This window comes from Canis lupus, chromosome 8, assembly GCF_003254725.2.
Source record: "Canis lupus dingo isolate Sandy chromosome 8, ASM325472v2, whole genome shotgun sequence".
Classification (NCBI taxonomy): Eukaryota; Metazoa; Chordata; class Mammalia; order Carnivora; family Canidae; genus Canis; species Canis lupus.
Window position 1 is genome coordinate 250,280 of NC_064250.1, and position 144,179 is coordinate 394,458.

Below are 144,179 nucleotides of genomic sequence, written 5' to 3' on the forward strand. Positions count from 1 at the left end.
AGTAACTCTGAACGTGAACGGGCTTGATGACCCCATCAAAAGGCACAGGGTTTCAGACTGGATAAAAAAGCAGGACCCATCTATTTGCTGTCTACAAGAGACTCATTTTAGACAGAAGGACACCTACAGCCTGAAAATAAAACGTTGGAGAACCATTTACCATTTGAATGGTCCTCAAAAGAAAGCAGGGGTAGCCATCCTTATATCAGATAAACTAAAATTTACCCCGAACTTTGTAGTGAGAGATGAAGAGGGACACTATATCATACTTAAAGGATCTATCCAACAAGAGGACTTAACAATCCTCAATATATATGCCCCGAATGTGGGAGCTGCCAAATATATAAATCAATTATTAACCAAAGTGAAGAAATACTTAGATAATAATACACTTATACTTGGTGACTTCAATCTAGCTCTTTCTATACTTGTTAGGTCTTCTAAGCACAACATCTCCAAAGAAACAAGAGCTTTAAATGATACACTGGACCAGATGGATTTCACAGATATCTACAGAACTTTACATCCAAAGTCATCTGAATACACATTCTTCTCAAGTGCACATGGAACGTTCTCCAGAATAGACCACATACTGGGTCACAAATCGGGTCTGAACCGATACCAAAAGATTGGGATAGTCCCCTGCATATTCTCAGACCATAATGCCTTGAAATTAGTACTAAATCACAACAAGAAGTTTGGAAGGACCTCAAACACGTGGAGGTTAAGGACCATCCTACTAAAAGATGAAAGGGTCAACCAGGAAATTAAGGAAGAATTAAAAGGATTCATGGAAACTAATGAGAATGAAGATACAACCGTTCAAAATCTTTGGGATGCAGCAAAAGCAGTCCTAAGGGGGAAATACATCGCAATACAAGCATCCATTCAAAAACCGGAAAGAACTCAAATACAAAAGCTAACCTTACACCTAAAGGAGCTAGAGAAAAAACAGCAAATAGATCCTACACCCAGGAGAAGAAGAGAGTTAATAAATATTCGAGCAGAACTCAACGAAACCGAGACCAGAACTGTGGAACAGATCAACAGAACCAGGAGTTGGTTCTTTGAAAGAATTAATAAGATAGATAAACCATTAACCAGCCTTATTTTTTTTTTTTAGCCAGCCTTATTAAAAAGAAGAGAGAGAAGACTCAAATTAATAAAATCATGAATGAGAAAGGAGAGATCACTACCAACACCAAGGAAATACAAACGATTTTAAAAACATATTATGAACAGCTATACGCCAATAAATTAGGCAGTCTAGAAGAAATGGACGCATTCCTGGAAAGCCACAAACTACCAAAACTGGAACAGGAAGAAATAGAAAACCTGAACAGGCCAATAACCAGGGAGGAAATTGAAGCAGTCATCAAAAACCTCCCAAGACACAAGAGTCCAGGGCCAGATGGCTTCCCTGGGGAATTCTATCAAACGTTTAAAGAAGAAACCATACCTATTCTCCTAAAGCTGTTTGGAAAGATAGAAAGAGATGGAGTACTTCCAAATTCCTTCTATGAGGCCAGCATCACCCTAATTCCAAAACCAGACAAAGACCTCACCAAAAAGGAGAATTATAGACCAATATCCCTGATGAACATGGATGCAAAAATTCTCAACAAGATACTGGCCAATAGGATCCAACAGTACATTAAGAAAATTATTCACCATGACCAAGTAGGATTTATCCCCGGGACACAAGGCTGGTTCAACACCCGTAAAGCAATCAATGTGATTCATCATATCAGCCAGAGAAAAACCAAGAACCATATGATCCTCTCATTAGATGCAGAGAAAGCATTTGACAAAATACAGCATCCATTTCTGATCAAAACTCTTCAGAGTGTAGGGATAGAGGGAACATTCCTCAGCATCTTAAAAGCCATCTACGAAAAGCCCACAGCAAATATCATTCTCAATGGGGAAGCACTGGGAGCCTTTCCCCTAAGATCAGGAACAAGACAGGGATGTCCACTCTCACCACTGCTATTCAACATAGTACTGGAAGTCCTAGCCTCAGCAATCAGACAACAAAAAGACATTAAAGGCATTCAAATTGGCAAAGAAGAAGTCAAAGTCTCCCTCTTCACCGATGACATGATACTCTACATAGAAAACCCAAAAGTCTCCACCCCAAGATTGCTAGAAGTCATACAGCAATTTGGTAGCGTGGCAGGATACAAAATCAATGCCCAGAAATCAGTGGCATTTCTATACACTAACAATGAGACTGAAGAAAGAGAAATTAAGGAGTCAATCCCATTTATAATTGCACCCAAAAGCATAAGATACCTAGGAATAAACCTAACCAAAGATGTAAAGGATCTATACCTTAAAAACTATAGGAAACTTCTGAAAGAAATTGAAGAAGACGCAAAGAGATGGAAAAATATTCCATGCTCATGGATTGGCAGAATTAATATTGTGAAAATGTCAATGTTACCCAGAGCAATATACACGTTTAATGCAATCCCTATCAAAATAGCATGGACTTTCTTCAGAGAGTTAGAACAAATTATTTTAAGATTTGTGTGGAATCAGAAAAGACCCCGGATAGCCAGGGGAATTTTAAAAAAGTAAACCGTATCTGGGGGCATCACAATGCCAGATTTCAGGTTGTACTACAAAGCTGTGGACATCAAGACAGTGTGGTCCTGGCACAAAAACAGACACATAGATCAATGGAACAGAATAGAGAACCCAGAAGTGGACCCTGAACTTTATAATCAACTAATATTCGATAAAGGAGGAAAGACTATCCATTGGAAGAAAGACAGTCTCTTCAATAAATGGTGCTGGGAAAATTGGACATCCACATGCAGAAGAATGGAACTAGACCACTCTCTTTCACCATACACAAAGAGAAACTCAAAATGGATGAAAGATCTAAGTGTGAGACAAGATTCCGTCAAAATCCTAGAGAAGAACACAGGCAACACCCTTTTTTGAACTCAGCCACAGTAACTTCTTGCAAGATACATCCACGACGGCAAAAGAAACAAAAGCAAAAATGAACTATTGGGACTTCATCAAGATAAGAAGCTTTTGCACAGCAAAGGATACAGTCAACAAAACTCAAAGACAACCTACAGAATGGGAGAAGATATTTGCAAATGACGTATCAGATAAAGGGCTAGTTTCCAAGATCTATAAAGAACTTATTAAACTCAACACCAAGGAAACAAATAATCCAATCATGAAATGGGCAAAAGACATGAAGAGAAATCTCACAGAGGAAGACATAGACATGGCCAACATGCACATGAGAAAATGTTCTGCATCACTTGCCATCAGGGAAATACAAATCAAAACCACAATGAGATACCACCTCACACCAGTGAGAATGGGGCAGATTAACAAGGTAGGAAACAACAAATGGTGGAGAGGATGCGGAGAAAGGGGAACCCTCTTACACTGTTGGTGGGAATGTGAACTGGTGCAGCCACTCTGGAAAACTGTGTGGAGGTTCCTCAAAGAGTTAAAAATAGACCTGCCCTATGACCCAGCAATTGCACTGCTGGGGATTTACCCCAAAGATACAGATGCAATGAAACGCCGGGACACCTGCACCCCGATGTTTCTAGCAGCAATGTCCACAATAGCCAAACTGTGGAAGGAGCCTCGGTGTCCATCAAAAGATGAATGGATAAAGATGTGGTCTATGTATACAATGGAATATTCCTCAGCCATTGAAATGACAAATACCCACCATTTGCTTCAACGTGGATGGAACTGGAGGGTATTATGCTGAGTGAAGTAAGTCAGTCGGAGAAGGACAAACATTATATGTTCTCATTCATTTGGGGAATATAAATAATAGTGAAAGGGAATATAAGGGAAGGGAGAAGAAATATCTGGGAAATATCAGAAAGGGAGACAGAACGTAAAGACTGCTAACTCTCGGAAACGAACTAGGGGTTGTAGAAGGGGAGGAGGGCGGGGGGTGGGAGTGAATGGGTGACGGGCACTGGGGGTTATTCTGTATGTTGGTAAATTGAACACCAATAAAAAAAAATAAAAAAAAAGAAGAGATCTGTACTCTGAAAACTATGAAACACTTTTGAAAGGAATTGAAGATGAAACAAAGGAATGGAAAAACATTCCATGCTCATGGATTGGAAGAATCAATATTGTGAAAATGTCTGTGCTTCCCGGGCAAAATACACGTTCAATGCAATCTCTATCAAATTATCACCATTTTTTCAGAGCTAGAACAAACAATCCTAAAATTTGTATGGAGCCAGAAAATACCCCAAATAACAAAGCAATCTTGAGAAAGAAAAGCAAATATGGTGGCATCACAATGCCTGATTTCAAGCTGTATTACAAGGCTGTGATCATGCAGACAGTATGGTCCTGGCAAAAACAGACACCTAGATCGCGGGAACAGAATAGAGAACCCAGAAATGGGCCATCAACTCTATGGTCAACTCATCTTCGACAAAGAAGGAAAGAATATTCAGTGGAATGAAGACTCTTCAATAAATGTTGCTGGGAAAATTGGACAGACACGTGCAGAAGAATGAGAATGGACCATTCTCTTACACCATACACAAAGATTAAACTCAAAATGGATGAAAGACCTAAATGTGAGACAGGACTCTATGACAATCCTAGAGGAGAACACAGGGAGAAACTTCTTATAAGACATGTCTACAAAGACAAGGGAGGCACAAGCAAAAATGAATTACTGGGACTTCATCAAGGATAAAAAGCTTTTGCACAGTAAACAGTCAACAAAACTAAAAAACAAGCTACAGATAGAAGATATTTGCAAATTACATATCAGATAAAGGGCTAGTATTCAAGATCTATAAAGAACTTATCAAAGTCAACACTCAAAAAGCAAATAATCCAGTTAAAGCATGGGGAAAAATCATGAATAGACACTACTCCAAAAAAGACAACCAGATGGCCAACAGGCAAATGAAAAGATGCTCAGCATCACTCAGCATGAGGGAAATACAAATCACAATCACAATGAGATACCGCCTCATACTTATCAGAATGGCTAAAATTAACAAGGTGATACAGCCACTCTGGAGAACAGCGTGGAGTTTCCTCAAAAATTAAAAGTAGGGATCCCTGGGTGGTGCAGCGGTTTGGCGCCTGCCTTTGGCCCAGGGTGCCATCCTGGAGATCCAGGATCGAATCCCACGTCGGGCTCCCGGTGCATGGAGCCTGCTTCTCCCTCTGCCTATGTGTCTCTCTCTCTCTCTCTTTCTCTCTCTCTCTCTCTCTGTGACTATCATAAATAAATAAAAATTTTAAAAACAGTTAAAAGTAGAGCTATCCTATGATTCAACAATTGCGCTACTGGGTATTTATCTAAAAAATACAAATTCAGAGATCCAAAGAGACACCTGCACCCCAGTGTTTATAGCAGCAATGTCCACAATAGCCAAACTGTGGGAGGAGCCTCTATATCCTTCAGCAGATGAATGGATAAAGAAGATGTCTATATACACAATGGGATATTGCTCAGTAATCAGACAGGATGAAATCTTGCCAATTACAGTAATATGGATGGAGCTGGAGTGTATTATGCTAAGTGAAGAAGTCAATCAGAGAAAGAGAAACACCAAATGATTTCACTCATATGTGGAATTTAAGAAACAAAACAAACATGGAAAATTAAAAAAAAAAATAAGAGGGAGGGAAAGAAAACAAGAAACAGACTCTTAACTCTAGAGAAGAAATTGAACATTACCAGAGGGAAGGTGAGTGGGGCGATGGGTGAACTAGTTGTGTACCTGTTGTGATGAACACTCAGTAATTGTTGAATGACTGCATTGTACCTGAAGCTAGTATCTCACTATATGTTAACTAACTGGAATTTACATAAAAGCTTAAAAAAATCCTTAGAAAAGTGGGGGGAAAATAAATTAGAATTTCATTAGACACACGTGGTAGTGGCTTCTGGAGGGATCGTGGAAGGCTGACAGATGCCAAGTGGCAGGCATCCCTGCAGACTAAGAATCTCTCTTCCAGGAAAGCAATGTGGCTTCTCACTGCCGGGGGTGGGATGGGGTGGGGAGGAGTAGCGAAACTGCTACCCAGAGGTGATGATTAATGCATCATGTTGTGCCCTGCGGGTAGAAGGAGGCGGGAGCTGGGTGAGGACTTGGAGGTATACACGCCCCGGGCGGAGCAGGATTTGGGGTATCCTGCTTTGTCGTTACTGCTTGGCTTGGGTTTTCCAGTATAATCTGACTTTCATTGTTTGGGTCTTTGTCCTCATGTCTGGTGTCTGGATTTTTGGGTCAGAAAAATCCATGTGGCATTTCCTGGCTCTGCTCCCACCTGCAGAACCAGGGCTTGCCCTCCTCGCACAGCAGCAGTTTGGGAGCACGGCTGTCTGCTCTGGCCTTCTGTGTTTCCCTGTCGCCTTCGGCCGGCTGTGGTCCCTGTAGCTTCCATCAGTCATTGGAGTCCCAGACTGGGTTTACTTTGGTTCTGTTTTGGTTTCCTGTAGTTTGTTCAACGAGAAGGAATTTGTGACAACTTTGGGTTTGCCTTCTGGCGTGAGCTTTGAGTGTTTAGTGGGCTTTTCTTTGGTGCACAGCGTAAAACCGTGGTTCTCCATGCTGCTTTTGGATGAAGCTTGAACTCAAAGGAAGAAGACATCGTAAGGTTTTACTCCTGAGACCATCCTTGCTTATTATTTTTGTCGACTCTCATATTCCCACACCGGAAAGAGAACTTGTGTCAGGACTCAGGAGAACATGCAAAGCATCATGATTGTGTTCTTGTCTAGTTTTCACGTGTGATTAGAGTATCTTTCCAAAGTTCTGGACTGAACTTTGAACAGTGTGTCTTGCATTCCATCGGGTAGCCCACAGCCGGGAGCACAAGCAGCTGACGGCAAGGAGGAAACAGGTGTAGATGCCCTGAAGGCTGGAAATCACCTGCTCCTCTCCAGTATCCCAAGGATTAATGTCTCTAAGTCATTGCATCTAGTTCAACTTCATGGATTTTCAAATTATTTCCTTAATTTCCCTAAAAACCAGTTACAGCAGCTTAACACGTCCAGCACCGATTCTCCCAAGTGGCAGGAAGGAGGCAAAGGGCCTGGAGCCGTCACGTGCAGCTGCTGGCAGGACCGGTTGGGAAGACAGTGTGGTGGTAGTTTCTCCTGACACAGCCCAGCCACTCCGTGCCTAGGTATTTTCTCCCAGGAGACGGAAGCCTGCATAAGAAGCTGATGTGAGTGTTTACCATGGCTTTGTTAACAGTTGCCAGAACCTGGACACAACCCACGCATGGTTAGTGTGGGAAACGGACAAAGTCACCATGCTCTGTGCACAGTGGCCAGTACATCCCTGCGGGGAGGGGTGGAGATGCTGCAGTGAGGCTCCAGCAGGTGGGAGTGCCTGACAAGCCTGCTGCCTGAGAATACTGTTTCTGTGACACTCTGGAGAAGCACAGCTTTAGCTGCAGAAACCAGGTCGGTGGGTGCCCAGGTCGGTGGGTGCCCAGGTTGGTGGGGCCCAGTCTGGTGGGTGAGGACACAGCATGGCTACCAAGAGGGACAAGAAGTCGGGGGTATTGGAAGTGCCTTGAATGTCAGAGGTCCAGGTGGTTAGATGCCCTAGGTCCTGCTGAGAAGTCCTCCGTCTATACAGGAAGAGGGCAGGAAGTTATCCTGTGTAGAAATTCAGCTGATCCACTCACTAAATTTACACAAAGAAAAACAAGGAAAAAATACTCAGCTAATAGATTTGAAGGATAGACTTAAAAAAACAACACATTTTATTTATTTATTCATGGAGACACAGGTTGAGGCAGAGACACAGGCGAAGGGAGAAGCAGGGTCCCTGCAGGGAACCGGATGCGGGGCTGGATCCTGGGATCACACCCTGGGCTGAAGGCAGATGATCAACCACTGAGTCCCCCAGGTGGCCTGTTTAATTTGTTTCTAACTCATATGAGTAATACATATTTATTGCAACAAAATAAAATTCAAATACCCCAGAAAGATTTAAATAAAAAGAGGAAATGCACTGTCATCCTTAAGAGAAAAGTTAAAGTCCCTGGCTGCTGGTGCACTGTTTCCTTCTGGGCGTGACTGGTGTTTGTGTGTGTGGCAGGGCCCTGAGGGCCCTGAGACTCCAGGGCACTCACATATGCTGTCCTGCCCTGGATGCGGCTGCAGGAGGTACCTCTATCCCTTCCATCAGGGCCTCTGCACACCGTCCAGTAACAGTGCAGGTGTCGGGATCTAACCACTGACACCAGCGTCTCTGACTCAGGTCCCGGCCATCAGTTCATTTGTTCAGTCCTTGCAAGAACCTTCTGCAATGGATGCTATCTGCACAGAGAAACGGACCCGCTTCCAGTGCTGCCCCCTGGTCGTGGACTCTCATCCCTCCTGCTCTAGGCCCCATGCTGGCCCGAAGAGCTGACCTCCTCTCCCTCACCACGCTTGCTCTATGTACACGGGCCATCATCACACTGTGGTCCTGCAGCCGCCACACGTGCCTGGAAACACGGTCCGGGTGCTGCTTGGTCCTCTGGCTCCTCTGGGGCAAAGCAAGGCATCCCTCCAGGCTGGCATTCTTGCCTGGCACCCACTGGGCGCTCCGTAAGTGCTCACAGACTAAGTGAGTCCATGAGTCTAGGAGCAGGGTTTGTGTCTGCCCCAAGGAATTGAACTTAGGATCTCGGAGAGATGTCCACACTCCCATGTCCGCTGTGGTATTATTCAAAAAGGTCAGATACGGAGACAAGCTAAGTGTCCACAAGTGGAAGAAAGGGTGAAGACGGTAGGTACACATGTCTACACCACATGCCATGGGGATTATTCGGCCACGGGGAAAAAGGACATGCTGCCATTTGCAACAACGTGGGTGGAGCTGGAGGACGTGAAGTGTGTAATATCACTGTACGTAGACTCCAAGTTCGTCGGAGTCACAGAGACAGAGAGTGCAGGGTCAGGGGCCCGGGGCTGGGAGGGGGCAGTGGGAGGTATCGGTTGGGGGCACGCAGGCTGTGACGCCAGAGGACTAAGTCCTGGAGATGGGCATATGGCGCTGTGCCCACAGCTGGTCATTCTCTGCTGTGCTTGGAATACTTGCCAAAGGGCAGGTCTTGTATTAAGGGTTCTCACCATACACACAGAACAGCATTAAAACAGCAACAATAATAAAGGGGCGGGAGGAGACTTTGGGAGGTGATGAGCATGGCCTCGGCAGAGGTGAGGTTCTCACAGGCGTATCCTCAATTCAGAAAAGCAGTTGAGGACATTGACAGGTGGTGCACAGAGCCTTTGCCGGCCAGCAGACTGTGCCTGATGGCTGGAGGGCCAGGCATGCTCCTGATGCTCTACTTGCCAGGCCCGGGGGGTCCCCTGCCCCACTGTGCTCACTACCTTCACAGCCCTCTCATGGCCGCTGGGACGCCCACGGGGACACCCCGCCTCAGGGGCCCCCGAGAGCACGGCAGACGTCTCTGGCTATGGCCGAGATAAGCACGCTGCTCACTGGTGTGGAAAATCCACAATATGAGTAACTGTTAGTCTCCAACCTGGTGATGCAAGCTTGTTCACTCCATGCTGAGGCCACATCCTTCCTGCCCTGCTGGGCTGTGACCACTATAAATTCATCAAGTTTCCTCTTGGGCTGTTTCTGAGGCTGGTGTCCGGGTGAGTCCAACTCTGTGGAGCTGCATGGCTGCAAGAGTGTGGGGAGAATGAGGAGGGGCCATGGAGAGCCGGGGGTGTCCTGTTTAGCACACTAGGGATTCTCCGGCCAGCTTCCAAGCCTGCCCTTCCACAATTCTGGAAAACCCTTTTTTGTTTTTCATTACTGGGTCCTAGGCTTGTGTGCAAGTGTGTGCGTAGGGACTGGGGAGTGGGGGGGGGGGCAGGTAGGGACAGCCACCACAGCTCACACCCACCCTTGGGGCGGATTTGCCCAGCATCCCCCCAGGGAGTGGATGGAGGGGATGTGGTGGGGATGTGGACGTCCTAGACACCGCAGGACACAGAAGGCAAAGGTCAGGGTAGAACGCATGGGGCTTAGAGGCTGGGGGGCACAGAGGAGCCGTAGAGTCCTGATGTGGATGGCAAGGCCGACCGGGGTCCTGGGATGGTCCACAAAACAGGTGGGTCTACCTGGACATGCCCAGCCCACCGCCAAACGCATGAGGAACGGATTTGGTGGGTGCGTGGAGCCAGGAGTGCAGGGCAAGATGAAGGCACAGGGGAGGCAAGCATGCTTCAGGCATTGTGCACACACACTCTCTCCTGCAGTCCCACCCTTCCTCTCCCTCCTGTTAGCGACCCTCATTCATGGCCTTGGGTTGATGTTGTGCTTTCCCAAACTCAGTCATGTGGCGGGATGGATCCCAAACAAAGCCAACATGCTTATCAGCCCAAATCTTGGAGACGCAGAAGAGCAAGGACACAGCAGCTGAACTTTGCTCTATGTGGAACTCTGCATCCCTGTAGAAAAGCTGAGACCCTGAGCTCTAAAAAATGGTGGGCTGTGCGTGGAAAATGCTGGGAAAGTGGTTTGTTTTTGTTTTTTGCCTTTTAACCACCTATTTTATTGTCTTTGTTCTTTTCTATGTTTTTCTGAGATACCTCGTTAAGTGATGGAAGAAAGAATCACATGCTTTTTCTTGCTATGAAAATTAGTATTTAGGGACATGAACTCAGAAATCAGTGCCCCTGACCTAAATCCTGGCTTTGAACCCTTTTTTTTTTCTGCGAAACCCTGGGCAAGTCACTTAGTTTCTGCTAAGATTCAGTTCCTCTTCTGTAAAATGGGCCTAAGCATATGTGCACCTCCTAGGGCTTCGGGAGAGTTAGATGCACAGCACATGAGTGCGGCACCTAGGCTGCGAGAGGCTCTCAGTCCCCGTGGGCTCTAATGATGATCACAATTGTGAATGTTGAAGGACACCTCAGGGAGATGTATGTGGTCATCACCTCCCCCTACGCACCTCGAGCGTCACCCACTCATCGCTATCGATCAATAGATGGATGGATGTGCAATTGGAGACCTCCCCTGTCCAGGCGCGTCTGTCTTCTTCCTCCGTCCAGCCATGTGCTGCTCTGTTACTACCGTACTTACTCATTTCCGGGGTCAAAACAGAAATAGGGAACCAGAGCCTTTCCAATGGAAGGAACTTAAAAGCCATATTTTCCATTCTGTCATTTTATAGATGAAGAAACAGAAGCTGAGGAAGACTTTGCCCCAGGCCATTCCTCAGTAACTAGTGAGAACAAAGTTCTCCCTGTGGTGCACTGTGGTGGCTTAAGGCTGCAGGTTGGGCTCACAGTATTATCGACATGGTTCCCTGTGCGGGTTTAACCTCTGTTTCTCTCCAGAGGGACACTGTTCTTCCATGGCTCAGGACAGACTCCTGAGTTGAGCCAACAGGAAAACGTTCTGGTGAGTATTTGGGTCATTTTTCAAAACCTCATTATGGTTCAATTCTCTATTTTTTCTCCTTATGTTCTGGGTTTTTCGTGGGTTCATTCTCTTTCAAGAGGGCAGACTTTTAGGAAGATTCTGCTTACCCATGTGCTGTTTTCATCATCCAGCTTCCTGGAGTGGACCTATGCCCAAGGGCCCTGAGCCAAGCTGCAGAGGAGCATGGCAAGCGTCCGCTGCAAGCTGGCTCGTTACCTGGAGGACCTGGAAGATGCAGACTTTAAGAAATTCAAGATGCACTTACAAGACTACCCTTCTCAGAAAGGGTTCAGCCCTCTCCCTCGGAGTCAGACAGAGAAAGCTGACCACATGGATCTGGCTACTCTGATGATCGACTTCAATGGTGAGGAGAAGGCATGGGCCATGGCAGTGTGGATTTTTGCTGCAATCAACAGAAGAGACCTTTATGAGAAAGCTAAGAGGGATGAGCTGGAGTGGGGTGAGTGGAAGATAGACAGCATTTTAAAAAATCGTGATAAGATACACGTGACATACAATTACCGTCTTAGCCATTTCAAAGCTATGGTTCAGCAGCATTAAACACATTCACATTGCGCAATCAATCTCCACAACTTTTCTTTGTCTTGCAAAACTCTGTACCCATTAGACAACAATTCCTGTCCCCCTCCCCTAAGCACCTGGAACTACCACCTTCTATCCTTAAGAATTTGGCTACTCTTAGTACGGCTTATGAACAGCTTCATAAAGTATTTGTCTGTTTGTGGCTAGCTTACTTTATGAAGCATAATGTCCTCAAGCCTCATCCATGTGGTCACATACAACATTATTTCATTCTTTTTCAAGGTGGGATAATATTCCAGGGTATGTGTATGCCAAATTTTGTTCATCTATTCACCCATTAGTGGACATTTGGATTGCTGTTAGCTTTTGATTATTTTGAACAATGCTGCTAAGAACACGAGGGTACAAACCTCTTTGAGACCCTGCTTTCAATTCTTTGCGGGATGTGTTCAGAAGTGGAATTATTGTATTATATGATGACTCTAGGTTTCATTCTTTGAGGAGCCACCATGATGTTTTCCATACTGGCTGCCTCATTTTGCACTCCCATCAACAGTACGAGGGTTCCTTTTTTTTTTTTTTAAGATTTTATTTATTTATTCATGGCAGACACACACCGAGAGAGAGAGAGAGAGAGAGAGAGAGAGAGAGAGAGAGAGAGAGGCAGAGACAGGCAGAGGGAGAAGCAGGCTCCATGCAGGGAGCCTGATGTGGGACTCGATCCCGGGTCTCCAGGATCATACCCCGGGCTGCAGGTGACAATAAACTGCTAGGCCACAGGGGCTGCCCGTGTACAAGGGTTCTAATTTTTCCTCATCCCCATCAATGCATATTTTATTTTATTTTGTTTGATAGTAGTTACTCTGATGGGTGTGAGGGGATATCTTAGTGTGGTTTTGATTTGCATTTCCCTATCGACTGGTGATATTGAATGACATTTCATGTGCTTTTTCACCATTTGTCTATCTTTGGAGAAATGTCCACTCAACTTTTTTCCATATTTCAGTTGGGTTATTTGTTTGTTTGTTTTTGTTGTTGTTGTTGACTTATAAGGGTTCTTTATATGTCTTGGATACTAACACTTTATCAGATATATGATTTGCAAATATTCCTCCCATTCCATGGTATTCTTTGATGCAATGAAGTTAGTATTTTGTTTTTTAAAATAATTCCTTTTATCATCTTGGCTTTATTCTGCCTTCCTCTCGTAAGAGGGCCATGAGAAGTTGGAGGAAAGCAGTTAGCTTTTTTTTTTAACCTCCTTTAAAAATGGAATTTAGGGCTCATTTACCCCTAGGACCTGTGGACATGTTGGGGGTGAAGTTTTTTGCTTTCTGGCTTGGTGTTCTGATCAACGGAAGAGCGCAAGCAAGGGCTCAGAGGAATCTAGAAAATAACAGGATGATGCTGTTGAGCTAGTGGGAAAGGGGAATAAAAATGAATCAGCAGATCAGGAGAAGCACAGCGAGTGGGGCAGCAATAAGGGCACAATGAGGGAGAGAAAATGATATGCCGGCATGAGGCAGGGGTGCATAGCAGCAGGTTGTTATAAACAAATTGCATATAATAACAGAATTGTAATTATGTCAGTAATTATATACTCACTAACCCAATTAATGTATAATGATCACAGCTACACAAGTCATTCATTAGGTAGTTTTTATGGATTTTGGTCATTCCTCATAAAAACTCTATGAGACTGGCTTTTTTTTTTTTTTTTGTAGGCTCTACACCTCAACAGAGGGCTTGAACTCACAACCCCTAGATCAAGAGTTGTATACTTTATCAACTGCATCAGCCACACACCTTGAGGCTGACACTTTCGAAAGAACTTTCAGTTTCATTACTCAATGAAATACTTTAGTCACAAAAAGACAAATGCCGTAAGACATCATTTGTAAGAGGTACTAGAGCAGATACAGATAAATTTGTAAAGACAGGAAGTGGTAGCCAGGAGCTGTAGGCAGTGGGGATTGGGGAGTTGTTTAATGGATGTTGAGTTTTAGTTTTACAAATAAGAGATAATTCTGGAGATTGACCAACAAAGCGAAGTGAGCCTGAAAGAGGTTCTGGTTGCCCAAGGCTCTGTTTCAGTCAGAGCCAAGGCATGAATTCAACGCTGGATGTGTCTTTGGCTAGAACCTGGCTCTTCATCTCTATGTGCTACCTTGGCTTCTTGGGCTGTGAGATAGAAGAATGGTATCTGGGGTTAGAAGCTTTTTTTTTTTTTTTTCTAAGGAGGACCAGGTTGTAGGGTTAGGCTTCAGATATGAATTAAGTCATGGTTTTGGTTTGAGTTACTGTTCAGATTTTGTTTTGTGATCAAGTTGCCAATAGCATTTGCATTCAGAATAAGTAGACACCTGCCAGGAATCTTTTATTTTGCTCTTGGGATCATGCTCATCTAAAGTTATCTCCCAAATATTTCCCCTGGTGCTTAGCACTTGTTCTGCTGTGCCTGTATTTCTCCAATGAAGTGCCTCTTTGGGATGTGTAATTTAGTGACTGTTTAGGTCTATGAATGTCAAATGTAGATGTATGTTGGAGCTTTCAAAATATAATGGTGCTGGTCCCTACCTCAGATAGAATGTAAAATAATCACTGGGAGTGGATTTTTTTTTTTAAAGCTTCCTAGGTGAATCTCAAGTCAGGGATTCACTTTTAGACAAACCAGCTTGATAATTCTCAGTCTTGAAGACCCAGAATGTGGGTACGATTAATTTCAGGCATTTGGGGGCAAGGGAGGACAATCCTGTTGTCTCATAGCCTCCTTGGGGGTATTTAGACATTTAGTGTGGGAGTGGCCTCAAAACAAGGACACCAGGGAAGTTTGCCAAAGACAAACAAGGGTAAGAGAAATGTTGCCTGTCTCATGTGTTTGCTGATTGATTTCTTGGCCTCGGAGAGATCCTGAGACTGGATAGAGTGGGGGCACAATGCTAGGTGGGTGAGTGACACCCATTGCTTTGAAAGCAGGAGTGCATGAGTGCCATGAACTGGATGTTCAACTGTACACCTCTCATCTGCAACCCTGAGCTATGTTTTTGTTTGGGAGATGTCTGAGATAGGTGACTGCACTGTGCCATGTGCTGAGTACTGAGTTTCAGTTACATCACCTTAGTCAGGAGTCCTGGTTTTTAACTTTGTATTTCTCCCTCCTCCCTGCCTTTTTTTTTTCCCAGATAATTCACATCTGGAATGCCGAGAAGAAAGCCTTGAAGAGGAGTGGATGGGTTTATTGGGGTACCTATCCAGAATCTCTATTTGTAAAAAAAAGAAAGGTAAACAGTGGGGTTAGTGCTTCCTATCGGGTTTGGAAATCCAGTTTTAAAGCTTGGTCATTCTATATGTTCCTGCTCCTTGGGGAGCAAAGGCCCATTTCAGGAAATCCACTTTAGCTGAAGAAACAAATCAGTGTTCACATGGCTTCTTGCAGTCCCAGAACCAAGGGGAGGTGATTGAGTGTCTCAGGTTCTAAAAGGTATGGGCTGCAGACTACCTAGAGGAATAAGACTGAATAAAAAGGATTTTCTGGCAGGTAACAGGGCCTCTGGTACTTTGCTGTTCTTCTGCTCAACTGTGTATTTTGTTGAAGATTTTGACGGCCTAGATTTTCTGGGACCGTCCATACCCACATAGTGAAGAGAGTCTGCACCTCCTTTTTCTTAACTCTGGTCATCATTCCCTGTGGACCACAGACCATTGTCAATAGCTCATATGTACTTGGAGTTCTCCCAAAGTTTATCTTTCTGTCTTTGCCCCAGATTACTGCAAGAAGTACAAAAAACACGTGAGGAGCAGATTCCAGTGTATTAAAGACAGGAATGCCCGTTTGGGTGAGACTGTGAACCTCAACAAACGCTACACTAGGCTGCGTCTTGTCAAGGAACACCAGAGCCAGCAGGAGAGGGAGCATGAGCTCCTGGCCATTGGCAGGACTTCAGCCAAGACGCTGGATAGCCCCATGAGTTCCGTGAATGTGGAATTGCTGTTTGAGCCTGATGACCAACACTTGGAGCCCGTTCACACAGTGGTATTCCAGGGATCGGCAGGCATTGGGAAAACTATACTGGCCAGGAAGATCATGTTGGACTGGGCATCAGACAAAATTTACCAAGACAGGTTTGACTACTTGTTTTATATCCACTGTCGGGAGGTAAGCCTCGGGACACGGAGGAGCCTGGGGGACCTGATTGTCAGCTGCTGCCCTGACCCAAACCCACCCATATGTAAGATTGTGAGCAAGCCTTCCAGGATTCTCTTCCTTATGGATGGCTTCGATGAGCTGCAGGGTGCCTTTGATGAGCATACAGAGGCTCTCTGCACAAACTGGCAGAAGGTGGAGCGGGGAGACATTCTCCTGAGCAGCCTCATCAGGAAGAGGCTGCTTCCTGAGGCCTCTTTACTCATCACCACAAGACCTGTGGCTCTGGAGAAACTGCAGCATTTGCTGGACCGTCCCCGTCATGTGGAGATCCTGGGTTTCTCAGAGGCCAAAAGAAAGGAATATTTCTTCAAGTATTTCTCAGATGAGCAGCAAGCCACAGAAGCTTTCAGGCTGATTCAGGAGAATGAGATCCTCTTTACCATGTGCTTTATCCCCTTGGTCTGCTGGATTGTGTGCACTGGGTTGAAGCAGCAAATGAACAGTGGCAAGAATCTTGCCCAGACATCCAAGACTACCACTTCAGTGTATATCTTCTTCCTCTCCAGTTTGTTGCAATCTCACAGAGAGACCCAGAAGCACCAAGTCTCTGCCAGCCTCCGGGGTCTCTGCTCGTTGGCAGCAGATGGAATCTGGAACCAGAAAATCCTGTTTGATGAGTGTGACCTTAGGAATCACGGCCTTCAGAAGGCAGATGTGTCTGCTTTCTTGAGAATGAACCTATTCCAAAAGGAAGTGGACTGTGAGAAATTCTACAGCTTCATCCACATGACTTTCCAGGAGTTCTTTGCTGCCATGTACTACCTTCTGGAAGAGGAGGAACAGGGAAGGATGAGGAACCTGCCATGGAGTAGTTCCAAGCTTCCCAACCGAGATGTGAAGGTTCTTCTTGAAAACTATGGCAAATTTGAAAAGGGATATCTGATTTTTGTTGTCCGTTTCCTCTTTGGCCTTGTAAATCAGGAGAGAACCTCCTACTTGGAGAAAAAATTGAGTTGCAAGATCTCTCAACAAATCAGACTGGAGCTGCTCAAATGGATTGAAGAGAAAGCCAAGGGCAAGAATCTGCAGATCCAGCCCAGCCAGCTGGAGTTGTTCTATTGTTTGTATGAGATGCAAGAGGAGGATTTTGTGCGAAAGGCCATGGGCCATTTTCCCAAAATTGAGATCAGTCTTTCCACCAGAATGGACCATGTGGTTTCTTCCTTTTGTATTGAGAACTGTTGCAGGGTGGAATCACTTTCCCTGAGGCTGCTTCATAACTCCCCAAAGGAGGAAGAGGAGGAGGAGGAAGAGGAGAATGAGAAGGAAATGCAACACTATGATGTGGATCACTGTGTCCTCCTAGATCCTCATACCACCTATGCTTATCGGTAAGGAGATTTGGCTTCCGGCAGGTGTAGAATAGTAGTGCTGGTCTCCATTTTCTAGCCACCTTTCTCTGGGCACTTGCTGTCTCTCCCTGCTTCTCAACTGTCTTTAAAATGTGGCTGCCACAGCTACATAATAATGCCACCACCACTCATTTCTACCAGACACCTTCAATGACAGAGGTTGACTAGTAGGGGATAGGAAAGTGGACAAATGGGTGAGGAAAAAGGCAATGAAGAAAATAAGCAAATGATTGGTGGATGCCAACTCAGTGCAAGGTATTCTGTGGGGTAGAGAGTTGAATAAAAATGTTGTAAACTCAAATTGCTTGTAATCTACTTGGGGCTCTAGTGCTTAGTATTCAGTTAATACCCAAGGAGCAAAACAACCCCAGTGACTGTCTCACGAGCACAGAAGACAGAAGGCCTTTAGTACTGGGTGCTGAAGGGAGGCTTCTCAGAGGAGTGAGGTTTGAGACTGCCTTGAAGGTTTGGTAGGATATGGGTGAGTGCAGGAGAAGGTAAGGGGATTTTGGCAGTGGGGTCTGGTGTCTGAGGAACAGATTATGCAGGACACTATGGGGAGGGACATGGTTTCATTGGAAGTTATAATGAGGGAAAATTGAGGGTAATAGAGCTGGGAAGGAGAGGGTGATTTTAAGTCCCACATTATGTTTATAACCAGGAAGTCACCAACAGCACCCTCTTCAGGGTCTGTTCATCAATATTGTAGGAGATCAGAAGCTAGTCGCTGTGTCTGAACAGCAAAACAGTTCAGTTGCCTGACCTCTGAAGTCCATGCTTGGGAACTGCCACAGCTATGGTGGGAAGGTGGATGCTCTGTGAATGCTTGGGTTTAACCTGCCTAGAAAACACTTGACATGGGACAAAATTAAGGAGAAAGGGGACTGGTCCTTCCACCAGGGATCATGACTTTTCAACTCCCTCTCTCATGCTTGGCACTGCTACTAGGACAACCTTTTTATTTATCACTCAGTCATCAAGGACCACCTGCTAGGGCTTCAGCATTAGCTAAGACCTGTCCCTGCTCACAGCAACTTAAGGTTCAGTTGTGGAGACAGTTGGAAAACAATGATGGACAGTAGAGAGAGATGGACTATGGCAAGAACATCTATAGGATGTACCAGAAACACATGGTGGGAAGCCCTTGACCAGCTGGCCTCTGAGAGACGGAGCATGAGAAACCCAAGTGTGGGCAAAGGGTGGCTTGAACAGAGGGAATAGTGGGTTCAGAGGGCAGAGGTAGTGAAGCAGGGTGTGTCCCTATAATGGCAAATAGTTTAGGGTAGCTGTAGAGGGTGAGAAAGAGAAAGTGAGGGAAGGAAGCATATCTGCTCTATAGGGCCCCAAAAACTATGCTGAGGAGAAACCTGACCAAGATCACACAGAGCTGTGAAGAAGGCTTACAGAGACTCAGACTAAAACTCCTGATGAAAAGCCTGACACTCATCTCATTAGATGATAGTTACCTTCCTCTGAGGGCAAGAGCTTGCTTTGTGTGTTCCAGAACCTTCTAAAGACCAGCAGCATTGGGCATCCATCCCATGCTTGTTAGAAGTGCAAAGCTGCATGTCTAATTCTAGACACACAAAGTCAGAATCTGCATTTTAACAAGAGCTGCACATTGGAACCACTGCAAGTCTTAAGAATATTGATGTATGTGGTCCCATCTCAGAGATTCTGATATTAGTCTCATGGTGTCACCTGGCCTAGGGATTTTTGGCAGCATTGCTGATGCTATTATGCAGCCCATGTGAGAAGTGGTCTCTGGGTCACTTAGCAGAGTGACCAAGGCCGTGGGCAGGATGGCTGACTGATGAGAGAGGGAAGAGAAAGACACCTGGGGGAGGCTCCGGAGGGTGTGCAAAGGCAGCAAGTCACAGACTCATGCTATTTCCATAATAGAGTGTGCAGGATAGTCTTACCAGGCTGCCCCCTCCCCTCCCGTCCCTGGCTTTGTTATTCCTCAGTAGGCCATTTGTGGTTCTGTGAGTCAGCTCTTAATCCTCAGGAGGTCTTTGTCTGAACTGATTTTTCTTTTCTTTCTTTCTTGTTTACAATTTCTAGGTTGGTGAATTGCCAGGTCACTGTCAGCCTTTGGCAGGGTCTCTTCTCAGTCCTGAGCAGAAACTCACTGAGTCTCACTGAACTGAATCTCAGTGACAATGCTCTGGGGGACCAAGGGGTAAATGTGTTATGTGAAATGCTCCAGCATCCTGGCTGTAATATTCGGAAATTGTGGTAAGAACCTGTGTGTGTGTGTGTGTGTGTGTGTGCGCGCGCGTGCGCTCACCTGTTGCATGTATTTATGAGTGAGACAGAGAGAGGAAGACCCCAGATCAGTGGTTTATTAGTTTTCTAGGGCTGCTATATAACAAAGTAACACAAACCAAGAGGCTCAAACAATAGAAATTCATTATTTCATAGTCCTGGTGGCTGGATGTTCAAGATGAAGGTGTCAGCAGGGCTGGTTTCTCCTGAGGCCTTTCTTACTGACTTGTAGATGATGGTCTTCTTCCTGTGTCTTCACATGGTCTCTGTGTTCATGTTGGCTCTCCTCAAGCATACCAGTTGTGTTGAATTGGGGCCTGTCCTGATGACCTCATTTAAAGCCTGAGTTCCAAATAAAGTCACAATTCTGAAATCCTAGGGATTAAGACTTCAACATATGGTTTTTTTGGAGAGGTGGACACAGTTCAGTCCATAACAAGTGAGAAGGAAGAATGGATCAGAGGCCAGTTGTTTGGGAAGTTTCAAATGGGGAAGAAGGTAGGGGAAGTGAAAGGCCTGTGTTGGTGATGCAACGAAAAGCGCATGACCTTCATGATCTTCCATTTCCTCACTGGCCATCCTCATAGATGAGAATTGGAGAGTTTTGTCATATACAATGGCTACTTGGGCTGGACCTCATGAAAATATTTTGTATAAGGGCACTTGGATGGCTCAGTGGTTGAGCATCTGCCTTTGGCTGAGGTCGTGATCCTGGGGTCCCAAGATCAAGTCCCGCATTGGGCTCTCTGTAGGGAGCCTGCTTCTTTCTCTGCCTGTGACTCTGACTCTCCCTCCGTGTCTTATTTAAGCATCTAATCACACTAGGGCACCCACCAGGGCATTTAGGTAAGGGAATGGTATAATGCAGGATAAATTACAAATTCTTTTCTTACCTTCAAGGCTCTGGCTGGTTTTGGCTCTTTACCTGCCTCTCTATCTCCATCCCACACCAGTCTCCTCAACTGCCCTGGTGGGTGCCCCTGTGTAATTCCAGAGAGGGAGACACAATGAGGGAAACATGGGTGATTCTGAGATATTTTGGAGGTAAACAGGGGTTTAGTTACACATTTATTTCTGGTTGGTGTGAAGATAGTAGCAGAAAGGAAGATTGTTATTTATTTATTTATTTATTTATTTATGTTTTTATGTTTTTATTTATTTGACAGAGAGAGAGAGAGATCACAAGCAGGGGGAGGGGCAGAGGGAGAGGGAAAAGCAGGTTCCCCACTGAGCAGGGAGCCCAACATGGGCTCCATTCCAGGATCCTGGGATAGTGACCCAGCTTCACTGATGGAGCCACCCAGGTACCCCTGGAAGATTGTTTAACAGGCTCTAGGATGATGAATTATTCACCTAGAAAGGAGAATGTTGTTCTTGCTCCTCTGACAGGGACACAAAGTGTTGTTATTGGTGGTGATGGTGATAATGGTGTGTGTGTGTGTGTCTGTGTGTGTGTGTGTGTCGTTGTAAAACAAGTCAAGAACTAGAGATTCCTGCTGTTTCAGTGTAGGTGGGGGGCTGGTAATTGATCTTTAAACAGAACAATGGGAACAGGATTGACAAAGAGAAGTAGATGGGTAAAACTCTAGAGAGACCACCTGAGGGATTTTCACAGTGAGGAATGTGTGATGACGAGGTGGAACACACAGGTTCACCACCTTTTCCATTTATAAGACAGGGACATGCCATGTACACATTGGAGAGCTGACCATTATTTACATAGAGAGTTCACTGAGCCCGGGAGCCAAAGTCACACTAAAACTCAGGCTGCATACAGGCGTTCTGATAAGATCACACTTTCATGTAACTTTCATTAAAATTTTCCTTTTGTAATGTGAGAATGCAAATGCCCCTGTTTGGTGCTGAAAACAAGCACAGACCAGAAGGCAGTGACAGAGAAACAGCCTGTGTTCTGATGCTTCTGCTTCTGTGCTTGGAATGAAGGTTGGGGCAGTGCTGCCTTTCCTATCGGTGCTGCTTCAACATCTCCTCGGTCCTGAGCAACAACCAGAAGCTGGAGGAATTGGATCTCAGCCACAACGCCCTGGGAGACTTTGGAATTAGACTTCTTTGTGTGGGGCTGAAGCATCTGTTCTGCAATCTGAACAAGCTTTGGTGAGTCTGAATTATTTTCCTTCACAAAGCGTGAGCTGTGGCTTCGATGATTCATGATGGGCTACAGTTTTCGCATGAGAATGGCCATCACTGTTCAGAAGATTTCCAGATGTTGATCAATAATTCAGTCAGTTATGTTTATTGTGGGAAGAGCCACATACTAAGCCTTAGGGAAGGAGCTTAAAGAATCAAATCATGCTCACTTTTAAGGTATTTACAGTCTAGCTAAGAAAGTAAAACCAGTGTAATGCATTGCTCCGGAAGAATTTTGGGAGTTGATGACAAGTTCTTGGTCTCCATGCTAAGCAAGAAGAGAGGTGCTAACACAATACAGACACCTGGTATTTTACGCAGCCTTTCATTTACTGCTTCTGGGAGACTTGAATTTTGAAGAAGAGAAAACACTTGAAAATGGTAGTGACGATTCACACCCATTAGGAGGACTGTTATAAAACCAAACCAAACCACAAGGGTAGATGAGCATGTGGAGAAATTGGAACTATAACGCATTGCTGATGAGAATGTAAAGGGTATGGCCAGTGTGGGATATAGAATGTCAGTTCCTCAGAAACATGACCCAGCAATTTTACTTCTGGGTACATACAAAGAGAGTGAAATCAGGCACCCAAATGTGTATTTGCACATCTGTGTCAACAGCAGCATTATTTACAATAGCCAGAAAGTGGAAATACCTCAAATATCCATTGATGAATAAATGTGGGTGGGATTGCAGTTGGGAGTCAGGGAATGTGGTACAGACATGCATCTATCCTTAACAGGAATTTGGACACATCCTGCAATGTGGATGAACCTGAAAGACATTAAACTAATTAAAATAAGCCATACATAGAGGGGAGATATGTACAATTTCACTCACAGGAAGCACCTAAAATAGTCAAATTCACAGAGACAAGAAGTAGAAGAGTGGGTCCCAGGGGCTGGGGGAGGGAGGTATGGGGAGTTAGTGTTTAGTGGACACTGATTTCCAGTTTGGGAAAGATGAAAAACTTCTGGAGATGGATGGGGGTCACAGTTACACAGAGAAGACACTTAAATGCTCGTGAACTGTACACTTAAATTGGGTTGCAATGGTGAATGTTATGCCATGTATATTTTACACTATATGGATTAGTGCAGGGACCCGAAGAGATGTAGATTGGGCATGGGCTGGAAGGTGTTTCCTTGGTATTATGCCAAAGGAAAGGAAATAGAAAGTTTGAGTAGTTTGGATGTGCTTCCCATGTGCGGACTGGACTAGAGGCAGCATCAGAGCCAGCGCTTCCGTGATTCACAGCGTGAGATGAGAGAAGTGAATGACACTCTGCCATCTCTGTGGAAGGTTGGTCAGTTGCTGTCTCACACCAGCATGTTGTGAGGACCTTGCATCCGTGCTGAGCACCAACCAGTCCCTGACCAGACTCTACCTGGGGGAAAATTCCCTGGAAGATGCAGGAGTTGGAGTTCTATGTGAAAAAGCAAAGCACCCACAATGTAAACTTCAGAGACTGGGGTAAGTCATTGTGGGTGTCTCAGTGGAGAAGCAAACACCCCCTCCTTAGGGATGTAATGGGAAACACGATGGGGTTTGCTCTGTGAAAGTTGGTCAGATGGAATGGAGGGTAGAGAACGGAGGAGCCAGTATGTGAGGTGGTTGCAGGTGCTAGATACTACTTTCTACTGTAAGGTATTTATGACCCCGAACTGGAGATTCTTAGAGTTGAAGGAAACTGTAGGGGCTGTTGAGCCGAGGCCCCCCACCTGCTCCTCAGACACTCACACGGATAGTTACTGGCTTCACGTGTGAACACTTCGAAGCACACCATCATTGCTGCCCAGTGAAGCCACAGCAGGAGGACAGAGTTGTGTCTATGCAGCACCTTCTTTGGTTTCTGGGGTTGGTCCTTGTTTCACCCCCCAGGGCTCTGCTGAGAGATGTTGATCTCAATTCCCCAGAGACCACACTCGAACTCTAGGCTTCTCCTCTCTTGCCTGGACGTCTCTGAATTCTCAAGAAGGATGCGGCTTCCCACCTTCGCCTATGTAGTCATGCTGTCCCAGGAAGGGCTTCTCTGTTCATGTCCCTCTGAGAAGTATACTGCCAAGACCTGAGCCTAATACTCCTAAAGATATGTGGTGGTTTTTTCACCCCCTGTGGCAGGGCACTGTGTTGTCACAGGGGGCCCTATGGTTTCCTTGTGCTTCTGGCAGGCACATTGCATCACAACTTCATATTGGAATTCTGTAGTAAATAATAATGTGAAATTCTGGCGTGTTTCCTTCCTTCCTTCCTTCCTTCCTTCCTTCCTTCCTTCCTTCCTTCCTTCCTTCCTTCCTTTCATTATTTTTAAAATATTTATCTATTTATTTGAGAGAGACAGAGAGAGCGAGCATGACCAAGGTGCCAGCCATGGGGCTCCATCCCAGAACCCTGGGATCATGACCTAAGCCAAAGGCAGATGCTTCACTGACTGAGCACCCCAGCACCCCTCTGGCATGTTTTCTAACACTAACAACCAAATCTCTACAGAACCCAACTGCGTGTCTCACATGTCAGTTCAGATCTGACACTATATACTCAGAGTTGGCGCAGACCCCACAGGTCAAGAGCCTAGTCCTGTATGCTCCCCATGCTGGCAATGTCAGATACCAATGCAGGTAGTGGGCACAGTTCACTTGCACATCTCTTTGACTCAGCTATGAACTGGGGACTTCCACAATCCCCTCTCAGGTTTGAAAATTTGCTAGAACAGCTCACAGAAATCAGAGAAACACAACTTACATTTATTATAAAATATATTATAAAGAATGTAAATAAACAGCTAGATGAAGAGTCATATAGGCTGAGATCTGGAGCACAGGGACTCTGTCCCCATGTAGTTGTGGTTGGCCACACTCCCAGCACACAGATGCTTTCTTCAACCTAGAAGGTCTCTGAATCTCATTATTCAGAGAGTTTACAGAGTTTAATCTCTGGCCTTCCTCCTTTCTCCTTCCTTGAGTTTGGTGGGTGGGGCTGAAGGTTCCAATTCGCTAATCACTTGGTCATTCTGGTGACCAGCCCCATCCTAAGGGCATCTATGGGTCTCACCTTCAGCCACCCCATTAGTATAAACTCAGGTGTGCTCAGAGGGGGCTCCTTTGAGTTGCAAAAGAGACTGCTCCACTTTGGACATTCCAAAGGTGTTAGAAGCCCTGTGCCAGAAACTGCATATATACATATTTCTGCAAACTAAACTGCAAACTATACATATTTCTCATTACGACACAAAAATAACAACTGATAATCATGTACCTAAACATGATCAGTGTCTCCAACTTCAATAGGAAAAAATGAGGCTAAGAGAGCATAAGACATTTGCCCAAGGACACCCAGATCGAAGGCAGTGGAGCATGTGCAAACAGCCCAGTGCAGTGCACTGCCTCATGATGTCGTGTCTGTCTAGGGGGCTTCCACATCCTGCTTCATCAACCTGCATGGGCCTCACCTTCAGCTCTGCTAGGTGTCCTCTTACCTTTCTTTTGATGAATTGTTTAGGCATTTTTGAATTGTGGTTCTGTCAATGTTATCTATCTACAACAAGCAAACCGTAAATGTCTTTGTTCCCATTACTGATATGAATAGGAATCCACGTCAGCACCAAGACATAATAGAGCAGGGAGGGTCTTCACTGAGAAATAATCCCTTAATTCATCCTTACGAGCCACATGTGGTTACACCACTGTGTTATCCTTCCACCTGTCCCATCAACCCACCCGCACATGTCACAGTGCCTCTGTCCTCAAAGAACACTGTATCCAACACCTCCACATCCTCTCAGCATGACTCAACCTCAGCAATTTGGCCTCTGCAACTCTTGGTTTGTTCAAAGGCGTCCTTGGGCCTCTTTACTTGTGAGCACTCTGGGGGTTTGCCTGTAGGTGCCGACAGTAGCAGTGAGTGAGGCAGACCAAGAGTCACTGCTTACAGGGGGCAGTGTACCTCAGACAGCAGGCAAACAATGTGTAATACATCTATGGGGTATCATAAAACCTGGAGTTGATGGTGAGGGCTGCTTTCTTGGCCAGGTGGGCAGCAAATGTCTCCCGAGTGGCCTAGGATCAGGTACTAACTGCAGGGGAATTGTGAGCTCTGAAGGAGCCAGGGGAAAAGGAATACTCCAGGGAAAAAAGAGAAGTGGAGAGACCCAGAGCACAGACTCTCAGAGGGCCCTCAGTGGTTCCAGTTCTGACTTGAACAGCCTCCCCAGTCTCTACTTAACATCTGTTGCTTTTCATTTACTTATCACCTTCCTCTTGTTTTTGGAGAATTACTCAGTCTTTCCTGCTATTTCTACAGCTTCTGTTTCTCTGGGTCCTGCACTGACTTCTCTTCCTGTGGTATGGGGATTTCACCACTGGTTTTCTTTTCTTACTGATGTTTGTACCCTCTCTGGGACCACTCCTGTGCCCCTTAGCTTCAAAAACAATGTGGAGAGAGATAGCTCTGAAAACAAGTCTTAAACCCACATATGATTCATTAGCTTTTCTTTTCTTTCTTTCTTCTTCTTTTTTTAAAAATAGATTTAGATGTCTTGGAGCAGTTTTAGATTCACAGCAGGATGGGGAGGAAAGTATGGGAATTTCTACATACTCTTTCCCCACTCATGCATAGATTCCCCTGTCATCAACATCACTGAACAGGGTGATACATTCGTTATAATTGAGGAGTTGATGACACATCATAATCACACAAAGTGCACAGTTTACATTGGAATTCACTCTTGCTTATGCACATTGTGTGAGTTTGGATCAGTGTATGACCGCATGTATCTACTACTGTAGTAATACAGAAAGTAGTTTCCCTGCCCCTTTTCTTTTTCCTTACCACTTTGGATTCCTTTTTTTTTCTTTTTTGTCTGATTGCTACAACTAGGATTTCCAGAACTATGTTGAATAAAAGTTGTGAGAGTGGACATTCTTGTCTTGTTCCTGACCTTAGAATAAAAATTTTTAGCTTTTCACCATTGAATATGATGTTATCTGTGGGTTTTTCACATAAGGCTTTTATTATGTTGAGGTATGTTCCCTACAAACCCATATTGTTGGGAGTTTTTATCATGAATGGATGTTGTATTTTGTTAAGTGATTTTTCTGCATGTATTGAGATGATCCTATGGTTTTTGTCCTTTCTCTTAGTAATGTGATGTATCACTTTGATGGGTTTGCAAACATTGAAGTACTCTTGCACCTCTGAATAAATACTACTTGACCATGATGAATGATGTTTTAATGTATTGTTGAATATTTTGTTGAGAATTTTTTCATCTATGTTCATCAGTGATATTGGCCTAGGCTTCTCTCTTTCTCTCTCTCTCTCTCTCTTTTTTTTTTTTTTTGGTAGTGTATTTTTCTGGTTTTGGTATCAGGGTAATGAATGAATCTGGAAGTTTTGTAATAGTTTGAGAAGAATAGGTATTAATGTTTCTTTAAATGTTTGGTAGAATTCACCTGTGTCTGGACCTGGGCTTTGTTTGTTGGTAATTTTTTGATTACTGACAAAATTTCATTAATTGATCTTTTCATATTTTCTATTTCTTCCTGATTCAATTTTGGAGAAGTATGTTTCTAAGAATTTATCCATTTCTTATAGGTTGTCCAACTTGTTGGCATATACATTTTCATAAAATTCTCTTATCTTTATTTGTGCTTCTGTGAAGTTAATTGTTATTTCTTCTCCTTCATATCTGATTTTATTTATCTGACTCCTCTTTATTTCTTGGTAAGTCTGGCTAAGGGTTTATCAATTTTCTTTACAGTTTCAAAGAACCTGCTCCTGATTTCAATGATCCTTTCCATTGTTTCCTTAGTTTCTATTTAATTTACTCATGTGCTGATCTTTATTATTTCCTTATTTCTACTAGTTTTGGTTTTGTTAGTTCATCTTTTTTTGCTCTTTCAGGTGTTAGGTTAGGCAGTTTATTTGAGATTTTTCTTGTTTCTTGAGGTAAGTGTGTATTGGCAGTAAGCTTTCTCTTGGAACAGCTTTTACTGCATACCAAAGATTTTGGGTTGTTGTATTTCCATCTGCATTTGTCTCCATGTTTTTAAAAATTTCCTCTTTGATTTTATGGATGACCCATTAGTTGTTTAGGAGAATGTTGTTTAACCCCCATGTATTGATGTTCTTCCCAGATTTTTTCTTGTAATTCATTTCTAGTTTCATACTGTTGTGGTCAGAACAGATGCTTGATCTAACTTCAAACTTCCTGAATTTATTGAAACCTGTCTTGTAAAGAATGTTTTCTATGTATTTGAAAGAATGTATATTCTGCTGTTTCTGGATAGAATGTTCTGTATATATCCATTAGGTCTGCCTGGTCCAATGTATTGTTAAAAGTCACTGTTTTCTCATTGATTTCTGTGTGGATGATCCATCCATTAATGTAATTGGGGTGTTAAAATCCCCTATTATTATTGTATCACTGTCATTTTCTCCCTCTATGTCTGTTAATGATGGCATTGCATTTTCAGTATTCCTATGTTGGGCGCATAGATATTGACAATAATTGTATCCTATAATTAGATTACTCCCTTTATAATTATATAGTACCTTTCTTTGTCTGTTGTTATAACTTCACTTTAAAGTTTATTTTGCCAGATATAAGTATTCCTTCCCTGGCTTTTTTTCTTTCTTTTTCTATTTCCATGGTATATGTTTTTCCATCCTTTCACTTTTTGTCTGTAGATATCTTTAGGTCTGAAGTGATTCCCTTGCAGGCAGCATATTAGATGGGTCTATTTCGTTTTATTCATTCAGTCAACCTATGTCTTTTGATTGGAGTGTAGTCCTTTTACATTTAAAGTAGTTATTGGTGGGACGCTGGGTGCCTCAGTGGTAGAGCGTCTGCCTTTGGCCCAGAGTGTGATCCTGGAGTCCTAGGATCTAGTCCCACATCGGGCTCCCTCAAGGAGCCTGCTTCTCCCTCTGTCTATACTTCTGCCTCTCTCTCTGTGTGCCTCTCATGAATAAATAAATAAAATCTTAAAAAAAGAAAGTAGTTATTGGTTAGCATGTATTTACTTCCATTTTGTTAATCTGGTTAACAACATTTTGTTTTCTGGTTGTTTTTGTAGTTCCTTTCTTGTCCTCTTGCTCTCTTCCCTTGTGGTTTGATGGCATTCTTTAGTGTTATGCTTGAATTAATTTCTCTTTATTTCTTGTGTATTTATTATAGGTTTTTTATTTGTGGTTATCATGTGGTTCATTCATATATAGCATTTTATGTATATAGCAGTTTATATTAAATTTTTGGTTGCTTGAATTTGAACACATTCTAAAAGCACTATATTTTTACTCTGCTTGCATGTGATATGTATAGGATGTCATATTTTATCTCTATTCTTTCTTGTGTATCTCTTCACTGGTGTTTGTAGATGTAATTGATTTTACTGCTTTGGATTTTAACCTCCATACTGTCTTTATAAGTGATTAATCTACTTCCTTTACTGAATGTTTGTTTTTATCTGTGACTATTTCCCTTTTATAATTTTCTTACTTCTAGTTATGGGTTTTTCTTTCCACTGAAAGCATCCTCTTTAACATTTCTCGTAAGCTTGGTGTAATGGTGATGGACACCTTTAACTTTTATTCATATGGGAAATACTGTATCTGTCCTATTCTGAATGATAATCTTGCCAAGTAGACTGTTACTGGTTACAGAGTTTTCCCTTCCAGCATTTTAGATGTATCATGCCACTATCTTCTGGTCTGCAATGCTTTTGCTAAAAAATGTAAAATTCTCTTGATCATACTTAAAAAATATTTTTAGTTTAAATTCAATTTGACATCATATACTATTACACCCAGTACTTATCTTATCTTAATGCTTGTCACCCATTACCACACTACCCCATCAACATCCCTCCAAAACTCTCAGGTCCTTTCCTAGAGTTCAGAGACTCTCATAGTTTGTCTACCTCTGTAATTTTTTGCCACTCAGTTTCCCTCCTTTCCCTTATAGTCCCTCTCACTATTTATTATTTCCCTGCTATGAGTGAAACCATATGATGATTGTCCTTCTCCGATTGACTTACTTCATTCGGGATCATACCCTCCAGTTCCATCCACATCAAAGCAAATGGTGGGTATTCATCCTTTCTTTTTTTTTTTATAATAAATTTATTTTTTATTGGTGTTCAATTTGCCAACATACAGAATAACACCCAGTGCTCATCCCATCAAGTGCTCCACTCAGTGCCCATCACCCATTCACTCCCACCCCCCGCCCTCCTCCCCCTCCACCACCCCCAATTCGTTTCCCAGAGTTAGGAGTCTTTATGTTCTGTCTCCCTTTCTGATATTTCCCACACATTTCTTCTCCCTTCCCTTCTATTCCCTTTCACTATTATTTATATTCCCCAAATGAATGAGAACATATAATGTTTGTCCTTCTCCAATTGACTTACTTCACTCAGCATAATACCCTCCAGGTCTATCCACGCTGAAGCAAATGGTGAGTATTTGTCATTTCTAATGGCTGAGTAATATTCCATTGTATACACAGACCACATCTTCTTTTTCCATTCATCTTTCCATGGACACCGAGGGTCCTTCCACAGAATGGCTATTGTGGACATTGCTGCTAGAAACATCGGGGTGCAGGTGTCCCGGCGTTTCATTGCATCTGAATCTTTGGGGTAAATCCCCAACAGTGCAATTGCTGGGTCGTAGGGCAGGTCTATTTTTAACTGTTTGAGGAACCTCCACACAGTTTTCCAGAGTGGCTGCACCATTTCATATTCCCACCAACAGTGTAAGAGGGTTCCCTTTTCTCGCATCTTCTCCAACATTTCTGGTTTCCTGCCTTATTAATTTTCCCCATTCTCCCTGGTGTGAGGTGGTATCTCATTGTGGTTTTGATTTGTATTTCCCTGATGGCAAGTGATGCAGAGCATTTTCTCATATGCGTGTTGGCCATGTCTATGTCTTCCTCTGTGAGATTTCTGTTCATGTCTTTTTCCCATTTCATGATTGGATTGTTTGTTTCTTTGGTGTTGAGTTTAATAAGTTCTTTATAGATTTTGGAAACTAGCCCTTAATCTGATACGTCATTTGCAAATATCTTCTCCCATTCTGTAGGTTGTCTTTTAGTTTTGTTGACTGTATCCTTTGCTGTGCAAAAGCTTCTTATCATGATGAAGTCCCAATAGTTCGTTCGTTCTTTTGTTTCTTTTGCCTTCGTGGATGTATCTTGCAAGAAGTTACTGTGGCCAAGTTCAAAAAGGGTGTTGCCTGTGTTCTCCTCTAGGATTTTGATGGACGCTTGTCCCACATTTAGATCTTTCATCCATTTTGAGTTTCTCTTTGTGTATGGTGAAAGAGAGTGGTGTAGCTTCACTCTTCTGCATGTGGATGTCCAATTTTCCCAGCACCATTTATTGAAGAGACTGTCTTTCTTCCAATGGATAGTCTTTACTCCTTTATTGAATATTAGTTGACCATAAAGTTCAGGGTTCACTCCTGGATTCTCTATTCTGTTCCATTGATCTATGTGTCTGTTTTTGTGCCAGGACCACACTGTCTTGATGTCCACAGCTTTGTAGTACAACCTGAAATTTGTCATTGTGGTGCCCCCAGCTATGGTTTTCTTTTTTTAAAATTCCCCTGGCTATTCGGGGTTTTTTCTGATTCCACACAAATCTTAAAATTGTTTGTTTTAACTCTCTGAAGAAAGTCCATGGTATTTTGATAGGGTTTGGATTAAACGTATAAGTTGTCCTGGGTAACATTGACATTTTCACAATATTAATTCTGTCAACCAATGAGCATGTAATATTTTTCCATCTCTTTGTGTCTTCCTCAATTTCTTTCAGAAGTGTTCTATCGTTTTTAGGGTATAGATCCTTTAACCTCTTTGGTTAGGTTTATTCCTAGGTATCTTATGCTTTTGGGTGCAGTTGTAAATGGGATTGACTCCTTAATTTCTCTTTCTTCAGTCTCATTGTTAGTGTATAGAAATGCCACTGACTTTTGGGCATTGATTTTGTATCCAGCCACATTGCCGAATTGCTGTATGAGTTGTAGCAATCTTGGGGTGGAGTCTTTTGGGTTTTCTATATTCAGTATCATGTCATCTGTGAAGAGGGAGTTTGACTTCTTCTTTGCCTTTTATTTCTCTTTGTTGTCTGATTGCTGAGGCTAGGACTTCCAGTATTATGTTGAATAGCAGTGGTGAGAGTGGACATCCCTGTCTTGTTCCTGATCTTAGGGGAAAGGCTCTCAGGTTTTCCCCCGTTGAGAATGATTTTTGCTGTGGGCTTTTCCTGGATGGCTTTTAAGATGCTGAGGAATGTTCCCTCTATTCCTACACTCGGAAGAGTTTTGATCAGGAATGGTTTTGATCAGGATGCTGTATTTTGTGAAATGCTTTCTCTGCATCTCTTGAGAGGATCATATGGTTCTTGTCGTTTCTTTTTTTGGTGTGATTTATCACACTGATTGTTTTATCAATGTAGAACCAGCCTGGCATCCCAGGGATAAATCCTCCTTGCTCATGATGTTTAATCTTCTTAATGTACTGTTGGATCCTATTGGCTAGTATCTTGCTGAGAACTTTTGCATCCATGTTCATCAGGGATATTGGTCTGTAATTCACCTTTTTGTCTGGTTTTGGGATCAGGGTAATGCTGGTCACATAGAAAGAGTTTGGAAGTTTTTCTTCCATTTCCATCCTTTGAAACACTTTAGTAGAATAGGTATTATTTCTTCTTTAAATGTTTAATAGAATTCCCCTGGGAAGCCATCTCTCTCTGGACTAGTTTCTTGGGAGATTTCTCATTGCTGCTTCCATTTCCTTGATGGTTGTTCATCTGCTCAGATTTCTATTACTTCCTGTTTCAGTTTTGGTAATTTGTAGGTTTCCAGTAACACAACCATTTCTTCCAGATTGCCTAATTTGTTGGCATATAGTTGCTCATAATGCGTTTTAAAAATCATTTTTATTTATTTGGGATTGTTTATGATCTCTCCTCTTTCATTCATGATATTATTAATTTGTGTGTTTTCTCTTTTCTTTTAAATAAATCGGGCCAGGGGTTTCTCTATCTTATTAATTATTTCAAGGAACCAGCTCATGATTTTGTTGATCTGTTCTACAGTTCTTCTGGTCTCTATTTCATTGAGTTCTGCTCTAATCTTTATTATTTCTCTTCTTCTGCTTGGTTTAGTCTATACTTGCTTTTCTTTCTCCAGCTCCTTTACGTGCAAGGTTAGCTTGTGTATTTGAGATCCCCCCGCCCCCGTTTTTTGAGGGAGGCTTGTATTGCAATGTATTTCCCTCTTCAGACCACTTTTGCTGTATCCCAGAGATTTTTATCAGTTGTGCCTTCATTTTCTTAGTTTGAATGAATCTTAATTCTTCTCTAATTTTATATTTGACCCATTCATCCTTATCAGGATGCTCTTTACCTCTATGTGTTTGAGTTTCTTCCAAATTTCTTCTTGTGACTGAGTTCTAGTTTCAAAGCATTGTAGTCTGAAAATATGCAGGGGACAACCCCAGTCTTTTGGTACTGGTCGAGACTTGATTTATGACCCAGCATGTGGTCTATTCTGGAGATGGTTCCATAGGCACTTGAGATGAATGTGCATTCACTTGTGCTTGGATGGAAAGTTCTGTATATATCTGTTAAATACATCTGGTCCAGTATATCATTTAAGGCCTTTGTTTCTTCTGTGATGTTCTGCTTAGAGGATCTGTCTTTTGCTGCAAATGCCGTGTTGATGTCTCTTACTATCGATGTATTACTATGTAAAAATCTCTTTATGTTGGTTATTAATTGATTGATATACATGGTAGCTCCCACATTAGGGGCATCATATTCATGATTGTTATGTCATCTTGTCACATATACCCTTTAAGTATGATATAGTGTCACTCGCCATCCCTTATTAGAAAATGTAATGTATCTGATATGAGGATTTCTACCCATGCTTTCTTTTTTTTATATAAATTTATTTTTTATTGGTGTTCAATTTGCCGACATATAGAATAAGACCAAGTGCTTATCCCATCAAGTGCCCTCCTCAGTGCCCCTCACCCAGTACCCTGCCCCGCCCACCTCCCGTTCCACACCCTTAGTTCCTTTCCCAGACATAGGAGTTTCCCATGTTCTGTCTCCTTTCTGATATTTCCCACTCATTTTTCTCCTTTCCCCTTTATTCCCTTTCACTATTTTTTATATTCCCCAAATGAATTAGAACATATAATGTTTGTTCTTCTCTGATTGACTTATTTCACTCAGCGTAATAACCTCCGGCTCCATCCACGTCGAAGCAAATGGTGGGTATTTGTCGTTTCTAATGGCTGAGTAATATTCCATAGTATACATAAACCACATCTTCATTATCCATTCATCTTTCCTTTTTTTTGAAATGCTTGAAAATTATTTTATTTTTATTTTATTTTTTAAATAATAAATTTATTTATTATTGGTGTTCAATTTGCCAACATACAGAATAACACCCAGTGCTCATCCTGTCAAGTGCCCTCCTCAGTGCCTGTCACCTAGTACCCCCCACCCCCCCACCCACCTCCCCTTCCACCACCCCTTGTTCGTTTCCCAGAGTTAGGAGTCTTTATGTTCTGTCTCCCTTTCTGATATTTCCCACACATTTCTTCTCCCTTCCCTTCTATTCCCTTTCACTATTATTTATATTCCCCAAATGAATGAGAACATATAATGTTTGTCCTTCTCCGATTGACTCATTTCACTCAGCATAATACCCTCCAGTTCCATCCACGCTGAAGCAAATGGTGGGTATTTGTCATTTCTAATGGCTGAGTAATATTCCATTGTATACATAAACCTCATCTTCTTTATCTGTTCATCTTTCAATGGACCCCGAGACTCCTTCCACAGTTTGGCTATTGTAGACAGTGCTGCTATAAACATTGGGGTGTAGGTGTCCCGGCATTTCATTCATCTGAATTTTTGGGGTAAATCCCCAATAGTGCAATTGCTGGGTCATAGGGCAGATCTATTCTTAACTCTTTGAGGAACCTCCACACAGTTTTCCAGGGTAGCTGCACCAGTTCATATTCCCACCTACAGCGCAGGAGGGTTGCCCTTTCTCCACATCATCTCCAACATTTGTTGTTTCCTGTCTTGCTAATTTTCCCCATTCTCCCTGGTGTGAGGTGGTATCTCATTGTGGTTTTGATGTGTATTTCCCTGATGGCAAGTGATGCGGACCATTTTCTCATGTGCTTGTTGACCATATCTATGTCTTCCTCTGTGAGATTTCTGTTCATGTCCTTTTCCCATTTCATGATTGGATTGTTTGTTTCATGGCTGTTGAGTTTAATAAGTTCTTTATAGATCTTGGAAACTAGCCCTTTATCTGATACATCATTTGCAAATATCTTCTCCCATTCTGTAGGTTGTCTTTGAGTTTTGTTGCCTGTGTCTTTTACTGTGCAAGAGCTTCTTATCTTGATGAAATCCCAATAGTTCATTTTTGCTTTTGTTTCTTTTGCCTTCATGGATGTATCTTGCAAGAAGTTACTGTGGCCAAGTTCAAAAAGGGTGTTGCCTGTGTTCTCTCCTAGGATTTTGATGGAATCTTGTCTCACTTAGATCTTTCATCCATTTTGAGTTTATCTTTGTGTACGGTGCAAGAGAGTGGTCTAGCTTCATTCTTCTGCATGTGGATGTCCAATTTTCCCAGCACCATCTATTGAAGAGACTGTCTTTCTTCCAATGGATAGTCTTTCCTCCTTTATTGAATATTAGTTGACCATAAAGTTCAGGGTCCACTTCTGGGTTCTCTATTCTGTTCCATTGATCTATGTGTCTGGTTTTGTGCCAGTACCACACTGTCTTGATGTCCACAGCTTTGTAGTACAACCTGAAATTTGTCATTGTGGTGCCCCCAGCTATGGTTTTCTTTTTTAAAATTCCCCTGGCTATTCGGGGTCTTTTCTGATTCCACACAAATCTGAAAATAATTTGTTCTAACTCTCTGAAGAAAGTCCATGGTATTTTGATAGGGATTGCATTAAATGTGTAAATTGTCCTGGGTAACATTGACATTTTCACAATATTAATTCTGTCAACCAATGAGCATGTAATATTTTTCCATGTCTTTGTGTCTTCCTCAATTTCTTTCAGAAGTTTTCTGTAGTTTTTAGGGTATAGATCCTTTACCTCTTTGGTTAGGTTTACTCCTAGGTATCTTATGCTTTTGGGTGCAGTTGTAAATGGGATTGACTCCTTAATTTCTCTTTCTTCAGTCTCATTGTGAGTGCATAGAAATGCCACTGACTTCTGGGCATTTATTTTGTATCCTGCCACACTGTCAAATTACTGTATGAGTTGTAGCAATTTTGGGGTGGAGTCTTTTGGGTTTTCTAGGTAGAGTATCATGTCATCTGCGAAGAGGGAGAGTTTGACTTCTTCTTTGCCAATTTGTCATTCATGATTTTATTAATTTGAGTCTTTTCTCTCTTCTTTTTAGTAAGGCTCGCTAATGATTTATCTGTCTTATTAATTCAAAGAACTTTCAAAGAACTAACTCCTGGTTTTGTTGATCTGTTCCACAGTTCTTCTGGTTTCTATTCCATTGAGTTCTGCTCAAATCTTTATTAACTCTCTTCTTATGCTGGGTGTAGGAATCTATTTGCTGTTTTTTCTCCAGCTCCTTTAGATCCAACATTCACTTTTGTATTTGAGTTCTTTCCAGTTTTTGGATGGATGCTTGTATTGCGATGTATTTCCCCCTCAGGACTGCTTTTGCTGTATCCCATAGATTTTGAACGATTGTATCTTTATTCTCTTTAGTTTCCAAGAATCTTTTTAATTCTTCTCTGATTTCCTTGTTGACCTTTTCATCTTTTAGCAGGATGGTCCTTAACCTACCCTTCTTTGAAATCCTTCCAACTTCTTGTGATTTAGTTATAATTTCAAAGCATTATGGTTGAATATATGCATGGGCCAATCACAATCTCTTGGTATTGGTTAAGACCTGATTTGTGACCCAGCATGTGGTCTATTCTGGAGAAAGTTCTATGTGCACTGGATAAGAATACGTATTCAATTGCGTTTGGATGTAAAGTTCTGTAAATATCTGTGAAATCCATCTGGTCCAGTGTATCATGTAAAGCTCTTGTTTCTTTTGAGATATTGTGCTTAAAAGATCTGTCGATTATAGAAAGCGTGTGTTCAAGTCATCAAGTATAAGTTTATTATTATCGAAGTATGTCTTAACTTTGGTTATTAATTGATATGCTTGCAGCTCCCACATTCAGGGCATAAATAATCATGATTATTAAGTCCTCTTGTTGGATAGATCCTTTAAGTATGACATAGTATCCCTCTTCATCTCTTATTACAGTCTTTGGGAGAAAATTTAATTTATCTGATATAAGGATGGCTACCCCTGCTTTCTTTTGAGGACCATGTGAATGGTAAATGGTTCTCCAACCTTTTATTTTCAGGCTGGAGGTGTCCTTAAGTCTAAAATGAGTCTCCTGTAGACTGCGAATAGATGGGTCTTGCACTTTTATCCAGTCTGAATCCCTGCGCCTTTGATGGGCTCATTAAACCCATTACATTCAGAGTTACTATTGAAAGATATGAATTTAGTGTCATCATGATACCTATTCAGTTCCTGTTTCTGTAGATTGTTTCCTTTGACTTCCTTTTTCTTTTAAAGAGTCCCCCTTAATATTTCTTGCAGAGGTGTTTTGGTGGTCACATATTCTTTTACTTCCTGCCTATCTTGGAAGCTCTTTATCACTCTTTCTATTCTGAATGAGCGTCTTGATGGATACAGTATTTTTGGCTGCTTGTTCTTCTCATTTAGGACCCTGAATATATCTTGCCAGCACTTTCTGCCTGCCATGTCTCTGTAGAGAGGTCTGCAGTTATCCTAATACTTCTCCCCATAAAGGTTAGGGATTTCTTGTCTCTTGCTGCTTTAAGGATCATCTCTTTTTCTTTGGAATTTGCAAGTTTCCTTATTAAATGTCGAGGTGTTGAGTGGTTTTTATGATTTTAGGGGGATCTCTCTATCATCTGGATCTGAGTGCCTGTTTCCCTTCCCACGTTAGGGAAGTTCTCAGCTCTGATTTGTTCAAATACACTTTCTGGACCTCTGTTCCTTTTGGCGCCCCTGGGAACCCAAATTAAACGTAGATTTTTCCTTCTGAGACTGTTATTTATTTCCCTTAACTTATCTTTATGATCTTTTAGTCGTTTTTCTCTTTTCTCCTCAGTTTCCTTGTTTCCATCAACCTGGCTTCTATGTCACTCACTTCTTCTTCTACCTCGTTAACCCTCGTTGTTAGGACCTCCAGTCTGAATTGCATCTCATTTAATTGATTTTTAATTTCTGCCTGATTAGATCTAAATTCTGCATTCATGAAGTCTCTTGAATCCTTTATGCTTTTTTTCTCCATCCCCCAGTAGCTTTATAATTGTGCTTCTGAATTGGCTTTCTGACATTTGAATTTTAATCCAAATATTGTAACTGTGTGGGAGAGAGGACTGTTTCTGATTCCTTCTTTGTTGTGAGTTTTCCTTTTAGTCATTTTGCTCAGTGCAGAGAGGCCAAAAACTAGTTGTACTTGAAAAGAGAGAAAAAGAGAGAAAAAAAGAAAAAAAAAAAAGGTTGGTGGGGGGGAAACAGAAAACAAAAAACAATGGGGAGTACCCTCTGATTTTATATACTGTAAATCCCTCTATTTCCCCTGGAACTTTCTGGTGCTGTTTGTTCAATAACTTGCTTTTCCACTGTCCTTCTAGCTGGTCTTCTAGGAGAGAGGCCTGCCGTGCTGATTCTCAAGTTTGTGCCTCTGGGGGAGCTGCACGGCCCCTTGCCAGATGCAGGGCTCAGTGTTAGCTGTTTATCCTGTGACTCCCCTGCTTAGTCCCAGGTACAAGGCAACAGTAGGAGGAGGAAAAACAATAGTGGTGGCGGCCAGCTCTCCAGCCCTAGAGTCAGCTCCTGCAGTAACTACTGCAGCTCCTAGTAGGCAGGGTCCTGGATGTTCTGGGGTGGGGAGCGCCAATCTGCACAGCTTGGGGCCTCCCAGTGGCAGGAGCGTCCTTGCTGTCCTTTGTCCTCCTGGCCTCTGCCTGTCCTGGGGGAGTGGCAGATCTTGTGCTGTGTCTCCCAGCACCCTGGGCTCCCAGGCCTCCTCGGCTGGAATCGCTCCCTCCCTCCTGGGCTGTACAGCCCCCTCCGCGCAGAGCTCCCACCTGAACCACCACCTGAGCTGCTCCCAGGCCAGGCAGCCCCATCTGAGTGGAGCTTCCGTGTTGAGCCGCTGCTTGGGGCTGTTGCCTGAGCTGGTCCCGGGGGCCTGCAGGGCATGTGCTGCAGCACTTTAGGGAGCTTGGCCGGCAGTGTGTGGAGCGCTCTCTCCTGGGGCGCAATTCCTCTGTTAGTGCACCTGGGATCCTGAGGGCATCCCTGCCCCTCCTGGGATCCTGCCTGAGCTCCCTGTGAGCACCTTTCCATCTGGGATGATTGGTAAAGCTCCTGCTTCTCTGGGGCTGGGGTCTCCTGTCCTGGCGGCACTCCCCCCCCCCCCCCCCCCCCCCGCCCCCGTGGCCTTAGCCTGGTTCCTCCCGGGTGCCCCTTCCCCTTGGATGCTTTTTTATTTATTTTTTCCCCATCTTCCTACCTTGTTAGAAGCGCAAACTCTTCTCACTGTAGCGTTCCAGCTGTTGTCTCTTTAAATTTCAGGCCGAATTTGTAGGTTTTCAGGATGATTTGAAAGTTACCTAGGTAATTTGTTGGGTACAGGTAACTTAGGGACCCTACTCTTCTGCCCTCTTGCCCTGTCCCCCCAGTCACATATTCTTTCAGTTTCTGTCTGTCCTGGAATCTTTATCTATCCTTCTATTCTGTTAGTCTGGCTGGAAAAAGTATTCTTGGCTTCACGTTTTTCTTGTTTAGTACCTGAAAAGATTATGCCAACTTCTGGCCTGCCAGGTCTCTGTTCCAAGGTCTGCTATTGATCTAATATTTCTCTCCGTATAATTCAGGAATCTCTTGTCTTTTTTTTAAATTTTTATTTATTTATTTATGAGAGAGAGAGAGAGAGAGAGAGAGGCAGAGACACAGGCAGAGGGAGAAGCAGGCTCCATGCACCGGGAGCCTGACGTGGGATTCGATCCTGGGTCTCCAGGATCGTGCCCTGGGCCAAAGGCAGGCGCTAAACTGCTGCGCCACCCAGGGATCCCAGGAATCTCTTGTCTTGAGCTACTTTCACGATTTTCTCTTTATCTCTGAAATTTGCAAGTTTCACTCTTATATACCGGGTGTTGATCAATTTTTGTTGGTTTGGTGTGTGCCGAGTCCTTTATACATCTTGGATATGAATGTCTGATTCCTTCCCTAGATTAGGTAAATTCTCAGCCATATATATATATCTCCAAACATACTTTCTCTTCCTCTCCCTCCACTCCTTCTGGAATCCCCTAAGATGATATTATTCTTTCTCAAACTATGACATATTTCCTGGAGCCTCTCTTCATGGGCTCTTAATTTGTTTTCTGTGTTTTCCTTATCTTCCTTCCTTTTCATCAACTTGTCTTCTATGTCACTCAGTCTCCCTTCTGCCTCATTAACCCTAGCTGTTAGAGCATCCAGTTTAGACTGCATCTCAGTTAAAGTATTTTTTATTATGGCATGGTTAGACCTCATTTCTGCAGTAAGAGAATCTCTAGTCTTTTATACTTTTTTCAAAAGCCACCAGTAATTTTATATTTATAACCCTAAATTGTATCTCTGCCATCTTCCTTAAATCAATATCCATTAAGTCTGTGGCAGAGAATTACTTCCAGTTCTGTTGTGATGAATTCTTTCTTCTAGTCATTTTGTCTAGTGCAAAGTGGATGTCTGAGTAAGCAGAGTCAAAAATATCGACCATGACCTATGTAAAATACAACGTAGACAAATCTGAAGAGGTAAGGGACCAGAGAATAAAAGAAAAAGAGAAAGACAGTGAAAGTGAAAAACTAATAAAAAATAGTAAAAATTTAAAAAGATGAGGAAGGAAGTGGTGAGGGAGAGAGAATATAAGCTCACAGAGTGGACTATCATGGTGATCTTCCTGGTTCTGAGTGTATTTTGGTCTGTATGTTAGAAGGTATTAAATTCTTTCCTATAAAAATTCCTCCTATGAAAAGCAAAACTTATATAGAGAAATAACAGGAGCAGCAGCAACAACAAAAACGTGAAGAAAAAAGAGGGGAGCAGAATGGAAAGAGGATAAAATCTCACAGAATTGACCAACACAGTGCTCCACTGACTGAGTGTATTTTTGTCTGTATGTTAGGAGGTACTAAATTCCAGATTTATAAAACACAACACAACAAAACAAAACAAAAAAAACCCTCACCCACCCCAAACTTAAATATCTATAAAAAATTAAATTGAATATGTTGAAAGAAAGCAACAAATGAAGAATATATCTATGACATATAATTGTAAGAATATGAAAGTCAAAAAGGAAAAAAATTAAAAACAGTTGATAAAATATTGTAGTTAAGACAGGAAAAAAGAAAGAATGTTGAAAATTTTTAATTCGAAAGATAAAGAAATCTTAAAAAAAAAAAAACAAAAACAAACCCTAGTTCTATATACTATTTTCCCTCAGTCCTGGAGCTTTCCAGCATGGCCTGGTCAGTAAATTTGCTCTTCCCTTGTTCTTTCAGCTGGTCTTCTGGGAGGGGTCTGCTGTGCTGATTGCTGATTCTCAGGTGTCTGAACCTGGGCAGAGATGCCACATTCCCTGTCAGGTTTCTGGGTTCCATATCAGCTGATATGTTTTTCCTCTGAAGTCTTTGTTCCCTGGAGGCCTCACCTCTCCAGGGTTAGAGGAGAAAAAAAAATGCCAGCAGCCAGACCTCCAGTCCCAGAGCCAAGAACTCCCTGCATGTGCAGAACTGCAGTCTCTCAGTGCACACTGGCTCAGATCTTCCTGGGGGAGGGCCTGGTAGTACTGCTTCCCACAATTTGAAGGTGCTGGGTGGTGGGAGAGCTTTCATGTCTTGTGCTCTCACCAGCTCCTCCTCTCCTGGAGGAAGTGGAGGATAGCCTGCTTCTCTCCACTCTTGGGCCCTGGGGCAGAGAACATTCACCTGCTAGAGTGTGCACCCTCTCCACCTCTCCCAGATGCAATCAGAGGGTTGATGCATTCTAGTCCTTCACCAGGACCTTGACAGCCATCCCCCGATCTGACCATGGTTTGTGGTTTATGGTGAAAGCTGTGTTCTCTCCCAGCCTCATTGACCCAAATCTGTTTCCCACTGAAATGTTCAGGAATTTTGCAGCTTAAGAAAAGCTGTGAACTTTCTGTGCCTCTGGGAATATTGAGACCTCACTGCCCCTCCTATGATTCTGCCCTATTTCACACCTGAGCACTTTTCAGGCCTGGAAGCCTCTCTCAGGAGCAGATTTCTAAGAGTTCTGATTGTACGCCCTAGGGCTGTATCACTTTCTGCAGTGGCTTACAAAAGCCCCCTCCCCCCCAATTTATTTTCTGATATATCCCCTCCTTTCTTTTCTTCGCACTCCTACCTTCCAGAAGCGATCACTTTTCTCTCTGTAGTGTTCCAGCTGCTCTTTCTTTACATTTCAGGTTGAATTCATAGGTGTTCAAGATGGTTTGAAAGTTATCCAGCTAAATATGGGGCACTAGATGAAACAAGGACTCTTACCTTTCCTTCATCTTGCCTACTCCTCTTCTCATTACTTTTTTTTTATCATTTAAATTATTGTATATCCTTGTATGAACCTCTTTAGCTTCATCTTTTCTTAATTTGTGTATCTTCGTGACCATTACTTTGAATATTTATCAGATATATTGCTCATCAATGTTTTATTTAGCCCTTTTCCTGTAAAGGCTAAAAGGGCCTTTTCTTGTTCTTTCATGTAGGACCTATTCCTCTATCTCTTCATTTTGTCAGACTCTCTGTTTGTTTCCAAGTATTAAAGAGATTGGCTACATTTCCTGGTCATAAAAATAGTGCCTTTGTACAGAAAAGATTTCGGTTATCCCTGATGCAATGCTCTTGGTCAACAAAATCAGACAGTCCTGGGGTATTGTCCTATGTGGGCTGCATGCACTTTTTTTTTGTGGCTGCTATGGGCAGGGGGTGGAGTTTAGTTCCTGCTCTTTAAAGGGGCTTTTGAGGCTGCTGCAGGCTCATAGGTAGGTGGGGGCCACAACCAGGCTAGTTGTCTGGATGTAGCCTCTCTGCCACAGATGTTGCTGCATGGAATGGTAAGGCATTCTTCATGTGTATGCAACTAAAAGGCTAAGCTGCCAAAAATGTGGGCACACTGGTGTGTGGGGTTACCTCCCTATCTTCCTGGGGCAGGAGTCCCCCTGGAGTAGTGCAGGTCCCTACTGGGGCTGCTTGCTGGTTGTGCTGGGGTGGGAGTCACATTGGATGGTCACTTGCTGAGATGGAAGATTTAGCTGTGGTGGTTCTGCAGGGGAACAGAGAGCAGGACATGGAGCATTGGCAAGAGAGGTGGGGGATGTTAATGCTGGCTCCAGCAAACTTCCAGCTATGTAGGCTCAGGGAGGAAAAGAGAAATGATTCCCACTAACACTTTGATTCTCAGAGACATCTTCTAAAGACCACCACTTTTCCAGCATGTGATCTGAGATTAGGAAACAAATCTCTTGCACATACCCCCCAGGCATGTTCTTTTCTATTTTTAGGGATATTTAATTAATTAATTTATGTTAAAAAGAGGTGAGGGACAGGAGAGGTAGAGACTCCCCACTGAGTGTGGAGCCTGACATGGGGCTTAGCCTCACAACCGTGAGACCAAGACCTGAGCTGAAACCAAGAGCTTGATGCTTAACCTACTGAGCCATCCAGGCCCCTCCCCTTCAGTCACTTTTCAGTGGTTGCTTTTGTGCTGTTTCTTGGGCTAAATTATTTATTATACTGGCTATTTCTAAAAATATTTTTTAGTTGGGGCACCTGGGTTGCCCAGTCGGATAAGTGTCTGACTCTTGATTTCTTTCTTTTTTTAAAGATTTTATTTATTTATTCATGAGAGACACACAGAGAGAGAGGCAGAGACACAGGCAGAGGGAAAAGCAGGCCCCATGCAGGGAGCGAGACATGCGACTCGATCTTGGGTCTCCAGGATCAGGCCCTGGGCTGAAGGTAGCGCTAAACCGCTGAACCCCTGGGCTGCTCTGACTCTTGATTTCTGCTCAGATTATGATCTTATTAGTTGTGGGATTGAACCCTGCATTGGGCTTTCCACTTAGTGGGTCGTCCACTTGGGGTTTTCTCTCCATCCTCCTCTGCCCCTTCTCCCACTTGCGCTCCTTCCCTTTCTCTCAAATAAATAAATACATAAAATCTTTAAAAAATATATTTTTAAGTTTTTTTTTAAGTAATCTGTACACCCAACACAAGGCTCAAACTCATGAACCTGAGATCAAGAATCACACACTCTTCTGATTGAGCCAGCCAGGTGCCTCTGTTATGCTGGCTATTTTAGGGCAAGGATTAAATTTTTTATTACCCCGATCTCCTAAAGTTGAGTCTGCTGGGGCACCTGGGTAGCTCAGTGGTTGATATTCTTCAGCTCAAGTCATCATCCCAGGTTCCTGGGATCGAGTCCCACATCGGGCTACCTGCATGGAGCCTGTTCCTCTCTCTGCCTCTCTTTCTGTGTCTCTCAAGAATAAATATATAAAATCTTTAAAAAGGTGGAATCTGCTAATTTTTAAAGTGCCCAGAGCTAAGTTCCACTGTCTTTCAAGTCAGATGTTATGGGGGCTTTTCTTCCCAGTTTGGGTTTCCATGCTTGTGGTATGCCTCTCACATGGGGTAGGACTTGCCAGGCATGTAGTTCTTCATTGTGCCCCCACACCTGCTATCTAATTCATGTGGCCTTCTCCCTATGGATTGTCTTTCCTGTGTTTCCCAGTTGTTTTCAGAGCTTCAATTGCATAGATGTAGCTATTGCTGTGCTGCAAGACAAGATGAACTCAGGATCCTCCTACACCATGATCTTTTAAAAAAGTTTTTATTTCAATTCCAGTTAGTTAACATACAGTATAATATTAGTTTTAAGTGTGCAGTAATAGTGATTCACCACTTCCATACAGCAGTCAGTGCTCCACATAACAATTGCTCATTCCCATCACCTATTTCACTCATCGCTTCACCCACCTCCCCTCTTGTGACCATCAGTGTGTTATCTATAGTTAAGAGTCTGTTTCTTGGTTTCTCTTTGTCTCTCTTTTATACCTTTGCTCATTTATTTTGTTTCTTAAATTCCACACATGAGTAAAATCACATGGTATTTGTCCTTCTCTGACTGACTTATTTTGCTTAATATGATATGCTCTAGGTCCATCCACATTGTTGCAAATGGCAAGATTTTTTCTTTTTGATGGCTGAATGTATATACACACACACACACACACACATATTGTTGCAAATGGCAAGATTTTTTTCTTTTTGATGGCTGAATGTATACATATATATATATGTATATATGTACACATTCTTGTGTATCCATACATCAGTTTATCCACATCTTGTTTATCCATACATCAGTTAATGGACATTTGGACTGTTTCCATTATTTGGCTATTGTAGATAATGCTGCTATAAACATTGGGGTGCATGTGTCCCTTTGAATTAGTTTTTTTTTTTTTTTGTATCCTTTAGGTAAATACCTAATAGTGAAATTGCTAGGTCATAGGGTAGCTTTATTTTTAACTTTTTGGGGGAACCTCCACACTGTTTTCCACAGTGGGTGCACCAGTTTGCATTCCCACCAACAGTATAATCCTCCACATCTTCAACAACTTTTTTTCTTTTGTTCATTTGAGCCATTCTGACAGGTGCGAGGTGATATCTCATTTTGATTTGTTTTTCCCTAATGCCAAGTCTGTTAGCCATCTGTATGTCTTTTTAGGAAAAAATGTTGATTCACATCTTCTGCCCATTTTTAAAAAGATTTTATTTTATTTTATTTATTCATGAGAGGCACACAGAGAGAGAGAGAGAGAGAGAGAGAGAGACAGAGGCAGAGGGAGAAGCAGGCTCCATGCAGGGAACTCGACGTGGGACTCGATCCCGGGACTCCAGGATCACGCCCTGGGCTGAAGGTGGCACTAAACTGCTGGGCCGTCAGGGCTGCCCTTCTGCCCATTTTTAACTGGATTATTTGTTTTATGGGTGTTAAGTTTGATAAATTATTTATAGATTTTGGATACTAACCCTGTATCTGATATGTCATTTGGAAACAACTTCTCCCATTCTGTAGGTTGCTTTTTAGTTTTGTTGATTATTTCTTTTGCTATGTAGAAACTTTTTATTTTGATGAAGTCCCAATAATTCATTTTTGCTTTTATTTCCTTTGGCTCAGGAGACATATCTAGAATGAATTTGCTGTGGCTGATGTCAAAGAAGTTACTGCCTGTGTTCTCTAGGATCTGGATAGTTTCAAATCTCACATTTAGGTCTTTTACCCATTGTGAATTTATTTTTGTGTATGGTGTAAGAAAGTGGTCCAGTTTCATTCTTTTGCATGATGTTGTCCAGTTTTCCCAATGTTTTTCCCCAGTGGTTATTCTTTCCTGCTTTGTTGAAGATTAGTTGACCATAGAGTTGTCTCTGGGGTTTCTAGTCTATTCCATTGATCTATGTGTCATTTTTTTTGGTGCCAGTACCACATTGTCTTGATGATTACAGGTTTGTAATACAGCTTGAAGCCCAGAATTGTGATGTCTCCAGCTTTGCTTTTCTTTTTCAAGGATGCTTTGGTTATTCAGGATCTTTTGTTTGTTGTTCTTTTGATTGTTTGTTCTATCTCTGTAAAAAAAAAAAAAAGCTGGTGGTATTTTGTTAGGGATTGCATTAAATGTGTGCACTCCTTTGGGTAGTATAGACATTTTCACAATATCTACTCTTCCAATCTATGAGCATGGACTATCTTTCCATTTCTTTGTGTCGTCCTCAATTTCTTTTGTAAGTTTTTTTTTTATAGTTTTCAGAGTACAGAACTTTTACCTTTTTTATGCAATTATAAGTGTATTGATTCCTTAATTTGTCTTTCTAATGATTCATTATTGATATATAGAAATTAAACAGATTTCTGTACATTGATTTTGTATTATGCAACTTTACTGAATTCATGTATCAATTCTAGCAATATTTTGGTGTAGTCTTTTGGGTTTTCTTAATAGAGTGTAATGTCACCTGCTTTTAGGGAAGATTTTGCTATCTCCTTGACAATTTGGAAACTTCGTTCCTTCGTTCCTTCCTTCCTTCCTTCCTTCCTTCCTTCCTTCCTTCCTTCTTTCCTTCCTTCCTTCCTTCCTTCCTTCTTTCCTTCCTTTCTTTCTTTCTCTTTCTTTCTTTCTTTCTTTCTTTCTTTCTTTCTTTCTTTCTTTCTTTCTTTCTTTCTTTCTTATCTCTCCTTCCTCCTCCTTCCTCCTTCTTCTTTCTTTCTTTTTTCTTTCTTTCTTCTTTCTTTCTTTCTTTCTTTCTTTCTTTCTTTTCTTTCTTTCTTTCTTTCTTTCTTCTTTCTTTTTCTTTCTTTTTCTTCTTTCCTTGATTGCTGCGGCTGACTTCCAGTACTACATTAAGTAACAGTGGTGAAATTGGAAAGACCTGTCCTATCCTGACTGTGGAGGAAAAGCTCTCAATGTTTCCCCATCGATGATGATATTATCTGTAGGTTTTTCATATATGACCTTTAATATGTTGAGGTATGTTTCCTCTAAATCCATTTTGTTAAGTGATTTTATCATGAATGGATGTTGTATGTTGTCAAATGCTTTTTCAGCATCCATTGAAAGGATCATGTTTTTTATTCTTTCTTTTATCAATGTGATGTATCACATTGGTTAATTTGCAAATATTGAGGCACTCTTGCAACCCAGAATCAAATCCTACTTGATAATGCTGAGATTGATATTTTAAAATGTGCTGTTGGATTTGGTTTGCTAGCATTTTATTGAGAATTTTTACATCCATGCTCATCAGGGATATTGGCTTATAGTTCTCTTTTCTAGTGGAATATTTATCTGATTTGGTATCAGGGTAATGCTGGCCTCATAAAATGAGTTTGGAAATTTTCCTTCCATTTATATTTTTGGAATAGTTTGAGAAGAAGAGGTGTTAATTATTTAAATGTTTGGCAGAATTCACCTGTGATGTAATCTGACTCTGGACTTTTTGTTTGTTGGTAATTTTTTGATTACTGATTCAATTTCTTTGTTGGATATCAGTCTGTTCAAGTTTTCTATTTGTTCCTGTTCAGTTTGGGTAGTTTATATGTCTGTAGGAATTTATCCATTTCTTCCAGCTTGTCCGAGTGGTTGGCATAAAGGTTTTCATAATATTCTCTTATGATTGTTTGTATTTTTGTGGTGTTGGTTGTGATTTCTCCTCTCTTGTGTATGAGATTATTTATTTGGGTCCTTTATTTTCTAATTATTATTATTTTTTAAAGAACCAGGTTCTGATTTCATTGATCTGTATTATTGTTTCTTTTAAGTTTCTATATAATTTATTTTGGCTCCATCTTTATGCTTTCCCTCCCTCTGCTGGCTTTGGGCTTTGTTTGTTGTTCTTTTTCTAGCTCCTTTAGGTGTAAGGTTAAGTTGTTTATTTGAGATTTTTCTTGCTTCTTGAGATAGGTCTGCATTATTGTAAACTTCCCTCTTAGAACCTCTTTTGCTTTATCCCAAAGCTTTTGGATACTTGTGTTTTCATTTTCATTTGTTTCCATGTATTTTTTAGATTTCATCTTTGATTTTTCCGTTTGACCTATTTATTTTTTAAACATGTTGTTTAACCTCCATATTGTGATCTTTCCAGGCTTTTTTCTTGTGATTGACTTTTGGTTTCATAGCATTGGGTCAGGAAAGGTACATGGTATAATTTCAATCTTTTTGTATTTTTTGACATCTGATTTGTGATCTAATATGTGATCTATTCTGGAGAATATCCCATTTGAATTTAAGCTTGTGTGTTGTGCTGAGGATGCAATGTCTGACTAGATTTGTGAAGTTCATCTAGTCCAGTGTGTCGTTCAAAGCCGTTGTTTTCTTTGTTGAATTTCTGCTTAAGTGATGTGTCCATTGCTGTAAGCAGTGTGTTAAAGTCCCATACTGTTATTGTATTATTAGCAATTAGTTTCTTTATTAATTAAAAAACATTAATCTATGTTATAGATTGTATTTATGTTCAGGTGCTCCCATGTTGGGTGCATAATATTTATAGTTTTTAGATATTGAATGATTGTCCCCCTTCATTATGACTTAGTGCCATTCAATATTTCTTGTTACAGTCTTTGTTTTAAAATCCAGGTGTCCAATATAAATATTGCTACGCCAGTTTTCTTTGGCAACCATTTGAGTAGTAAATATTTCTCTAACCCCTCACTTTCACTTGGCAGCTGTCTTTAGGGCTAAAATGAGTCCCTTGGACTCTAGAACAAACTGATGGTTACTAGAGGGGAGGTGGGCAGTGGATGGGGCTAATTGGGTGATGGATATTAAAGAGAACACTTGTTGGAATGAGTACTGGCTGTTGGATGTAAGTGATAAATCACTAAATTCTACTCCTGAAGGCAATATTACACTATATGTTAACTAACTTGAATTTAAAAAATTTAATGGAAATAAGAAAAATTCGAAAAAAAATAAAATGTGTCTCTTGTAGGCAGTACAAAGATGGATCTTGTTTGTGTGTATGTGTGTGTGTGTCTGTCTGTCTGTGTGTTTATCCATTCTGAAAATCTTTGTGTTTTGATTCGAGTATTAGGTCACTTACATTCTAAGTAATTATTATTATTTTTTAATAATAAATTTATTTTTTATTGCTGTTCAATTTGCCAACATACACAATAACACCCATTGCTCATCCCGTCAGGTGCCCCCCTCAGTGCCCGTCACCCAATCACACCCACTATCCGCCCTCCTCCCCTTCCACCACCCCTAGTTCGTTTCCCAGAGTTAGGAGTCTTCACGATCTGTCTCCCTTTCTGATATTTCCTACCCATTTCTTCTCCCTTCCCTTCTATTCCCTTTCACTATTATGTATATTCCCCAAATGAATGAGAACATATAATGTTTGTCCTTCTCCGATTGACTTACTTCACTCAGCATAATACCCTCCAGGTCTATCCACGCTGAAGCAAATGGTGGGTATTTGTCATTTCTAATGGCTGAGTAATATTCCATTGTATACATAAACCACATCTTCTTTATCCATTCATCTTTCGATGGACACCGAGGGTCCTTCCAAGTTTGGCTGTTGTGGACATTGCTGCTAGAAACATCGGGGTGCAGGTGTCCCGGCGTTTCATTGCATCTGAATCTTTGGGGTAAATCCCCAACAGTGCAATTGCTGGGTCGTAGGGCAGGTCTATTTTTAACTCTTTGAGGAACCTCCACACAGTTTTCCAGAGTGGCTGCACCAGATCACATTCCCACCAACAGTGTAAGAGGGTTCCTTTTCTCCACATCCTCTCCAGCATTTGTGGTTTCCTGCCTTGTTAATGTTCCCCATTCTCACTGGTGTGAGGTGGTATCTCATTGTGGTTTTGATGTGTATTTCCCTGATGGCCAGTGATATGGAGCATTTTCTCATGGGCATGTTGGCCATGTCTATGTCTTCCTCTGTGAGATTTCTCTTCATGTCTTTTGCCCATTTCATGATTGGATTGCTTGTTTCTTTGCTGTTGAGTTTAATAAGTTCTTTATAGGTCTTGGAAACTAGCCCTTTATCTGATACGTCAGTTGCAAATATCTTCTCCTGTTCTGTAGGTTGTCTTTGAGTTTTGTTGACGGTATCCTTTGCTGTGCAAAAGCTTCTTATCTTGATGAAGTCCCAATAGTTTGTTTTTGCTTTTGTTTCTCTTGCTTTCGTGGATGTATCTTGCAAGAAGTTACTGTGGCCTAGTTCAAAAAGGGTGTTGCCTGTGTTCTCCTCTAGGATTTTGATGGAATCTTGTCTCACATTTAGATCTTTCATCCATTTTGAGTTTATCTTTGTGTATGGTGAAAGAGAGTGGCCTAGTTTTCTTCTTCTGCATGTGGATGTCCAATTTTCCCAGCACCATCTATTGAAGAGACTGTCTTTCCTCCAGTGGATAGTCTTTCCTCCTTTATCGAATATTAGTTGACCATAAAGTTCAGGGTCCACTTCTGGGTTCTCTATTCTGTTCCATTGATCTATGTGTCTGTTTTTGTGCCAGGACCACACTGTCTTGATGACCACAGCTTTGTAGTACAACCTGAAATCTGGCATTGTGATGCCCCCAGCTATGGTTGTCTTTTTTAAAATTCCCCTGGCTATTCGGGGTCTTTAGTGATTCCACACAAATCTTAAAATAATTTGTTCCAACTCTCTGAAGAAAGTCGATGGTATTTTGATAGGGATTGCATTAAATGTAAATTGCCCTGGGTAACATTGATATTTTCATAATATTAATTCTTCCAATCCATGAACATGTAATATTTTTCCATCTCTTTGTGTCTTCCTCAATTTCTTTCAGAAGTTTTCTATAGTTCTTAGGGTATAGATCCTTTACCTCTTTGGTTAGGTTTATTCCTACCTATCTTATGCTTTTGGGTGCAATTGTAAATGGGATTGACTTCTTAATTTCTCTTTCTTCAGTCTCTTTGTTAGTGCATAGAAATGCCACTGACTTCTGGGTATTGATTTTGTGTCTTGCCACGCTGCCAAATTGCTGTATGACATCTAGCAATCTGGGGGTGGAGGCTTTTGGGTTTTCTATGTAGAGTATCATGTCATCAGTAAAGAGGGAGAGTTTGACTTCTTTGCCAATTTGAATGTCTTTTTGTTGTCTGATTGCTGAGGCTAGGACTTCCCATACTATGTTGAATAGCAGTGGTGAGAGAGGACATCCCTGTCTTGTTTCTGATCTTAGGGGAAAGGCTCCCAGTGCTTCCCCATTGAGAATGATATTTGCTGTGGGTTTTTTGTAGATGGCTTTTAAGATGTTGAGGAATGTTCCCTCTATCCCTACACTCTGAAGAGTTTTGATCAGGAATGGATGCTGTATTTTGTCAAATGCTTTCTCTGCATCTAATGAGAGGATCATGTGGTTCTTGGTTTTTCTCTTGCTGGTATGATGAATCACATTGATTGTTTTACGAGTGTTGAACCAGCCTTGTGTCCGGGGAATAAAGCCTACTTGGTGATGGTGAATAATCTTCTTAATGTAACAGGACTGTTGTATCCTATTGGCTACCATCTTGTTGAGAATTTTTGCATCCATATTCGTCAGGTATATTCGTCTATAATTCTCCTTTTTGGTGGGGTCTTTGTCTCATTTTGGAATTAAGATGATGCTGGCCTCATAGAAGGAGTTGGGAAGTACTCCATCTCTTCCTATCTTTCCAAACAGCTTTAGTAGAATAGGTATGGTTTCTTCTTTAAACGTTTGATAGAATTCCCCTGGGAAGCCATCTGGCCCTGGACTTTTGTGTCTTGGGAGGTTTTGGATGACTGCTTAAATTTCCTCCCTGGTTATTGGCCTGTTCAGGTTTTCTATTTCTTGTTCCAGTTTTGGTAGTTTGTGGCTTTCCAGGAATGCGTCCATTTTTTCTAGATTGCCTAATTTATTGGCGTATAGATGTTCATAATATGTTTTTAAAATCGTTTCTATTTCCTTGGTGTTGGTAGTGATCTCTCCTTTCTCATTCATGATTTTATTAATTTGAGTCTTCTCTCTCTTCTTTTTAATAAGGTTGGCTAATGGTTTATCTACCTTATTAATTCTTTCAAAGAACCAACTCTTGGTTTTGTCGATCTGTTCCACAGTTCTTCTGGTCTCAATTTCGTTGAGTTCTGCTCGAATCTTTATTAACTCTCTTCTTCTGCTGGGTGTAGGATCTATCTGCTGTTTTTTCTCTAGCTCCTTTATGTGCAAGGTTAGCTTTTGTATTTGAGTTCTTTCCAGTTTTTGGATGGATGCTTCTATTGCAATGTATTTCCCCCTCAGGACTGCTTTGCTGCATCCCAAAGATTTTGAACGGTTGTATTTTCATTCTCATTAATTTCCATGAATCTTTTTAATTCTTCCTTAATTTCCTGGTTGACCATTTCGTCTTTTAGCAGGATGGTCCTTAACCTCCACATGTTTGAAGTCCTTCCAAACTTCTTGTTGTGATTTAGTTCTAATTTCAAGGCATTATGGTCTGAGAATATGCAGGGGACGATCCCAATCTTTTGTTATCAGTTCAGACCTGATTTGTGACCCAGTATGTGGTCTATTCTGGAGAAAGTTCCATGTGCGCTTGAGAAGAATGTGTATTCAGTTGAGTTTGGATGTAAAGTTCTGTAGATATCTGTGAAATCCATCTGGTCCAGTGTATCATTTAAAGCTCTCGCTTCTTTGGAGATGTTGTGCTTAGAAGACCTATCAAGTGTAGTAAGCGCTAGATTGAAGTCACCAAGCATAAGTGTATTATTATCTAAGTATATCTTAACTTTGTTTATTAATTGATTGATATATTTGGCAGCTCCCACATTCGGGGCATATATATTGAGGATAGTTAAGTCCTCTTATTGGATAGATCCTTTAAGAATGATATAGTGTCTCTCTTCATCTCTCACTACAGTCTTCCGGGTAAACTTTAGTTTATCTGATATAAGGATGGCTACCCCTGCTTTCTTTTGAGGACCATTTGAATGGTAAATGGTTCTCCAACCTTTTATATTCAGGCTATAGGTGTCCTTCTGTCTAAAATGAGTCTCTTGTAGACAGCAAGTAGATGGGTCCTGCTTTTTTATCTAGTCTGACAGCCTGTGCCTTTTGATGGGGTCATTAAGCCCGTTCACATTCAGAGTTACTATTGAAAGATATGAGTTTAGCGTCATCATGAACTGAAGTTCCTGTTTTTGGGGATTGTTCCACTGAACTTCTTCTTAAAGGGGAATTTTAAGAGTCCCCCTTAAAATTTCTTGCAGAGCTGGTTTGGAGGTCACATATTCTTTCAGTTCCTGCCTGTCTTGTAAGCTCTTTATCTCTCCTTCCATGCTGAATGAGAGCCTTGCTGCATAAAGTATTCTTGGTTGCATGTTTTTCTCTTTTACGACCTTGAATATATCCCACCAGCCCTTTCTCTCCTGCCAGGTCTCTGTGGAGAGGTCTGCTGTTACCCTTATACTCCTCCCCATAAAAGTCAGGGATTTCTTGTCTCTTGCTGCTTTAAGGACCTTATCTTTATCTTTGGAATTTGGAAGCTTAACTATTAAATGTCGAGGTGTTGAACAGTTTTTATTGATTTTGGGGGGGGGATATCTCTATTTCCTGGATCTGAATGCCAGTTTCCCTTCCCAGATTAGGAAAGTTTTTAGCTATGATTTGTTCAAATACAGATTCTAGACCTCTGTTCCTATCGCTGCCCTCGAGAACTCCAATTAAATGTAGGTTTTTCTTCCTCAGGCTGTCATTTATTTCTCTTAATCTATCCTCGTGGTCTTTTAATTGTTTGTCTCTTTTTTCCTCAGTTTCCCTCTTTGCCATTAACTTGTCTTCTATGTCACTCACTCGTTCTTCCACCTCGTTAACCCTCGGTGTTAAGACTTCTAGTTTGGATTGCATCTCATTCAATTGATTTTTAATTTCTGCCTGATTAGATCTAAATTCTGCAGTCATAAAGTCTCTTGAGTCCTTTATGCTTTTTTCTAGAGCCACCAGGAGCTTTATAATAGTGCTTCTGAAGTGGCTTTCTGACATTAAATTGTAATCCAAATTTTGTAACTCTGTGGGAGAGAGGACTGTTTCTGATTATTTTGAGGTGAGGTTTTCCTTTTAGTCATATTGCTCAGTGCAGAGTGGCCAAAAACAAATTGTATTGGGAAAAGGAGAGAAAGAGAAGAGAAAGAAGGAAAGAAAATTAAAAAGAAAAATGGAGGAAATAAAGAAAAAAAGAGAGAAGAAAAAGAGAAAAATAGAAAGAAAGGAAATAAAAGGGGGGGAAGCAAACAGACATCAAAAAGCAAAAAAAAAGAAAGAAAAAAGAAAGAAGAAAGAAAGAAAAGAAAGAAAGAGAAAGAAAGAAGAAAGACAGAAGAAAGAAGAAAGAAAGAAAGAAAGAAAGAAAGAGAGAGAAAGAAAGAAATAGAGAAAGAAAGAAAGAAAAGAAAGAAAGAAAGAAAGAAAGAAAAAGAAAGAAAGAAAGAAAGAAAGAAAGAAAGAAAGAAAAAGAAAAGAAAAACAAGGGGCAGTATCCTCTGATTCTTTAAACTGTAAGTCCCTTGACTTCCCCTGGAACTTTGCAGTGCTGCGAGCCTCCGCTGGAGCCCCTTGGAGCTGTTCCCGGGTCCCCCGTGCGCGCTGCAGCCCTTAGGGAGCTCGGCGCACTCTCCCGGGGCGCAGGTGTCTGTTAGTGTCCCCGGGAGCCCGAGGGCATCCCCGCCCTCCTGGGTCCTGCTCCAGCTCCCTGCGGGCCCCTTTCCGCCCGGGAAGGTCGGTGCAGCTCCTGCTTCTCCTGGTCGGGGCTCTCCTGTCCTGGGAACACTCGCCCCGCCTCAGCCCGGCTCCTTGCAGGGCCCCTCCCCCTTGGATGCCTTTTGTTCCTTTATTTCTTTTTCCCCGTCTTCCTACCTTGATAGAAGCGCGAACTCTTCTCACTGTAGCATTCCAGCTGCTCTCTCTTTAAATCTCAGGCCGAATTCGTAGGTTTTCCGGATGAGTTGAAGGTTATCTAGGTAATTTGGTTGGGACAGGTGACTTGGGGACCCTACTCTTCCTCCATCTTGCCCCTCCCCCCTCTTCCATGTAATTATTGATGGATACATATTTATAGCCATTTTATTACTGGCTTCATTATTATTTTTTGAAAATTTCTCTGAGCTTTTCTTTTCTTTGCCACTTTTGGTTTCTCCTTTGTCCTCAAAGAATCCCCTTTAATATTTCTTGTAGCGCTGGTTCAGTGGTAACAAACTACTTTCATTTTTGTTTGGGAAACTCTTTATCTCTCCTTCTATTCTGAATTATAGCCTTGTGGACAAATTTTTCTTGGCTGCTGATTTTTTCCCATTTAGCACATTGAGTATATCATGCCACTTTCTTCTAACTTGCTAAGTTTCTGTTGATAACATCTGCTGCTAAACTTATGGATCTTTCCTTGTAAGTTACGAACTTCTTTTTTCTTGCTGCTTTTAAGATTTTTAAACATATTTTGCAGATTTAATTACAATATGTCTTGGTGTTGGCCTGCTTTTGTTGATTTTGATGGGAATTCTCTTGTCTCCTGGATCTCAATGTCTGTTTCCTTCCCCAGATTAGGGAAGTTTTCACCTATTATTTTCTCAAATTAATTTTCTGTCCATTTTTCTCTCTTCTTTCAAGGACTTTGATAATACAAATGTTATTATGATTGATGGCAGCAACTGAGTTCCCTAAGTCTATTCTTATTTTACAGAATTCTTTATTCTCTCTTTTGTTCAGCTTCATTATTTTCCACTATTTTGTCTTCGTGCCACTAATTTATTCCTCTGCTTCTTCCAGCCAGCTACTCATTTCACCAAGCCTATTTTTAATCTCATTTGTTGCATTTTTTTTCTCTGATTGATTTGTTTCTATCTCTGTGGTAAGGGTCTCACTAATGTCTTCTTTTCTCAAGCCCAGTGAGTATCCTTATAATTGTTTCTTTCAATTTTCCACCACAGATATTACTTAAATCGATTTTGAATAGATCTCTGGCCATCTCTTATCTTGTCTTTCATTTGGGATAAATTCCTCCACCTTGGCATTTTGCCTAAGACTGCCTTTTTCTCCATGTTAGAAAAGACTGTTGTGTTTTCTCCTCCTGGTAGTCATGGCTTTATGAAGAAGAGTCATGTAGTGTCCAGTACCTGGTCCTCCAGAGAGTGTCTCTGATGTGTGTTGTGTACTCTTCTGCTGTGTTTTGACCTCTCTGTCCTCCAGGCCAGTCATCTGCAGAGGCTCTCCTTGCCCACTGTGGACATATTTGGTCCCTGGCTTGCATGTGGTGAATTGTAACTAGGTGTGCTCTGGTCTGCTTGTGATATGAGACCTGAGACCACTTCCATGAGTTCAGGGGGGCCTGCAGAACTCTCTGGTCAGGAGATGGTGTGGACAGGGATTTGAAGAGGGGAGGGGCCCACCATGCTAAGACTGAGGCAATCTTTCCTGAGAAAGGCAAGTCACATCAGACCACAAGGGTGTGGGGCTTGCAGTAAGCAGTTTGGGAAACAAGTGTAGGTGTTGCACTTTCTGCAGGTGGCTCTGTGTTTGTGCTGAGAGATGGAGGGGGAAATGATACCAGCCAGCTCTTTGTTCCTGGAGAGGTGTCTCCTTGAATGCTGTCTGTCAGGGAAGCCCTCCAAAATGAGGAATGATCTCCCCCACTGTGTGCCCCAGGTGTGTTCAGATCACTGTTTCAATGCCCTCTGCTCCTGTGTTTTTTGCCTGTCTTCGCTCCAGAAGTAGGTAGCACCCTCCAGGCTCTATTCCAGCCAAGCCTACTGACCTTTAAAACTCCAGGATTTAAGCTCTGCTGGTTTCAAGAACTCAACTTCAGCCTTTCTCATTTTTCAAGCCAAATGAATGCGGTGGAGGTGTCCTCTTTGTGTATTTCCTTATGTACTCCTCTCTTTCTCACCCTTCTCTGCGACCATGATTCCTCCCCACCATGGCATCTGTGATCTGTTTCTCCCCTAAACCACATCTCTGATCTTCCTACCTTCTTCAAAGTGGTCTCTTCTGTCTCTTTAGTTGTGTAGTGTGGTCTGCCAGTCTTCAGGTTGGCTTCTGGGGTATTTAGGATGATTTTATAGTTATCTAATTATGTTCATAGGAAGAGAGGAGCCTACTGTCCTCTTACTCTGCAGCCAGTTTCTGAATTTCTCCTACTCTGTCATCTTATTAAACCTCTTGCTTTCAGGTTTTCATATTTAAGAATAAAGGTGGGATACACATCTCTGTGGCGTTTTTTGCATGGAAATAAGTTTTCAGCTCCTTAGAGTAAATATCAGGGAGTGAGAGCACCTGGGTGGTCGAGTGTCTGCCTTCACCTCAGGGTGTGATCTGGGGGTCCTGGAATTGAGTCCTACATTGGTTCCCCCACAGGGAGCCTGCTTCTCCCTCTGCCTATGTCTCTGCCTCTATGTGTGTGTCTCATGAATAAATAAATAAAATCTTTAAAAATATATCAAGGAGTGCTATTGCTGCATCATATATTAAAGGATGTTTAGTTTTGTTAGAAACTCAAACATGCCTTCCAAAGAGGGCGTAATAGCATCTTGCATCCTTGACACCATGAGTGAGCACTCTTGTTGCTCCGTATCCTCACCAGCATTCAGCATTGTCTGTTTCCCATTGTGGCAATGGTAATATGTGTGTAGTCATATCTCATTTTTACTTTAATTTGCATTTCTTTGGTGACTTATGATGTAGAGTGTATTTTCATAAACTTTTTGGTCACCTGTGTGTATTCTTTGGTAAGTGTCAAAGTCTTTGGCCTATTTTTAAATCATGTTGTTTATTTTCTTATTGGATTTTATGGGTCCTTTGTATATTCTAAATTGCAGTCCTTTATCAGATATGTCTTTGGAAATATTTTCTCCCAATATGGCTTGTCTTTTTATTCTCTTGGTAGCATCTCAGAGAAGATAATTTTAATTTTTATAAAGTCCAATTAGCAATTATTTTTTTCCTGCATCGTGCCTCTGGTATTGTATCTAAAAAGTCATTGTTAAACACCAAATAATCTAGATTTTCTCCTATGTTATCTCCTAGATATTTTATAATTTTGCATATTACATTTAGATCTGTTTTGAGTTAATTAAAAATATTTTTACATGTGCAGTGCATTAAGGTCAGGGTCTAGAGTATTTTTTTCTTTTTCTTTTTTAGCATGTGAATGTCTAGTTGTTCTAGCACCATGCGTTGAAAGGCTAACTTTTGTCCATTGTCTTGGCCTTGCTCCTTTGTCAAAGATCAGTTGACTATGTTTATGTGGGTCTATTTCTGAGCTTTCCATTCTGTTCTGTTGATCAATTTGTCTGTTACTTTTCCAGTACTGCACTGTCCTCATTATTATTGTTTTATAGCGACTCTTGGAATTCAGTGGTGCCGGTTCTCTGATTTTCCTTCATAATTATGTAGATAATTCTGGGTCCTTTTTTTAAAAAAAAGATTTTATTTGTTCATGAGAGACACACAGAGAGAGTCAGAGGGAGAAGCAGTTTCCCTGTGGGGAGCCTTATGTGGGACTCAATCCCAGAACCCTGGGATCATGCCCTGAGCAGAAGGCAGAAGCTCAACCACTGAGCCACTCAGGCCTTCCAAGAGAGCTAAATTCAGCTGGGGTTGAGTATTTTTCTTTTCTAAGGCCAATTAGGCTCTAATAATATCTTATCAGGTTAGACCCGGTTTAACTAGTTTTTCTCATTAAGAATTAGCTTTATTAAGAAAAGCAGAGCAACTGGTGATATTTTAAAGTGGTCTTCTCTCCCCTCCTCATGAAGCACAAAGTGATTTTTCTCTGATACTGCAAGAATATGGTTGAGCCCCTAGAGATAAAACTTAGAGAAGTAAGGGGACTCCCCTATGACTGGGTTCCTCTGGTGTTTTTATCTCTCAGACTTGTCTATACCCAACATCCAATGATTTATCAATTGTAGTCAGGCTTCCTTATCTGTGTACTGATTCCCATGGTGGTTTCAGCTTGTGGGGCTCTGATCCAGGCAGTTATGGTTCCCTTCTGTCTCTCCAATTTTGGGAGAAGCAGATTACCCTGTGACCACATCTCTCTTGTGGACCTAAGGATGAGTTGTTTAGTAGCTCATTCAGCTTTTAACTTGCTGTTAAGATGAGTGGTGGGTTCTCAGCTTTCTACATGCTGGACTGAAACTGGAAGTTCTGCATGTGGGTCTTTTATTACAAAAATAAGACATGCTTAGTGTGTAAATATCAAATAATATAAATGCATGAAGTAAGAAGCAAAAGTTCTTACTCGGCCCACTTCTGAGAGAACCATTTACGAGGAGCTGATGAGCAAAGCTTCCAGACATTTTACTATGCATTAACATTTACCTGTCTGTCTGTCCATCCACCACCCATCTTAATACACCCTGTGAATTGGTTTTCTAGGGCTGATGTAACAAAGGACCACAAAAGGGTTATCTAAACAATACTCATTTATTTTCCTCCAGCTTTATTGAGCTACCACTGACACACAGCAGTGTATGAGTTTATGGTCTAAAAAATAATAACTTGATGTACCTATATTATGAAAGGATCATCATAATGAGTTAGGTTAGCATCCATCACCTCATTTAGTTACAAAAATATGTTTTTTCCCTTGTCAAGAGAACGTTTAGGATTTACTTTCTTAGTAACTTTGAAAGATATCATACAGCAGTATTAACTATAGTCATCATGTTATACATTACAGGTCCAGCACTTATTTATAAATAGAATTTGTCCCTTCCACCACCTTCATCATTTCCCCACACATCTGATAATCACAAATCTAATCTCTTTTTATGTAAGTTTGGTTTGAGTTTTAATTTTTTTTTTTACAATTTTATATATAAGAGAGATCATGACTAGTTTCACTCTGTGTAGTGTCCCCCAAGGTCCATCCATCTTGTAGCAAATTGCAGAATTTCTTTCTTCTTTATGGTTGAGTAGTGTTCAATTGCATGCATAATCATATCTTCCTTATCCATTCATCTTTTGATGGACAATTACATTGTTTCCTTGTTTTGGCTGTTGTAGATAATACTGCAATGAACATGGGGTGCAGGTACCTCTTTTATATACAGATTTCATTTGAGAAATTAGTAAATCATGGTAGTTGTATTTTTAATTTTTGGCCTCCACATTGGTTTCCACTGATTGTACCAATTTTCATTCCCACCAGCAATGCAAAAGGACTTCCTTTATTTCATATCCTCCCAGCATTTGTTATCTTCTGTCTCTGTTATGATAGTCATTTTAGCAGAAGTGAGGTGGCAATCTCATGGTATTTGTGATTTGCCTTTCACTAATGATTAATGATGTTGATATTTTTAATGTTTACATGTTTTAGATATTAACCTCTTATCAGATATATCATTCACAGTTTATTCTACATTTTGTAGATTGCCTTTTCATTTTGTTGATCACTTCCCTTGCTGTGCAGAAGTTTCTTTTTTTAAAAAAAATATTTTATTTATTTATTCATGAGAGACACAAGGAGAGAGGCAGAGACATAGGCAGAGGGCTCCATGCAGGCTCCATGCAGGAAGTCCAGGATCACGACCTGAGCCAAAGGCAGACGTGCAACTACTGACTCACCCAGGAGTCCCTGTGCAGAAGCTTTATAGTTCGTTGGAGTCCAACTTGTTTGTTTTTTATTTTGTTGCCTGTGCATCTGACATCATATTAAAAAAAATTCCTAAGACTTACATCAAGGAGCTTTTTCCCCTTGTGTTTTCTTCTAGGTGTTTTATGGTTTCAGGTCTTATATTTACATCTTTAGTTCATTTTGAGTTAATTTTTTTGAATGGTATATAGCTTTCTTTTTTTTTTTTACATGTTAATATCTAGTTTTCCAAATAACATTTATTGAAGAAACTGTCTTTTTATTCCCGAGTAATCTTGGCTTCCTTGCTAAGTGTTAGTTGACCATATATACATGACTTTATATCTGGGCTCTTGATTGTGTTCCATTGACCTAGGTGTCTGTTTTTATGCTAGGACCATTCTGTTTTTGTTTTTTTTTAATTGAAAATTTTATTTTTTTAACATTCCTAAGTCTTTAGATATTTTTAAGTATACATCAAAATGTTATGAGCACACTAAAAAATACATAAAGAATTTTATGGACCTGAAGTAACAAAATATATTTAGCTCTATAAAAAGTACACAGTGTAAAACAAACAAACAAAAACCCATAAATTTTCCTTTTTACCAAATATAATTTGATTCCCCCCAGAAGTTTGTTTTATTTTTCTCAGGCACTTTCTTTAGTGTTTTATTGTTACGTCTATAGATGAGAGAAGGGGCGCACTAAAATGCAGACACACATATACATACTCATGTCAATTTACAGTGTGTACACACCAAACCCAGATGCCTTTTAGGTAGAAGAAGTGGAAGAACCATCATCCCATTATATTTTATTATATTTTATTTTATTTTATTTTCATTTTTTTTGTTTTCTTTTTCAGGATTGCTTTGTTATTCATTGTCTTTTGTGGTTCCATACAAATTTTAGGATTGTTTGCTCTAGCTCTGTGAAAAATGCTGGTGGTATTTTGATAGGGATTGCATTAAATGTGTAGATAGCTTTGGGTAGTATAGATATTTTAAACAATGTTTGTTCTTCTGGTCCATGAGCATAGAATTTCTACCCTATTTCTTTGTGTCCTCTCAATTTCTTTTGTATATGTTCTATAGTTTTCAGAGTACAGATCTTTTACCTTTTTTGGTTAGGTTTATTCCTAGGTATCTAATTGGTTTTGGTGCAATTATAAGTGGGACCGATTCCTTGATTTCTTTTTCTGCTACTTCAATGTTAGGGTACAGAAATGCAATGGATTTCCATACATTGATTTTGTATACTGTGACTTTACTAAATTTGTTTATCAATTCTCACATTTTTTTTTGGTGGAGTCTTTCTTATGATTTCTTCTTAAATTTATTATGAATTTGTTGCCATGCTGGTATATACAGATCTACATATTTGGATTTAATATTACATAGTATGCATTATAGTATTTTATTTAGGTTCTCATTGAATGATAAATCTTTGGATGAAGTTCTTTTTTACAATTATAAGTAAGTATGAAAAAACAAAGTATATATATAACTTTATTTATGTGTGCATAAAATTCTTTCTTTCTTTTGAGGTAGATACCTACAAGCATAATTAATGAGATAACACTTTTAGGTATTTTACATTTTGCTAAATATGGCTAAATGTCTTGAATTTAGGTCTTTATCTCTGGTGGCATTTTGCACCACTCTCCTCCCACACCAATATTACATAAATGCCACATGGTGGGCATTTGCAAAATTCTTTAATTCTTGTAGGAATTAAAGGGTGCTGAATTAAAAGAATTAAAGGGTGCTGCCCACCCTCATCTTTTGTTCCCTTCTTATCCTTTCTTTACTGCCTTGTTGAACAGTGGGACTTTCCAGGGGGCTGATTAGCCAGTAAACAGGAAAATATTAGGTTTTCTTTACTTTCAGTTCCCTCTACCCCCTTCTTTCTTTTACACAACACCAGAGGAGTTTTCTAAAATGTTGATTTGAGGGATTCTTGTGTGGCTCAGTGGTTGAGTGTCTGCCTTTGGCTCAGGCCATGATTCCTGGGTCCTAGGATTAAGTCCTACCTCAGGCTCCCTGCAGGGAGCCTGCTTCTCCCTTTGCCTATGTCCCTGCCTCTCTTTCTTTTTTTTTAATAATAAATTTATTTTTTATTGGTGTTCAATTTGCCAACATACAGAATAACACCCACTGCTCATCCCGTCAAGTGCCCCCCTCAGTGCCCACCACCCAGTCACTCCCACCTCCCGCCCTCCTCCCCTTCCACCACCCCTAGTTCGTTTCCCAGAGTTAGGAGTCTTCATGTTCTGTCTCCCTTTCTGATATTTCCTACCCATTTCTTCTCCCTTCCCCTCTATTCCCTTTCACTATTATTTATATTCCCCAAATGAATGAGACCATATAATGTTTGTCCTTCTCCGATTGACTTATTTCACTCAGCATAATACCCTCCAGTTCCATCCACGTTGAAGCAAATGGTGGGTATTTGTCATTTCTAATGCCTGCCTCTCTTTCTTTGTCTCTCATGAATAGATAAAGTCTTTTAAAAATAATAAAGTGTAGACTTGGTAATATTGAGGTGTTTCTTAAAAAACTTCAAAAGTTCTTTGAAGTCAGAGTGTACTTGCTGTGTCTTAGCATATTACACAGAGCTGTCCCTGATCAGCTCTAGATCATTGCTTTTGCCATACCCTTTACTCCATTTTAAGTCATATTGAATAAGTCTTAGTTCTAAAAAGTTGACCTCTTTCATCCTTCCTTCCCTTGCTTATCACTTTCTTTTTGCTTGGTATGCAAAATACTCTCCCATCCTCACAGTCCATCTAGGAAGCTCCTTCTTATTTTTCAAGTAATTTCCTTGAGTCTCAGCTTTTCCATTTAAAAATAAGGATGAAAACAATCCTGCATATATATTGGCTAATTGAATTTAAATTAAATAAAAAAGGAATTAGCATTAGGGAATTTTATGAACAATATTTTCACTTATTAAAGGACACTTTAAGCTGAAAAATAAAATTAAAAAATCAAAACAAAACAACAGCTCCATCTTGGTTTTATAGTAAATCTATGAGATAATCTTACTTAAAGTCATTATTTCAGCCAAGCATATAGTAAACACTTAAAAAATGTTAAATATTCTTCCTCAGTTTTCTTTTGTGACACATTTTTATAATGTAAAGTATATCAGTACATTTAAAAAACATAATAATTTGACAATAGAGTACATGGCAAGATATCTGTGCTCAGTGAATGTAGAACTGAGTCGAATGGATTGGTTGAGACCAAGAGAAATGATGGTTACAGCCCTCTAATCAAGTGGTTGTTTGATTGCCTAAATATTTCATCATGCACCCCATGCATCCATCACTCAGTCTCAATGGTTATTAACATTTTGATAATTCAGATGTGACTTATTCTTAACAAAACCACCTTGTGCTTGTAACTGCTGCATTTCATGGTGCACTGTTCCTCAAATACTTGTTTCATAATCATTTCCAGTCCTTTTATGGAAATGATGGCAGAGGTTTCCATTTTGTATCCTGCAAAATATTTTTTCCTTTCCTTTTGAATGACATGTTCAGTCTTCTGGAATGATCTTTATCTTTGCTGGTGTCTTAGTCTGTTCAGGCTGCTGTAACAAAAGTACCATAGTCTGAGTGACTCAAACAACAAACAGTTATGTCTCACAGTTCTGGAGGTGGAAAGCTGAAGATCAAGGTGTCCATAGATCATCTGGTTCCTGGTGAGAATTCTCTTCCTGGCTTTCAGACACCCATCTTATTGTGTCAGCACATGGCAGTAGGGGAAAGGGAACTCTCTAGGGTCTGTTTTATCATGGCCCTAATTCCATAATGAATACTCTATGTTCAAGATCTGATTACCTCTCAAAGGCTGCACCTGCCTACCATCACAATAAGTATTAAGATTTCAACATGATTTTGAGAGGACACAAATGTTTGGTTCATAACGCTGATAATCTTGCAAATACCTTCTGTATCCTAATTAAGGACCACCTGATGAAATTGTTCCTAGCTGGAAATAAAGTTATTACTAGAAGCCCTTTAAAACTTGCCTTGTTTTTTTTGTTTTTGTTTTTGTTTTTTTTTTTAAACTCATCCATCTTGGGCTTTATTCTCCTCTTTGTCTTGCTTATTCTTTTTTTTTTTTTTAATTATGATTCATCCTTGACTGGGGAGATGGAAAGCACTGTGTAGATAAGTACTTCTGCTTTCTTTTGATCACCTGCTGGTACTACTTTCTATGTGTCTTTTTTTCCTGATTCTAAAACATCTTAGAGCTTAAAAACATAACATTGTTAAGGATTCTGGCAGAAAGAATTTGATTGCATGAGATGTTGTTAAGTCAAAGTTTTGTTGAAGGTCTAGCATATGTGGCTTTCTGTGTATGTGTACCACCTTCTGAGCTTCTATGCTAGAATGATGCAGCTCTACCTCAGAGAATCATGCTCCTGTTGGGTGATAGGATATATTCACTTTGACCCAAGGGCAGCACACCAAACATCTTAATCCCTGAGTGTAATTAATGAGTGTAATGCAAATCTAGATCTCTGCTCCAAGAGACCCCTTCTAGTGAAGAAGGAAGAGTGATATGGATAGAAGGGACACAGAGGAGCAAAGACCCTATAAGGCTTAAGTCCAAGTCCCCTCTCCACTAAACACTTGCTCTTTGACCTTAAGAGAAACATATGATTTAATAACCTCAGATGTGTAATCTGTAAAAGATATATAATAGTTACAGCTGCACTGCCACCTCGCTCAGTTAGTGTGAGAATCAAATAAGGCAAGTGCCTGCATTGTTATTGGAATTAACAGTGTAGGATAATCTGGGATTTTTTTTTTTTTTTTTTTTTTTTTTTTTTGGTATTAAGATGTGGTGGTAAGGAGCATGCATAGGAGAGGGAATATGTGTAAGAAAGAAGAAGAATGTGGAAGGAATCTGGATCAGTTTGCTTTTGCTCTGTCTCTTCTAATGATCCCAGCAAGACATCTGCTGTGACCATTACTTGTCTCTCTTATTGGTCCACAGGCAGAGTCATGCTCTCCTCAGATTGTATGCAAGATGCTGGCTCCTGACCTTGAAGTTGAAGGATGCAGCTTTTTTTTTTTTTTTTTTAAAGATTTCATTTATTTGAGAGAGAGAAAGAGTGAGTGAGAGAGAGCACCAGTGGGCAGTGCAGGAAGACAGAGGGAGATGCAGACTCCCCACTGAACAGAGAACCTGACTCAGGGCTTGATCCCAGAACCCCAGGATCACAACCTGAGCCCCCAGGTGACGCAAGGATGCACCTTTTTAGATAAGATGAGATTCCTGTGGCAAGATAGCTGAACCATGTTCAAGGAAGGCTGAACATTGAAGGCTTGTTCTTGTTCCTTCTCCAGGTTGGTGAATTCTGGCCTCACACCAGGTTGCTGTCCAGCTCTGGCCTCCATGCTCAGCACTAACCAGAAGCTCACACACCTTTACCTACGGGGCAATGCTCTTGGAGACACAGGGGTGAAGCTACTCTGTGAGGGCCTCTTGCACCCCAACTGCAAGCTTCAGATATTAGAGTAGGTCTCATAGCTAATTACAATGTTGGGGATGCATGGTGGCTAAGGTGGGGGGATGATAATGGGATGATTTGTATCTGAGAAGTGATGGTGTCCTCTTGAGGTTCAGCTTATTTCAGGATCCTGAGACTGAGAGGACCTCTACTTCTTGTAAATACTGGATTTCCCTCACCACAAAAGAATAGGGTGATTGGCACTGTGTTTTAGGGAAACTTGAAGAGAGGCATAGAATTTGGCAAAAATCAATTCACAATTACTAATTTGATCTTCACAATCTAGTAGACTGGAAAAAATACTTTCATCTGAAAAAGGGGAGAAAAATAACCATGGGCACAAAAAGTTATTCCAAGTTAGTTAATCCTGCGCTTTTTGTGCATTTGAAACATTGCAAGCTGAGAGCTTGTGGAGTTGGGGGGATGGTGAACAGGGCATTTTTTCTAAATCACCCTCTTCCTTGCAGATTGGATGGCTGTAGCCTCACCTCACACTGTTGCTGGGATCTGTCCACGCTTCTGACCTCCAGCAAGAGCCTCCGGGAGCTAAGCCTGGGCAGCAATGACCTGGGAGATCTAGGGGTCATGCTGCTCTGCGAAGTGCTAAAACAACAGGGCTGCATCCTACAAAGCCTGAAGTAAGTGTGCTCTGCACAGACTCACGTGGCAGCATTCAGAGTCCCAAGGACAAGTTGATCAGTTATCAAAACCCCAGATGGTTTCATCTGTACTCAGACTGAGATTGAGCCTGAGCCTGTTGTCCCAGACTTTTTTTTATAGGGTATATGAGTTATGAACCAATATTTAACTTTATCTGGACAGTCAGAATAATTAACATTCAGTTGGGTGTGAAAAGTTTCCATTCATGTTCCCCAAAAAACACAAGTCCCAATGAAAGTGGAGGACTAGGGCTATATGGCTCTTTAAGTGACCATATGTACTTTGAGAACAAGAGCATCCGTGGTTCATCTTAATCACAAAGGTCTTTGCACAGTGGGGTGTTCTGAGGATTTCTAAGTGGGAAAAGAGAGTTCCAGAAACATGAAGTTTAGAAGTTCCATGAACCAGCTTATGTGCATTGTGTTGGGTTTTATTATTAGTGATACCACCAGATATTCATTACCTCTCCAGTAAGAGCTTCCTAATGAGTCCTGTACGTTTGTCAGCCCTGATGATCACATTCTCCACAGAAGACACTCCCCTCACTTAGTGTTAGGGGGTCACACCTTTTCACAGTGGATTTCTTCCACTTCATTTGCTGTTTCTGCTCAGTCTCCTTTGTGGATTCTCTTTATCCTCCTGACCTGCACATGCTGAATCCTCAGGATTCCATCATTGGGCTAATTTTTCTTCTCTATACTTCATCCCATGTGGACATCATCTAGTCTTCTGGCTTTACCATATATATGTTGTGCTACCCAACTTATACCTGCACGAATTCCATGTCCAAGTGCTAATCTGACCTTTCTGTTTGTATGTCTAATAACCTTTCTAAACTTTACATGTCCAAATCCAAACCGCATTACCCCTTCTGCCAAAAAACTGCTTTGTCCCCATCTCAGTCAATGGTTACTCACTGTGAATTTCTCAAGCTAAAAAAAAAAAAGGAAAAAAAAAAAAAAAAAGAAAAAAGAAAACCTGTGTCATCTTTGACACCTCTTTTTTGTTATGCACACGTCCAACTCATTGACGTGCCCTGATAGGTTTCATAACATACCTGTTATTGACCTCTTCTTGCCAGTTTTGTGACTCCTACCCTGGTTCGAGCCATTTGCCCTCTTGTCTGGAATATTCTGGTGGCATTCTGCATCTCTTATTATTATTACCATGGCAGATGGAGGGTGCAGCTAAAACATGAACAAGTAATCATATCATTCCTACCAAAATGGTCTAGTGACTTCCTGTCACATTTAAAGCAAATTGCACAAACTCATGGCAGTGCGCACGGCCCCCTGTGATCTGGCCCCTGCTTCTTTTGCAAATTCATTTTCTCCTAATTCATGTTCCTTCTGCTCCACTTATACTGATCTCCTTGTAGTTTTGCAAAATTACTGTCACCCCCAGAACTTTGCACTTCCTGTTCCCTCTGCTGGACCTCTCTCCCCTTTGACATTGGTGTCTTGTTCCCATGTGTCTTTAAATTCTCTGCTGAAAGGTCTTCTAGATATCTGTCTCTGATCATCCTACTGAAAACAGCAGTCCAGCATATCCTCATCCCCTTTTCTTTGCTTATTTTCTTCCATAGTGTTGATCACCATTGTACAGACATGCAATATCATTTTCTTGTTTATTTATTATCTATATCTTACTCAAATAATATAAATTCTATTAGTCCTGGGACTTCTAGTTCATGACCTCAAGGCTGAGAACCAACTGAAATGCAGGTTCGCTTAAGCAGAAGTATGCATCGGCATTGCATCATTAAGCAGACACAGTGGAGCACACGTGCTGCAGGAAAAGCCAAAATTCTCAGAGCTAAGAAAATAGAGGGACAAAGGGAAGGATAGGCCAGGATGAAGCTGGGACATTTCTGTATGTGGAATTGCTCACCCAGTCCTGAAGGACTCTCTGGAGATGAGGGACAGGCTTCAACTAGACTGAGGAACCTCTATGCAGTCAACATGTCTTATCAGCTCAACACACATTCATTTCTCACAGTTTTCAATACGGAATGTCTAAGATCACAGTGCCAAGAGATTCAGATTCTGGGGAGAGCTTTCTTCCAGGCTTGCAGATGGCTGCCTTCTCCCTGTGTCCCTACATGGCAGAGAGAGACAGAGACAAGGACAGGGAGACAGAGTGTGTGCTGTGGCTTCTCTTATCATAGGGGACTGATCCCATCATGATGACCCACCCCCGCTCATCTAACCTTAATTTATTTCAAAGGCTTCTTTCCAAATACCATCACATGGAGGATTAGGGCTTTGATGTATGAATTTTGGAGAAACACAATCAGTCCGTCACACAAGCAAATCAAGATTGTTAGAAATGATGCAGGACAAATGGAATGATTTCTTAGCTAAGTTGTAAGGGAAACTTAAAAAAAAAGAGAGAGAGAGAGACAATAGGGAAGAAATTGTGTATCAAAGAAGATTTGAGGGACATACCAAATAATTTGCAGTGTGTGAACTTACATGGCTGCTGATTAAATGAACATAATATAAAAAGTGTATCAGCCAGTTGAGGAAATTTAAACACTGATTAGACATATATGTTGATATTAAAGAATCACTGTTAACTTTTTAAAGTGTGATAATGGAATTGTGGTTGTGTTTTTAAAAAGCGTTCATTTAGTGTCATATAGTGAAATATTTACAGATGCATGCAATGTTGTGTTTGTAATAATCCACTGATGTGAGGAGTAGGTGGGTGAGAGATGAAACAAGATTGGCCATGAGTTATTAATTGTCAAGTCTGGGTAACAGGCCTAGGGGTTCATTACTATTCTCTGTGAATGTACATATATTTAAACATTTCCAAACTTGAAGGTTAAAAATATAACCGGAAAACATGAGGCATGAATTATAGCATTGGAGAGTTTAGGAATGTGTTAGGTTAAGGGAAGTAAGGAGATGAGATTTTTAAGGCAAACACTCTGAGAGTGTTCTTCCAAGAACATAATGCAAGGCTCTTTATTTCCTCTTGCAGGTTGTGTGAAATGTATTTCAATTATGATACAAAATGTGCATTAGAAACACTTCAAGAAGAAAAGCCTGAGCTGACCATTGTCTTTGAGCCTTTTGGTAGTGACAGAAGCAGGCTGCCAGATGCCAGCGTTTGGGCTCCCTGCCATCTAGGTGTCCACAAGTGGGAGCGAGCACTCCTCCATCCAGGGTGAACACCATCTCTCGACGACTCCCCTGGTCCAGGGTGGGATGCCAAATCCTGCTGATGGTGCCTTTGTACAGAGAATGTGAGCACCCCCTTTGTCCCGGTTTGAAGACACAGGACAATCACATCATCCAAATGAGGTGGTTCTCAGTATAGAACCTTAGTCAGATATGTTCCTTTTGGTGACCTCATGTAACTAACTCATTTAATAAAGCACTTTTTCTGTTTCTTTTTCGCTTCTTACTCTCTCTAAATCTCCTTTCCCTCATATCTTTTTTACCTATCTTTGTTCTGTTCACTTTCACCCATCACCACTCCTACTATCTTTCCCTTAACTGACTATAACAGAACAAGTAAACTATATATTATGTTGCAATTTTGTGACAATGACTTATTTATTTTTGGTTTTTGTAACAGTTTTATTTTCTAATAAAAGAATTCATGTTTATTGTAGATAGTTGAAAATTCAGAAAATATAAGCCCTTTTGGTATTTATTGATTTAAATAGTTTTTTCCCCTTAATTTTAAAAGAAGTTGGCTAGAAATATTTTTTACTATAAACTACTGTAGATAAATTAAATTGCTTTATGCATTTAAAAAAATGAGTGGGAAATATCAGAAAGGGAGACAGAACAGGAAAGTCTCCTAACTCTGGGAAACGAACTAGGGGTGGTGGGAGGGGAGGAGGGCAGGGGGTGGGGGTGAATGGGTGACAGGCACTGAGGGGCGCACTTGACGGGATGAGCACTGGGTGTTATTCTATATGTTGGCAAATTGAACACCAATAAAAAATAAATTTATAAAAATAAAAAAAGATAATCCTAAAAAAATAAATAAAAAAATCTCTTTGCCAAATGATTTAATAGTAATAGTAATAGACGAAGAAAAAAAAATCATCTTACCCTGACTCTAGTGGTTGAAATTGCAGCTCTGCTGGGATAGAAAATTGAAAATCATGCAAAAGAAGGTTTTAGAGTACATGGAGCCTATACTAATAAATAGAGGTATTATGTAGAAAATGCATTTTACCTTCAATTGTAAGAGTTTATCTTGGGTTTATCTGACTTCAGGAGCAGTTCATCTGCCATACTTCATATTGATTAATTGCTTTTCTATGCATGGGACAACTCTTGAACCACATGGGATTGTTCAGGATGGAAACACTGTTTCCTCGTTAAATGAGGCATCCAGAGTTCTGCTGCTCAAAGCACTGCCTGCCAACTGTTGATATAAGAAACTTGGCGCAAGGATGTAGATCAATCACATTACTAAGCATGCTTTTTAGATAAGCTGATTTTTTTTCTTGGTAAGAATGCCTCAATAAAGGAAACAGTGTGTGATTTATATTTTGTTGCAAGCTTTTTTTCTTGTCTAGGACCAGCGTTTGGGAGTAACTCTGATCTAGATTTTTGTTTTCTGCATCTTGGTGAAGTGAACTATTACACACTGTCTCCCTGCCACACACGCATTGACTGACAGGGTAAAATGTAATTAAAACACAGTTATTCTGGAAAGAGAAAAACTTCTGGACACCAGGAACTTAAAACTGAATTGAGAGTTTACCAATCACTCACCCAGAGGAATATCTGGATAAATAAAAATGCTACAATATGACTATTAATTTGGAAGAAATCCATGAGGCTTCCTACACCAGTAGAACTAAAAAAATAAGTAAAGTTGTTGGATAGAAGATTAATATACAAACATCAACAGCATGAAACTGGAAAAAAAATAATTCTTTCCAACTATCATAGTAAAGATTGTATCAAGTATGAAGCAAATGGATGAGTCCTAAACGCTAAAAGGATGTGAAAGAAGAGCAGGTACTTACATATTTGGGGAGTCTCCACAGTTGGCTAATCAGTTGTGAAAGAAAAATATTAACTATGTAAAGAACAGAAATTAGATAGCATCCTAACCATCTCATAAAAGGTATCAATGGAGGCAAATGGATGTTTCCTTTCTGGTGAGATGACTTGAGAAGGTGAATAATTGCAGCACAGGATGTATATGCAGAACCTTGTCATTGGGAAACACTGCACCAATTCCAGATGAGGCAGTACAATTGAAAAGAGGAATTCTATCTGAAGAGGGGACTGTCATCTTCAAGAACATCCATGTCATGAGATCCACATCACTTGCCATCAGGGAAATACAAATCAAAACCACAATGAGATACCACCTCACACCAGTGAGAATGGGGCAAATTAACAAGGCAGGAAACCACAAATGTTGGAGAGGATGTGGAGAAAAGGGAACCCTCTTACACTGTTGGTGGGAATGTGAACTGGTGCAGCCACTCTGGAAAACTGCGTGGAGGTTCCTCAAAGAGTTAAAAATATACCTGCCCTAAGACTCAACAATTGCACTGTTGGGGATTTACCCCAAAGATACAGATGCAATGAAACGCCGGGACACCTGCACCCCGATGTTTATAGCAGCAATGTGGAAGGAGCCTCGGTGTCCATTGAAAGATGAATGGATAAAGAAGATGTGGTTTATGTATACAATGGAATATTCCTCAGCCATTAGAAACGACAAATACCCACCATTTGCTTCGACGTGGATGGAACTGGAGGGTATTATGCTGAGTGAAGTAAGTCAATCGGAGAAGGACAAACATTATATGTTCTCATTCATTTGGGGAATATAAATAATAGTGAAAAGGAATAGAAGGGAAGGGAGAAGAAATGGGTAGGAAATATCAGAAAGGGAGACAGAATATGAAGACTCCTAACTCTGGGAAATGAACTAGGGGTGGTGGAAGGGGAGGAGGGTGGGGGGTGGGGGTGAATGGGTGACAGGCACTTGACGGGATGAGCACTGGGTGTTATTCTATATGTTGGCAAATTGAACAACAATAAAAAATAAATTTATATATATAAAAAAAGAACATCCATGTCAGTATTGATAACAGGTAATTCTTGGGAGGGGAAGGGGGGTGGTTATGGGATTGCACTATATGCTATTCATATTCTTTTTTTTTTAGATTTATTTATTTGAGAGACAGAACTCAGGAGAGTGGGGGGAGGGAGAGAGAATCTCACTTAGGCTGTGTGCAGAGCACAAAGCCCAGCACACAACCCTGAGATCATGACCCGAGTCAAATCAAGAGTCATCCTGTCACCCAAGTGAACCCCCCAGGCACCCTTATCATTCTTATTCTTGTATCTTTTCTGTACATATGGCATTATTTCCTAATTAAACATAATAAAACAATAAAATTAAAAATGCTTAATAGCACTCCTAAGCACCTGCAATTTAAAATGTAATAAAATCCTATTAATTATAGCAATAAAAACTATCAGATACCTGGAATAAATATATCAAAAACTGTACAAAAGTTATACAAAAGAGACCTAAATGAATGGAGAACTATTCATGGATGGGAAGGTTCCGAGCTCCACTGCCTTTGCATCGACAAAAATGCAGTGCAATTGCAATTAACATACTAACGGGGATTTTAATAGAATTGAGCAAGATGATTTTGAAAATGTATCTGGGAAATAGTGGGGCAGAGTATTGAGGGAAATTTTGACAACCTAGTAGGATCTGCTTCACCACATATTCTGGTGCTATAATTGGTCTACATATTAGAGGCAGGATAGAGTTCATGTGCAGGTGTAGAAATGCATGGAAACGCAATCTGTGGCACTGAAAATGATGAAGAAAGGATGGTCTAGTCCAGGAACCTGGCTTTGACGAATTGCCATACTTGCAGGAACACTATTTCTCATACAAATAACTTCCAGGAGTGATAAAGACACTGGTTTTTTTTTTTTTTTTTCAATAATTTTGATTTTATTGTTTTATTTTTCTTTTTTTTAAATTTTTCATTTCAAGTTTTTATTTAAATTTCTGTTAGTGAACATGCCTTGTAATATTAGTTTCAGGAGTAGAATTTAGTGCTGCTAAACATACAAAACCCAGTGCTTATGACAAGTGCCCTCCTTAAAGCCCATCACCCATTAAGCTCACCCTCTTGCTCACTGACATCCATCAACCCTCAGTTTGTTCTCCAAAGTTAACAGTCTGTTTTATGCTTTGTTCTTTTCCCTCCATATGTTCATCTGTTTCATTTCTTAAATTCCATGAGTAAAATCAGATGTTGTCTTCCTCTGATGGACTTATTGGACTCTAGCTTCATTCATGTCATTGTATATGCCAATATTTCCTTTTCTTCTTCTTTTTTAAAGATTTATTTATTTATTTATTTATTTATTTATTTATTTATTTATGAGAGACAGAGAGAGAGAGAGAGAGGCAGAGACACAGGCAGAGGGAGAAGCAGGCTCCATGCAGGGAGCCGGACATGGGACTCGATCTTGGGTCTCCAGGATCATGCCCTGAGCTGAAGGTGACGCTAAACTACTGAGCCACCTGGGCTGCCCAAGATTTCCTTTTCTAATGGCTGAGTAATTTTCCACTGTATATATAGACCGCAGCTTCTTTATCCATTTGTCTTTCGAGGCTCCTTCCACAGTTTGGCTATTGTGGACATTGCTGCTATAAACATCGGGGTGCAGGCGTCTTGCCATTTCCCTGCATTTGTACCCCATTTCCCTGTATCTTTGGGGTAAATCCCCAGCAGTGCAATTGCTGGGTCGTAGAGTAGTTCTATTTTTAACTCTTTGACCTTCACACAGTTTTCCAGAGTGACTGTACCAGTTCACATTCCCACCAACAGTGCATGAGGGTTCCCCTTTCTCTACATCCTCTCCAACATTTGTTGTTTCCTGTCTTGTTAATTTTCCCCATTCTCACTGGTGTGAGGTGGTATCTCATTGTGGTTTTTATCTGTATTTCCCTGATGATGATGTTGGCCATTCACATGTCTTCTTTGGAGAAATTTCTGTTCATGCCTGCTACCCATTTCTTAACTTGATTACTTTGGAGAGAGTGTTAAGTTTAATAAGTTCTTTATAGATCTTGGATACTAGCCCTTTATCTGATATGTCATTTGCAAATATCTTCTCCTATTCTGTAGGTTGTCTTTTAGTTTCCTTCACTGGGCATAAGTTATTTATTTATTTATTTATTTATTTATTTATTTATTTATTTAAAATTATTTATTTATTTGAGGCAAGAGAAAGAGAACATGAGCAGGGTGGGGGTTTAGAGGGAGATGGAGAAGCAAACTCTCCACGGAGCTGCTTGTGGGGCTCAATCCTGATCCCGGGGCTCCAGAATCATGATTTGAGGTGAAGGCAGACACTTAACTGACTCCCCAGGCACCCTGAAGAGGCTCTTTATCTTGATGAAGTCCCAATAATTCATTTTTGCTTTTGTTTCCCTTGCCTTTGGAGACGTGTCTTGCAAGAAGTTGCTGGGGCTGCCATCACAGAGGTTGTTACCTGTGTTCTGTAGGATCACATTATATACCATATATAAATCTAGATAAGAAAGACAAATTTCATCGCATGTCATGTAAGCATATCGACAAAGATCACTAAATTAACAGAATAGAATTACAACAAAAGCATAACGTTTCCTATGGGGGAAAATAAAGGCATAAACCATTTAGAAGAAAATAGAGCAAAATATCTAAGTTATAAGTTTTTAATGGGTTTCCTGAAATAGACTTAAAATGCCCACAGTATAAACGAAAGGTCACTAAATTAAACTACAGCAAAAAGTGAAATTCTTTTTTTTTTTTTAAATTTATTTATGATAGTCACACAGAGAGAGAGAGAGAGAGGCAGAGACACAGGCAGAGGGAGAAGCAGGCTCCATGCACTGGGAGCCCAACGAAAAAGTGAAATTCTTGAGTACTGTTGTAAAGTTAAAATTTTAGCTCCAACTTAAACCCTCTAGTGCCGGGCTCCAGTCCACAGTTCACTCCAGCCATTGTTCTCAGTAACTGCCCACATTTGTAAGAGGACAGCAGGTCACATCCGAGGACCACCTCCTTCTTTGCCTTTCAGCCTTGGGGTGTCTGTGACCCTGCTTTGGGCATGCGGAAAACTACCCCTGCTGCTTGGTCAGCCAATACAGCAGAGCAACTGCCCGGTGGCGCTGCCTTTGACCAACAAGGGTGTGGGCCCTGATGAAAATTTTTCTTTCTTTCTTTCTTTCTTTCTTTCTTTCTTTCTTTCTTTCTTTCATTTATTTGAGAGAGAGAGAAGGCACAAGAAGGGGTACCAGCAGACAGAGGCAAAGGGAGAGAAAGTAGGCTCCCGCTGAATAGGGAGCACAACTTGGGGTTCGATCCCAGTGATGTAGTTTTGGAAATAGGAGCCAACAGCCAAGAAAGAATTCTTGAGATGTCTTTGGTGCAAAATGGTGGTATTTTGAAGCCTGGTTTATTGAAGACAGGACCCGTGGGCAGGAAAAGGGGCTGCCCTGGTCCTGTGAGGGGAGGCTGATTATATACCTGTAGAGATGGGGGAGGTAAGGAAAGGAAGGTTTCAAAAGATTTTTTTTTTTTAATGCTAAAGAAGACTCCCAGGATCCTGAAGGCCTTGCCATTGTCAGGTTAAGGTTGTTTTCTCCTCTAGTAAAGCATTAGCATTAAGATAGCTGAGCTTCCTTCTGGAAATTAGGTTCTTTTTTTTTTTTTAAGATTTTATTTATTTATTCATGTGAGACACAGAGAGAGGGGCAGAGACACAGGCAGAGGGAGAAGTAGGCTCCATGCAAGGAGTCCAATGTGGGACTGGATCCTGCAACCTGGGGATCAGGACCTGAGACAAAGGCAGATGCTCAGCCACTGAGCCACCTAGGTGCCCCTGGAAGTCAGGTTCTTGATAAGAATGCTTTTTTCTTGTAAATCACTAAGACATTTTGTAAACTGAAGGAGATGCATGTCTATAGGACAATCATCTCTATAAATTAACTATTTGCTTTTCCTTTCCCTTAGCTTTAGGGCAGCCAGGAGGCCTGGGAATGTCACACACGTCCCCACGAGAGGGGCTGGTTTGCAGGGTGGACCTTCTGCTCTGTCCTTAGCTAGCCTCCTACTTCTCCTCCCCCCTCACCAGGACCCTGAGATCATGACCTGAGCTGACATCAAGAGGTAGATGCTTAACAGAGTGAGTCACCCAAGCTCCCCTTCTACCCCCTTTCTGAGGTATATTCTACAAGTCTTTCAGAAGGTTCTGCTGGGTCTGAGCCCCTGTATCTAGCCTAGGGGCCAGTTCATCAAGTTTCTGTCCAATTTGGTTTCCTTTTGTTATAGGGGATAGTGTGTCCTCTCCCCACCCCAGCTCCCAGACCATTCCAATTCACATGTTAAAATCCCAACTAAGGGTATGACTGTGTTTGGAAATCAGACCACTGCAGTTGTCATTAGTTAGGATGGAACACAGTGGAATGCCCCAATTCAGACTTCACATGACCTAATGTAAAAGAGTAGAATTTGGACCCAGACATGCACATGGGGAAAACCCCAGGGGAAGGTGGAGGCAGAGATGTGTGAGCCATTTGATGTGGGGATTTCCTGCAAACCACCAGAAGCTAGGGGAGAGGCATAGCACAGATCCTTTCTCGTAGCCCTAAAAGGATCCAACTGTGTTGGCATAGTTCTGTCAGATATCCCACCTCCACAGAGGTGGGATGATGCATTTCAATGGTGTAGACTGTGCGGTTTGGGGAGTCCTAGCAAATAGTATAATGCATAACAGCTAAATGTACTGTCAGGTTAAGATGGTATCACTTGCTCTCGTCATCGAGGCTATCACTGGTGAGGAAGTTTTGGAATATAGATGAGGTTCGGAGCTGATGGCCAAGAAAGAATTCTTGAGGTGTCTTTGGTGCAAAAAAGGTGGTTTTATTAAAGCCCGGGGACAGGACCCGTGGGCAGAGAGAGCTGCGCTGGGGTCATGAGGAGTGGCTGGTTATAGACTCTCAGGTCAGGAGGGGTCAGCGAGAGCATGGGTCTCTAAGGAATTTGGAAGCACAGTCTCCAGGACCCTGAGGGGCCAGCTGCTGTTGGGAAGGGTCACTAATAAAACCCAAGTCATAAGCCCCTTCAGCTGTGTATCCGTGGGCCATGTGCTTGGGGGACGATGTTGGGGTTGAGACATAAAGGAAGTTTCCAAGGGAATGTTTATATGTTAGAGCAGACTCACAGGGTCCTGGGGTCGGGCTCAGATTGCCTGTTGCCCTCAGCAGAGTGTCCACATGGAGGCAGCTGGGTCCCTGGAAGAAGGTCCCTCCATGTGGTTCAAGGATGCATAGATGTGCCGCCCCAGACTCGTACTTTGTCCTCAGCTAGTGCCCGGTTCCCCCATCATGGGGCATTCAATAGAAGCTTTCCCAGTGGCCAAACTTTGAAGAAATGTTTGTAGGAATGAAGGAGGCCCATCCTATGCTGCTATGTCCTCATCTTAATTATGAGAACTGCAGGATGTTTTTCCAAATAAGGTCATATTCTTCAGGAGGGAACAGAAGGGCAGCTGAGGGCAGAGCAGAAGCTGACACCCTGCAAATCCCCTGCCCCCCGCCCACTCCTGTCAGTGTGGGGATACGTGTGAGGTTCCTCCAGAAGCTCCCAACTGTCTTCATGTAGAAGCCTTATTGGGAGTCCTCTGTAGCAGATGACAGTACTTTTGAAACCTCCCTTTCCTTACCTCTCCCAACTCTGCAGGTATATAATCAGTCACCCCTCACAGGCCCAGGGCAGAAGCTCTCCTGCCCCCAGGTCCTGTTCCCGGGCTTTAAAAAAATCCACCATTTTCCACCAAATATGTCTTTTTTTTTTTTTTAAAGGAAATATTAATACCTTTATTCTGGCATAAAGCAGTATTTTATATATTAACTCAATTTTACAGAAAAAGCATTTTATGTACGATTGTAAAGAAACTGCTGCACCGATAACTCCAACGTAAATGGATTGTATTTTAAAAGTTCATTGAGTTTGTTACATTGGAAAATATTTTCTCCATAGAAAATAGTAAAAAGCACATTTCCCACACTAGTCTAACAACCCCGTTAAAATCAAGTAATAGCTGGATGATGTATTTTTAAGTATGGTGTGAATTCTGGGATCCAAGAGAAACTTCAGCTTCATTTATTGAAACAGCCATGTTTTCCTTGAAATTAAGTTGTATGAAGTGAAACTCCCATTAAATGCCTCCCCCTTACCCTTGTTTTCTGCCGGATTATTTTTCTGTAAGCTAATCCACATCAAAGTTTTAATTGCTCCTTCCTAAAGGACAGGTAACGTGTCCTTTTAATCTGCTTGATAAGGAACCATTCCTATTCAAAGTAGGAAATATTTTGGTTGTTGTTAAAATATGCTCAGTACTTGAGCAAAACCAGAATCTAAGACATTATCATCTACACAGCACATGAGTTGTCAGTCATCAAACACCCTCTCCTGAGTCCCTGTGGCTTGACGGGAAGCCGTGAGGAGTGGGAGGAAAAGTGGTAAAATGGACAAGTGGATCAAGAAAGAAAAGCCAAAAGAATTTCTGAAAACAGAGAAACATCCAGTCAGGAATGAAAGACAGAACTGAAGTCCAAACAGAGGAAGGACACATTGCCACAAGCATCAAAGAATCGAGCTATTTGAACACCTTACTGCAAGGTCACAGGGTAAAAGGCAGTTAGATAAAAGACTCAATCCAGTGAGAAAAACCAGGGCCCAGAAAGATTTTAACTGTTCAAAAATAATCAAATGAAAACAAGACAGGACATGTATATTGACTTTTCCCATCAGTGTATTCCCTGAGATTCTCAGTACAGAATTTCTAGGAACACAATGTCATTCTTATGCTCCTGCACCATGCAGAAGTTTGTCAGAGAAGTAATAATTGAGAACTCAGAGAGTTACCTGGCCAGGGGCTATATGAAGTTCGTCAGTTCCCTCAAAGCAACAATTGAAAATAACCATATGGAGACTGTCCTAAAAGGAAGTCTCTAAGCAGCTATAAAACCTTTTGATGGAATAGCACTCTTACAGAAACAGATCCTACACCGTGGCTACAGGAACTAGGACTCTGAGAAAACATACTGAACCATTCTACCTAAAACTCCAGTTTACGCATTAGAAGTTCATCTCTAGAAACATTAATAACCTGCTGTTTTTACTGTGAAAAGAATGTTTTATCATGCATCTTTACTTGCTCCTCTCTTTGTTCTCAACAGAGATGCAGGTTTCCTTCTCACACATGAAAAACATTTTCAGTGGGTTTCCTGACTCTTGTCAGCAATGCAAATCTCTGCCCCCATCCCCTAATTCCTTCTTGGTAAATAATGTTAATCTTCCAATAGGAAGTGGAGTACATTATCATCAAGCACCTATTATTCAGCCTCCTTACTTACAAAGAAAGTTATGGGGACATCTTACACATTTGCAATTCCTTAAAGACACTTGCTTTCTATTAAAATACTTCTTTATACATAAATAGATAAAATCTGTGAAGAATTCACGGAAGCATCCATCACCTTAAAAAGTTAAAAATGTATCAAAATGTACATAACAATGGCAAATCTATATAATGTCTCCATTTGTGTCACCATCCTCCAAACCTAGAGCATATGCTGCCATAAAATGTATTACCTCCCAGCTAAGTTTGAAACCTTGCTTCAAAACATTGCTCAGTATTAATTCTCAGAAGACATGTTATAGGACCATGTGAGTCACTGTTAGGCAGATGGCTGAGGAATGCTAATTACAGACCCAAGCCTGGACTGTGCAGAGTGCCTCTCCAGAGAACGCTATCTTCCCCATAGGTATTCAGGGAAGGACACTATTTAAGTATAAAGACAGATCAACTTAAAAAGTATGGGCAAAATCATGCTTGATTTTATCTTACAACCCACAGTGTATCAGAACAAAATTTAATGAATTCATACATCTTTTCAAAAGATAAACCTGATACAGAAGTAGCAATAGTTACAAATCATAATCATCAGATGAAATAATTTCCATGAAGCTTGTCTCTCTGGAAGAGATGGGGACAAGGCAAGTGGTCAGGAAGGAAACAGTGTGCTTTTAACCTTGCAGGAAAATCAGTGCTCAGTTCCATGTTACTGCATAAACTCTCCACTTCAAATTACTGCCCAAATGCTTTACTGAAACTCTGCTTCTGGCCTTTGTTTTGGAATCTGTGATTTTTGTTGCCACCTCCTGATCGCTGTCCTCTGAAGCTTCGATTTCCCTCCCGCTGTCCTCTAAAGCCTCGACTGCCTTCGCGTTGTCCCCGGAAGCCTTGACTGCCTTCCTGCTGTCCACGGAAGTTTCGATATCTTTCCCGAGGTCCTTCCAGCTCTGGTTGCTCCGTGGCCACAGAGAGCTGCCAGCGACGCATATCATGCCATTTTTCCTGTATTTCTGTTACTGCTGCAGTAGGGACATCGAAGCAAACTCCCTGCTTTCCTTTGAGAAACACCATTCCTTTCACTTTGGAATCAATATCCTCTCCCAGCTGCTCTTTAAGTTCTTTCCAAGCATAACTAATGTTTGGCATTTCCATTGAGCATCGTAAGATCATGGTCACAAAGCCCGCATCTGAGTTGATCAGAGAGCGCTGGTCTACTGATGTGGCACCTGAAATATGGGCCAAGGCTGCTGCCAGGGCTTCCACGGCTCCTTTCTCCTCTATTAGTTTCTCCGCTGACTGCTTGAAATGACTAATGGCAGCGGGAGGCACAGAATCCAAAAGCCTGATGGCATCTTTGCTGGAAGCTTTTATGATCTTTGTTGCAGAAGGAACACCTATTCGTTTAAATTTAATTCCCGCATTTTGCTCCATTTGTGCTAACTGATACTCCTCCTTGTGCTGATAAAAGCAGATGCAAATCCCTGTCCTTCCAGCTCTGCCCCTCCTCCCAGAGCGATGAATATAGGACTCCACATCCTTTGGTGGAGAACTCTGTATCACCTGGTCAACCTCAGGGATGTCTAACCCACGAGCAGCAACATTAGTTGCAACCAAAACTCCCAAATCACCATTTCTAAAACCTTTCAGAGTGATTTCTCTCTGCTTCTGAGGAATATCTCCATGCAATGACTGGGCATCCTGCCTTATGGACATATTCTGTGACAACTCCTGGGCTTCTTTCTTGGTTTCGCAGAAGATGATGGTATGCCCGTGAAAACCACGAGTATACTCGGATCGCATCCCCAATAACTGCTGCCCTTTGAGTCCAGTGGCACTTGATAGCCAGGTGCTCCACGGTTATTGCCATTTTCTGGGTCTTTTTACCAATCAGGTCCACCTGTTCATATGTAGATTTCATGTATTTCTTAGCAACATCATATACCCAATGAGGGCAAGTTGCAGAAAAAAGCAATGTTTGGGGATTGTCTTCTGAATCTTTTTTGTATGCCACACTTAAAATCTCTTCCACTTGATCAGCAAACCCCATATCTAACATCTGGTCAACTTCATCCAGGACAACATGCTTAAGTTTGGTGAGATCTAGCTTGCCATTCTGAGGGTGGTCTTTGATACGACCTGGGGTCCCAACCAGGATATCAATCCCAATCCACATGCTTTCAATTTGACCTCCATAGGGAGTTCCACCATAAAAACAAGCCACCGCCAGCTTTCTTGTGATGTCACTGAAGTCTCTGCTTACTTGATTTGCCAACTCCTTCATGGGTGTAAGAACCAGTACCTGAGGGGCACGACCTCTTTTCCTGCCTTGCAGTTCTCCCTGGAGCTTCGCAATCAAAGGGATGGCAAAGGAGAATGTCTTCCCAGTTCCTGTCCGCGCCTGTGCAGTTAAGTCCTTTCCACTATAGACATGGTAAAATGTCTTTGCTTGTATAGGAAACAGGAAGGTCACCCCACGGGCTTTGAGAAGTTTAATAGTCTCTTCAGATATGGGAAAATTAGAGAAAGCTCCTTCTTTCTGTTCCACAGGCATTTCCTGCTCTAACTCACTGTTACTTTCTTCCCCTAGGGTTTCACTGGTGTTAGAGACAAGTCCAGAATGGGAATCCATTCTTCAGTTTGGGGCTTTTCTCTACAATTTCTTCATTCATTTCCTTTTCTTTCTTCATCTTCTTGGGCTTAGGAACACTTATCTCTTCTTCAGAAGGTTCTTCACTTTTTATTACTTTTTTTTTTGTTTTAGGAGAAACAACTTTCTTTTCAAAGGACTCCTTTGTTTTTTTCACACTTTGGTTTTTGGAGAAATTATGTCATCCTGAGATGGCCCCTCTTTCTTTTTTGCCTTTTTAGATTTAGGAGAATTCATGTCAACCTCATTAGACTCGGCTTTCTTTTTATCTTTTTTAGCTTTAAGGGAAGGAATTTCTTCTTTTACTTCTGTTGCCTCTTCAGTCTTAATAGATTTTGGTTTCTCCTTTCTACCTTTCTTCTCATTCTGCTTCCGTGGTGTCTCCACTTTTTCCATGGCGGTCTCGGAGTCCAAACCTGCGTCACTAAGGAGTTTCCCCGGCAGTGTTCACCTCAAGCAATTCTGGCCGACCGGTCAGGTCCACCGTGTAGAGAGGAAGACTCCACCAAAGATGTTTTAAGAATTCTTTCTTGGTTGTCGGCTCTGGGCTTCACCTATATTCCAAAACTCTCATCTTTCTGAGGTCATAGGGATTTGGATTTCAATATATGAATTCTGGAAAACACAATTAAACTTATAAATGTGCTCTCTCCCCAAATTCATGTTCTTCTCACATGTGAAATATGTCCACTGTCTCCCAACATCCCCAAAGTCTTAACGCATTTCAACATCCAATTTCCTCTGCATATCCTTTAAATTAGGTCTAGGTGAGATGAGGGATGTTTCATCCTCTCCAGTTGTGCCATGTCCTTCCCAAATACAATGGTGGGTCAGGTCTAGGACAGACACTCCCATTCTAAGGGAGAGAAATCAAGGAAGATGGGAGTCATTGGTCCCAAGCAACAGCTGTGCTCTGCCCCCTTGTCCACCCCCTGGAACTGAGGAAGAGACAGTCCACTCCTGGATCTATGCCTGCTGGGTCCTCATGCCAAAGACAGCCTTGTCAAACCTTGACCATCTCCAGGATTATTCTTTCCTTTTCCTAAGCATAATGTGTATTTCCAGTATATAGCTCAGTTGGCCCTTTTCCTGCCTATGGAATCTTATACTGACAGTCCTCACTTCCTTCCTATCTTTTTACATTTCCCAATTGTCTGTGTTTCTGCTGATAGAACATTCACAAAAATTTTGTTGGTCTCTTGTGCAGTTCATAAGGGCCCAAACCATCAAAAGAGGAGGGTCCTTCCTAGATCTTTCCCATGTCACCTCATCTGTGTTCCTGGCTTCTGCTGAGATGGGTGACTGAGTAATGTTACTGTTGAGTTGTGAAAGTGATATATATATATATATATCAAATATATTTACAAATATGTATTTGTAAATATAAACTAAATAGTCAGCTACTATTTAAATATTTACTATTTAGGGATGTTCAGGTGGCTCAGTGGTTGAGCATCTGCCTTTGGCTCAGAGCATAATCCCGGGGTCTTGGGATTGAGTCCTGCATCGGGCTCCCACAGGGAGGCTGCTTCTCCCTCTGCCTGTGTCTCTGCCTCTCTCTCTCTCTGGGTCTCTCATGAATAAATAAATAAATAAATAAATAAATAAATATCCTTAAAGAAATAAAAAAATAAATATTTACTATTTGTCTATAGTCAGTTATACTGAGATGTCTTAATATTCTAGTGGTTTCTCTAGTGGATTCACCTAGTGGATCTGTGCATTTTTTCCTGTGCAGCTAACACCTTTAAATAATAATGTTGCATCTTCCTTTCTCATTCTCCTATATCTTATTTTTCCTTCTTACTTTGTTACATTGTATAGTTTTTGCTACTTGGTAGTGGAATCTCTGTAATGCTCCATGATTTAGTAGGAATCGACCTAAGATTCACAATTTTTGGTTCTTTTAGAGTGAAATGCTATTTATAGTTTATGATTAGGACTGTGGTTCCTGGGTTCCTACTGGGTTATTTTTATAAATAAAGAAGTCAGGGGACCCCTGGGTGGCTCAGTGGTTTGCCTTCAGCTCAAGGTGTGAACCTGGGGTTCTGGGATGGAGTCCCACATTGGGCTTCCTTCAGGGAGCCTGCTTCTCCCTCTGCCTGTGTCTCTGCCTTTCCCTGTGTCTCTCATGAATAAATAATAAAATCTTAAAAAAAAATAAAGAAGTCAGTACTTGATAGTGATATTTCTTGTTCCAAACTAAGATTAAAGGGTTCTTACTTAACTTCCTTGACTTTATATCTTTATTTTATATAAAAAATCTTGGTTCCTAAGCACATTCACATCCTTATATATTTACTTTATCCCATTATCTATCACTCTATATAAATAATTTCAAAATAATGACACAAAAATTCAAGGACAGTAAATGCATTTTAAGATTTCTTCATGGTTGTTTTTGTCTGAAATTTCCCTCTAGGTTGTACAGTGACAGTATGGTTTGGTGGCATGTCAAGGCTGTAAAGCTTGGTAGAGATTGCACCACTTTATGCTGAGATTGAAGCTGTTCTGACTCTTTCCTGACTGGGTAACTTTAGATTCTATTTTTTTTATCTTTGAAGCTAAGTAACTTTGTCAAGATTCAATTCTCTTTTATTTCAGGAACATCTTATGTTTCAGTAATTTCCAGGTGCTTTGTTTTAGTCTGCTTTCTTTAGTGATAATTTTGTGTAAAAGGACAGTGATGGTCTTCTATGCCTGTGTCTTTTTCTAACCCATGAGTCCCTTTGACTTTGCTACTTAACTTTCTGTAATTCTCTTCTGTTTTCACCAGCAGATATATATTTAAAGATCTTATTTATTTGAGAGAGAGAGAGAGAAAGAGAGAGAAAACAAGCAGGGGGAGCAGCAGAGGGAGAGGGAGAAGCAGACTCCCCACTGAGCAGGGAGTCCCCCGGGGGCTTGATCCCAGGATCCTGAGATCATGACCTGAGCTGAAGGCAGATGCTCCACCCACTGAGCCACCCAGATGCCCCAAGTGGTTCCTTATTAAACTAAAATGGGAAAAACCTTTGCTTTATCAATGGAATGTTTTACTGTTAATTCAATTTTACTGTATTGAATTCCACACACAACCTTTCCAAAACCAAGCCATGAAACAAACATCAGAAACAAAGTTATACAATAAATTGATGAACTGTTTAAGAAGAAAGAAAGACAAGGATAGTTGGCAGAGGAAAAAGTGGGATGAAGAATGCAAAAGGAAGGGCTCCTAATAGTTGTACCTATAAAGATTATAGGTCATCAGAAACGTCATGCATTCCATAAGGGAAGTGATTGGCCACCTCTCAAGTCTCCTGAGCCAAACCAGCAGTTCCCAGGACTGGAGCAGACCAGGCACAGAGATTGAGCGGGCAGGGAGGATGATCAGTAGGCCCTGAGGCAATGCCAAGTGTTTACAGGATGAGTTCCAGTGAGGAGGATCCCTGTCAGGGTGACCGTGTGTGGAACTGTGCTTCTCAGTTGTTCTGCACATGTATGTCACCTAGGAATTGGGAGAGACACAGATTCAGGCCCAGTGGGTCTGGGTTAGAACCTGGGATTCTGCATTTCTGTCATGGCCTGGGTGATGCTGGCATGGCTTATCCCATCCTGGAGCCGGGGGGCTCCAGGCCCAGAGACACATGCGTTTGTCTGTGAAGCAAGGATAGATCGGCTGTGTGCAGGTAAGTACATGGTTCTCATTTACTGCTGGACAGAGGGGGCTGCATTAGCAGATTATGCTTTTTGTTGACTTTTTATATCAACAGCTTAAAAATAGTTCTGTGGAATGCCATGTCTCTGAAGATGGATCAGATTTTCCAACTGAAACCTTTCACATTGCATATAAAACAAATTCTAGGAAGCAACTAGAGGAAGAGAAAAGAGACTAGCTGGAGTCCTTGGGACACAAGGAATGACACTGTGGTGAGGTCTCTGGGTTCTTTGTTTCTTTGCTTGTTTTTTATTCTTCTGTCCCAGACTTGGAGCTTGAAGAAACTCTTTCCAACAAATGGTTCTGGAGCAATTGGCTATCCACAGGCTAAATAAGCAAATAAACCTTGGCTCAACCTTAACATTTTGTGTAAAAGTCGACTCAAAATGGGATAGCTGGCTGGCTCAATCAGTGCACATGCAACTCTTGTTTTGAGGGTTTACTTTCAAGCCCCATGTTCGGTGTACAAATTACTTAAAAATAATATATTTTAAAAATGGATTGTGGACTTTATGTAAAATGAAAAACCACAAAGCTTTAAAAAAAAACATAGGAGAAAATTTCTACAGCTTGGACCTCAGCATGGTGAGATTTGGGAGATGATACCAAATGCATGATCCATTAAAGGAAAAATTGGCAAATTGAATTTCATTCATATTGAATTGTTTAGGGGTGCCTGGGTGGATCAGTCAGTTGGGCATCAAACTCTTGGTTTCCGTTCAGGTTGTGATATCAGGGTCATGAGATCAAATCTTGCATCAGACTCGGCTCATTGTGGAATCTACTTGAGATTCTCTCCCTCTGCCCCTCCCCTCTCTCTTACTCTCTCCCTAAGGTGCATAAATCTTTTAAAAAGTTTAAAATGGTGATGGTTTGGTGGCTCAGTGGTTTAAAGTGGTGACGGTTGGGTGGCTCAGTGGTTGAGTGTTTGCCTTTGGCTCAGGTCATGACCCCGGGGTCTCAGGATTGAGTCCCATATCAGGTTCCCTGCAGGGAGCCTGCTTCTTCCTCTGCCTATGTCTCTGCCTCTCTCTGTGTCTCTCATGAATAAATAAATAAAATCTTTTTAAAAAAACAGTTTAAAAGTGTTTGCTGCATGAAAGATTTTGTTGAAATGTTGAAAAAAAAAAAAAAAAAAGAAGCTACAGGGGGGGTATTTCCAAATCATATGTCTCACAAAAAACTTCCATGTAGAATATTTAAGGAAATCTCAAATTTAATGAGAGAAAACAATTAGAAAAGATGCATAAGGCCAGATGAATTGAGCAAGATGCACTGGTGAATGCTGAAGAATGCTCATCATTGATACCATTAGAAAAATTCAAGTTAAAATCATAGTGAGATATCCTTAAACATCTATCAGAATGGTAAAATTTTTAAAAATCATGATAATACCAAGTGCTTGCAAGGATGCAGAGAAACCAGACTGCTCACATGCTGTTGGTGGAAATGGAAAGTTATATACCTGCCCTGGGGAAGTTTATGGAAGTTTCTTACAAAATTAGATGGGTGTTTACTATATGACTCAGCAGTTGCACTTTTAGGCATTTATCCCAGAGAAACACAATTCTCATGATCACACAAAGCCCGTTCATAAATGTTCATTGCAGCTTTATTCTGGTAGCCTTGACCTGGAGACAGCTCAGAATTTTTCAATGGGTGAATGATTAGACAAACTGCTGTATCAATGCCCTGGAATAGTATTTGGCAATAAAGGGGAAAAAAACTATTGATGCGCACAACAACCTGGATGAATTTCAGAAGAATTATGCTGAATGATAAATGCCAATCCCAAAAGGGTAGTTTCTATGTAATTCCATTTGGATAAAATTCTCAAATTAACCAGAATGTAGAAACACAGCATAGATGGGTTGATGCCAAGATTTAAGCAGATGTGATGGGGCTGTGAGAGAAGCAAGTGTGGCTGTCCCGGACAAAGGGAAGGGCCCTTGGGGGAGGGAAATACTCTGTATCTTCTTATACCAATGTCAATATGCTTATTATATTGCAGTATAGTTTTGCAAGATGTTACCATTGGTGGACCATGGGTAATGGGTCTATGGATTACCTGTTAATTCTTACAGCTGCAAAACATCTACAATTACCTCAAAATACAATCTTTCATTTAAAATAAATCCAGCAGCAGGTGCAGTAAGAATGCCTTTAGAGTTGTGAGATTGTAACAGTTTTTTTTTTTTTTATGATAGTCATACAGAGAGAGAGAGAGAGAGAGAGAGAGGCAGAGACATAGGCAGAGGGAGAAGCAGGCCCCATGCACAGGGAGCCTGACGTAGGATTTGATCCCGGGTCTCCAGGATCGCGCCCTGGGCCAAAGGCAGGCGCCAAACTGCTGCGCCACCCAGGGATCCCGATTGTAACAGTTTTGAGATTATTGTTTTCTTTAGAATATTTCAAGAATGAGAACTCCTATACTTGCTTCTTGTCATTATTCTGGTCATACACAGACTCTTGTTCAAAGCAAGAGTGTAATCTGTAAGATGACCATGGTTGTGCCTTCCTCTTGATTAGATTTGTTTTCTGGATTCCTTCCGTGGTGTCCAGGGTGATGAGATGTGCCAATTGTGGAGCAAGTGTCTTACATCTCTGAACCCACACCCAGGTGACCCGGGTGTATTGTGAGGTTGGTGCTGGGCGCATGTATGTGGGTCATATTTCTGCTTTGCTGGCTCATTTCCTATTAGGCCTCATGCATACGGTGTAATACAGGCAGGTGGGCTGCATGCGGGCTGGTATTGGGAAGGAGGCTAGTTCTTCCTTCTTTGATTCTTGTTTGGTTTCTTTCATGTTCATTTCATCCTCAGGGCAGTATATTAGGTAAAAACAATTGAATGAATATTCTCCATTGGGTGGTGAGGAAAACCAGCGTTTCCTCAGTGACATCAGCCGAGACAGCAATGCTCCTGACTCAGAAGTAGGAGGTCTGAAAATACTTGCTCCCAGAACTCTTCCCTGGGCAATCATTTAAAAAAATTCCTGTTCCTTTTTGGTGTCCCCCTATTGCTAGGGGTGCTTCTTTTTGCCTTTTCCTTCCTTCAATATCTAGCTAGCAATTCTTGTAATAAATGCCTTTTTTTTTTTTTAATAATGGAAGTAGTGTCTATTTCCTGATGATAGCCTGACTAGGACCACTGCTACTCCTACATTTCAGTGTAAGAATAACATTGCTAGGTGCATCAAATATACTTTTCGTCAGTCCACCATGTGTACAAAGCAGGCTATTGGTCCCTCCACTAGAGGTGAAGTGGAGAGTCCTCATGCATGACATACCACATACCTGTGAGCCAACAAGCTGCACAGAAGCTGACCTCCACGTGAGGCTGAGCCTCTCCCTCATTCTTCACTGGCCCTTCTGTCTTTCCCAAAGAGCCTCTTGAAAGCTCCCTTCATGTCCTTGTTCCTCAAAGTATAGATGAGGGGGTTGAGAGTGGGGGTCACCATGGTGTAGAAAAGATTTAGGAACTTCCCTCCCTTCTTTGAAAAGTGACTCCGAGGTTGGATGTAGACAGCAGTGACCCTGCAGTAGAAGAGAAAGACGACTGCCAGGTGGGAAGAGCAGGTGTGGAAGGCCTTGCTCCTGCCTTCCTGGGACTGGATGGCCAGCACTGCCTGGGCAATGTGGCTGTATGAAACAAGGATGAGCAGCAGTGTCCCCATCAGGAAGATGACACCAATCACCGAGATCTGGAGCTCATTGACGTGGGTGTCTCCACAGGCCAGGCGTATCAGTGCAGGAACCTCACAGACAAAGTCGTCAACCTGGTGATGAAGGCAAAAGGGGAGTTTCATGGTAGTGGGAGACTGCACCAATGTGCCAAAAACCTCACTGACCCAGACCAGAGATACCAACTTGTGACACAGAGGTGGGTTCACAATAACTGCATAGTGCAGAGGGCGGCACACCACCAAGTAGCGATCAAAGGCCATGACCAGCAGCAGCATGCACTCTGCAGCTCCCAGTCCCAGGAAGATGTAGAGCTGGGCTGCGCATCCCAGATAGCTTATGGTCTTGTCTGAACCCCAGAAATTGACCAGCATCTGAGGGATGCAGCTGGTGGTAAAGCAGAGGTCCAGGATGGAGGGGTGGGTGAGGAAGAAGTACATGGGGGTGTGGAGGTGGGGATCCAGGTGACACAGGAGTATGGTGGTGCTGTTGCCCACGAGGGTGACTGTGTAAAACACAGACACAACCACAAACAGGGTCATTTCCAGCCTGGGGTTACCCGAGAAACCCAAGAGGATGAAGCCATCTGGGACGGTGCCATTGGCACATCTGTCCAACGTCCACCTGGAACTAAAGGAGCAGCATGTCAATTAGAATACCACCTAGAAAATTGCCCTTTCTTCGTTAATGTTTTCTCTAAGCATTTATTGGCTTTTCTTTCATCTCTGTCCCCCTTTGGACATTTTCATCTGTTACTTTATTTAAATTTAGATGATTCTAGCAAACTCCTAGAACAGGAGATCCTGGTAGGTTACTATTTAAAACTAACCCTTGTCACTATGAATAACCTATGCCAACAAACTGGACAGCTTAGGTAAAATGGAGACAAATTTTAGAAACATACAAACTACGAAAATTGAATCAAGGTGACAGAAAATCTGAATAGATCAATTACTATTTTAGAGAGTGAATCTGCAATAAAAAAAAAAAAAACCTCCCAACAAAGAAAAGCCTGGGACTAGAGGTCTTCACTGGTGAATTTTACCAAACATTTATAACAAAAAATGACACCAAACCTCCTCAAATTCTTCCAAAAGAAATCATAGGAAGGAACACCCATAAACTCATTTAACAATGGCAGTATTACATTAATACAAACTCCAGATAAGGACACCACTAGGAAAGAGACCGACAGACCAATATCCCTGAGGAATATAGAAGTAATTCTTAGTAAAATGCCGGCACACCGAATCCAGCAGCACAGTAAAAGGATCTTGCCCCATGGTCAAGCAGAGCTTATCCCTGATGCAATAGTGGTTTATTATATGCAAATCAATCTGTGTGATCCATTACATTAATACAATGAAAAAAATTATACAATAATTTCACTACAAATGGAATAAATATTTGACAAAATTCAATATCTGTTGATGAAAATCCCTTTTTAAAAATTTTGAGTATAGTTGACAATGTTACATTATTTTCAGACTGTACAACATAGTCATTTAACAAGTTTACAAACATTATGCTGTGCTCAGCACAAGTGCAGCTCCAACATGTCCCCATACATCACTATTACAATATCATTGACAGTATTCCCTACCTCTGCCTTTTATGTTGATGACTTATTCAGTCCTTAACAGGAAGCATGTACTACCCACTCTCTTTTACCCAATTTACCCATTCCCCTACCTGCCTCCCTCTAGCAACCATCAGTTGGTTCTGTGTACTTATAGGTCGGATTCTATTTTTTATTTGTTTGTTCCTTTTTTTTTTAATTTTTAAGATTCTACACGTGTAGAACAGGTTGCATGTTTTTCTCATTTAGGACCCTAAATATATCCTGCCAGCCCTTTCTGGCCTGCCAGGTCTCTGTGGAGAGGTCTGCTGTTACCCTAATAGTTCTCCCCATAAAAGTCAGGGATTTCTTGTCTCTTGCTGCTTTAAGGATCTTCTCTTTATCTTTGGAATTTGCAAGCTTAACTATTAAATGTGGAGCTGTTGAACAGTTTTGATTGATTTTAGGGGGGGATCTCTCTATTTCCTGGATCTGAATGCCTGTTTCCCTTCCCAGATTAGGAAAGTTTTCAGCTATGATTTGTTCAAATACATATTCTAGACCTCTGTCCCTTTTCAGCGCCCTCGGGAACCCCAATTAAATGTAGGTTTTTCTTCCTCAGGCTGTCATTTATTTCCCTTTTTTAAAATAAATTAATTTTTTATTGGTGTTCAATTTACAAACATACAGAATAACACCCAGTGCTCATCCCGTCAAGTGCCCCCCTCAGTGCCCATCACCCACTCACCCCCACGCCCCACCCCCCACCCTTCTCCCCTTCCACCACCCCCAGTTCGTTTCCCCGAGTTAGGAGACTTTTTCTTCTCCCTTCCCTTATATTCCCTTTCACTGTTATTTATATTCCCCAAATGAATGAGAACATACACTGTCCTTCTCCAATTGACTTACTTCACTCAGCATAATACCCTCCAGTTCCATCCACCTTGAAGCAAATGGTGGGTATTTGTCGTTTCTAACGGCTGAGTAATGTTCCATTGTATACATAAACCACATCCTCTTTATCCATTCGTGTCTCGATGGACACCGAGGCTCCTTCCACAGTTTGGCTATTGTGGACATTGCTGCTAGAAACATCGGGGTGCAGGTGTCCTGGCGTTTCACTGCATCTAAATCTTTGGGGTAAATCCCCAACAGTGCAATTGCTGGGTTGTAGGGCAGGTTTATTTTTAATTCTTTGAGGAACCTCCAGTTTTCCAGAGTGGCTGCACCAGATCACATTCCCACCAACAGTGCAGGAGGGTTCCCTTTTCTCCGCATCCTCTCCAGCATTTGTTGTTTCCTGCCTTGTTAATTTTCCCCATTCTCACTGGTGTGAGGTGGTATCTCATTGTGGTTTTGAATTGTATTTCCCTGATAGCAAGTGCATTTATTTTCCTTAATCTATCCTCATGGTCTTTTAATTGTTTGTCTCTTTTTTCCTCAGTTTCCCTCTTTGCCATCAACTTGTCTTCTATGTCACTCACTCATTCTTCCACCTCGTTAACCCTCGTCGTTAGGACTTCTAGTTTGGATTGCATCTCATTCAATTGATTTTTAATTTCTGCCCGACTGGATCTAAATTCTGTCGTCATGAAGTCTCTTGAGTCCTTTATGCTTTTTTCTAGAGCCACCAGTAGCTGTATAATAGTGCTTCTGAATTGGCTTTCTGACATTGAATTGTAATCCAGATTTTGTAACTCTGTGGGAGAGAGGACTGTTTCTGATTCTTTCTTTTGAGGTGAGGTTTTCCTTCTAGTCATTTTGCTCAGTGCAGAGTGGCCAAAAACAAGTTGTATTGGGAAAAGGAGAAAAAGAGAGAAGAGAAAGAAGGAATGAAAAAAAAAAAAGAAAAAAAAGGAAGAAAAGAAAGAAGAAATAAAAGGGGGGTGGGGAATCAAACAGAAATCAAAAAACATAAAATAAGGGGGAGTATCTTCTGATTCTATATACTGTAAATCCATTGACTTCCCCGGGAACTTTCCAGTGGTGCTTGGTCAATAATTTGTTTTTCCCCTGTCCGTCTATCTGGTCTTCTGGGGGAGGGGCCTGCTGTGCTGATTTTCAGGTGTTAGCACTTGGGGGAGCTGCTCTGCCCCTGCCTGGTGCAGGGCTCAGTGGGGGTTGTTTACCCCTTGAGGCCCCAGGAGGAACAGCCCCAGTGGCGGGGCCAGCTCTGGAGCCCTGGATTCAGCTCCGGCAGGAACTCCGTCTGCAGGGCCTGGAGGCTCCGGGGCGGGGCCGCTGATCTGCTCAGCTGGGGCAGGAGCGTCCTTGCTGTCCTGGGCCCTCCCGGCCTCTGCCTGTCCCGGGGGAGGCCGGATCCTGGGCTGTGTCCCGGCGCCCTGTGCTCCGGAGTCTGCGCTGGTGGATTCGCGCTCCCGGGCCGCGCAGCCCCCTCCGCGGAGCAGCCGCCCGAGCCCCTCCGAGCTGCTCCTGGAACCGCGCAGCCCCCTCTGCACGGAGCCTCTTCCTCTGCCCGAGCCCCCCGAGCTGCTCCGGGTCCCGCCGTGCGCGCTGCAGCCCTTAGGGAGCTCGGCGCACTCTCCCGGGGCGCAGGTGTCTGTTAGTGTCCCCGGGAGCCCGAGGGCATCCCCGCCCTCCTGGGTCCTGCTCCAGCTCCCTGCGGGCCCCTTTCCGCCCGGGAAGGTCGGTGCAGCTCCTGCTCCTCCGGGACGGGGCTCTCCTGTCCTGGGGACACTCGCCCCGGCCTCAGCCGGGCTCCTCGCGGGCCCCTCCCCCTTGGAGGCCTTTTGTTTCTTTATTTCTTTTTCCCGGTCTTCCTACCTTGATAGAAGCATGAACTCTTCTCACTGTATCATTCCAGCTGTTCTCTCTTTAAATCTCAGGCCGAATTCGTCGATTTTCAGGATGATTTGAAGGTTATCTAGGTAATTTGGTGGGGACAGGTGACTTGGGGACCCTACTTTTCTGCCATCTTCTGTTCAGCATCTTTTCATGTGCTTGTTGGCCATTTGTATGTCTTCATTGGAAAAAAATATATGTTCACATTTTCTCTCCATTTTTAACTCAGACTGGTTATTTTTTTTTTTTTTGGTGTTGAGTTGTAGAAGTTCTTCAAATATTTTGGATATTAACCCTTTGTTGTATATACATAATAAATGGCAATGTCATCAAAACAGTAACATACTTAAGAAAAACTTAACCAAAGAGGTGAAAAATCTCTAAAAACTGTAACACCTTGATGGAAGAAATTGTGTAATACACAAATAAATGGATAGGTATTTTGTGTTTTTGAATTAAAAGAATTAATATTCTTGTAATGTCAATACACAAAAAGTCATGTATCGGTACAATGGAATCCTAGCAAGAGTTCAATGATGTTTTTATAGAAGTAGAAAAATTAATTTTAAGATTTATTGTAACCACAAATGACCCTGAATTGCCAAGTAATTTTGAAAAAGAAGAATAAAGCAAGAGACATTACATTCCTGATTTGAAGCTATACTATAAAGTCATAGTAATCAAAATAGTATGGTATTAACCTAAGAATAGTTAACTAATACAGTGGAATGGTATAGAGAACCCAGAATAAACCCATACATATGTAGTCAACTGATATTTGATGAGGGAGTCTAAAAACTAATAAACAAAAAATGGTTTCTTCAATAAATCATGCTACTAAGATTGTATATAATAGCATGAAACTAGACCCTTGTATCACTCACAAAAGTTAACTCAAAACGGTTTAAAAAATTAAGTGTAAGGTCAGAAACCATAAAAATATTAAAAGGAAAAAATAGAAAAAAATCCCTTGTCATAGTTTCTTTTGAATAGGGTGGCAATGTTTTTTTAATATGATACATGAAGCACAAGCAACATAATAAAAAATAAGTAGCACACATAAAACTAAAAAAATAGTAACAAAATGAAAAGTCAACGTATGAAATGGGAGAAAATATTGGCAATTCTTGTATCTGATAATTGGTAAATATCCAGAATATAGAAAGAACTCCTACAACTCAATGCACACACACACACACACACACACACACACACACACTTAACTAAAAGATGAGCAAAGGATTTGAATATAATTTTTTCCAACAAAAATATACAAAATACCAACAGGTACATGAAAAGACGCTCACCTCATTAGTTGTTAGAGAAACACAAGTCAAAACCACAAATTACCGATCCAAAATTGCATGCCAACAATTTGGGCAACCTAGAAAAAAAATGGAGAAATTCCTAGAAACATGCAATTTTCCAAAACTGAGTAGAAATAGAAAATCTGAACAGACCAATGACTACTAACAAAATTGAATCAGTAATAAAAAAAAAAAACGACCAAAAAATAAAAGTCCTAGATAGCTTCACAGGTGAGTTTTACCAACATTTAAAGAAGAGTTAATGCCTATTTGTCTCAAATTATTCCAAAGAAGTAAATGAGGAAGAAAAACTTCCAAATTCATTCTTTGAGGCCAGTGTTAACCGTGACACCAAAATCAGACAGACTTCACAAAGTAAACTACAGATCAATATCCTTGATGAACATAGATGTAAAAATCCTCAACAAAGTATTAGGAAACCGAAGAAATGGTTCAGTATTCACAAGTGAATCAGTGTCCTACACCACATCAACAAAACAAGGATAAAAATCATATGATCATCTCAAAAGATGTAGAGAAAGTGTTTACAAAATCCAATGGCCATTCACAATGAAAACTCTCAACAAAGTGGTTTTAGAGGGAACATAGTTCAATATAATTACAGCCATATATGAAAAATCTATAGCTAAAATCATAGTGGTGAAAAACTAACAGCTTTTCCTTTAAGATCAGGAGAAAACAAGGATGTCCATTCTTATCTCTTTTCCTCAACAGTACGGGAAATCCTAGCTACAGAAATTGGAAAAGATAAAGACACGAGAGGCATCCATACTAGTAAAGAGGGAAATAAATAATCATTATTTGCAGATGACATAATACTATACATAGAAAATCCTGAAGACTCCACCAAAAACTACTAGGAGTAATAAATGAATTCAGTAAAGATGTTGGATATAAAATTAACATAAAGAAACAGGTTGCATTTCTATATACTAATAAGGAAGTCCAGAAACAGAAATTAAGAAAACATTTCCGTATATGATTGCACCAAAATAATACAATATCTAGGAATAAACACAACCAAGGAAGTGAAAGACCTGTACTCTCAAAACTATGCAAAAAATTGATGAAAGGAATTGAAGATGGCACAAACAGAAAACTTTTCCATCCTCATGAAGTAGAAGAACTAATATTGTTAAAATGCCTCAAAGCAATCTGTACATTTAATGCAATCCCTATCAAAATACCAACAGGATTTTTCACAGAGCTAGAACAAATAATCCTAAAATTTGTATGGAACTAAAAAGGATCCTATATAACCAAAGGAATCTTGAGAAGGAAAAAAATAAAGCTGGAGGTATCACAATTTCAGATTTCAAGATGTAATACAAGGCTGTGGTAATATAAACAGTGCTATGCTGGCACAAAATTAGATCCATAGATCAATGGAACAGAATAGAAGGTTCAGAAATAAACCCAAATTTTTTATAATCAATTAATCTCTGACAAAGTAGGCAAGAATATACAAAGTCAGTCTCTTCAACAATTAGTGTTGGGAGTAGACAGCTACATGCAAAGCAATGAAACTGGACCATTTTCTTATACCACACACAAAAACAAACTCAAATTGGGTTAAAGACCTACAGGTAACACCTGAGGGTCACCTGGGTGGCTCTGTCAATTAAGCGTCTGCCTTCAGCTCAGGTCCTGATCCCAGGGTCCTGGGATGGAGCCCAGCATCAGGCTCCCTGCTTAGTGAGGGTCTGATTCTCCCTTTCCATCTGTGCCCTCTCAATTAAATAAATAAAATCTTAAAAAAATAAAAATAAAAGTAACACCTGAAACTATAAAAATCCTAGAAGAGAACATGGGCAGTAACTTCTCTGACATCAGCCATAACAACATTTTTCTAGATGTGTCTCCTGAGGAAAAAAAATACAAATAAACTCTTGGTACTTCCTCAAAATAAAAAGCTTCTGCATAATGAAGGAGACAATCAATAAAACTAAAAGGCAACCTACTAAATGGGAGAATATATTTGCAAGTGGTATGGTCAATAAAGAGTTAATATCCAAAATATATACAGAACTTATACCATTCAATGTCAAAACAATTAGATACAATTAAAAGGGCAGAAAAAGTGAATGGACAGTCTTTCAAAAGTGGAAAATATAAATGGCCAACAGACACATGAAAAGATGTTCAATATCACTCATCATTTTACACCTGTCAGAAAGGCAAAAATCAACAACATAAGAAATAACAAGTGTTGGCAAGGATGTGGAGAAAGGGGAACCCTCCTTAGACACTGTTGGTGGGAATGTAAATTGGCGCAGCCACCGTGGAAAACAGTAAGGAGTCACCTCAAAAAGTTAAAAATAGGAATACCATATGATCCAATAATTCCACTATTGTGTATTTACCCAAGGAAAACAAAAACACTTATTTGAAAGGATACATGACCCCTATATTTATTGCAGAATTATTTACAATAGCCAAGATATGGAAGCAGCCCATGTCCACTGATAGATGAATGAATAAGGAAGAGGTGGTATGTGCAGGTGTGAGTGTGTGTGTAATGGAATATTACACAGACAAAAAAATGACACTGTGCCATTTGCAGCCACATGGATGAACCTAAAGGGTATTATGCTAAGTGAAGTAAGTCAAACTGAGAAAGACAAATATCATATGATTTTACTCACATGTGGAATTAAGAAAAATCTAATAAACAAACAATAGCAGAATCTGACCTATAAATTCAGAGAACACAGCGATGGTTGCTGGGTGGGGTGGGGTGAGGGTGTTCACAGTGAGGGAAGGGGGGGCGGGTACAGGCCTCCAGTAGTGGGGCTGAAAGATACAACTGAAGGGAATATGGTCAGTGGTAATGAAATGGTATCCTACAGTGACAGAGGTAGCCACACGTGTGGTGAGGACAACACAACACATAAACTTGTCAGATCACCAAGTTGTACGCTTGAAACTAGTGTAACATTATGTGCCAACTGTACTCACATGAAATAGTTTTAAAAAAATAGAATTTACAATATGTAGACATGAGTGGAATATTATTAAGCCATCAAAGGAGGAAATCTTGTCATTTATAACAAGATTGATGGGGCCTGAGGATCTTATATTAAGTGAAATTAGAGAAAGACAAATACTGTTGATCTCACTTATATGTGAAATGTAAAAAGAAACAAAAAACTAGAAAAAGTTTTGTGGTTACTCTGGACTTGTGGTTGGGGGTATGGGGCATTGCAGAAAGGTGGTCAAAAGTCACCAATTTCCAGTTATAAAATGACTAAGCACTGGATACATAATGGTCTCTGGTGCTGCTATATGGTGTATAATGAAATTTGCTGAAAGAGTGGATCCTAAGAGTTCTTGTAACAAGAAATAATTTTCCCCTTTTTTTCCTTTTTATTGTTGGATCCATATGAGAAATCAGTGAGATCATTTTATAATATATGTAAGTCAAACCATTATGATGTACAGCTGTAATATACTGTGATGCATGTTGACTATATCTTGGTAAACTGAACAAAAACCCACCTACTTTGTCATCTTTTGGAAAATAGAGTCATTTTATTCTTCTACCCTTTTCTTTAGAATTAAGTCTACCCATTTGCTTCTGCTTAAGTTATTTTAGGTCAAAATTTGTGTTTTCTATCTGGCGGGGGGAACCCCAAACAAATTCACTTTTGTACCCATCCTGAGTCATGTCTGCCTTTTTCCTAAAGAGCAGAATTTGACATCTAAAGTGAATCTGAGTGGTATTTCCAGGGATTGATGAAGCCACCATGATTTTGAGAACTAATGATGTACTTTATGACAGTGCGTGCTCAGTGCTCTTCTATTTGATATGGTGGCATAGGTTGGCAGCAAACAGCCACTTAGCTACTCTCTTCCCACATCTAGCCTGACTAGTTCATCTTGGAGCATGTTGATTTACTAGACATGCTTGTCCCATTTGCCCCTCACTTCACAGAGTTGGCTGTGTTTTTTCCCTAATAATACCTGTTTGCAAGTTGCAACTTCTTGTGTGATTGAATATCAAAATCGTCCCAGGGACATTCTCAAAATGTTTATAAGGCAGAGCTGACTAAACCACCGCCTTTGATGTCCTGTGACCCTGTGTGAGACTCTGTGCTGCTATGAGGCGTTATCATGACTTCAGTGTCTTTCCTGATGGTCTTGCTTGAGGGAGCCGTGTTACAGTGGGGCTAAGGACACCTCACTCCATTCATCACAAGTCTTTCCTATGCAACCAGCACTGGTTGGTCCAACTGACTGTGCTCTGGACAGGATCTCTGCCAATACCCCAAGGCAATGGCTTTGTGCTTTCTCTTCAGGAAATTGGTCCTAATGCTCGCCTTTCCTGCCCCATCTTTCTACCTATCCAGTCTTGGTAATTCATGTAAAACCCTCATTGTAGTTATAGGTGGTTATGAACAATACAGGATCTGGGTATATGTTTGGGGAGGCTGGGCAAATCTAAAATAGAGTTACAATGGAAGGATGATTGAGGAAAGAGCAATGTCTCACCTAGACTTTGTTCACATTTGGGGGTCTAACAAGTATTTCTGTGGTGGACATCATGGACTTCATGATACAACTCAGTCCCCCAGGGCCCCCTGCACAGGGATCTTTGGATGCTCCCTAACTTCTGACAATTCCTCAGACATGCTTTCTGACCTCATTGAGCCTGTCCACATGCACATGCAAGTGCTCCCACCTGCGCCCAGCCTTCCAGCAGCTCTGATGGTCCACGTCCAGGTGCTCCCACCTGCCCGCGATGCCCTCCAGAAGCTCTGATGGTCCACGTCCAGGCACTCCCACCTGCCCCCAATGCTGTCCAGCAGCTCAGATGGTCAAGACATGGCTCCTGCCACTTGTAGGACTTACAGCAGTTGGTTTTACAACAGCTACTTGGAATTTAAGAAAATGTTCCCTTAGCTGCTACCTAGTGATTCTTAACATTCCTCTCCCTGTCTACCTCTAAGTACTTGAATCGGCAACTGTTTTCGGTTTGTATTGTCAATATATATCTACTGTAGTCTTTTGTTTATTAATATTTAAAACTATTAATATCTTAATTACTTTAGCATATTAATTAAATTGATATTGAATATTAATAACAAAATAAATACATCTTACCTTTTCATTTACATTCATCTAATTTCCTGCCTGACCCCATTTTCATTCATATGTGATGGTAGTCTATGTCCTCCGACCAATGGCTAAGCTACATTTTGACATGCTATGACAAGTGCCTGGCATTGGACACTCTGAGTAAATACTGGATTATTCTGCCCTTAACTGCAAATATTGATTTCTGAGGTTTCTGAAAATGCAGAGAACTATTGGCCACAGAAAAGACACATACTAATCTCAGTCCCTTTTGAGTATGCGCCTAGAATGTTTTCCTGTCCCCTTTCTCCCTCAGTCTATCAAATCATAGACATTCCCAAAGGCATCACCTAGGTTCCCACCTCCTCCTCATAGGATCTATTGTATGGTGTTTAGCCCAGGTTTGGTCCAGTGTGAGCAGTGGGGTGAAGGACTTACCTTCAGAACACCATGGTTGTTGAAGAGGCGCTGGGGTTAGGAATCTGCTTTTATTAGCATCTTGGTGCCAGAATCAGGGAGACAAAGTGCCCTGGAAATTTCCTGCCTATCCCAAGAAGACTCTACTTGCTGATGAGGACACTGGGACCTCTTCCCAGGTGAAAATTAGCCTTTCACCGAGTGTCTTCTGTGGCAAGCTCTCTAACATCCTGGTGCTAATCTGTGCCCACTCTGAGTGGTTAAGGATGGGTGCTTTTGGGGGTTCACTATGAACGACTTCCCTCCTTCTCTTGCAAGCTGCTTAATTCAGACTATTTTGTCACGAACCCATTCTGGCAATAGAAGGCTCAATACATCCTATTGCTCTTTCGAGTCTTGTCCTCAGCCTGGCTCCCATCCTTGTGCTTTCCTCTTGCTGCATGTCTACATTGAGAATGTAGTGCTTTCGTCCCCATAGACAAAAGACAATGATGCTCAGAAAAGACACTGAGGGCAGCTTGGGAGGCTCAGCAGTTTAGTGCTGCCTTCCGACCAGGGCGTGATTCTGGAGACCCAGAATCGAGTTCCACATTGGGCTCCCTGCATGAAGCCTGCTTCTCCCTCTGCCTGTGTCTCTGCCTCTCTCTCTGTGCCTCTCATGAATAAATAAATAAAATCTTTAAAAATCTTTAAGACACTGAGATCGAAAGGAAAGGATTTTTATGTATTTTTTAAAAATTTGTTCTTATTGGTGTTCAATTTGCCAACATATAGAATAACACCCAGTGCTCATCCCATCAAGTGCCCCCCTCAGTGCCCGACACCCACTCACCCCCACACCCCACCCACCTCCCCTTCCACCACCCCTAGTTAGTTTCCCACAGTTAGGAGTCTCTCATATTCTGTCTCCCTTTCTGATATTTCCCACTGATTTTTTCTCCTTTCCCCTTTATTCCCTGTCACTATTTTTTATATTCTCCAAATGAATGAGACCATATAATGTTTGTCCTTCTCCGGTTGACTTATTTCACTCAGCATAATTAACTCCAGTTCCATCCACCAAAGCAAATGGTGGGTATTTTTTGTTTCTAATGGCTGAGTAATATTCCATTGTATACATAGACCACATCTTCTTTATCCATTAATCTTTCGATGTATATTGAGGATCCTTCCACAATTCAGCTATTGTGGTCATTGCTGCTATAAACAACGGGGTGCAAATGTCTCAACATTTCCCTACATCTGTATCTTTGGGGTAAATACCCAGTAGTGCAATTGCTGGGTCATAGGGTAGCTATTTTTTTAACACTTAGAGGACCCTCCACGGTTTTCTTTTACAATATTCCCCTGGCTTTCAGGGACTTTTCTGATTCCACACAATTCTTAAGATGATTTGTTCCGACTCTCTAAAGAAAGTCCATGGTATTTTGATAGAGATTGCATTAAAAGTGTAAATTGCCCTGGGTAGCATTGACATTTTCAAAATATTAATTCTTCCAATCCATGAGCATGGAATGGTTTTCCATCTCTTTGTGTCTTCCTCCATTTCTTTCAGAAGTGTTCTGTAATTATTAGGGCATATATCCTTTACCTCTTTGGTTAGGTTTATTCCTAGCTATTTTATGCTTTTGGGTACAATTGTAAATGGGATTGACTTCTTATTTCTCTTTCTTCAGTCTCACTGTTAGTGTCTAGAAATGCCACTGATTCCTGGGCATTGATTTTGTATCCTGCCACACAACCGAATTGCGGTATGAGTTGTAGCAATCTTGGGGTGGAGGCTTTTGGGTTTTCTAGGTACAATATCATGTCATCTACAGAGAGGGAGAGCTTGACTTCATCTTTGCCAATTTGAATGCCTTTTATTTCTTTTTGTTGCCTCAATACTGAGGCTAGGACGTCTTCTACTATGTTGAATAGCAGTGGTGAGAGTGGACATTCCTGTCCTGTTCCTGATGTTAGTGGAAAGGCTCCCAGTGTTTCCCCATTGAGAATGATATTTGCGAGGAGGGGCAAGATGGCGGAAGACTAGGGTCCCCAAGTCACCTGTCCCCACCAAATGACCTCGATAACGTTCAAATCATCCTGAAAATCTACGATTTTGGCCTGAGATTTAAAGAGAACAGTTGGAATGCTACAGTGAAAAGAGTTCAGGCTTCAATCAAGGTAGGAAGACGGGGGGAAAAGAAATAAAGAAACAAAAGTCATCCAAAGGGAGGGGCCCCGGGAGGAGCCGGGCTAAGGCCGGGGCGAGTGTCCCCAGGACAGGAGAGCCCCATTCTGGAGAAGCAGGATCTTTACCAATCTTCCCGGGTGGGAAGGCGCCCGCAGGGAGTTGGAGCAGGACCCCAGGAGGGCGGGGATGCCCTCAAGCTCCCTGGGACACTAACAGACACCTGCGCCCTGGGGAGAGTGCGCCGAGCTCCCTAAGGGCTGCAGCATGCACGACGGGACCCGGGAACAGCTCGGAGGGGCTCGGGCAGAGGCTCTGTTTGGAGAGGGGGCTGCCCGGCCGGGAGCGCAAATCCAACAGCGCAGGCCACTGAGCACAGGGTGCCGGGACACAGCCCAAGGTCCGACCTCCCCCTGGGACAGGCAGAGGCCAGGAGGGCACAGGACAGCAAGGCCGCTACTGCCCCAAGCTTAGCAGATCAGCGGCCGCCCCCTGGGCATCCAGGCCCTGAGACTGATAGCTCCGGAGTTACTGTGGGAGCTGACTCCAGGGCTGCAGAGCTGGCCGCCTCTACTGTTGTTGTTCCTCCTGGGGCCTCACGGGGTAAACAACCCTCACTGAGCTCTGCACCAGGCAGGGGGCTGAGCAGCTCCCCCAAGTGCTGACACCTGAAAATCAGCGCAACAGGGCCCTCCCCCAGAAGACCAGCTAGAGGCACAAGTTCCAGGGGAAGTCAAGGGACTTAAAGTATACAGAATCAGAAGATACTCCCCTGTTTTTTCTTTTTCTTTTTCTTTTTCTTTTTCTTTTTCTTTTTCTTTTTCTTTTTGATTTCTGTTTGCTTCCCCCACCCCTTTTCTCCTTTCTTTCTTTTTCTTTCTCTTTTTCTTCTTTTTTTCTTCCTTTTTTCTTTTTCTCTTTTCTTTCCTTCTTTCTCTCCTCTATTTTTCTCCTTTTAATAGTTAAGCTTCCAAATTCCAAAGATAAAGATAAGGTCCTTAGAGCAGCAAGAGACAAGAAATCCCTGACTTTTATGGGGAGGAGTACTAGGGTAACAGCAGACCTCTCCACAGAGACCTGGCAGGAGAGAGAGGGCTGGTGGGATATATTCAAGGTCGTAAAAGAGAAAAACATGCAACCAAGAATACTTTATGCAGCAAGGCTCTCATTCATCATGGAAGGAGAGATAAAGAGCTTCCAAGACAGGCAGGAACTGAAAGAATATGTGACCTCCAAACCAGATATGCAAGAAATTTTAAGGGGGACTCTTAAAATTCCCCCTTAAGAAGAAGTTCAGTGGAACAATCCCCAAAAACAGGAACTTCAGTTCATGATGACACTAAACTCATATCTTTCAATAGTAACTCTGAACGTGAACGGGCTTAATGACCCCATCAAAAGGCACAGGCTGTAAGACTAGATAAAAAAGCAGGACCCATCTACTTGCTGTCTACAAGAGACTCATTTTTGACAGAAGGACACCTATAGCCTGAAAATAAAAGGTTGGAGAACCATTTACCATTCAAATGGTCCTCAAAAGAAAGCAGGGGTAGCCATCCTTATATCAGATAAACTAAAATTTACCCGGAAGACTGTAGTGAGAGATGAAGAGAGACACTATATCATACTTAAAGGATCTATCCAATAAGAGGACTTAACTATCCTCAATATATATGCCCCGAATGTGGGAGTTGCCAAATATATCAATCAATTAATAAACAAAGTTAAGATATACTTAGATAATAATACACTTATGCTTGGTGACTTCAATCTAGCGCTTACTACACTTGATAGGTCTTCTAAGCACAACATCTCCAAAGAAGGGAGAGCTTTAAATGATACACTGGACCAGATGGATTTCACAGATATCTACAGAACTTTACATCCAAACTCAACTGAATACACATTCTTCTCAAGTGCACATGGAACTTTCTCCAGAATAGACCACATACTGGATCACAAATCAGGTCTGAACTGATAACAAAAGATTGGGATCGTCCCCTGCATATTCTCAGACCATAATGCCTTGAAATTAAAACTAAATCACAACAAGAAGTTTGGAAGGACTTCAAACATGTGGAGGTTAAGGACCATCCTGCTAAAAGATGAAATTGTCAACCAGGAAATTAAGGAAGAATTAAAAAGATTCATGGAAATTAATGAGAATGAAAATACAACCGTTCAAAATCTTTGGGATGCAGCAAAGCAGTCCTGAGGGGGAAATACATCGCAATAGAAGCATCCATCCAAAAACTGGAAAGAACTCAAATACAAAAGCTAACCTTGCACATAAAGGAGCTAGAGAAAAAACAGCAGATTGATCCTACACCCAGCAGAAGAAGAGAGTTAATAAAGATTCGAGCAGAACTCAACGAAATTGAGACCAGAAGAACTGTGGAACAGATCGACAAAACCAAGAGTTGGTTCTTTGAAAGAATTAATAAGATAGATAAACCATTAGCCAACCTTATTAAAAAGAAGAGAGAGAAGACTCAAATTAATAAAATCATGAATGAGAAAGGAGAGATCACTACCAACACCAAGGAAATAGAAACGATTTTAAAAACATATTATGAACATCTATACGCCAATAAATTAGGCAATCTAGAAAAAATGGACGCATTCCTGGAAAGCCACAAACTACCAAAACTGGAACAAGAAATAGAAAACCTGAACAGGCCAATAACCAGGGAGGAAATTTAAGCAGTCATCCAAAAACTCCCAAGACACAAAAGTCCAGGGCCAGATGGCTTCCCAGGGGAATTCTATCAAACGTTTAAAGAAGAAACCATACCTATTCTACTAAAGCTGTTTAAATTAATTAAAGCAGAATTAATATTATGAAAATGTCAGTGTTACCCAGGGCAATTTATACGTTTAATGCAATCCCTATCAAAACACCATGGACTTTCTTCAGAGAGTTAGAACAAATTATTTTCAGATTTGTGTGGAATCAGAAAAGACCCCGAATAGCCAGGGGAATTTTAAAAAAGAAAACCATAGCTGGAGGGCATCACAATGACAGATTTCAGGTTGTACTACAAAGCTGTGGTCATCAAGACAGTGTGGTCCTGGCACAAAACCAGACACATAGATCAATGGAACAGAATAGAGAATCCAGAAGTGGAACCTCAACTTTATGGTCAACTAATGTTTGACAAAGGAGGAAAGACTATCCACTGGAAGAAAGTCTCTTCAATAAATGGTGCTGGAAAATTGAACATCCACATGCAGAAGAATGAAACTAGACCACTCTCTTGCACCATACACAAAGATAAATTCAAAATGGATGAAAGATCTAAATGTGAGACAAGATTCCATCAAAATCCTAGAGGAGAACACAGGCAACACCCTTTTTGAACTCTGCCACAGTAACTTCTTGCAAGATACATCCACGAAGGCAAAAGAAACAAAAGCAAAAATGAACTATTGGGACTTCATCAAGATAAGAAGCTTTTGCACAGCAAAGGATACAGTCAACAAAACTCAAAGACAACCTACAGAATGGGAGTTTATATTTGCAAATGACGTATCAGATAAAGAACTAGTATCCAAGATCCATAAAGAACTTATTAAACTCAACACCATAGAAACAAACAATCCAATCATGAAATGGGCAAAAGACATGAACAGAAATCTCACAGAGGAAGACATAGACATGGCCAACACGCACATGAGATAATGCTCTGCATCACTTGCCTTCAGGCAAATACAAATCGAAACCACAATGAGATGCCACCTCACACCAGTGAGAATGGGGAAAATTAACAAGGCAGGAAGCTACAAATGTTGGAGAGGATGCGGAGAAAAGGGAACCTTCTTGGGAATGTGAACTGGTGCAGCCACTCTGGAAAACTGTGTGGAGGTTCCTCAAAGAGACCTGCCCTACGACCCAGCAATTGCACTGTTGGGGATTTACCCCAAAGATTCAGATGCAATGAAATGCCACACCTGCACCCCGATGTTTATAGCAGCAATGTCCACAATAGCCAAACTGTGGAAGGAGCCTCGGTGAATGGATAAAGAAGATGTGGTTTATTTATACAATAGAATATCCCTCAGCCATTAGAAACGACAAATACCCATCATTTGCTTCAATGTGGATGGAACTGGAAGGTATTATGCTAAGTGAAATGAGCCGATTGGAGAAGGACAAACATTATATTGTCTCATTCATTTGGGAATATAAATAATAGTGAAAGGGAATAGAAGGTAAGGGAGCAGAAATGTGTGGGAAATATCAGAAAGGGAGACAGAACATGAGGACTCCTAACTCTGGGAAACGAACTAGGGGTGGTGGAAGGGGAGGAGGGCGGGGGGTGGGGGTGATTGTGTGACAGGCATTGAGGGGGGCAGTTGATGGGATGAGCACTGCATGTTATTCTGTATGTTATCAAATTGAACACCAATAAAAAATAAATTTATTTTTTAAAAAAGAGAGAGAATGATATTTGCTGTAGCTTTTCATAGATGACTTTTAAGATGCTGAGTAATGTTCCCTCTAACCCTACACTCAGAAGTGTTTTGATCAGGAATGGATGCTGTATTTTGTCAAATGCTTTCTCTGCATCTATTTAGAGGACCATATGGTTCTTATTTTTTCTCTTGTTTTCGTTTTTTTGTTGTTGTTTGTTTTGTTTTGTTTTCTCTTATTGATAGGATTATCACATTGATTGTTTTATGAATGTTTAACTAGCCTTGCATCCTGGGGATAAATCCAACTTGGTCATGGTGAATAATCTTTTTAATGTATTTTGGCTAGTATAGTTTTGAGAATATTGCATCTGTGTTCATCAGGGATATTGGTCTATAATTCTTTTTGGTGGAGTCTTTGTCCGGTTTTGGAATTAAGATGATGCTGGCCTCATAGAACGAGTTTGGAAGTATTCTTTCGCTTTCTATCCTTTGGAAGAGTTTTAGTAGAATATGTATTATTTCTTCTTTAAATAGTTGATAGAATTCCCATAGGAAGGCCTCTGGTCCTGGACTTTTGTGTCTTGGGAGGTATTTGATGACGCTTCAATTTCTTCCCTGGTTATTGGCCTGCTCAGGTTTCTATTTATTCCTGTTTCAGGTTTGGTAATTTGTGGTTTTCCAGAAATGGATCCATTTCTTCTAGATTCCCTAATTTATTGGTGTATAGCTGCTTATAATATGTTTTTAATATTGTTGTATTTCCTTAGTATTGGATGTGATCTCTCATCTTTCATTCATGTTTTTATTAATTTGAGTCTTTTCTCTTGATTTTAATAAGGCTGGCTATGGGTTTATCTATCTTATAAATTCTTTCAAAGAACCAGCTCCTGGTTTTGTTGATCTGTTCCACAGTTCTTCTGGTCTCTATTTCATTGAGTTCTGCTCAAATCTTTATTAACCCTCTTCTTCTGCTTGGTTTAAGTTTTACTTGCTGTTCTTTCTCCAATTTCTTTAGGTGCAAGTCTAGCTCGTGTACTTGAATTTTTTCCAATTTTTTGAGGGATGCTTGCATTGCTATGTATTTCCCTCTTGTGACTGCTTTTGCTGTATCCCAAATATTTTGAATGGTTGTATCTTCATTTTCATTAGTTTACATGAATCTTTTTAATTCTTCTCTAGTTTCCTGGTTGACCTTTTCATCTTTTGGCCAGATGCTCTTTAACCTCCATGTGTTTGAGTTTCTTCCAAATATCTTCTTGTCATTCGGGATCCCTGGGTGGCTCAGCTGTGTAGCGCCTGCCTTTGGCCCAGGGCATTATCCTGGAGTCCTGGGATTGAGTCCCCTGTCAGGCTCCCTGAATGAAGCCAGCTTCTCCCTCTGCCTGTGTCTCTGCCTCTCTCTGTCTCTCATGAATAAATAAATAAAATCTTAAAAAAATCTTCTTGTGATTGAGTTCTAGTTTTAAAGTGTTATTGTCTGAAAATATGTAGGGGACAACCCTACATGTCAGTAGAGACGCAATTTTTGACCCAGCATGTGGTCTATTCTGGAGAAAGTTCCATGTGCACTTGAGACGAATGTGTATTCAGTTGAGTTTGGATGTATAGTTCTGTAGATATCTGTGAAATCCATCTCGTCCAGTGTATCATTTAAAGCTCTTGTTTCTTTGGAGATGTTGTGCTTAGATATCTGTCATTTGCAGAAGGTGCCATGCTGAAGTCTCCTACTATTAGTGTATTATTATCTAGGTATGTCTATACTTTGGTTATTAATTGATTGATAGATATACTTAGTAGCTCCCACATTAGGTGCATAAATATTCATGATTGTTAGGTCTTCTTGTTGGATAGGCCCTTTAAGTATTATACAGTGTCCCTCTTCATCTCTTACTACAGTCTTTGGGATAAACTTTAATTTATCTGATATGAGGATTGGAACCCCTGCTTTCTTTTGAGGACCATTTGAATGGTAATGGTTCTGCAGCCTTTCACTTTCAGGCTGTAAGTGTTCTTAGGTCTAAAATGAGTCTCTTGTAGACAGCAAATAGATGGGTCTTGCTTTTTTATTCAGTCCCAAACCTGCATGGGATCATTTAGCCCAATCACTTTCTGAGTAACTATTGAAAAAATATGAATTGGGGATCCCTGGGTGGCGCAGCAGTTTGGCGCCTGCCTTTGGCCCAGGGCGTGATCCCGGAGACCCAGGATCGAATCCCACATCGGGCTCCCAGTGCATGGAGCCTGCTTCTCCCTCTGCCTGTGTCTCTGCCTCCCTCTCTCTCTGTAACTATCATAAATTAAAAAAAATATCAATTTAGCATCATTGTAATACCTATTCAGTCCCTGTTTTTTTTGGATTATTTCCTTAGGCTTCCTCTTTCTTTTACAGGGGCCCCCTTAGTATTTCTTGCAAAGCTGGTTTGGTGGTCACATGTTCTTTCAGTTTATGCCTATCTTGGAAGCTCTTTATCTCTCCTTCTATTCTGAATGAGAGCCTTGCTGTATAGAGTATTCTTGGCTGCATGTTCTTCTCATGTAGGACCCTGAATATATCCTGCCAGCCCTTTCTGGCCTGCCAGGTCTCTGTGGAGAGGTCTTCTATTAACCTGATATTTCTCCCTATATAAGTTAAGAATCTCTTGTCTCTCATTACTTTAAGAATGTTTTTCTTTTTTTAAAAGATTTTATTTATTTATTCATGACACACACACACACACACACACAGAGAGAGAGAGAGAGAGAGAGAGAGAGAACACAGGCAGAGGGAGAAGCAGCTTTTGTCCAGGGAACCTGAGTGGGACTCAATCCCAGGACTCCAGGATTATGCCCTGTGCCGAAGGCAGGAGCCAAAGCGCTGAGCCACTCAGGGATGCCCCTGCTTTAAGGATTTTCTCTTTAACTTTGGAATTTCCAATTTTCACTATTAAATGTCGAGGTGTTGAATAGTTTTTATTGATTTTTTGGGGGGAGACCACTCTATCTCTTGGATCTGAATGCCTGTTTCCCTCTTCAAATTTGGGAAATTCTCAGATATGATTTGTTCAAATATGCTTTCTGGCCCTCTGTCTCTCTTGGTGTTTTCTGCAACCTCAATTATACGTAGATTTTTCCTTCTGAGGCTCTCATTTATTTCTTTAACCTTTCCTCATGGGTCTCTTAATTTTTTCTCTTTTTTTTTCCTCAGCTTCCTTCCTTGCCATCAACTTGTCATCTATGTCACTCACTCTTTCTTCCACCTCATTAACTCTGATCGCTAGGACTTCCAGTTTGGATTGTTTCTCATGTAACTGAATTTTAATATCAGACTGATTAGATCTAAATTCTGCAGTAACGATGTCTCTAGAGTCCTTTATGCTTTTTTCCAGAGCCACCAGTAGCTTTATAATTGTGCTTCTGAATTGGCTTTCTGGCATGGAATTGTAATCCATATTCTGTAACTCTGTGGCAGAGAGTACTATTTCTACTTCTTTCTTTTGTGGTGAGTTTTTCTTTCTACTCATTTTGGTCAGTGCAGAGTGGTTGTATGAGTGGGCTGAGTCAAGAATCTCAACCATGATGTAAGTAAATTTTACCCTAGATATTTTTGACAAGGTCAGAGACCAGAAATTGAAATCAAAGATTAGAACAAAATAAAGCAAAAGACCACTGAAGTGAAAAACAAAATTTAAAACAAAGTAGTAAAAAACAAAAGGCCAGGAATCTTAAAGAAGAAGAAACAAAAAGGAAAGAGGAAAAAAAAAGAGAAAAAAGGAAAAGTAAGGAGTAAAAAAAGAAAATTAAAAAGAAAGAGAGAAGCGAGAAAAAAAAAAGGCAGGGGGGATGGGGAGATGGTGGTGTTGAAAAAAGTTGTAGTGGAAGGATAAGCTAGTCTACCTCAAGGGTCCTAGAGGGTGATCCTCTTGGTTCTTAGTTAGTTCTGTATGTTAGAAGATGCTCAGTCCAAAATTTATATAAACCAGAGATACTTGTAGAAAGCCCCAACACTGACCACCAAAACATAAGTGAGATAAAAGGGGAGCAGAGTGGGAATGAAGAGTCAATATAATATCACAGAATGAACCAGCACAGTATTCCACTGGTTCTGAGTGCATGCTGGTCATGTTTTCGGAGGTATTAACTTCTGCCATTGTAGAACAAAATGAGGCAGAGTAAACAAAGCACAAAACAAAAACCCGTATCTTATACGTTTTCCAAAATTAAGTTGAGTATGTTGAAGGGAATCTAGAAGTGGAAAATATATTTAAGACATGTAATTATAGAAACATGAAATTAAAAAAGGAGGAAACTTCAAAATGAAGAGGTGGTAAAAATATTGTAGTTAAGTTGGGGAAAAAAAAAACATTGGAAATTTACCATCTGACATAAAGATGAGTTGTACTGGAAAAAGTAAAAAAAAAAAAAAAAAAAAAAAAGGAGTGGTACCCTCTAGTTCCATATACTGTAAATCCCTCCACTTCCCCTGGAGATTTCCAGCGCTGCTTGGTCAAGAATTTGCTCTTTCCCAGTCCTGGGGAGCTGCCCCACCCCCTTCTGGGTGCTGGGCTCAGTGGGAGCTGTTTATACCTTGAGAACTCTGTCCCCTGGTGGCCCCGCCCTGTCCCAGGCACAGGGTGACACAAGGAGGAGCAACAACACTGGCAGTGGGCAGATCTGCAGCTCTGGAGTCGGCTCCCCACGGCAACTACTGCAGTCTCCCAGTCCACAGTAGCCTAGATGGTCCTGGGGCAGAGGGTGTGCTGACCTGCACAGCTTGGGCGCGACTGGGCAGCAGGAGAGTCCGCACTGTCCTGTGCCCTTCCCACCTCCACCTGTCCCGGGGAGAACGCAGGACTCTGGGCCGTGTCCCCTGGGCGCCCTGGGATCCAGGGCCTGTGCTGCTGGAATCGCGCTCCTGGGGCCACGGCTCCTGAAGGCAGCAGCGCGCAGCCCCTGCCTCCTGGAGCCGTTGCCTGACCAACCGGCTTCTGCCCAAGGCCCCACCGAGTGCAGCTCCAGCCCTCTACGGAGATTGGCCCCGGTGTGTGGTGCGCTCTGCCCTTGGCGCACTTTGTCTCCTAGTGATCCTGGGAACTTGGAGGCCCCACTGCCCCTCCTGTGGTGCTGCTCGATTTCCCTGCTAAGCGCCTTTTCGTTGGGAAAGAATCCGGTGCGGGTTTCTGAAGTTCCCGCTTCTCTGGGGCTGGGCTCTCCTGTCCCAAGGCAATCGCCCCGCTGCCTCGTTAGTTAGTCCGGCTGCTAACAGGTCCCCTCCCCCACTTGATTCTTTTCTTAGTTTAGTTTTTTTCCACCTTCCTACCTTGTTAGAAGCACAAACCCTTCTCTCCGTAGCGCTCTAGCTGTTCTCTCTTTAGATCTTAGGTTGGATTCATAGGTGTTCAGGACGATTTGAAAGTTATCCAGGTGAGTTGGTGGGACCAGGTGAGTTGAGGACCCTACTCCTCTGTCATCTTGCCTACCCCCTTTCTCAAAGGTCTTTTTGTTCAAACTTGTCTTTCTCTTTATAATAACCTTTTTATGTATTTTCTGGTGTCTCCCCACCTGTTGCCAAGACTCCTGCACCACCATAACCTCCAGCTGACAGAGGATCCTACTCAAGGAGGTTCATCCCTGTTGTCTACCTAGGATTGGCTGCTTCTGCCTTTGGTGATTCCGGTCTACATATAAATTCCCCAACCAATCAATGCTGTCCCGCAGGTGGGGACATCTCACTGCCCTGATCCAGCAGGAAGGCAATAGAGAAGATGAGATTTTCCACCCTCAACAACCTCAGAATTGTTGGGGGTGGGTTATGTGGGGAACAAAGGCTGAAGGAAATTGAGATAAAATGAGGTGTACTTATAACCAGCAGCCTGTTGACAAGTACTTGAGGTGGGCAGAGTGTAAGAATCTTCAGGGAGCCCCCAGTGCTCTTAATATGAGGCCTTTGTCCTTGCTGGAGGGGAAAGACAACCCTAGCTTGACAATAGCCAGGCCTCCAGGGTCCTGGGAGTCTTTAGCATTTGAAAGTTGTTTTTGAACTTCTGGTATTTTACTTCCCCAATCCCAAAATATATAACCACTCCCCCTCACACTCTCCCAACTCCCCCCAGCGGCAGCTCTGCCTAAGCTTCCTGTCCCTGGGCTTAATAAAACCATCTTTCTGCACTGATGATGCTTCAGTTCTTTCTTGGCCATTACTCTGGGCCCTGACAACAATACTGCTTGAGGAAAACCACATCCCCTCTGACCCAGAGGGCTGTAAAGTCACCAGCACCATGGTTACAGCCTCTTCAGACGAGTCTTTGCTTCATCCAATTGGTGGTGTAACAACCTGCAGGGCTGGAGCACTACCAGAAGTTCCTCTCCGCACACAATTGCCAGGGCCCCCAAGGAAGAACCAGCCCTCAGGAGACTATATCTGGGACCTGAGAAGACACATTAAGAGGGATGAAGACTCTCCTGAGATGAATGATTGAAAAGTGATGATTGCTTAGGGGAGGGAGAAATTGCCAAAAAATACACAGCAGAATAATTCAGAAATGTCCTAAACACAGAAATCTACAGAAATAGAAAGTGATGATTGTTTAGGACCGGTGGTGTGTGTGTGGTGAATGGAGGTTTGGGAGAGGGCCTTGTGTGGTGGATGGAGGACTGGGGTGACACCCAGGGACGGGGGCATGTGTGTGGTGAATGGTGGTTTGGAGGTGTCATCTAAGTGGAGGTTAATTTTCTTTAAGGTAAGAAATGTTGAAATGTGGTGATGGATTTACAACTGTGTGTAAGTCATTGGATTCTACATTTTACAGAACAGATTTTATGGTATGAAATTACACCTCAGTAGGGCTGTGGTTTTTAAACACGTATAGCTATAGAGAGTTCTCTCTGTACATATTTTTGCCACAAGATTAGTACTTGATTTCTTTTAGGTAATTTTTTTATCCTCCATCCCCCTTTTATATTGGGTGTGACATGGTACCTCAGGTGTGGTATTTCTGCAGCAGAAAGGCTGCTTCCAGCCCCTACCTTTCCCTGATCAGGGTGAGGATGCCCAGGGCGGGATGGCTGACCCAGCATGGAACAGGGTGCCTGTGATTTGTATCCATGGAGATTTGGGCAGTGACTGGGCACATGCATTAACAAAGATGTGTCTAGTTCTTCTCCTGTTTTGCCTTTATGTCCAACTTTGACATATTATGAAGTCTACACTCCATTGACATTGGTCTCACTTTTCTCCTCTGCTTTGGATTCTCTGTGTTGTCTTTGCTCCATCTGGTTGCTCCAGCCGGAGCCTTAGGAGACCAACAATGGTTCTCCATAGGCAGGACAACCGGATGGAGGAGCATCATGCTCATCCTCAGGTAGCTCTGCTGCTCTGGCAGTGACCTATGAGGCGATGTTTTAAATGGTAGCTTTAAGTGATTATGAGGAAAGGAGATCATTGCCAGCCTTTGAGAAATAAACTTGGTGGGAGCAGTGGACACTTCCTGAGTCAGTCGCTTATTTGCTGTGCATTCCTGACTAATGCAACTTCTCCAAATCATACTCTCTCATTGTGTAAAAATATATATTCCTTAGTGATTTGATAAAAGATGTATGTAAGCACCAGTGTTCAATACATGATGTTGTCAATATTTGGTACATTCCATGGGCTTCACATTTACTTCCTTTTGTTTCTTATGTATATACAACATGAAAGTACTGTGTTAAGTACAGGAACCAGGATCAGGGTGGGAGGTGGGTGTCCTCACCAGCATGAACCAGGGTCAGCCTAGGAGGTGGGTGTCCTCACCAGCGTGAACCAGGGTCAGCCTGGGAGGTGGGTGTCCTCACCAGCGTGAACCAGGGTCAGCCTGGGAGGTGGGTGTCCTCACCATCCTGCTTCACATGAGGAAGTGTGAACTGAGCTCCAGTTGTCAGTGTGTTTGGATCCTGATGGTGGAACATGACGGGCAGGACTGAGCTCATGTATTCAGGTGACAGGAATTCTGTAGTGCCGTGTGCTGGTGCACATGAGCAGGGACCACGGCCTTGGTCTCTACCATCCCTAGTCACCTTCCATGGGGAGGAACAGTCGCCAAGGATCATTGCCAATGGACCCCAGGGTATGTTTCAGGTGGGGCGGGAGGCAGGGGCAGATGTTCTCCTTGCTTGACTGAGGAAGGATTGACAAATACACACTGTGTGTATATCGGTTTCGATCTAATGTTCTCATGTGTGTACACATGAAATCATTCAGGTAGCACACTTTGTTTTTTAATTTTTTTTAAGATTTTATTTATTTGACGGAGTTTGAGAGCACGAGTGGGGGAGGGGCAGAGGGAAAGGGAGAAGCAGGGAGCCTCTCCTGCTGAGCAGGGAGCCTGACTCAGCCTTGATCTCAGGATCTTGAGATCATGACCTGATCAGAAGGCAGATGCTCCGCCGACTGAGCCACCTAGGGGCCCTGGGAGACACATTTAAAGCGCAGAAAGGAGCTGAGGGGGTGTTAGAACATTGGTCAAGCCAGAGCAACTAAACCTAGTAGTCAGAAGGCAGAGCTTCCAGTGATGCATCATGAGCCTTGGGACATAACACACAACGTGGTGACAGGTTCACAGCCCTGTGTTGTACACTTCAAAGTACCGGAACCAATGATCCTAAAAGTGTTTATTTCAAGCAAAAAACTTTAAGTATGTGTGGTGCTGGGTGTTAAGTGACCTTACTATAATCATGTTGAAATACAGACATATATCAAATTATGTTGCACACCTTAAACTTATACAAGAAATGTTCTATGGTGATTACCTCTCTTGAAAACTGTAAAAATACCCTGGTGACATTGGTTAAATAGACCGGTGAAGCTTAGTAGAAGGTCGGGAAAGGGACCTCATTGTCTGGCGGTTGGAAGTAGCATAATTGTGGAGCAGGTACACAAGAGGGAGACCAGGGGTCTGCATGGTCAGGGCCATTGTTTTGCCGGCACTGAAGCTGGAGCCCCATCCACTCGGTACCTGCAGGGAGGGTGGGTCCATGCCACACCTGGGAGGCTCTCCTCCTTCTGGCTCTGACACTTGTCTGCCCCTTAGCAGTGGGGGTGGCTCCACTGTTCCCTGCATGCAGCTTGTGTTTAAAATGCTGCTTTCTGGGGCACCTGGGTGGCTCAGTGGTTGAGCATCTGCCTTTGGCTCAGGGCATGATCCCAGGGTCCTGGGATCGAGTCCCACATCAGGCTCCCTGCAGGGCGCCTGTTTCTCCTTCTGCCTGTGTCTCTGCCTCTCCCTGTGTCTCTCATGAATAAATAAATAAATGTCTAAAAATTAAATAAAAATAGTAAAATGAAACACTGCTTTCTGGCGCTGTGCCTGAGGCTTGCCACCATGCCTTCCTGAGCACCTCCAACCTCACACAACCCCTTTTATTCCCCGTTACCTCCCGTTTTTATAGTTTAAGTACTTATTATTCTACCAGAATTTTACTTAAGCTTTACACAAAATACTGGGGGGAATTCCTATTACCCATCTCAAAGACATTGCAATGTCAAGGTGGTTTGGCCAGCTAATGGAAATTATGGGATGGAGCTGAAGTCATCCCCTGGGAAGTCCACATCTTGGAACTGCCACTTGTTGAAAGCATTTGAAGAGGCTCCCAAATGCAGGGATGGGGCAAAGGATGGGGGTCCTGGGGCAGAATGAGGCAATAATATCTGGGTAACATCTCTAGCCAGTGTGTCATGGTGGCAGTTGTTAGGGCTCTGGAGTCAGACTGCCTTCTTTCAATTTCTTTCTTCTTTCTTTCTTTCTTTCTTTCTTTCTTTCTTTCTTTCTTCTTTCTTTCTTCTTTCTTTCTTCTTTCTTTCTTTCTTTCTTTCTTCTTTCTTTCTTTTATTCTTTCTCTTTCTTTTTTAAAGATTTTATTTAAAATTTATTTATTTGTTTAAAATTTATTTATTTGTTTATTATGTATTTATTTATTTTTTAAAGATTCACGAAAGACACACAGAGAGAGGCAGAGACACAGGCAGAGGGAGAAGCAGACTTTCTACAGGGAGCTTGATGTGGGACTTGATCTCAGGACCCCAGGATCATGCCCTAAGCCAAAGGCAGACATGTAACCACTGAGCCACCCAGGTGCCCTCAATCTTACTTTCATGCTTTGCCAGCTGTGTGATCTTGGATGATTTACTTAACCTCTTTGAGTCTTAGATAAAGTTAGGAATGATAATACCTGCCCTACAGAAATGAGGTAGTACCAGGTCCCATTCCCGACCTGTGTATGTGCTCAGGTGAATGATAGCTGCTGCTAGTACTGTATGAGCATGAGAGGTGGCCGTGGGAGTGGGGAAGGTAAGTTTAGGAGAGGACCTAGCACACTGGCGGAGACTCAGTAGGTAGCAGAGAAAGCACAGGAGGCCCAAACGCTGAAGGGGCCCAGAGTAGAAACTGTATTGATAGCAGAATGCAAAGCAGGATCATTTGAAATAGTCCTCGGGATGCCTGGGTGGCTCAGTGGTTGAGAATCTGCTTTTGGTTCAGGGCATGATCCCAGGGCCCTAGGATTGAGTCCTGTATCGAGCTCCCCACAAGGAGATTGCTTCTCCCTCTGCCTGTGTCTCTGCCTTTCTCTTTGTGTCTCTCATGAGTAAATAAATAAAATCTTTAAATAAATAAATACATAAATACATTTAAAAAAGCAGGATCATTTGAAATCCGGATGTTTAATTGGATTTCTCTGAGGGTGACTCACCGCCTTTGATAAATGCTGTTGCCCTCATGAAGGCAATTCGACATCCATGATTTACATTTCCAAAGTTGCTAAGAATTGGAAACAGCACCAGCGGTCAATGACAGGTGTTTGCAAGGCTTTCTTTTCCTTTTTCTTTTTAAAGAAATGCTGCTTTCTTGGACAAGCGGTTGCCTTTCAAGTCTGGCATGCAGACCTGGTGGAAAGCTGTGACGCAACAGCTCCAGATGGTGTCCTCAGCCTCCCTCTCTGCACATCAGACTCAGTTGTCTAACTGGAGCAACACAGTGGCCATGTAGGGAATGCAGCCTGAGCAGGGGCGGGCCCATGAGGCCTCAGGTCTGCCAAGACCTTTGGAGAAAGTATAGATTATGGATTTCCTTCAGTCTGTGCCTAGTGGGAGCCAAGCATGAAGGATGCAGGAAACCAAGGTCCTGGGGCCTTGCAGGTTGTTGAACCAGAGATCTCTGTGAGCTCCTGCCCGAAGCTGACCTCACCCTGCTCCTGTGTCCAAGGCACTGATTTTGGAGACTGTTGAGCTCCTAGGACATACTGCAACCCTTCAGCTCTGGTGTTGACCTTCCAGCATCAGGAACACACTGATGCACTACTCATGGGGCCTCGGGGCCTGGATGTCTCCCCTCTATCCCACCGCACCTGTGCTACTCTGTTCCAGCTGCAGTTCTCATGCTCCAGGCTGGCATAAATTGGGTCCCCCAGGGATGCTCTTCACGTCCCCCATGGTTGGAACTTCTAGTTCCCTTTATATGAAGTCACTATAGTGAATGATATGAGGCTTCTGTACTCAGTGTTGGAGGTAAAATAAAAAATGTGTATATATGATCCTTGTTCCCAGTGCTTGGCACAGAGCTTCAAAAACCCTTTGGATTTTCTGAGTGATGGGAAAAAGCCTCTTTCAACCAGACCTGGGTCTATGCGAATGTAACTCATGTGGTATCTTTGCAGGGTTTCAAGGGAGGGGCTGGCCCACCAGAAAGACTAAGCACTGAGGACCTTCAGCTTCATCTCCTCCACCTCTGGGGAGGGCACGAGGGATGGACTAGGCCAGTCACAATGTCACAAGTACATGCCTGCGTGATAAACCCCCGTGAGAACTCCAGGCATCCAGGTCTCACAGAGCTACATGCACTGATGTGCAGGAAAGTGATGCACTCTCCCCCTGAGGGTGGCGCCTGGAAGCTCTGCATTCCCTTCCCTGAAGCTGACCCCACCCTGTGCATCTCTCTGGTTTTGGCTGTTTCCAAGTTATGTGGTAATCACAGGCATAACATGTTTCAGTGTGCTCTGTGAGTTCTTGCAGATCACTGCACCTGAAGGGTGGGCTGTGGGCAGCTCAGAATTTATAGGTAAATCATTCAAAACTGTAGGTGGCCCTTGAGATTTGCGACCAGCCTTTGAAGTGTGTGTGTGTGGGGGGGTGGTCCTATGAGTTCTGTGGTAACTCCTCAGCTAGTGTCTACACTGGATTGCATGATCGGACACCTGACTGGGGTGAATAATCGGTCAGCAAGCATGTAGGGTCCCAAGCACTCGCCTCGTTGCCATGGGCTAGTCACTCTACTCTCCGTTTTGTGCAAAACTTCGAGGGATGATTATATGTGTGTCATTTTCTTACTTTGAGATTTAAAAAGCCTACTATTGCCTTCAGAGCACTGCGTGGGGTACAATGAAGTTTATTTTCCTCTCTCCTCTCATCACCTTTGAGGGGCAAATTTCAGGAGCAGGGTCGCAGGTTAAAGGCTCAGTTTCAGTTTCCGTTCTAGTGGGCAACGTTCTCCAAGGATTGGGGGACTTTGTTGGGAATGGCACCCCTGGAGCCCAGCTCCCAGGGTAGAAAAGTTCATTCTGTGACCATGAGTGGAAAAAAAGGCATCTGTTTTCGACTTTGTGGTACGTTGTTTATCTGTGCTGAGAATTACCTTAACATGAGCCTCATTGGGACTCAGGGCATTGCTGCCTGGAGCACAGGAATGGCTCTGGCAGCAAGAACTCCTTTGCATTAAGTGCCTTTCTGCCCTGAGACTGTGCAACGCATTCTAACTAAGGAGTTGTCAGGTAGGAGTCCTGCCTTTCGGTAACTGGAGCAGTGATGGCAGCATCTGAGTGACATACGGGTGTCTCAGAGCACAGCCAGCAACAGAGCCTAGACCAGTGTTTTTTTTTAATTTATTCATTCATGAGAGACACAGAGAGAGGCAGAGACACAGACACAGACACAGACAGAGGGAGAGGGAGAAATGACTCCATGCAGGGAGCCTGAGGTGGGACTCGATCCTGGGCCTCCAGGATCACGCCCTGGGTTGAAGGCAGCACTAAACTGCTGAGCCACCCAGGCTGCCCTAGACCAGTGTTTTAGCTGAGGGAACTTAATGTAAGGACTGTCAGTTAGGGCTTGGCTATCAGAGGAGAACGACGACGTAAGGTGTCTCGGGGTGGGGGTGGGGGGCGTGAGATCAGCAAATGATAGCTGGCTTTACCAGAGCAGGTGTTTGGAGGAGGGCTGGAGGGAATGCCTCTGGACTGTGGGGTGTCCACCCCTGAAGGCCGTAAAGGCTGAGCTTGCAGGTGTGCAGAGGGGACTCAGCCGTGGCCTGGCGGGAGGCAGGCTTGTGGAGAACATGTGGATGGGCAGACCACAGCCGGCAGAGAAAGTCCTGTCTCCCACAGCCTGGCTCCCACTGGACGTGCTCCCAGGACGCAGCTGACTGAGAGCATCATTTTTGTTGCCCAGGCCCCAACTTGTCATCATGAAGCAGAGTGTGTATAGGGCGCTCAACTTGATATCCAAAGACCATAGCCACAGAGCTGGCACAGTACTGTTTAGTAGAGAGCATGGGTGTAAAAAAAAAAAAAAAATTTTTTTTTTTTGAGAATCAAGTGTGTGTGTCAAGAGATGATTAAATGAGGTGTTGGAAGTTAGGAGTAAGGAAACAGGAAACAGAATTTTTTAAAAGATTTATTTATTTAAGGGAGAGGGAGAGAGAATCTGCAGCACACTCTCGGTTGAAGAATCCCAGGACCCTGAGATCCTGACCTGAGCTGAAACCCATGAATCCCAGAATCAGACATGTAGCCAACTACCCAGCACCCCACCATGAGGATTTTTGACAATTAATTACAGTTTGTCAAGGAAGGCTTTGTGCACTCTTGGGGGTTGGGGGCTGAATGGTAGATGATACATACGTATCATCTATGGAAGGACACTTGGATTGCCTTTGTGTCCTGGTTGCTGTAAATAAGGCTGCACTACACATAGGGGCACATATATCTTTGTGAATTAATATGCAGCCATGAAAAAGAATGAGATCAATTCATAACAACAAGAAGGGACCCACAGAGCACTCGGCTAAGTGAAATAAGTCAGTCGGAGGAAGACAAATATGAATAATTTCACTTTTGTGCAGAATATAAAAAACAAAAACAGAATGGGAGAAGATATTTGCAAATGATGGATCAGATAAAGGGCTAGTTTCCAAGATCTATAAAGAACTTCTTGGGGGGAGGAGCAAGATGGCGGAAGAGCAGGGTCTCCAAGTCACCTGTCTTCACCAAATTACCTAGAAAACCTTCAAATTATCCTGAAAATCTATCAATTCGGCCTGAGATTTAAAGAGAGACCAGCTGGAATGCAATAGTGAGAAGAGTTCGCGCTTCTATCAAGGTAGGAAGACGGGGAAAAAGATAAAGAAAGAAAAGGCCTCCAAGGGGGAGGGGCCCGCGAGGAGCCGGGCTGAGGCCGGGGCGAGTGTCCCCAGGACAGGAGAGCCCCGTCCCGGAGAAGCAGGAGCTGCACCGACCTTCCCGGGCGGAAAGGGGTTCGCAGGGAGTTGGAGCAGGACCCAGAAGGGCGAGGATGCCCTCGGGCTCCCGGGGACACTAACAGACACCTGCGCCCCGGGAGAGTGCGCCGAGCTCCCTAAGGGCTGCAGCGCGCACAGCAGGACCCGGAGCAGCTCGGAGGGGCTCGGGCGGAGGAAGAGGCTCTGTGCGGAGGGGGCTGCCCGGTTCCAGGAGCACCTCGGGGGAGCTCGGGCCGCGGCTCCGCGGAGGGAGTTGCGGGGCCAGAGCGCGAGTCCAACAGCGCAGGCCCTGGAGCACAGGGCGCCGGGACACAGCCCAGGATCTGGCATCGCCCCGGGACAGGCAGAGGCCGGGAGGGCCAGGGCAGCAAGGACGCTCCTGGCCCGAGCTGAGCAGATCAGCAGCCGCCCCAGAGCCTCCAGGCCCTGCAGACGGAGAGCTCTGGAGCTACTGCAGGAGCTGATTCCAGGGCTCCAGAGCTGGCCCCGCCACTGCGGTTGTTCCTCCTGGGGCCTCACGGGGTAAACAACCCCACTGAGCCCTGCACCAGGCAGGGGGGGCAGAGCAGCTCCCCTAATGCTAACACCTGAAAATCAGCACAACAGGCCCCTCCCCCAGAAGACCAGCTAGACGGACAACTTCCAGGAGAAGCCAAGGGACTTAAAGTACACAGAATCAGAAGATACTCCCCCTTTGTTCCCTTTTTGTTTTGTTTTGTTTTGTTTTGCTTTTTGATTTGTTTCCTTTCCCCACCCCCCTTTTTTACCTTTCTTTTTTTTTCTTTCTCTTTTTCTTCTTCTTTTTTTTTTTTCGTTTTTCTCTTCCTTTTTTTTCTCTTTCTCTTTTCTTTCCTTCTTTCTCTCCTCTCTTTTTCTCCTTTTCCCAATACAACTGGCTTTTGGCCACTCTGCACTGAGCAAAATGACTAGAAGGAAAACCTCACCTCAAAAGAAAGAATCAGAAACAGTCCTCTCTCCCACAGAGTTACAAAATCTGGATTACAATTCAATGTCAGAAAGCCAATTCAGAAGCACTACTATACAGCTACTGGTGGCTCTAGAAAAAAAGCATAAAGGACTCAAGAGACTTCATGACTGCAGAATTTAGAGCTAATCAGGCAGAAATTAAAAATCAATTGAATGAGATGCAATCCAAACTAGAAGTCCTAACGACGAGGGTTAATGAGGTGGAAGAAAGAGTGAGTGACATAGAAGACAAGTTGATAGCAAAGAGGGAAACTGAGGAAAAAAGAGAAACAATTAAAAAACCATGAAGATAGATTAACGGAAATAAACGACAGCCTGAGAAAGAAAAACGTACGTTTAATTGGGGTTCCCGAGGGCGCCGAAAGGGCCAGAGGGCCAGAATATGTATTTGAACAAATTCTAGCTGAAAAGTTTCCTAATCTGGGAAGGGAAACCGGCATTCAGATCCAGGAAATAGAGAGATCCCCCCCTAAAATCAATAAAAACCGTTCAACACCTCGACATTTAATAGTGAAGCTTGCAAATTCCAAAGATAAAGAGAAGATCCTTAAAGCAGCAAGACACAAGAAATCCCTGACTTTTATGGGGAGGAGTATTAGGGTAACAGCAGCCCTGTCCACAGAAACCTGGCAGGCCAGAAAGGGCTGGCAGGATATATTCAGGGTCCTAAATGAGAAGAACATGCAACCAAGAATACTTTATCCAGCAAGGCTCTCATTCAAAATGGAAGGAGACATAAAGAGCTTCCAAGACAGGCAGCAACTAAAAGAATATGTGACCTCCAAACCCAGCTCTGCAAGAAATTTTAAGGGGGACTCTTAAAATTCCCATTTAAGAAGAAGTTCAGTGGAACAGTCCACAAAAACAAGGACTGAATAGATATCATGATGACACTAAACTCATATCTCTCAATAGTAACTCTGAATGTGAACGGGCTTAATGACCCCATCAAAAGGCGCAGGGTTTCAGACTGGATAAAAAAGCAGCACCCATCTATTTGCTGTCTACAAGAGACTCATTTTAGACAGAAGGACACCTACAGCCTGAAAATAAAAGGTTGGAGAACCATTTACCATTCGAATGGTCCTGAAAAGAAAGCAGGGGTAGCCATCCTTATATCAGATAAACTAAAATTTACCCCGAAGACTGTAGTGAGAGATGAAGAGGGACACTATATCATACTTAAAGGATCTATTCAACAAGAGGACTTAACAATCCTCAATATATATGCCCCGAATGTGGGAGCTGCCAAATATATAAATCAATTATTAACCAAAGTGAAGAAATACTTAGATAATAATACACTTATACTTGGTGACTTCAATCTAGCTCTTTCTATACTCGATAGGTCTTCTAAGCACAACATCTCCAAAGAAACGAGAGCTTTAAATGATACACTGGACCAGATGGATTTCACAGATATCTACAGAACTTTACATCCAAACTCAACTGAATACACATTCTTCTCAAGTGCACATGGAACTTTCTCCAGAATAGACCACATATTGGGTCACAAATCGGGTCTGAACCGATACCAAAAGATTGAGATTGTCCCCTGCATATTCTCAGACCATAATGCCTTGAAATTAGAACTAAATCACAACAAGAAGTTTGGAAGGACCTCAAACACGTGGAGGTTAAGGACCATCCTGCTAAAAGATAAAAGGGTCAACCAGGAAATTAAAGAAGAATTAAAAAGATTCATGGAAACTAATGAGAATGAAGATACAATCGTTCAAAATCTTTGGGATGCAGCAAAAGCAGTCCAAAGGGGGAAATACATCGCAATACAAGCATCCATTCAAAAACTGGAAAGAACTCAAATACAAAAGCTAACCTTACACATAAAGGAGCTAGAGAAAAAACAGCAAATAGATTCTACACCCAAGAGAAGAAGGGAGTTAATAAAGATTCGAGCAGAACTCAACGAAATCGAGACCAGAAGAACTGTGGAACACATCAACAGAACCAGGAGTTGGTTCTTTGAAAGAATTAATAAGATAGATAAACCATTAGCCAGCCTTATTAAAAAGAAGAGAGAGAAGACTCAAATTAATAAAATCATGAATGAGAAAGGAGAGATCACTACCAACACCAAGGAAATACAAACGATTTTAAAAACATATTATGAACAGCTATACGCCAATAAATTAGGCAATCTAGAAGAAATGGATGCATTCCTGGAAAGCCACAAACTACCAAAACTGGAACAGGAAGAAATAGAAAACCTTAACAGGCCAATAACCAGGGAGGAAATTGAAGCAGTCATCAAAAACCTCCCAAGACACAAGAGTCCAGGGCCAGATGGCTTCCCAGGGGAATTTTATCAAACGTTTAAAGAAGAAACCATACCTATTCTCCTAAAGCTGTTTGGAAAGATAGAAAGAGATGGAGTACTTCCAAATTTGTTCTATGAGGCCAGCATCACCTTAATTCCAAAACCAGACAAAGACCCCACCAAAAAGGAGAATTACAGACCAATATCCCTGATGAACATGGATGCAAAAATTCTCAACAAGATACTGGCCAATAGGATCCAACAATACATTAAGAAAATTATTCACCATGACCAAGTAGGATTTATCCCTGGGACACAAGGCTGGTTCAACACCCGTAAAACAATCAATGCGATTCATCATATCAGCAAGAGAAAAACCAAGAACCATATGATCCTCTCATTGGATGCAGAGAAAGCATTTGACAAAATACAGCATCCATTCCTGATCAAAACTCTTCAGAATGTAGGGATAGAGGGAACATTCCTCGACATCTTAAAAGCCATCTATGAAAAGCCCACAGCAAATATCATTCTCAATGGGGAAGCACTGGGAGCCTTTCCCCTAAGATCAGAAACAACACACGGATGTCCACTCTCACCACTGCTGTTCAACATAGTACTGGAAGTCCTAGCCTCAGCAATCAGACAACAAAAAGACATTAAAGGCATTCAAATGGGCAAAGAAGAAGTCAAACTCTCCCTCTTCGCCAATGACATGATACTACTCTACGTAGAAAACCCAAAAGCCTCCACCCCAAGATTGCTAGAACTCATACAGCAATTCGGTAGCGTGGCAGGATACAAAATCAATGCCCAGAAGTCAGTGGCATTCCTAGACACTAACAATGAGACTGAAGAAAGAGAAATTAAGGAGTCAATCCCATTTACAATTTCACCCCAAATCATAAGATACCTAGGAATAAACCTAACCAAAGAGGTAAAGGATCTATACCCTAAAAACTGTAGAACACTTCTGAAAGAAATTGAGGAAGACACAAAGAGATGGAAAAATATTCCATGCTCATGGATTGGCAGAATTAATATTGTGAAAATGTCAATGTTACCCAGGGCTATTTACACGTTTAATGCAATCCCTATCAAAATACCATGGACTTTCTTCAGAGAGTTAGAACAAATTATTTTAAGATTTGTGTGGAATCAGAAAAGACCCCGAATAGCCAGGGGAATTTTAAAAAAGAAAACCATATCTGGGGGCATCACAATGCCAGATTTCAGGTTGTACTACAAAGCTGTGGTCATCAAGACAGTGTGGTACTGGCACAAAAACAGACACATAGATCAATGGAACAGAATAGAGAATTCAGAAGTGGACCCTGAAGTTTATGGGCAACTAATATTCGATAAAGGAGGAAAGACTATCCATTGGAAGAAAGACAGTCTCTTCAATAAATGGTGCTGGGAAAATTGGACATCCACATGCAGAAGAATGAAACTAGACCACTCTCTTTCATCATACACAAAGATAAACTCAAAATGGATGAAAGATCTAAATGTGAGACAAGATTCCCTCAAAATCCTAGAGAAGAACACAGGCAACACCCTTTTTGAACTCGGCCATAGTAACTTCTTGCAAGATACATCCACGACGGCAAAAGAAATAAAAGCAAAAATGAACTATTGGTACTTCATCAAGATAAGAAGCTTTTGCACAGCAAAGGATACAGTCAACAAAACTCAAAGACAACCTACAGAATGGGAGAAGATATTTGCAAATGACATATCAGATAAAGGGCTAGTTTCCAAGATCTATAAAGAACTTAGTAAACTCAACACCAAAGAAACAAACAATCCAATCATGAAATGGGCAAAAGACATGAACAGAAATCTCACAGAGGAAGACATAGACATGGCCAACATGCATATGAGAAAATGCTCTGCATCACTTGCCATCAGGGAAATACAAATCAAAACCACAATGAGATACCACCTCACACCAGTGAGAATGGGGAAAATTAACAAGGCAGGAAACAACAAATGTTGGAGAGGATGCGGAGAAAAGGGAACCCTCATACAGTGTTGGTGGGAATGTGAACTGGTGCAGCCACTCTGGAAAACTGTGTGGAGGTTCCTCAAAGAGTTAAAAATATACCTGCTGTACGACCCAGCAATTGCACTGTTGGGGATTTACCCCAAAGATACAGATGCACTGAAACGCGGGGACACTTGCACCCGATGTTTATAGCAGCAATGGCCAGGATAGCCAAACTGTGGAAGGAGCCTCGGTGTCCAACGAAAGATGAATGGATAAAGAAGATGTGGTTTATGTATACAATGGAATATTCCTCAGCTATTAGAAATGACAAATACCCACCATTTGCTTCAATGTGGATGGAACTGGAGGGTATTATGCTGAGTGAAGTAAGTCAGTCGGAGAAGGACAAACATTATATGTTCTCATTCATTTGGGGAATATAAATAATAGTGAAAGGGAATATAAGGGAAGGGAGAAGAAATGTGTGGGAAATATCAGAAAGGGAGACAGAACGTAAAGACTGCTAACTCTGGGAAACGAACTAGGGGTGGTGGAAGGGGAGGAGGGCGGGGGGTGGGAGTGAATGGGTGACAGGCACTGGGGGTTATTCTGTATGTTAGTAAGTTGAACACCAATAAAAAATAAATTAAAAAAAACTGAAAAAAAAGAACTTCTTAAACTCAACACCAAAGAAACAAACAATCCAATCATGAAATGGGAAAAAGACATGAACAGAAATCTCACAGAGGAAGACATAGACATGGCCAACACGCACATGAGAAAATGCTCTGCATCACTTGCCATCAGGGAAATACAAATCAAAACCACAATGAGATACCACCTCACACCAGTGAGAATGGGGAACATTAACAAGGCAGGAAGCCACAAATGTTGGAGAGGATGCGGAGAAAAGGGAACACTTTTACACTGTTGGTGGGAATGTGATCTGGTGCAGCCACTCTGGAAAACTGTGTGGAGGTTCCTCAAACAGTTAAAAATATACCTGCCCTACGACCCAGCAATTGCACTGTTGGGGATTTACCCCAAAGATTCAGATGCAATGAAACACCGGGACACCTGCACCCCGATGTTTCTAGCAGCAATGTCCACAATAGCCAAACTGTTGAAGGAGCCGCGGTGTCCATCGAAAGATGAATGGATAAAGAAGCTGTGGCCTATGTATACAATGGAATATTACTCAGCCATTAGAAACGACAAATACCCACCATTTGCTTCAACGTGGATGGAACTGGAGGGTATTATGCTGAGTGAAGTAAGTCAAATGGAGAAGGGCAAACATTGTATGTTCTCATTCATTTGGGGAATATAAATAATAGTGAAAGGGAACATAAGGGAAGGGAGAAGAAATGTGTGGGAAATATCAGAAAGGGAGACAGAACATGAAGACTCCTAACTCTGGGAAACGAACTAGGGGTGATGGAAGGGGAGGAGGGCGGGGGGTGGGGGCGAATGGGTGACAGGCACTGAGGGGGGCACTTGACGGGATGAGCGCTGGGCGTTATTCTGTATGTTGGCAAATTGAACACCAATAAAAAATAAATTTATTATAAAAAACAACAACAACAACAAATGAACAAAGTAAAAGAGAAGAAACAGAACACAGACTCAACTACAGAGCCCAAACTTCTGAGTACCAGAGGGGAAGAGCAATAGGTGATGGTGATAATATAATGCTCACTTTGCTGAGCACTGAGAAAGGTATGGACTTGACTCACTACGGGGCACACCTGAAGCTAATACAGCACTACATTAATTATAATGCAATAAAAAATAAAGAAAGATATGGTCAAATTTGTGTACTTAACTGATCATATTATTTTTTAAAAACATCTGAGGATGGTTAATGAGGAAAACATGAAAGATAGTAGTAATTCTTTAAGATAATTTAAAAAATGGGTACACTTGACTTTGCTTTGTTTTTTTAAAGATTTTATTTTATTTATTCATGAGAGACACACACAGAGAGAGAGAGAGAGAGAGAGAGAGGCAGTGACCCAGGCAGAGGGAGAAGCAGGCTCCATGCAGGGAGCCCAACGTGGGACTCGATCCTGGGTCTCTAGGATCAGGCCCTGGGCTGAAGGCAGCGCTAAACTGCTGAGCCACCTGGGCTATCCTGCTTTTGTTTTTTTCAGAAGATTTTAGTTATTTGTTCATGAGACAGAGAGAGGCAGAGACACAGGCAGAGGGAGAAGCAGGCTCCCTGCAGGGAGCTGAGATGTGGCTCTGGATCCTAGGACCCTGGGGTCACAACCTGAGCCAAAGGCAGATGCTTAACCACTGAGCCACCCGGGTGACCCTTGATTTTTTTTTAAATCATGAAAACATGGGGGTGGTATAATTAGATGTTTGGCTCTGCTAAATAATTAATGTCAGAATGAGTGCCAAGAAAGATGAGAGTAAATGTTCTCTTTTACATACACGTCCCAATGACTGATGACCCTGTAACAACACAATCTGGTCAATCAACTACCTAAATCTAGTTTTTAATTAAAAAAATAGAGTATTTTAATTGACCTACATGGCGGAGGCATGGTGGAAGAATGAGTGAGTGACATAGAAGACAAGTTGATGGCAAAGAGGGAAACTGAGGAAAAAAGAGACAAACAATTAAAAGATCATGAGGATAGATTAAGGGAAATAAGTGACAGCCTGAGGAAGAAAAATCAATGTTTAAATGGGGTTCCCAAGGGTGCTGAAAGGGACAGAGGTCCAGAATCTGTATTTGAACAAATCATAGCTGAAAACTTTCCTAATCTGGGAAGGAAAACAGGCATTCAATTCCAGGAGATAGAGAGATCTCCCCTAAAATCATAAAAATCGCTCAACACCTCGACATTTAATAGTGAAGCTTGCAAATTCCAAAGATAAAGAGAAGATCCTTAAAGCAGCAAGAGACAAGAAATCCCTAACTCGGGATGGGGAGAAAGATCAGATTAACAGCAGACCTCTCTACAGACACCTGGCAGGCCAGAAAGCTTCCAAGATAGGCAGAAACTGAAAGAATATGTGATCACCAAACCAGCTCTGCAAGAAATATTAAGGGGGACCCTGTAAAAGAAAGAGGAAGCCCAAAGAAATAACCCCAGAACAGGGACTGAATAGGTATTATGATGACACTGAATTCATATATTTCAATAGTTACTCTGAACATGAATGTGCTTAATGACCCCAACAAAAAACGCAGGGTTTCAGACTGGATAAAAAAGCAGGACCCATCTATTTGCTGTCTACAAGAGACTCACTTTAAACCTAAGGACACCTCCAGCATGACAATGAAAGGACCATTCAAATGGTCCTCAAAAGAAAGCAGGGGTAGCCATCCTCATATCAGATAAATTACAGTTTATCCCAAGGACTGTAGAAGAGATGAAGAGGGACACTGTATCATATTTAAAGGATCTATCCAACAAGAGTACTTAAGAATCATGAGTATTTATGCCCCTAATGTGGGAGCTGACATGTATATCAATCAATTAATAACCAAAGTAAAGATATAGTTAGATAATACACTAATACAGGGAGACTTCAACATGGCACTTTCTGCAAATGACATCACCAAAGAAACAAGAGCTTTAAATGGTACACTGTACCAGATGGATATCACAGATGGATATTTACAGATGGATATTTACAGAACTTTATGTCCAAATGCAACTGAATACACATTCTTCTCAAGTGCACATGGAACTTTCTCCAGAATAGGCCACCTACTGGGTCACAAATCACATCTCAACCAATACCAAAAGATTGGGATTTTCCCCTGCATATTTTTAGACCACAATGCTTTAAAGCTAGAACTCAATTCACAAGAAGAAATTTGGAAGAAGCTCAAATACGTGGATATTAAAGAACATCCTACCATTTGCTCAACATGGATAGAACTGGAGGGCATTATGTTGAGTGAAGTAAGTCATTGAGTGAAGGACAAACATTATATGGTTTCACTCATGTGGGGAATATAAAAATAGTGAAAGAGATTGAAGGGGAAAGAAGAGAAAATGAATGGGAAAAAACAGAGAGGGTGACAAAACCTGAGAGATTCCTAACTCTGGGAAATGAACAAGGGGTAGTGGAAGGGAAGGTGGGCGGAGGGATGGGGTGACTGGGTGACAGGTACTAAGGGGGGCATTTGATGGGATGAGCACTGGATATTATACTATATGTTGGCAAATCAAACTCCAATAAAAATACACAAAAAAATAAAAAAATTTAATTTATTATTAATACATTTTCAACTACCTGAATCTTTTACAAACACTATTTAGTGTGTGAGATACCTTTACTGACCAAAGGCAGATCCTCTACGGTGTCAATAAAATTTTTAGAGTGTTATTATCAAGTTTTCTTGAGGAAGATCTTGGCTTTCTCTCTGTTGAAGAGCCCTCTACTCAGGTGGACACCTTGAGAAGGTGGATGCCAGGCCACGTTGACTATAGCACCCAATTAATGATGATTACAGATCCTTGCTTGAGTTTTAACCAGTTATCACATTGATTCTCGTGATCATGCATCTAATTATCACAAGAAACCATTTAAAAGATCTTGTTGCTAAAAGCTGAAGTGCAGTAAAATAATTAAAAATGTTACCTTTCTTGCAAGAGTAGTTTAAACCTATCAGAAAGATTCTAGGATTTTTGCATGTTGCAAAAACAGTGTTTTCTCCTGTTGGAAACCTTTTGTGGCTTCAGCTTGGTAACACTGGGTCTGGTGTGGATGAGGATGGGTAACTACCAACCCATAGAATTAGGAATTTGTGCAAATGGTAAATAGAACATTATGATTATCTTAAGTTATATTAAACATCTCCCATGTTTTTCTTTTTGACATTATAAAAAATTTTAAATATCCTAGATATGTTTTGAAGATAATGCCAATTTTGAATCTTCACTCGTGGCCAAGGAATTCAGAGCTTTCCAGCTGACTTTGGCATGACAAGTATTTATCAGGAGCTGCCCTGGGTAAAGGACAGGGCCAACTCTTTGAGTTGGAAACACAATATTAAACAGGTAAGATGGGTATAACATTCGCCAAAGGTAATTGAGTTTATTCACCTTAAAGAATAAAAGTCTTTCTGTTATTGTCACACAAAGTCTAAGTTACTACGGATTGGAACCTAGCAGCTGTGGGTGTCAATCCCAGCATGAAGACCAAGTCTACATTGAGCCCTCTGCCGTCTTGCACTGTGGGCATCACTGCACCCATGCTCTGTCCATCTGAAAGCCTCCTGGAGAAATGGCAGCTAAATGATTGCTAGCCTTTGCATTTGACAAACTAGCAGAGACCTTTTATATCTACATGCTACGTGATAGATAATTTCAGCTAGCCAGATATTTATTGTGTGTGTGAGGTTCATAAAGACTTTTCAGTTGTTTATTTCCATTTACCAACTGAAATTTTGTTGAGTGTGTGAAGTTATTATTTTTTTTTAATGTATAGTGATAGGATGTTGCACTGAGGCAATTGATCATGGAGCCTAATAAAATTAATTTAACAAACCCCACCCTTCCCCCAAAACAGTCTATCATCATAATACAACCAATAGATTTCCAAAACTTTCCTGGCAAAGTGGCATTTTTGGAAGAGTACCTGGAAAGCACACACCCTATCCTGTTTTCTTCTTGAGTGTTTCTCACACTTTTCCACAAAGTACTCAGAAACACAGAGGAAAGTGAATTTCAGGAAACTTACCATAATATATAGAGCAGCACACCAAAGCATGCAGAATATTTGAAGTCTTGGGTTGTATGATAAAAATTAATCTACATTTTTCTATCTGTTATGTCAGTTTATTATAATGGAAATGCTTTCCTTTCATTATCAGTTCAATTATTTAAACATCTGTTCATGTGTCAAAGACTATCCATGTTTCTGGAAAGTTCACCCTGTTTACTTTGTGCTTTCATGTAACTCTGATGTGGATTCTTCTAGCAGTCCCCAGTGTTCCAGCTGCCTGCCATACCATCTCCAAACCCTGTGGTTTAGGATAGCAACTGTTTTATTAAATCTCACCATCTTGTGGGCTGGGAGTTTGGGCAGGGCTCAGCTGGGAGGTTCTTCTGCTCTGTGCTGTGGTACCAAGGTCACCAGGCATAACTGAACTCATGGGCAGGCTGGGCAGGAGGCACTAGGATACCTCCTCTCAGATGTGGCAGGACTGGGGGAAGCCTGGTGGAGGCCAGGCTGCAGGTGAGAGCATCCACCTATAGTCTCCTCGGCATGGCCACCTTAGGGCTGTTAGCCTTTTCACCTGGTGGCTCACAGACCCAGAAAAACTGTATTAGCTGGACACCAGCAGATTTCTTACGGTCTCACCGTGGAAGATCTAAAATAGCATTTTTACCTCTAGCCACCTATTTTGAGAAACAGTCCTCAGTCCTTTCAAATGTGTTCTAAAATCAGGTCGTATCACTACATAGCTAGACAGATGGACTAAGGTCTTCACGTGTATGCTATATTGCTTTCCCTGAACTCTGTCTTGGACCTATGCCACTAGGAAAAGTCAGAAAAGGAGGCTTTTATATATCAGTATGCATGTCACTAAGGCAGTTCTAAAGGGCTATCCGTTATTATTCAAGGGCTGCTGTAGCAGCCCAGGGAAATGGGAATAGTAATGGTTCTTTCACATGCTATAGTTTTGTAATTTATATTTTCTTTTTGCTTTTTACTGTCAGAAAGACTTCTTTAATTTTCCTTTTGTCCTGATTGTCATACATTTGTTGTTGTTCCTATATTTTCTCTGCTAGGTTATGTTAGTGTCTGGCATATGTGTGGCATCAGGATGAAAATGCATAAATTAAATATAAATAAATACAAAACATAACAAAAATGCAAATATAGAGTCCTAGCATCGTGGCTCTGTTCTACTAAATGAGGCAGCCAGTATGGACTTTGAGCTGGGCTCAGTTCCTCAGGTACTAGAGTAGGTATGGCCAAGCTATGGCAACCTCTCCAAGAATCAAATTCTTAAACGACAAAGGAAAAATATGAAAGTGATTACATCATTTTAAACAAGATGGCATGCGTAAGCACACTTAATCTAGTACCTGCATCTTGGGGGCCTTGTTAGTTGTTGCAATGACCTTGAGCTTGTTATTTAAGGTCTTAGTGTCCTTAGCTTTGACTGTATTTATATATCTTGTATTCTCAACTAGAGCATTATTTGTTTTTTTAGATATGCTATTTTGGTTTGTACCCATAAACCTAATATAGAGCCTTATACATCCATAATGAATATGCTTATTTCTAACCAATGGAGGGGAAATTTCCTAAAGAAGAAAACTTAGACTTTGGAAAAAAAGAATCATCTAAAAAACAAAGTAATCCTCTTTGTTTTTGGAGAAATAAAGTTATATAGAATTTATGGAATTCAAATATAAGGAGGCAAATTTAGTATACATAATATCAGATATTGATTCAGTTTCACATTATACATAGATAGAAGTAATGAAAATGGAAGAGGGAAGATTGGAAAGAGACAAATGGGAGAGAAATAAGAAAAAAATAGGAAGATAAAAGGGGCAAGAATTAGGAAACTAGAAATGAAATAATTTGACACATGCTTATTGAACACCAATTCTGTTTAAATGATTCCCCAAAACAAATGGCCTCTCAGAACAAAGACTACTGGAAGAAGTGGGATTTCAGGCACCATGACCACACAGAAGGTGAAATGTTGGGACAGGGACTTGAGGGGCTCTTGAATCTGTCCTAAGACCTGTGCTGTTTGGGTGCCCAGGCTTCTGTCACTCATGGAGACAGTCACATCTCAGAGCCTCCTGCAAAACCTCCAGGTCCTTGACAGGAGTCTCCTTAGAGCTCTTTTCACATCCTTATTCCTCAGGGTGTAGATAAAGGGATTGAGGGTGGGGGTGATTATGGAATAGAAGAGGGAGATAAACTTACCCTGCTCTTGGGAGTAGCTGGAAGGGGACTGTAAGTACATGTAGATGGCAGGCAGGTAGAAGAGGGAGACCACCACCAGGTGAGAGGAACAAGTCCCGAAGGATTTGCGCCTTCCCCGGGAGGACTGGATCCTGAGCACCGCGCGTGCAATGAAGCCATAGGAGAGAAGAATGAGAGCTAGGGGCACCAGCACGAAGAAGGCCACAAGTACAGCCAGCATGGCATCGTTCATGGTGGTGTCAGCACACGACAGCTTGATCATGGCTGGCACCTCACAGAAGAAGTTGTTCAGCACCTGCCTCCCGCAGAAAGGCAGCTGTACTGTCAGGACCACCTGAACAAGGGAGTTGCCAAAGCCACTGAGCCAGGCCACAGCCACGAGCTTCTGGCACAGAGGGTGGTACATGATAATGGCATACTGCAGCGGCTCACAGATGGCTACGTAGCAGTCCAGGGCCATGGCAGCCAAGATAATGCACTCAGTGCATCCCAGCCAGTGGAAAATTGCATACTGTACTGTGCAGCCACCGAAGCTGATGGTCTTCCTGGTGCTGCCCATGTTGACCAGCATCTGTGGGACAGTGGTGGTGGTGTAACAGAGGTCCAGGAAGGAGAGGTGGCTGAGAAAAATGTACATAGGGCTGTGGAGTTGGGGGTCCAGTCTGGACACCAGGATGATGGCAATGTTCCCCAACATGGCCAGAAGGTAGGACACCAGCAGGACCACATACAGAGAGAGTTCCAGCCATGGCCTGTCAGAAACACCTAGAAGGATGAAGTCCTTGGGGGGACCCCCCAAGAAGCTCTGGTTTTCACCTCTCATGCCGAGACATCCTCTGGTGCCTGTGATGAGTCAAAGCGAACAGAACCTGAGAACAGCAGTCAGTTTTCCTCATGGATGATGCAACAGAGTTGCATCCTGTATCACCTCCATGGAGACCCTGAGATGCAGGGAAGTCAGAACCAAGAGGCAGAGCAGCTGCCCATGTGTTTGCTCTGCCTCCTGTTCTATGACCTTGACTATGTCATTTAATCTCTGAACTTCGGTTTCTCCATCTGTGATGTGGGGAGAAAATACTTGCTTCAACTGCCAAGTTCTGGGGCTGGTAAGGTGGCATGGTGTTTGGGGAAGCGTACCAAAAATAAACAAGAATTTTCTTCCAGTTTGGTCAAAGTCTGTTATATCTTCCACCACTATTACAATATTTGATTTCTCTCTACAAATTCATGAAGAGGGAATTGACCATTTTGGTTTTCTTGCTTTGCCTTTTGGAAGTGGTGGTAGAAAGAGGATGAGAAATAGCAGAAAGCAAGAGAGGAACATGCTCGACTTACCTGCTAAGGTTTACATCTGGCTCTGTCACCACAAAGAGGTGATCTCTGGCTTTCTGCACACGCTGGTCTCTGTCTCAAGGCAGCTCCCACATAGGCAGAACTCTTATGCACTTTGCAGTAAAAAAAAAAAGGAAAAAAAAGGAACAATCCAAGATCCTCTGAGACCCTGGAGTGAAGGAGCTAAGTCATTTTAGCTGTTGACTTGGTCATGACACCTAATAAGATCCCAGAGTGTCGGGTTTTAAGCAGAATGAGAAAGATCTGGACCATGTAAGAACTGCAGTCCCTGGAGTTGTCTCTGAAGGGTCAGATTACTTCCAGAGTTCACATTTATTGGGCAGTTTTAGTGACATTTAGGTTTCTTGAACATTTTTTTTTTTTTTTTGCCAAGCACTGCTTCTTATTGCAATAAAAAATTACAGCTGATTTGGTTTTTGGATTCTGTAGCTTTTAGGAAGCAATTGGGTTACCACCTGCTGATTCATGGGTCCTTTCCACTGAACTCCACCAGCCCCCACCTCCTACACTCCTCCCAGGACTGCACACCCTCAAGTTCATGAAGGTGATGATATGATGCATGATAGGACCGAGAAGAAATTAAATCCCGAGTACAGGTTATTTATGAAGGATTAGTTCTAAGTTTCTTATTAGGTGCTTTATGCATAAACTATGAAATTCATGGAGATCTATTCAGCACTGCTTCAATAATGAAGTGCCACCCTCCCCTCCAAGTCCTGCATTCTTAAGAATCCTGATATTCCTTGAAAACAGCTCCACCTCTGGGGTTTCAATGGATACGTACGTGCAAACTACCTTTCTCCCTTTGTTGTCTCAAAACTGCATACTGTTTCCAACATTCTGGTGGAACAGCCAGTTTTTACACTGCTCCCACTATCCTATGGGAAATACTCCTAGGGAGACTCTTATAGAACACAGTTGTTTTATCTCTAATGGGAGCTCAGGACACCATTTTCGATTCAATGATCTGGGCGGGGCAAAATTGCGTTTGTCCACCTTTCAAGATCACACCATTTCCTTTCTTAGATTTCTGATTCCAAAGTGTCTTCTCAGAGTCTACACCAGACGAGAAAAGAAGCATTGCAAGGATAGTGAGGAAAGATATACAAGGATGACGAATTGAGAAAGATAGAGGGTAGGTATGGGTCACACCTCATAATGAATGCAGATTATTAAACACTCCCTCTGAGCCAGATGCTGTGGTTCCTTAGGACTTTCCTGACTCAGTGAGGGGGATGTTTTTACCCCCATTTGCTGTTGAGCAGAGTGGCTTGGGGAAGACAACTGGTGTACTGTAGATTGCTTACATAGCAACACGTGATAAAGCCAAGACTGAAAGCTAACCTCTTGCTCTTAACACTATTCTGTTTAGTACTTTGTTTTTTAAAAAGCAGGGACAGCATTCACACACATCAGTGAGACAGTAGAGGATGACAGAAACAGGAGAGTAATGTCATCCAGGAGAAAAGGGTGAGGGGAGACACTAATTTCTAGGTCAGTGTGCTGGGCATGCATGGACACACACACCCAGTGGGCTGACTGCAGAGCTGTGCATCAGCCCAACCTTGGCCCTCTTCTCTCTGCATCTGATGCCTTGTGGTCCTGCCCTGTCCACTTGGAACTGTTTTGCATCTGGACTCCCTGGACCTCCTTCCCCCTTCCTATCACCCAAATAGAGGTGTTCCCCAGGGCACTGCCTTGCCTCCCTGGATGAACCCAGTGATTTCCATGTCTACCACAGTCACACTCAGCAGAGTCCTTCCAGACCTGTGTCTCTAGCTGTCACTTCCTCCCTGACGTCTAATCTTTTTGACACCAGTCATGGGAGCATCCCTAATTTACCTAGTCAGCTGTTCTTCCAACTTCAGTCCAGCACCTTCCTGGCTGCCTCTGCACCCTGACTTGCAGTGCTCAGCATATTTCTGACAACATTCCACATTGGCCATATGTCACCAGCAACATTGTCCTATTGCCTTCCTAGCCTAATGTTGCAGCACATGCTATCTGTGTCTCTGCCTCAGCTGTCCTTGGCCAGAACCATCCCCTGGACCCCTCTTATCCACTCATTACTCACGTTCACACTGGAGTTGTCTTTCTAAGATTCAGGTCTCAAGAGCAGAAATACCGTTAACTCATCCAGTTACCTAGGAATGAAACAACTCGACAGTTTTGGATGGCCTATGGAAATGCTACATAGTGTCCTGTCAGCAACCATCCTTCCTGGAAAGCAGTTTTCTACTACCCTCTCACCTCCTTGCCTTAGACTCTAGATCAATGTACCTGTGGAGGCTCATGGAAATGCGGCCTACTGCACTCTGAGAAACAAGGATTCCTTGCATGCAGCTTCTGACAACCTCTAACATAAGGGAGTTAGAATCTAAGACAACAGTTGCTGTGGAGGCCAATGGAAATGCACTGTACATAACTCCAAGACACAAGGATTCCTTGAAGGCAGCTCTCAACTTGTCTCTAAGAAAAAGAAGCCTGGGGACAACTGGGTGGCTCAGCGGTTGGGGGGCTGATTTCAGGGGAAATGATCTCCATCTCCCGGGATCCAGGATTGAGTTCCACATCCAGCTCCCTGTAAGGAGCCTGCTTCTCCCTCTGCCTGTGTCTTTGCCTCTCAGTCTGTGTCTTTCATGAATAAATAAATATTTAAAAATAAAAATAAATAAGTCTTAAAAAATACTGAGCTGCAGTAGAACTGAGGTTCCGGGTCCTCACATACTATGAGCAACATCCTCTCTTCTAATGAGTACTGGACAGCTGGTATGCCTATAGCTTGAAGTACACAATTTTACACATGCTGCTTAATAAATGGCTGCTATACATTGACTCACTTGTCCTCCATCTCATGTCCCCTTACTGTCCACTAACCACCTACTTCCATGGCTCCTTGGCTTCCTCAGAGGGCTCCATTAAGGAATGGAGGCTTTATTAGCTTGTGGAGGTCTTAGCTGGGGAGGGGTGTTTAGGGATGGAGTCATTGGGAATGCTCTTTGTATTCTAGGAAGACACAACCTGTTTGCTCTGAGTAGGCTGCTGAGACCCTGTCCTCACCTGAGTTTCACCCTCTGAGCAAGTGTGGAGATATTATTCTCAGGCAAGAAGGAGAATCTGCTCACTGGGGATGTTCTGCTTTCTGGACTTTTTCTGGGTAATGAGGAGCTCTGCGGATCTGCTCTAGCTATGGTGCCTGGAAGGCCTGCAGAGACTGATACCGTGGAGCAGCTAGCTCTTATGTTTATGCAGTAGATATTACTTCTGAAGATACGTTTCTTAGGTGACAAGCCATCCCTGTGTCATGCCCCCTACTTTTAAAATTACCCCGAGGTTACTCTTGACCTCATTCCTTCCATTCATTTCTATAAGGGCTCTGCTTTTTCTCCCCAGACACTGAGAGTAAAACCTTGTCTTCCTCTGCTGAGAAGTTATCCCTGATGTTTTGGTTAATTAGTGTCTAAGGGGTTAGCTGGTAATTGATGTAGTGTGTGAGCTTGGAATATCTGCAATTAATGGCAAATCTTAGAAGGCCAAAAGGAATAAGCCAATAATGAGGAATGAGACTGTATTTTTTAACTCTTTTGGGCAGGTGTGGCCATAAAGCCAGAGTGCAAAAGTAACTTATGTAGCATGTATTTCAGTTAGAGTGTGGCCAAGGCACAGGTTCAACCCCATGGTCAGTCACTCACTGTCTATGTGTCTCTGAGAAGATTACCTAACCTCTCTGTGCTTTACTCGTGTGACCAGGAAAGTGTAGGAAGCCATAGTCCTCACTTTCATAGTTTGTTGCAAGTGTAAAATGAGTTGGTTTTGTTTGTTAGTTTGGTTGTTTTTTATTTTTTTAAATAAATTTATTTTTTTAAATAAATTTATTTTTTATTGGTGTTCAATTTGCCAACATATAGAATAACACCCGTTGCTCATCCCATCAAGTGCCTCCCTCAGTGCCCTTCACCCAGTCACCCCCACCCCCCACCCACCTCCCTTTTCACCTCCCCCCTCCCAGTTCGTTTCCCAGAGTTAGGAGTCTCTCATGTTCTGTCTCCCTTTCTGATATTTCCCACTCATTTTTTCTCCTTTCCCCTTTATTCCCTGTCACTATGTTTTATATTCCCCAAATGAAGGAGACCATATAATGTTTGTCCTTCACTGATTGACTTATTTCACTCAGCATAATACCTTCCAGTTCCACCCACAGCAAAGCAAATGGTGGGTATTTGTCATTTCTAATGGCTGAGTAATATCCCATTGTATACATAAACCACAGCCTCTTTATCCATTCATCTTTCAATGGACACCGAGGCTCCTTCCACAGTTTGGCTATTGTGAACATTGCTGCTAGAAACATCGGGGTGCAAGTGTCCCAGCGTTTCATTGCATCTGTATCTTTGGGGTAAATCCCCAGGAGTGCAATTGCTGGGTCATAGGGCAGATCTATTTTTCACTCTTTGAGGAACCTCCACACAGTTTTCCAGAGTGGCTGCACCAGTTCACATTCCCACCAACAGTTCAAGAGGGTTCCCCTTTCTCCATATCCTCTCCAACATTTGTTGTTTCCTGCCTTGTTAATTTTCCTCATTCTCACTAGTGTGAGGTGGTATCTCATTGTGGTTTTGATTTGTATTTCCCTGATGGCCAGTGATGTGGAGCATTTCCTCATGTGCTTGTTGGCCATGTCTATGTCTTCCTGTGTGAGATTTCTGTTCATGTCTTTTGCCCATTTCATGATTGAATTGTTTGCTTCTTTGCTGTTGAGTTTAATAAGTTCTTTATAGATCTTGGAAACTAGCCCTTTATCTGAAACGTCATTTGCAAATATCTTCTCCCATTCTGTAGGTTGTCTTTGAGTTTTGTTGACTGTATCCTTTGCTGTGCAAAAGCTTCTTATCTTGATGAAGTCCCAATAGTTCGTTTTTGCTTTTGTTTCTCTTGCCTTCATGGATGTATCTTGCAAGAAGTTACTATGGCCGAGTTCAAAAAGGGTGTTGCCTGTGTTCTCCTCTAGGATTTTGATGGACTCTTGTCTCACATTTAGATCTTTCATCCATTTTGAGTTTATCTTTGTGTATGGTGAAAGAGAGTGGTCTAGTTTCATTCTGGAAAGGAGGGTCTTAAATTAAGTTTAGGTAATAAGTGCTTTCAAATAATATCCTGGAAAGAAAATAAGGTGTTAGTATTAAACTGTTTCAAGTCTATTAACTGGCATCGGTAGATCTTCATTACAAGAGATCAAAAGTAGGCATCACCCCACAAAGGAGTTGCGCAGAGCTCTGGCAAATGTCTAAAACAAGCTTGGTGAGGACGTTATGTGCTTTTGATCCCCAATAAGTGGGGACTACCTTTGCACTCTACTCTTGGTTCAAACTTTCATTCAACCCCTGCTGTATGTTAGATATGCCTTGGGAATTTAAAGCCTAATATTTTTTGGCTAGTATATAATAGAAATCTGTCTCAAATCTTCAAAAGCATATAGTGATAGGGAAATTAGACAAATGAGGGAATTGGTTTATACATATTTAGGAAACATAAAGGCATATTGAATCATATCTGTCATAAATTAATTGAAAGAAGTGTAAGAAATTTGTTATGAGGATGTTTTCTTTCTCTTCTTTCTTTCTCTTTTTTTAAAATATTTTATTTTTAAGTCATCTCTACCCCCAACATGAGGCTTAAACTTACAAACCCAAGATCAAGAGTCCCATGCTTCACTGAATGAGCCAGCCAGATGTGCCTAAAATTGTTTTTTTTAAATGAATAATTGAAGATGGATGGTGAGGACACCAATGAGGTAAGAATATGGTAAGTTATAGATAGGATGATAAAGTATTTGTGAAAGGAGAGATCACCTGAGATGCTCAGAGACAGGAGAGATTACAATGGTTTGGGTATGAGATGTGATGAATCCAATGAATTCTTATTTAAAAGTCTTGTTGGGATCTGTACAAAAGCTTTTCAGCAATTTTTCTCAAATGCTCTCTGATAAAAGGGAGCTTTTATAGAATGGGATTTGAAGAGAGAGTGTTGCTTGCCCTTCTACAGATGTGTAAACTCATTCTTCCCACCAAGAACAAGACATTTGGGGAGGGTCAAAAAGGAGCAAGATTGGTCCCCTTGAGATTTCAGAACTGAGCACTTTCTAGCTGAAAGTTTCTCTAAACATTGGGTGGTTGACATTGAGAGAGATGGGGACTCTTTCCTTGGAGCTTGTGGACACTCATTTGGAAACAGACCTACCAGTATTTACTGAGTTGTGCATGTGGTTGGCCCAGGAGATAGAGATTATTTGGCTTTTTTAATGACTTCCATCCTTTTTAGGATTTTACCTCACTCTGGAGTTGTAGGATCTTCTTCCACGCTTTCTTCACATCCTTGTTTCTCAAGGTGTAGATGAGTGGGTTGAGCAATGGGGTGATAAGACAGTAGAAGAAGGACATTAACTTG

General features: G+C 41.8%; 4 protein-coding genes across 13 annotated transcripts; 1 reads left to right on the top strand and 3 right to left on the bottom strand.

Moving 5' to 3' along the window:
* Positions 1-9,561: 9,561 nt before the first annotated feature.
* NLRP3 (NLR family pyrin domain containing 3) lies at positions 9,562-71,071 on the top strand. Of its 10 annotated transcripts, none has more exons than XM_025467828.3 (11): positions 9,562-9,646; positions 11,173-11,402; positions 11,555-11,883; positions 15,149-15,247; positions 15,731-17,504; positions 19,590-19,763; positions 21,738-21,908; positions 23,248-23,418; positions 66,624-66,794; positions 67,255-67,425; positions 70,436-71,071. In XM_025467828.3, exons 3-11 carry the CDS (start codon positions 11,607-11,609, stop codon positions 70,623-70,625), a joined length of 3,198 nt encoding a protein of 1,065 aa, XP_025323613.2. In that variant the 5' UTR covers positions 9,562-9,646; positions 11,173-11,402; positions 11,555-11,606; the 3' UTR covers positions 70,626-71,071. The 10 variants fall into 10 exon arrangements, with proteins under 10 accessions (XP_025323613.2, XP_025323614.2, XP_025323615.2 ...); XM_025467829.3 differs by having other exon boundaries at positions 11,555-11,787; XM_035719991.2 differs by having other exon boundaries at positions 9,573-9,646; positions 11,339-11,402.
* Positions 71,072-81,016: 9,945 nt separating this feature from the next.
* On the bottom strand, positions 81,017-84,022 carry LOC112672705 (nucleolar RNA helicase 2-like). Its single transcript, XM_035719867.2, is given in 4 exon segments — positions 81,017-82,665; positions 82,667-83,507; positions 83,509-83,692; positions 83,695-84,022. Coding segments are annotated over 4 exon segments (2,307 nt in total). The 5' UTR covers positions 83,930-84,022; the 3' UTR covers positions 81,017-81,618.
* A 6,559-nt stretch (positions 84,023-90,581) lies between these two features.
* Positions 90,582-92,195, bottom strand: LOC112672717 (olfactory receptor 2H1-like). The gene is made up of 2 exons (XM_025467840.1): positions 92,110-92,195; positions 90,582-91,536 (listed from the first exon to the last, which is right to left on the bottom strand). The coding sequence occupies exons 1-2, from the start codon at positions 92,193-92,195 to the stop codon at positions 90,582-90,584; spliced, it is 1,041 nt and encodes a 346-aa protein (XP_025323625.1).
* A 44,050-nt stretch (positions 92,196-136,245) lies between these two features.
* Positions 136,246-137,205, bottom strand: LOC112672716 (olfactory receptor 2B11). The gene has a single exon (XM_025467839.3). The coding sequence runs from the start codon at positions 137,203-137,205 to the stop codon at positions 136,246-136,248; it is 960 nt and encodes a 319-aa protein (XP_025323624.3).
* Between the last annotated feature and the right edge of the window lie 6,974 nt (positions 137,206-144,179).

Excerpts from the sequence above, each read along its gene's own strand:
- LOC112672717 (XM_025467840.1), bottom strand. The coding sequence starts at position 92,195 with ATGGGGCAAGATCCTTTTACTGTGCTGCTGGATTCGGTGTGCCGGCAT. Across the intron at positions 91,537-92,109 it reads TATATTCCTCAGGGATATTG|GTGGACGTTGGACAGATGTG; the intron begins GTCTGTCGGTCT and ends CTTTAGTTCCAG.
- LOC112672716 (XM_025467839.3), bottom strand. The coding sequence starts at position 137,205 with ATGAGAGGTGAAAACCAGAGCTTCTTGGGGGGTCCCCCCAAGGACTTC.
- NLRP3 (XM_025467828.3), top strand. The coding sequence starts at position 11,607 with ATGGCAAGCGTCCGCTGCAAGCTGGCTCGTTACCTGGAGGACCTGGAA. Across the intron at positions 15,248-15,730 it reads TATTTGTAAAAAAAAGAAAG|ATTACTGCAAGAAGTACAAA; the intron begins GTAAACAGTGGG and ends TCTTTGCCCCAG. Across the intron at positions 17,505-19,589 it reads CATACCACCTATGCTTATCG|GTTGGTGAATTGCCAGGTCA; the intron begins GTAAGGAGATTT and ends TACAATTTCTAG.